This window comes from Musca domestica, unplaced genomic scaffold (genome assembly GCF_030504385.1).
Source record: "Musca domestica strain aabys unplaced genomic scaffold, Musca_domestica.polishedcontigs.V.1.1 48, whole genome shotgun sequence".
NCBI classification, from domain to species: Eukaryota; Metazoa; Arthropoda; class Insecta; order Diptera; family Muscidae; genus Musca; species Musca domestica.
The window spans coordinates 3,222,291-3,345,877 of NW_026712340.1; the positions used below are offsets into that span (position 1 = coordinate 3,222,291).

The 123,587-nt window shown below is 35.4% G+C and overlaps 3 protein-coding genes across 5 annotated transcripts; 2 read left to right on the forward strand and 1 right to left on the reverse strand.

Annotated features, from left to right (window-relative positions):
- The first annotated feature begins 14,691 nt into the window (after positions 1–14,691).
- On the forward strand, positions 14,692–23,861 carry LOC101889111 (GTP-binding protein Rhes-like). Its single transcript, XM_020034942.2, has 2 exons — positions 14,692–15,619; positions 23,063–23,861. Exons 1-2 carry the CDS (start codon positions 15,158–15,160, stop codon positions 23,390–23,392), a joined length of 792 nt encoding a protein of 263 aa, XP_019890501.1. The 5' UTR covers positions 14,692–15,157; the 3' UTR covers positions 23,393–23,861.
- Positions 23,862–38,359: 14,498 nt separating this feature from the next.
- LOC101887888 (transient receptor potential cation channel protein painless) lies at positions 38,360–112,685 on the reverse strand. 3 transcript variants are annotated; one of them, XM_005178140.4, is made up of 5 exons: positions 112,407–112,685; positions 89,645–89,694; positions 41,381–41,501; positions 41,136–41,318; positions 38,360–41,071 (listed from the first exon to the last, which is right to left on the reverse strand). In XM_005178140.4, exons 3-5 carry the CDS (start codon positions 41,432–41,434, stop codon positions 38,570–38,572), a joined length of 2,739 nt encoding a protein of 912 aa, XP_005178197.1. In that variant the 5' UTR covers positions 41,435–41,501; positions 89,645–89,694; positions 112,407–112,685; the 3' UTR covers positions 38,360–38,569. The 3 variants fall into 3 exon arrangements, with proteins under 3 accessions (XP_005178197.1, XP_011290338.1, XP_005178198.1); XM_011292036.3 differs by having other exon boundaries at positions 112,337–112,685; XM_005178141.4 differs by lacking the exon at positions 112,407–112,685 and adding an exon at positions 111,913–112,258.
- Positions 95,279–96,233, forward strand: LOC131804724 (uncharacterized). The gene is made up of 2 exons (XM_059127828.1): positions 95,279–95,768; positions 95,915–96,233. The coding sequence occupies exons 1-2, from the start codon at positions 95,543–95,545 to the stop codon at positions 96,178–96,180; spliced, it is 492 nt and encodes a 163-aa protein (XP_058983811.1). The 5' UTR covers positions 95,279–95,542; the 3' UTR covers positions 96,181–96,233.
- Positions 112,686–123,587: the final 10,902 nt, after the last annotated feature.

Below are 123,587 nucleotides of genomic sequence, written 5' to 3' on the forward strand. Positions count from 1 at the left end.
ATAATTTTTACATACTTTTATTAAATTTTATTGAATGAAAGCGAAAAATTTCGGAAATAGCATCAGATTTTGGAATACGTTTAGATTTGTTCGAATTGGTCACCTTTGTCACGAATTATGGCCTTCAAACGGCCAATGAAAACGTCACACGCTGCCGGATTGTTGCTCTGCTGTATTTTGGCCCATTCCCGGCTTAGCGCTTCCTTAAGGTGGTCGACAATTTGGTATTTTTTAGTTCCAACCTTGCTTTCCAAAATACTCCTGCCACAATAGTCTAACGGATTGGTATGCGGAGACTTTGGCGACCATTGTGCGCTAGTAATGAAGCGAGGAACCTCATTTTGTAACCATTCTTGGGTGGCGCGTGCTAAGTGCGACGGTGCTGAGTCCTGTTGGAATTTCCAAGGTCTGCATCTCCAGAATATTTTCCCTATAATATTCGACATTTATTCTGATGCTACGGTCGATTAATACGAGCAGAGAGCGACCGACGTCTGTTATGGCGGCCCACACCATCACCATGACCGGCGCTTGAGTTCTGGTGGCCAACCGAAGGTGCACATTTTCTGCTGACTTCTTTGACAAGTAAACACGAGCGGATCATTTTTTTTGTTTATAAACTACGGGACAACGAATGTTTTCTCATTGCAGTGTAAGTTCTTGCAGTTTTTGGAATTTCAATGGCTTTACCCCGATCTCATTTTTCAATGTTTGCCGAATGGAATTTTGCGATATGTTCAGCGCACGAGCCATTTTTCCGTCACTGCGACGCGGGTTTCGATCAAGTCGCTTCTTTACTTTTCGAACAATTTCTGCTGATGTTGCTGTTTTCTTCCGTCGACTACCTTGACGGCGGGCTACGCTACCAGTATCACGGTAACGAGCGATGGTACGAGACACAAAGGATTTATTCACATTTAAATAGTTATAGCTCCCAAATTTATTTTTCATCAGATTTAGGGTTTTAAGTCCCTCACATGTCTGTATTTAACAAAAATTGTATTTGGTACCAGATACATCCCATAGATACCTCTGTCGAATTTATCGAGATCGTATCTGATTTGAATATAGCCTGATTTGAATATAGCAGGTGTATTGTGCACCAAATGCCTAATATGAGTACAAATGGATTGCATATTGGCACTTCCGACGGAATTCGGCCTACAAGCAAGTACATTAAATTTGGTGGAAATCAGTTCAGATATAGCTATAGGTCCCATATACAAGTTTCATCGGATGATCTGAATGATCTCTGATATCACATATCAGATATATAGCTCAGAAATAAGTGCCTAATATTTCGTTTAGATCGGTTCATATTTGGATATAGCTCCCATATGTATCTTTATACGATTTCAGGTTTATTGTGCACCTAATAGCTAATGTCAGCCCAAATGGACTGAATTTTGGCCGATTTGAAGTTTTTAGACTCTTGCATGCGTAATATGCCCTGTACAACAAGGATATTTGATACCGGACATCAGATAAAGCTCGAAAATACGTCTGCTAGAATTTGTCGAGATTGGGTCAGACTTTTATGTACCTTCGATATCCATTTTCATCTGATTTTTATACCCTCCACCTTGGAAAGGAGGGTATATTATCTTTGTCATTCCGTTTGTAACATCCTTAAATATTCGTCGTAGACCCCGTAATGTGTATATATTCACAATCAGCATTAAATTCTAAGTCGATTTAATAATGTCCGTCTGTCTGTCCGTCTGTCTGTTGGAATCACGATACAGTCCACATTATTTGATGTAGAGCGATTAGATTTAGCAGATAAATTTGTATTTTGTCGAGGATGGTTGGTATTGAAAATGAGATATATCGGTCCACGTTTTGGTATAGTCCCATATAACGGTACCTCCCGATATTCGGTATTTTTTCACGGATTTGTCTGATAATTGGTATTTGTATGTCATAACGGGCCTCAGTTCGTGAGGCGAGACATTGCATGCATAGGTCCACGCTTTGGTATAGTCCCCATATAACTGTACCTCCCGATAGTCGGTATTTTGATGGTTTTTGACACATTTTCTTCACGAATTTCTCTGAAAATTGGTAGGTGTAGGTCATAATGGGTCCCAGTTTGTGTGGCGAATCATTGTAATTATAGGTCCACATTTTTCCTAATTGTTTTTTTATAACCTACTCCACAAGGTGGTCAGGGTATTATGTCTTTGTGCATTTGTTTGTAACAGGCAAAAGGAAACGAGATAGACCCATAGTTCCTTTTGATGATCTGCATAGAATCACATTCTGAGTCGATTTATACATGTCCGTCTGCCCGTCCGTCCGTCTGTCCATGTATTTTTGTAAACAAAGTACAGTTCGCATTTATTGCCCTATCCAGATGAAATTTTGCACAAATCATTTGTTTGGCCCAAGGACGAACCCTATTGAAATTGGAGATAATCGGTCAAAATTTATATATATCTTCGCCCGATTTGCTTTTTTTGTGCACCAAACGTGTATATCAGTCCTAATAGTATGGAATTTTGCACGTACGATCTGATTAGACCTGAAAATAAGTATGCCAAATTTTATCGAAATCGGTTCAGATATAGCTATAGCTCCCATATATATTGTTCATCCGATTTGTTATCTTTGTCCTCCGCAGCCGTAATATGCACTCTGTAACAACAATATTTGGGTAAATATATCAAATACAGCTCAGAAATACATTTGCTAAATTTTATCGAGATCGGTTAAGATTTGGATATAGCTCCCATATATAACTTCGTCCGATTTACTTTTTAATGTGCACCAAACGTCTAATATTTGCCCAAATTGGATGAAATTTGACACTTAAGACCGAATTGAGTCTAGAAGCTAGTATGTCAAATTTGGTGAAGATCGGTTCAGATATAGCTATAGCTCCCATATATATTGTTCATCCGATTTGTTATATTTGTTACCCACATCCGTAATATGCACTCCATAACAACGATATTCAGGGAAATATATCAAATACATCTCAGAAATATCTTTGCCAAATTTTATCGAGATCGGTTCAGATATAGCTATAGCTCCCATATATATTTTTATCCGATTTCAAATTAATTGTGCACCAAATGGGCAATACAAGTCCGAATTTAAAAGATTCAAATGCTTCGGCATATTTTGTCCTTTGAACTTTAAATTATAATTATAATCATGGCGTGTATGATTGAATTCTCCCATTAAAACGTTTAATTGTTATGTGGAGCTGTACTAAATTAGCCAAGTGGTGTAGAGTATCATAAAGTCGGCCCCGCCCGACTTTGAGACTTTCTTTACTGGTTTTTATAAAGATTCATTAAAATTAAGTCGAAAGCACTAACTCCTTTATATTTGGGACTAGTAGTGCAATTTTGAAACTTATAGCATAAGGTCTGGTTAGAAGTCTGTTCGCTTGCTTAACGACAAATTTTATCCTATATCGAATACCACTACAGGACTCTGCTTTGCTTTGAGTTCCCGCATAATACAAAATACTTTCTTACAAACTAATCAGTTTCCAAATGCTATTCAATACTCCGAATCCTTTTATTATTCATAGTCTCTTCTTAAAAATTTGTTATTGCTACTTAGAGCAATACACCCAAGAGAGTGTAACACAGACAGGGTATAATAAATGTGTAATTTTTTATTGAAAATACTTCAAATAATTTTTTTTTCTGTATTTTTCCTTTAGAAACGGTGTTTTTCAATATTTTGGCAATATTATTTAGTCCATTCGAGGGCTCAAGTGTTTTTGGGAGAATTGACATAGAAGTAGTGGCATTGTCAAATCAACCGAACCACCTAGTCTCACCTCACATCAATCACTCTCATGTGTACTTTCATCTTACATAAGAGTCATTAATATCTTTGCCATCTTTCGTTTATTGCTCGACATAAATTATCTTCTTAATTTTGAAGAGCAGTCGCGTGTAAAACCTTATAAGAAACACACATAATGAGATTTTTATTCATTTGCTACACAGATGTCGGTCTGTGTGTCCGTCCGTCTCAATAGAACAAATGGGGATCTTTGGATGTCGTCAACATGTGAACATCTTGGATACGACGTTTCCTCAGAGCTATGAGCACTATGAGTATGTACGTACCTACGAGTACATAGGGTAAGTGTGCCTAAGTTCGGCATGTCCCAGTAGTCGGCACTTTTTATTTTTAAGCCCAAATAAATGAAACTATTATAACTAAATGTATTTTGTTTACTTCCAATATATTGTCTGCTATCTTTGTGTACAATTTCGCTAAGAAAAGATGATTTATTCTAATAAAAATTAAATTTTTGTCTGTGAAGGTCCTCAACAATACATATTCTTAAGAAAAGTACATCGAATCAGTTTAACTAAACAAAAATATTATATTTTAATGAATTAATTTATTATTATTATTCACTATTCTTACAAAAAATTGGTATGCCGACTGTTGGAACATGCCATACCGACAATTAGCAAGTGGTGCCGACTACTGGCAAAAAAGCATTGTTTTAATAAAATTACAAATTTATGAAATTTAATAAAAAGTTTTTAAAACTTTATTTATTATTGCAAAAACTATACAAAATTTCGAATCTGAATAAATTAACTTTGTAATAATTGAAAAGTTCCACTCAGAATGGTGAGCTATTCAAAACGCGAAAATCCTAAAAGTGCCGACTACTGGTACACTTACCCTATGTATGCCATAAGAATTTCGCAATAATTTCTGTTGTATAAACAACACCATAACCTGCATTACTCGCCAGGATCAATATCAAGGCATAACCTTGAATTTAATGCTCATATGAGTGAGTGAGTGAGTGTGTGTGTGTGTGTGCAAGCGAGCGAGCAAGTGATTTTCTTTTATTGCAGACCATGGAAATAATTCCTGTTCTAATCTCCTACAGGATGCTATCGTATGAGCTTTTTGTTTTCGTCTCGTTGCTGTTGTTGTTGCAAAACAAAACTCAACAGTTTATGATTTCAAAGGAATCTCTTCTCTTCTTGTTCATTTACAATGCCTCGACGTTTAGCAGGGTGGCAATTTGCAAAACTTTTCCATAGGTCTCGTAGACAGGTATGGGAGAACACTTAGGAAACATGTTGCACATACATAGAAATGTATGTATGTATGTATGTGTGTGCACAAGCATGTCTGTGAATTGTTTTTCGTTCAACAAGTCCCCTTAAAAGAAAAAGAAAAAACACAAAATATGGCCCAATAAAGTAGCTTTAATATTATTTACGACACAGAATAATAAAGAAATTTGTTTACAATTTTATTTGGCTCTAAAATTAAAGGAAATGTTTTTTTTTAATAAAAAAATAACAATAATATAAAAATAAAGGGAAAGGAAATATTTTATTTGAAATTCCACAAATGATCGGCTTACGTTACCGGGTAATTAATTCTTGTATTCATTTCAGAAGTTGATATTTAAATTTTATTGATAGCACAGCGGAAATCTTTTTTTACGTCAAAAAGGTCGTATAAAAAAGGATAAAAGTATAAAACCTGTAAAAATAAAAACCAGTCTTTTTATATGACTAGTAATATAAAAATACCGGTTTTTTATTTTTTTATTGGTAAAAAAGCAAACCTGGATGCAAACCGGTTCTAAATGGAACCACTTTTTCTCTAAATGAACCGATCCGTGAACCAAACCATTGTCTAAACAAGTTGAAAGGTATCAGACGGTTTTGCCGGCGGATGTATACCCTCAGCCAATGTTCGATTATTTAAATATATTTTAACTTATGTTATGATTATTCAAATTGCTGACCTTCTATGAAGTGGGTTCCGAAGGAATGGGACCATATTGTCCATTTCGCATCGGACCTAAGTAAATATAACAAATATATTTCCCATATTGGTATGGGCAAAAATACAAGAAAATTGAATACTTATATCCAATGTTATGCGAAATCATAAATTTCTTATATATCCTAGGTTTCTGGTCGAGAGAAATATTTAGATATAGCAAGTTGTAAATAATCGCTGGCTTGTTTCGCAAGTTGTGACAGATAAAGATGTTGAAAATTGTGACAATTTGTGTGTGAGGTATTAGAAGGGCTTCGCATATATATATTATCTTCACAACAGGTTTTGTGCTATCAAAAATGTTTGTAAGTATGAAATTTGTAGAGAGTCGGATGCTTAATTCGCTTTTTTGGGGCGTTTTGTTTTTCAAAATCTTAAACCCTATGTGGGGGAGGTACCAAAAGAAATAGTCTGATTTCTAACATCTTTATGACAGATCTTGTGTTGATGGAAATATTGATATGTACCAAGTCTAAATGGAATCGGATGTTAATTTCTCGTTATAAGAGCTTCGTGGATATTCGTGTGGGAGGTACCAAAAGGAGTGGACAGATATATATTATCTTTACAGCAGATCTTGTGTTAGTAGAACTAATGCGATGTGGGAAATATGAAGAGAACCCGATGTTTTTTTCGAATTTTATAATTGTCTTGGTTATTCAAAACTTTGATTCTTTGTGGGGGAGTTATCAGAAGGAATGGTGCGACCTCTACCATTTTTATAACAGACCTTGTATTGATGGAAATCGGATGTTTATGGAATCGGACGTTAATTTCGCATTTTATGAGCTTCATGGTTATTCACAATTATGAACCATCATGAGAGAGGTACCAGAAAGAGTGGATCGATATATTCCATATTTGTACCAGATCTTGGATTAATAAAAATATTGTGATGTTTGTAATTTGAAGACAATCGGTCTCTAACATCACATTTTATATGAGTTATAATCATTCAAAAATTTGAGCCTTTGTGGGGCAGGTACGTGCTGAAGTGGACCGATATTTTCCATTTTCGCACCTGACCTAGCACTTACGGAAATATAAGGATTTACAAAGTTGAAGCAAAATCGGATTATCCATTATCATTTTGTGCAGTAAAATATTTTTTTGATAATTTCCACGTTTTTTTTTTTTTTGTGAAAGGTAACAGATGGGGTTGACTCGATTTAAATTTGGTAGTAATATTACGATGTACCAAGTTTGAACAAAATCGGATACTACTTTGCTCACCAACCAGCCAGACAGGCGGAAGGACATCGCTAGATCGACTCCAAATATCCTGAAACGGATTCGGTCCAAAGAGGACTAGAGGCTAAATCCGTTATTTCGATGGCTATAGACATTTGGCTAAGGGTATAAAAATGATTCGGTTCAACAGGCTGTATCTTCAAAATCAGGAATTTATGTCGAAACGGATACAAAGCTGTATTGTTTATACCTTACACCACATAGTGGTTAGGGTATTATGTATTATGTCTGCATTTGTTTGTAACTTGGAGAAGGAAGCGAGATAGACCCATAGTTACTTTTGGGAATCTTCATAGAATCACTTCTGAGTTGATTGATGCATGTCAGTCCGTTTGTCCGTATGTCCGTCCGCAGGTTGAATTTATTATCCGATTGAGATAAATCTTTCCAAACAAATTTTGTTTGACCTAAGGACAAACCTTATTGAAATTGGTGAGAATCGGTTGAAATTTAGATATAGCTCCCATATATAACTTCAACCTATTTCGGGTTTATTGTGCACCAAATGGCCAATATAAGTCCAAATGCCTTTAATTTTGGCACTTCCGACGAAATTTAGTCCAGAAGCAAATACATCAAGTTTGGTTCAGATAAAGCTATAGCTCTCATATAAATGTTTCATCTGATTTTCTGTTTAAGTCGCTCACATTCGTAATATGCCCTCCACAAGAATAATATGCGATATCAGATACAGTCCAGAAATACCTCTACCAAAGTTTATCAATATCGGTTTAGATTTGGATATAGCTTTCCATATATGTCTTTATCCAATTTCAAGGTTATTGTGCACCAAATGGCTAATATCATCCCAAATGGAGTGAATTGTGGCACTTTGGACCGAATTCACACTAGAATCAAGTATATCAAATTTGATGAAAACAGGTTCAGATATAGCTCCCATATATGAGTTTATATATCTTTATCCGATATCATGTAAATTATGCCATAAATGGCTAATATCAACGTAAATGGACTGCATTTTGGAAATTTCGACTGAATTCAGCATAAAGCAAGTGCTTCAAATGTTGGTAAACATCGGTTTTGTGATATCTATAGATCCCATATATATGTTTCATCCGATTTGGTGATTACGTCCCTCACATTCATCCACAAGAATGATATTCGGTACAAGATATTAAATACAGCTCGAAAATACCCCTGCCAAATTTGATCAAGAATGGTTCAGATTTTTATCTATCTTCGATATACATCTTCATTTTACAGTTATTGTTCACCATATATGTAATATTATTCCAAATTGGATAAATTTCTTCATTTTCAATCTCTGTCCAGTATATCTATGGCACCAATAAATATTTTTAATATAATTATTATCAAGGTTATATCATGCCCTATATAACAATGTTATTTGGTACTAGAGGTACTAAGGCCTTTTGTCAAAGGTTCATAGTTGGTACGATCTACTTCACATAAATTCCTAATATAAACTTTTTTGTTACGGGAGCTCTGCTAAATACGCATAGTGCTGTAGGGTGTCATATAGTCGCCCCGCCCAATTTTTGACCTCTCCTTAAATTTTTTTATTATTACCAAGCATGCAGTTTGTGTGCGAAACTGGATATGTATGCATTTACACAATATATTGAAACGAGCTGAACCAAACCACGGTTTGAGTCGCTTTAAAACCCTTTTCAAAAACCGAATGAAAAACCAAAATGTAGTATGAATAACTGAATCAAACCAATCCAAATCGGCAAATTGTTTGCAGCCCTGGAAGTAAATGACCAACTGTGGAACTGAGTGTTCGCCAACAACAAAGAAGAAAGTACTAAATTCTATACTCAATACCCAATCAGTCATATATGTATGTATAATAACAATAACAATTAAAGACGTAGACGTAGCTAGCTTTTTTATACACTAATGGTAAAATGTGTCTTCAAATTTAGGTCGTTTGTCATCGTTCCTATGATCCGATTTCGAAGATTTAACTAAATTGAATATACTCACCTTTAAGTTTCATACAACTTACTCGTCCTAATTCCTTATTTTCAATAATTCCTTTTAAGAATTGCATTGAAAGTTTACCAAGTTATTCCATTTCTTTTCGTAGATCTTGTTTGTGATATATGAAATCGATTGGATGAAATATAAAAACCATTAACCTAACCACAAAACTTTTTTCCCATGCGCTATCTGGATCAAAAACTATTATGCAATAGATTTTGTTGGAATTTGTTTTGAAAGTTATTTCACATGTGGTTAATTTACCACACGTGAACAGAATTTGAGGTATTTAGGTTGTACATACACACATACATACATGCTTTCATACATAGAATATATTAGAAGTAACAGCATAAAAAAATGAGAAGTGGAAGTCAATTGGTTCATATTCATTCTAATAGGAATTTATATTTTGTCACCTGAATAATTGGTTTCTGGGAAATGTAAACAATTTTCAAATTTACAGGAAATTTCTACAACGGTATGTAGATATGAGTAATATTTCTGAGCCTCAACGTTTCAACTTTGTCGTAGTAAGACACCATCAGGTCTAAATGAGGCTGAATAAAATGAGGATGATTATTAGGGGCAGAATCTCCGAAGTAGTCAGGGGTGGACAGGGCCTTTTCAAGTTTTTTGTGTACATTTTACATATACATTTAAAAAATATGGAGTAAGCCTAAAAGTATGCTATATAAATGCTAAAGATAAATATGGACAAAAATCATTGTACATATGATCTAAAGGCTAGTATATATACAATGTTAGAGTCATGTGTAAAGCTGCATTTTTATACCCTCTACCATTAATGATATGGAGGGTATATTAAGTTCGTTATTCCATTTGTAACTCATCAAAATAATAATTTTAGACCTAACAAAGTACATACATTCTTGATCAGCGTAAAATTCTAAGACGATTTATTCCTGTCCGGTCGTCCGTCTGTTGTAATCACGCCAGAGTCAAAACGAATTAAGATAGGAAGCTAAATATTTGCACAGATCAGTCTTTTGCCTGCAGGCATGTCAATTTCGAAGATGGACTATATCAGTCCACAATATCATATAGCCCCCATATAAAGGTATCCCCGATATTCGGTATTTTGATGATTGTAGCCAAATGTTTCAAAGTAATTGCCTGAAAATCCACACAAGGAGTTGCTTGTGAGTACTTTACCCCCTGATGCAAATGTTAGGATTTACAAAGTTGGAGCAAAATCGGATTATCCATTCTCTTTTGTGCAGTAAAATATTTTTGAACATTTCTACCTTTTTTGCCCATCTCCGAACTCGATCTAACTTTGATAATAATTTTACGATGTTCCAAGTTTAGACCAAATCGGATGCTCCCTTATCGTGCGCACTAGTACTTTACATCCTTAAAGAAAATTGTCTATATAGGTCCACAATATCGTACATCCTCCATATAAGGGTACCTTCAGATATTCGGCATTTTGATGATTGTAGCCAAATTTTTCAATGTAATTGTTTGAGACCCAAACAAGAAGTTCTTTCTTAGCACTTTACCCCCTGGAAAAGTATTGTCTATGTAGGTCCTCGATATCATATAGCCCCTATATAACGATACCAACGATATTCGGTATTTTGATGATTGTAGCCAAATTTTTCAATGCAAAATCCACACAAGGAGTTCCTTCGGAGTACTTTACCGCCTGAATATGTATTGTCTATATAGATCCACGATATCGTATAGCCCCCATACAACGGTAGCCCTACTATTCGGTATTTTCATGATTTTAGATACATTAATCACCGGAATTGTTTCAAATTTTGTATTTAGAGTTCGTAATGAGTATTACAGTCTATGACAGAAAATTGTCTATGCTGGTTCAGTTCTTCGTATAAACCCATCGGTACCTCTCTATATTCCGTACTTTGACGATTTTAGCGACATTATTCACCTGCATTGTTTCATATTTCGTATTTACCTAATGGGTACTACAGACAGTGACAGAAAAATATCTATACAGGTCCAGGTATACGTATAGCCTCTATATATCGGTTTCGTATTTAATGTAATGGCTGACATAAATTGCCTATGCAGGTCGACGTTTTCGTATAGACACCAATATAAGGGCGATATAATCGGAATTTTTAAGATATTAACAGAGTTTAATTAAATTTGTCATTCCATTTGTAACACCTCGAAATGTACATTTTAGACCCCACAAAGCATAAAATTCTATGTCGATTTAGCGATGTCCGTCCATCTATCCGTATGTCCATCTGCCCGTCTGTGGAAATCACTTTAGCTCCCGAACGAAATGAAGTAGGATGATAAAATTTTACTCATATGTCTGCAGGACTTTTGGTATTGAAAATGGGTCATGTAGGTCCATATCCATGGATACTACAGCCTAAGACAGAATATTGTCAGTGCAGGTCCACGTTTTTGTATAGCCCCCATATAACGGTACCTCCCGATATTCGTTATTTTGATGATTTTAGCGACATTATTGACCGGAATTGTTTCAAATTTCGTATTTGAAGTTCGTAATGTATACTTCAGGTTATGACAGAAAATTGTCTGGGCAGGTCCATGGTTTTGTATAGCCCCCATATAACGGTTTCCCCGACATTTGTTATTTTGACGATTTAAGCATCGTTATTCACCGGATAACATTATTCACTAAGGCAGAAAATTGTCTGTGCAGGTTCACGTCTTCGTATAGGCCCAATATAACGGTACCTGCCGATATTCGGTATTATGATGATTTTAGCTACATTATTCACCGATTTGTTTTCTCAAGTTTAGCATGTGAGTATCCTAATGGCTTTTTACAAAAGTTGTCCGTGCAGGTCCACGTCGTCGTATAGACCCTAATATAACGGCTACATTCGGTATTTTAAAGATTTTAATATAATTTTTAACGGATTTTATTTTTTGAAAATTGGCGAATTTGGTGCAAATGTCCACCATTCAAAGATCGGCCCGCCGAACTTACAGCTTTTTTACTTCTTCTTTTTTATTTTTTTTTGAAAATTACCAAATTCATTCTAATTGGTGGAGGGTATTCAAAGTTCAACCCGGCCGAACTTACAGCTTTTCTTCTTTTTTTTTTTTTGAAAACTACCAATCTCCTCCTAAATATGGGAGGGTATTCAAAGCTCCGCGCGGCTGAACTTACTGTTTTTTTAAATGTTTACATTTATTTTAAGCATTTTCATAACATAATTTAAGGCGCTTCACAGAATTTGTTAACTGAAAGGAAATGCTTCATAGTATATATAGATATATTCATAGTATAAGTGTAATATACGTTTGTTATGTACCTTGTACTGTTTACATTTCATAGGGTAGAACATTTAGTTTAACATTAACAAGTAAGCAAAGGCTATAGTCGTGTGGGGCCGACCATTTGATACCCTATAACACTACAACCCCTTTATGTCCAAGTCCATTTTGGAAGATTTCGCTTTTGAAATTATGTCACGGAGCACTGCCCAGATATTACTAGCATTTTGACCAGGGACATTTAACCAATATTTACGAACTTCGTCGTGCTGTTAGTTGTAGTGGTCCATTTTACAGCTAAATATAATCCAATGGCCATACATAATGCTAGACTTCTTCCCTGTCCCTAACTTTCTTCTCAGGCGTGTCGATTGGCTTCAATTGTGTGAGGAAATTTTCCCTGTTTTTGAATGTTGTGCGATTATCTCCAAAAGCAAGAGGTCCCTCTGTATTTCTAAATTTAGACTCATCTATATGATTTGCTTGTCTAGGATATTTGGCTATATTCGTCAACGAAATCAGCAAAAAAGGCAGAAGTTCGCATTTTGTGTATTTCGGATATCGCCTGTAAGTAATGTTGGTATTTCTCAGACAAAATAGTGGTCAATTCTACCCGCTGTCCTAAACTCTAACTTCATGCGAGATTTCGTGTCCTTTGGTTTCTATTTATGGCCTTTATAATGGTTGCAAAATTAGGAACATTTTTAGTTGTTGGTCCATTTCAACCCCTAAATATATTGCGGACATCTTTGAAAACAATAGGCCTAGATCGGATGATAATTGCAATCTGTATATAATATCCCAAACCTGTGTTGTAAGGTGGAAAAATATTACAAAATATACACTTCAATATTAAAAGTCAAATTTAAAAAATCGCAAGCGATAAAAAATATGAAAAAATAAAAAAAATGTCACAAAATTCTACAAAATCTATATCAACATCATTATTGGCATCTTTTTATGCGATTTTTTTAGATTTTATTCCTTTATGCCAAGAAGGCATTCTGAATTGATAAAATTTGTCAAAATCGGTCCAGCCATTCTTGAGATATAAACATTCCAGCTTTCATCCCTTTCCTTTGTATATACACATTGTATGTATTTCGCTATATGTATCCGATATATCTACTATTGGCAGCTACGTAACGGTCAGAGTTTACCTGTTCGTCTATTTGTGATTTCGCCGGGATTAAAAATATTCGCGGTTTAATGGAAAATTTGACTTTTATTTAACACAAATGTTATGGTCTATTTCAGCCACTAAATATTACCCGATGACCATCCAAATTGGAAGGCTTCTGCCAGCCCCAAGCTCTAGCCCCACGCTAACTTCCGCTTTGATTGGTCTATAATTGCGACTTGTAGAGCAACTGCAAAATCAGGATTTTTTCAGTTTTTGGTCCATTTCAACCCCTAAATATTATGCGATCATATCCGAAAGAAATAGGGTTCTATTCTGACATTAACCCCACCTCCATTTTCAATTTCGTGAGGATCGGTTCATAATTGCGACCAGTAGAGTGATTACAAACTAACACGGACAGACGGACAGACGGACGGACGGACATACATAGCTAGATCGACTCAGCTCGGCGAGATAGGAAGATCCATATATACTTTCCTATGTGGGTATCCAATATTTCGAGGTGTTTCATAATTTTTGGCCCAATCAAACTTTTAATACCCCCAACACATAGTGTTGTAGGGTATAAAAATTTCCGAAAGGTCTGTTACAAAATCGTTTATTTTAATATGTTAAAAAATATCACTTTACATATAACTAACTGAAAACTGGGCTTAACTTGATATATGATCAAACCTTTGTAATAACAATTTCCCCACATCCATTTATGTTCCAAAAAAAGGTTCAAAAGGTTCAAAAGGTCATTACAACCAAATTCTTCACATTAACTTGTTTCCTGCAATCAAGGAATTTAATGTGAATGTCCTTACCTTTAATCCCGCTTGGCGTTAAGTTCATTCCTTCCCAAAGTATTTTTCTTTGTTTGATAATTAAAGTATTTAAGAGAAAAATATTTCACTTTAAAAAATGCTAAATACTTTAACATCCTCACACAAAAATCTTGCCAAGTCCGCAAAAATGCCTTAAGTATCAACTGCTGGTTATCGCTTAACCTTTAAGCTTCTTAAGGAGGATGCTAAAGTAAAAATGCAAATGTGATAAATGAAAACAAAGAGGAAAACATTAAAAGACACATAAGAATGTCCAACAGATACTTTAAATGAGACCGCAAAAGTTTGGTCATAAACTTTTTTAATTAAAAATTGTCTTGGCCAAGATGATCTAAGAAAGTTGCCGTTCTAAAATATTGTATTTCTTTTTTTCAGAATATTTTTCTTCTCCTTACTTTGCAATAATCACAAGAATTTTTGTCTTTTGCTACATTTTCAGATAGCAAACGAACGGAAGACATACAATCAAACAAAAGAGAAAAAAAAACGAAACCTGACTCCAATCATTGGTATCGTTATCACGACGTGCTCATGTTGCTGTTGCTGCTGCTGATGCTGTTTGCATAAACAAAAGACCAAGGAGAATTGAAATAATTTTAATTTATTGAATAACAAATTTCCTGGAGCATTCCCACAGCGAGGGAGAGGCCAACTCAAAATAGAAAACAAGGCGGAAAGCAATGGCCAACTAGGATAACTAACTTCTAACAATTCCGACTTCTCCTCCTCCTCCTCCTCCTCTTCCTTCTCGCCACCAAGTGGTCGTGACAAACATCTCAGCGTTTCAATCAAATTTCCACCTTCATTCGTTCTCTCGTTTGCCTTGGCTTTGGGGCAAACACTTTGACAGAGAGTTATTTCACCCAACATTGTTTTGCAAATTGCCATTGCAGTGAAATTTCATTCATTGATAATGCCCGGGACATGTCAACGCCTGCGTCTGCCCTCCCTGACATCGGTGCTAAAGTCAACGCGTGCCAACAGTGCGGACTATCCCTCGTCGTCGTCATCAGCAGCATCGTCGGGTAACAAACGTTGCAACACCACAACAACACACTCATCCGATTTAATACGCAAACAACAACATCGCATTGTCGTTATGGGCGCTGCTAAGGTCGGCAAGACTTGCATCATCTCTCAATTCCTCTACGACAAATTCAATCCCCGCTACAAACAGACAGTCGAAGAATTGCATCGTGGCGAATACGATTTGCCCGATGGCTCAGCATTGACACTGGACATTCTGGACACATCGGGTTCATATGAATTCCCTGCCATGCGAACCTTGTCCATCAGCTCAGGAGCAGCATTCATCCTCGTCTACGATGTGAATGACATTGAGTCATGGTATGAGGTGGAACGATTGCGCAATTTAGTAAGTATAGAGCATGTTCGATGTTGGGAAATAGTTTTTTGCAGGAATTTTGCGTTCCACACCCAAGGCTGCGGGGTGCATTTAAAATGAAATTTATAAGCAAAAACATGGGCAGATCTAGGGTATTCTGCTGAAATTATAAAAATTCGAGGAAATTGTTGTTGTTTGATAGTGGAAAGAAGAGTATTTAATTGAAATGTTTTGAACGACAAGAGGATTGAAGCTTATTAAAGACCAAGTGGTGAACTTCTTGTATTTCTAGAAGACCAAGTGGTGGTACGCGTAGAAGTCCAACTGGTCTTCTTCTAGGCCAAGAAGATCGAGTGGTCTCCACTCAATAAAAGACTAAGTGGTCTTCCATTTAGGAAAGTCGAAGTCGTTTCCAATCTAAAGTAAACAAGTAAAAAAGTAGCTAAGTTTAGGACAGGCCCGAACTTTTTATAGCCTCCACTAATCGGAGGAAACTAAAAAATTAAAAAAAAAACGCCGAAAAATACCGCTAAAATTAAAACCTTTATATGGAAGCTATACAAAGATGTAGTGCTGCACAAGTAATTTTTTGTCATAGGCTGCAATAACGCTTCCGAACTTTAAATACGAAATTTGAAGGACTATACGAAGAGGTGGACCTGCACAGACAATTTTCTGTCATAGGCTGTAGTATCAATTACGAACTTCAAATACCAAATTTGAAACGATTCCAGTGAATACTGTCGCTAAAATTATCAAAATACCAAATATCGGGAGGTACCGTTGTAAGGGGGCTATACGAAGGCGTGGACCAGCACAGACAATTTTCGGTCCTAGACTGTAGTATCCTTTACGAAGTTCAAATACCAAATTTGAAATGATTCCGGTGAATAATGTAGCTAAAATCATAAAAATTCCGTTGTATGGGGGCTATACGGAGGTGTGGACCTGCAAAGAAAATTGTCGGTCCTAGGCTGTATTATCCATTACGAACTTCAAATACCAAATTTGAAACAATTGCGGTGAATAATGTCGCTTAAATCACCAAAATACCGAATTTTGTGAGTTACCGTTATATGAGGGATATACGAAGTCGGTGACCTGCACAGACAATTCTAGGTCTTAGGCTGTAGTATCCATTACGAACTTCAAATACCAAATTTGAAACAATTGCGGTGAATAATGTCTCTAAAATCATCAAAATACCGAATATTGGGATATACAGTTATGTTGGGGCCATACGAAGACGTGGACCTGCACACACAATTTTCTGTCATAGGCTGTAGTATCCATTACGAACTTCAAATTCCAAATTTGAAACAATTCCGGTGAATAATGTCGCTTAAAGCACCAAAATTCTGAAAATAAGGATGTACCATTATATGGGGGCTATACCAAAAAGTGGACCTACATGGTCCATTTTCAATACCAAAAGTCCTGCAGACATAATATACATTTGAGTAAAATTTTATCAACCTACTCCATTTCATTCGGAAGCTATAGTGATTTCCACAGATGGACGGACATCGCTTAATCGGCGTAGAATTTCATGCTGATCAAGAATACGAGTTAATATACTTTGTTGGATCTAAATTTTATATTTCGAGGTGTTACAGACGGAATGACAAACTTAGTATACCCTCCATACTAAGGTGGAGGGTATAAAAAAGGAAGTAAACGTTTACTTCGTTAATTTTGTGATATCCTATTTGCCTTTAACTTTTTAATACCTGCAAGCCAGAGTGAAAGGAACGAGATAATACCACCCAACTTATTCTGGGAGGCAGAACCATAAAAAGTCACAGGAATGAAAGATAAATTAAAAGCAAACTATTCTTCCAGGAAAACAGCAATTGTTTTAAACTGTATAACTGTTGTTCTTGTTCTTCCTTCTCTTTGTTATTATTCTTTTTTTTTCACAACAAAAACGAAAAAATATTTCCCGCAGAGTTGTAGTGTCCTCGTTTTGCAGTAATATATTCCGACAAATGCTATTACAAAAGTGCAAACATATTTACAAAGGATTTCCACCCACCACCCCTTGGTTTACTTAAAATTTCTCTGAACATGAATTTAATTTGTAATTTGTATTAAGTAGTTCTGCAAAAATGCTTGGCCTCCAATAAGGTGAATGAATTGTCATCACCCGGGTATTTCAATGAAACGTGGCAGCTAGACACTAATCAAGCCTTACAAAATCGAACTGTGAGAAAATGTACTATCGTGTTCTCCCAAGGGAAACTTGAAGGAAAACCAAAAATATTATATTTTCCAAGAATTTTTCACCAATGACCCTGAATGGTAAATAAACAGGGAAGCTTTTTGGGAATACCACCAGCCATCCATCCATACTTCCATTAAAAAAAGGCCAAATGTCAAAATATTTGCTCGAGCCCACTGCGTAAAATTAACAAAATATTTTCATTTCCATTAAAGAGCTTTTAGTTCAACAAAATCAAATCAAAGCCACATCCATTTTCAATGAAGTATAAATACATATGTTCGAATGGGTTTGTGTGTGTGCCAGTTGTCCGAATTTAATTCCTGGAAACAGAAATAAAAACAGCTTCCAAATATATGAACAAATGAGGGAGGATACGCCACGTGGTCTAAAATTTGTAGGGTTTTCCAGTATGCTACACAAGTTTTGTTATCTAGTTCAAGTTGAATAGAAAAATAGAACTTGAGTCGAACCTGGAGAGTTTCTAGTGTATAATTCGCATATGCTAATTTGCAATAAGTTCGAAATATATACTACTTTCCAGAGAACGGCCCTTGTAAGCCATCATCCACACCAAATATGCCTGATGAGCCGCTTAACCAACGGCGAAACGCGTCGCATAGTGGTGAGTGTGTGATAGTGTCTATCTGGCTTTCCTTTTCACTGCAAATTTCAGATCATTAAGCTCGTCTCGAAAGAGAAAACAAACACATAAAAAATTTAATATAATTTTGTTTAATTTAAGGGTCTAAATAAAGGGAGGTCAAAAATCTTCATAGGAATGGCATTTTTCTTTATTTGCACTAAAAACTGAAGGCATGGAGAAGGCAGTTAGGAGACAGGTCGCTCAATTTGTGTTTTTTGTATTAAGAAGTTTTGCCATATTTTTCACGAACATTTTAGAATACGCAGGGTGAGATAAAAAAACTGCAACGCCAAATTTGTAAATTTTTTCAAATTTTATAAAATGAAATCAAAAATATCGGAAATAGCATCAAATTTTAGAATAAGTTTATATTTGTTCGAATATGTCACCTCTCGCACGAATTATGGCCTTCAAACGGCCAATGAAACCTTTACACACTGCCCAAATGTTGCAATGTGGTATTTTTGAATCATTCCCGGCGAAGCTCTTGCTTGAGGTGATCTACACTTTGGTATTTTTTAGTGCCAACCTTGCTTTACAAAATACTCCAGACACAATAGTTCAACGGATTGGTATCCGAAGATTTTCGTGGCTATTGTGCGCTGGAAATGAAGCGAGGAACCTTATTCTGCAACCATTCTTGGATGGCGCGAGCTGAGTCCTGTTGGAATGCCCAAGGTCTGCGGCCAAAATGTTTGCGTGCCCAGGGCTTTAATACACCCTCCAGAATATTTTCCCGATAATATTTGACATTTATTCTGATGCCACGGTCGATTAATACGAGCGGCTCACACCATCACGATGGTCGGCGCTTGAGTTCTGGTGGCCAACCGAAGGTGCATATTTTCAGCTGATCTCTTTGGCAAGTAAACACGATCATTTACAAGCTGCTGGACAAATGCAAAATTTTAGCTTCTGTTTAATTCGTTTTGATTCTAGCATGATTACAATAGAGGGACAGGGCTAATTCGTCTTAGAATTTAACGCTGATATATCTATACACGTACTTTGTCAGGTCTAAAATTATTACTCCGATGAGTTACAAACGGAATGACGTACTTAATATACCCTCCATACTATGTATGGTGGAGGGTATAACAAGTTAAAAAGCAGCTAAGTTCGGCCGGGACAAATATTTTATACCCTCCACCATTTGGAAGAAATTTGAAAAAAAAATCCGTCGGAAAATACCGTCGAAAAAATAAATACCCCCTCACCTCCCTTTTTCGGGAGTCCAAATAGACCTAAGGTCTAAAACCGTTATTTTGATGGGGCACGTTTTCGCCGTATCAAATTATATATACCCTCTCTAGCTCTAGATATTACATATGTGCTTATTTGTTTGAGACCTCTTGACAAAAAAGCTCAGATTTTTGCTTAAAGCCGCCTTCAGACATCACACTGCTTTTTAAATTTTAATTCCTTCGTTTTAAACTTTAACTCACATTTTATCGTTGCAAAACAAGGTAAACGCCATCCAAACGTCTAAAAATAACTAACAAACGCCATCAACACACTGTAGCACTGGGTCACTAACTGGGTTGACCATTGTTGTTAGCCTTTTTTTAAGTCAGTATTTTTTCAATTTCCTGCTGCGTTATGGCAATACTTCTACGAATTTGTAGCACAGAGATGTTGTACAAAAACTACACTTCCATAGCTTTGAAAATTGTTTGTAATTTGTTCAGATTTCATTGGAATTTTCTTTAAACTAAACAACTGACAGTTGAACGTTTTCCCCTTTAGCTACATAGTTTTCAATCGCATTTCGAATTTATTTTTGCAACTAAGGAAGTAATTTAAGGCGCCAGTAAGAAAACTTCTTAGAAATAAGAATATTATTTTGGGGTATTATGTTCTAATTGGAAATAAAAATTGCTATTGAAAATTGAAAAAATAAAGGGTAAATCTTAAATGTCGCTTGTGGTAAAAAAGGTTAGAGATGAAAAAGGTTTCAACCATGTAATCGGTTTGGTTCAATCATTTGTAAGATATAAATTAAAAGTAATGCCTATGGACCTATATAGCCCATTCTCAATACCAAGAGCTCTGCAGACCAAACACACATTTAAGTAAAATTTTATCAACCCACTTCAATTTGGTATTGAAAATGGGTCATGTTGGTCCACGTTTTGGCATAGCCCCTATATAATGGTATCTCTCTATTTTCGCGACATTATTCACAGAAAATGTTTTAAATTTGGTATTTGAAGTTCGTAATGTATACTATATACAGTAAAAATGTCTGTGCAGGTCCACTCCTTCGTATAGCCCCCATATATAACATAACGGCGCATCCCGATATTCGGTATTTTGATGATTTTAGCGACATTATTCATTTTTGATTTTAGCGACATTTCAAATTTGGTATTTGAAGTTCGTAATGGATATTACAGCCTATGACAGAAAAATGTCTGTGCAGGTCCACGTCTTCGTATAGCCCCCATATAACGGTGGTGGAGTGTATTCAAAGTTCAACCCGGCCGAACTTACATCTTTTTGACTTGTTTTTTTGTTAGTTTTGAGGATCTTCATAGAATCACTTTCTGAGTCGATTTATGGATGTCAGTCAGTCCGTCAGTCCATGTATTTTTGTGAACAAAATTCAGGTCGATTTCATAATCCGATTGAGATGAAATTTTCGGATGAACTTTATTGAAATTGGTGAGAATCGGTTCAAATTTATATATAGCTCCTATACACATAGCTTCAAACGATTTCGGGTTAATTGTGCATCAAATGGCCAATATCAGTCCAACTGTCCTGAATTTTGACACATCCCACCGCATTCAGTCTAGAAGGATGTACATAAAATTTAGAAAATATCGGTTCAGATATATCAACAGCTCCCATATATATGTTCCATCCGATCTGGTGTTTAAGTTTCTCATTCGTAATATGCACTTCACAAAAATGATATTTGGTACCAGATATCAGATATAGCCTAAAACTACCTCTGTCAAATTTTATCGAGATCGAATCAGATTTGGATCTATCTATCTCTTTATCTGATTTCAGGTTTTTTATGCACCAAATTAGCCCAACTCAACTGAATTTCAGAACATGCGATCGAATTCATCCTAGAAACAAGTACTTCAATTTGCTGAAAATCGATTCAGATATAGCTATAGCTCCCATATACATTGTGCGATAAAAAACTGCAACAAAGTCAGACGCCATAATTTTTAATTTTTTTTTTTTAATTTTATTGAATGAAAGCAACTAATGTCGTAAATAGCATCAAATTTTAGAATAAGTTTAGATTTGTTCGAATTGGTAACCTTTGGCACGAATTATGACCTTCAAACGGCCAATGAAACCGTCACACGCTGCCCGAATGTTGCTCTGCGGTATTTTGGCCCATTCCCGGAGAAGCGCTTTCTTGAGGTGATCGACACTTTGATATTTTTTAGTGCCATCCTTGCATCCAAAATACTCCAAACACAATAGTCCAACGGATTGGTATCCGGAGATTTGGTGGCTATTGTGCGTTGCAAATGAAGCGAGGAACCTCATTTTGTAAACATTCATGGGTGGCGCGTGCTGAGTGCGATGGTGTTCTGTTGGAATATCCAAGGTCTGCGGCCAAAATGTTTGCGTGTCCAAGGCTTTAATACACCTCCAGAATATTTTCGCGATAATATGAGCGGAGGGCGACCATCGGCTGTTATGACCATCTAGTGGCCAATCGAAGGTGCACATTTTTAGCTGACCTCTTTGGCAAGTAAACACGATCATTTTGTTTCCTTTCCGTTGCGGTGTAAGTTCTTGCACTTTTTGAAATTTCAGTGGCTTTATCCCGAGCTCATTCTTCAATATTTGCCGAATGGAATATTGCGATAAGTTCAGCTTACGAGTCACTTCTTTAGTTTTCGAACAATTTCTGCTGATGTTGCTGTTTCCTTCCGTCCTGACGTCGGGCTATGCTACCAGTATCATGCTTGAAATTCATCACGAATAACTTTTTTTCTGGAAAATTCTCACCAAAATGCTTTTGTACGGTTGTAAACAATATAATAAGCTGTCAATGGAATAATTTCAACAGCTGTCGGACGAGTGGCTTAGAAATGACAGAAGTCTGAATTTGGTTTCAGTTTTTTCATCTCACGCCGTTTTTTCATCTCAACAGTTTCTTCTTATCCCAGTTAGATCGAAAATATCAAAGAATCATGTCTTCTTTTAGTCGCCTAAGATTAAACAGGTATTTTATGTGGTTTTAGAAGATGAATGATTTTCTCGAAATAAAAATGGGCCTACCAAACTTCTCCATTCGACCCATGCCATTCCACATAGTACCCATACAAAATTCCAAGAACAAACATTAATTAAATTCACATGACACATACATATGCACATGTAATTTTATCCTATCATATTACAACTTTAAGAAACTAAAATTCTCCATCTGAGCTGGCAAACCAAACCCAAGTTCTTGTTCTACGAATTAATCTTTGATTAGCAAGATTATCATTGCATAGAAATGTGGTAATTTTGTAATTCTAATCACTTTCCTCTGCTCTCTCTCTCTCTCTCTCTCTCTTTATCTTGTTGTCCTCCATGTTCATGTTACTCATTTTCGTCTCCTTCTTCTTTAATTTCATTGCAGATTATCACACAGAAGGGCACCAAACCACCCATTGTTGTGGTCGGAAATAAAATCGACATGGACGAGAGTGAGCGCCAGGTCGAATACGAGGTAACTGAAATGGTCGTGTGTGAAGACTGGCACTGTGGCTACATCGAATGTTCGGCCAAGGAAAACACGGGAATCGTACAGATATTCAAAGAGCTTTTGGTGCAGGCCAACATACGCTACAATCTAAGTCCGGCGGTGCGACGAAGACGTCAATCGTTGCCATCGTTTACATCGGCCAAAGGCAGCAAAAGTCCATCGCATCGTGGCGCCTTTAAACGACATTCATGCACCATGACTTAAGGGATTACATGAACAAGGACTGACACTGAGAACAGAGCTATGATTTCGTGGACATTGCCGCCATACATCATCATCATCGTCAGCTGAGTTGGTGGTAGTGAAGATGGATAATTGCTATAGAGTCCGTTGTTGTTTTGGAAATTTCACTGGAAGTTGTTTTTTTTTTTGGTTGGTCCAGGTATTCATGAAATTACTCAATGTCTGCAATGGAATTATGAATGTGAGTGTGTGAGTGTTTTTCTAAGAACATATGACAATTGGATTTAAATGATGACAAATAATAAATTCTAACAAACAGTTGAAATGCACCAATTTACACAAGAATATAAGAATTTGGGAAAAAAGTTTTGGGAGAGACATAAGAAAATAAAAACCAATTTCATACGCTGAATTCGAATTTGAGGTCGTTGTGATGAAAATTATCTCCAAATACTAAAGATATTTTAAAACTCATTTTAAATTGTATTATTGTAGTTTTTATTATTTGAAGAAAAGATTCCTAAGGAAATAAATTCAATATAGAATTATATATACGAAGAGGCTAGGCGTTTAAATATAAACAAGTAAATAGCAGTATGTTGGGCCTTTGAATACCCTCTACCATATGGAACGAATTTGGAAAAAAATTAAATCCATTAAAAATTATGTTATCTTAAAAATAGCGAATATAGAAAGTCGCCGGTATATTTGGGTCTATACGAAGACGTGGACCCCTGCATAGGCATCATTTGACACATTCAAATATGAGATTTGAAAAAAAAACGGTGAATAATGTAGCTAAAATCGTAAAAATACCGTATATACGAAGGTACCGTTATATGGGCCCTATACCGTTGTATGGGGTCTATACGATATCGAGAAACAAGGCAAATATCTTCCACATTTTATATTTTCAAAATGTTTAACTTTTGTGGGGGAGGCACGTGAATGAGTGAACCGATATTGATTATTTTCGCGTGTGATTGATGATTTGATAGTTTTGAACTTTTGTGAGCGATAATTTTATTCTGAATTTTTTTTTTTTTTTTCAATATTGCGATTACGTGCTAATTTTAGAAAGTAACACAAGAAGTGAATCGTTTTCATACTTGATCCCGAAATACCTTAGGCAGCATAGTACCTGGCATAAGCCCTATATGAATATTATGGTGGGGAACCAAAATGTATACTCCCTTCGATTTCAGTAGGAATTATTATACCATCCGCTATATGGAGAATATATTACATTTTAGAACCTCGAAATAGACACTGGAAAGTTTATATATAACTGATCGGTATAAGATTTTGCGTCCTTTTAGCCATGTCCTTCTGACTTTGCGAATCACTCTAACGACAGGCCCACTTTTTTGTGTAGCCCCATAAAAGGTTACTATCCGATATTCGGTATTTGGTTGATTGTAGGCACTGATTTTTCAAGTTCGGTGGCAGATACGTGTTTATCCAGATCCACGTTTTCGTTTAACATCTCTAAATATTCGTCGTAGACCCCACGGTGTGATAAAAAAAAAAAACTGCAACAAATTCAAACGCCATAATTTTTACATGTTTTTTTTTTTCAATTTTATTGAATGAAAGCAACAAATGTCGGAAATAGCATCAAATTTTAGAATAAGAGTGGATTTGTTCGAATTGGCCACCTTTGGCACGAATTATGACCTTCAAACGGCCAATGAAACCGTTACACGCTGCCCGAATATTGCTCTGCGGTATTATGGCCAATTCCGGGCGAAGCACTTGCCTGAAGTGATCGACACTTTGGTATTTTTTAGTGCCAACAATGCTTTCCAAAATACTCCAGACACAATAGTCCAACGGATTGGTATCCGGAGATTTTGGTAGCCATTGTGCGCTGGAAATGAAGCGAGGAACCTCATCTTGTAACCATTGGGTGGTGCTAACTCCGGTTGGAATGCCCAATGTCTGCGGCCAAAATGTTTGCGTGCCCAAGGCTTCAATACACCCTCCAGAATATTTTCGCGATAATATTCGGCATTTATTCTAATGCCACGGTCGATTAATACGAGCGGAGAGCGACCATCGGCTGTTGTGGCGGCCCACACCATCACCATCTGGTGGCCAACCAAAGGTACTTTTGGAATATCAATGGCTTTATCCTGAGCTAATTTTTCAATATTTGCGAATGGAATATTGCGATATGTTCAGCTCACGAGCCATTTTTCGGCCACTGCGACGCGGGTTTCAATCAAGTCGCTTCTTTACTTTTCGAACCATTTCTGCTGATGTTGCTGTTTTCCTCCGTCCGCTTCCTTGACGTCGGGCTGGTAGAGACACAAAAGATTTATTCACATTTAAATGCTGAAGTGCTCTAACAATAGCTACTTGTGGGTTTCCAGCCAAATATAAAGAAATCACGCTTGAGTTCCATCACGAATCACTATTTTTCTGGAAAATTCTCACCAAAATCCTTTTATACGTTTGTAAACAATATACGGAGCAGTCACTGGAATAATTATAACAGCTGTCGGACGAGTGACTTAGAAATGACAGCAGTCTAAAATCGGCTGCAGCTTTTTCATCTCACCCTGTATATTTTTGATCAACATTAAATTCTAAGTCGATATAACAATGTCCGTCTGTCTATTGAAATCACGATATTGTGTCTAGAATGGTTGGTATTAAAAATGAGATATATCGGCTCAATGAGGGACATTTTGTCACATTGTTGCACGGATTTGTCTAAAAAATTGGTATTTGTAGGTCATAATTGGTTCTAGCTCTGGTGGCAGAACCCGCCAATGTTGACCATTTGTGGAGGACTAAACGGTCTGACCATTAGAAGACCTAGTTTGCGTAAAATCTAATGATACTTTCTCTTTCTAGAAGGTAAATTATTTTCTTTGAAAATTTTGACCTTTTGTGGGGGTTCTCGATCTAAGTTTGATAACAATATTACGATGAACCAAGTTTGAACCCAATCAGATACTCCCTTCAAGAGTTCTCGTACGCACCAGCCAGCCAGACGGACGGATAGACATCCCAAGATCGACTCCATATGGCCAAAGATATCCAGGGTCTAAAACCGTTGTTTCGATTAGGCACGTTTTGGCCGTATCATATGATTTATACCCACTGTATCATATAATTTACTACATACAAAAAAATTATTCTTTGCACAGAAAAAGAAGGAGCATCCGTCTTTGCTCCGACTTTGCAAATCCTAATATTTGCATAAGTGCAAGGTCAGGTGCGAAAATGGAAAACATCGTTCCACTCCATTTAGTACCTTCGTACAAGTCATATATATATCTACATATTTCTCTCAACCAGAAAACTAAGGTGAATATGGAATTTACGATTTCCCATATACTTCGATATAAATGTTGGATTTTCTTGTAATTTTGCCCATATTAATATTTTTATCTGTATACCTGGTAAATCACGCACATTTCAATATTTTCTAAAAATTATCACACATCTCATATAAAGTATAACCAATATATTCCAAACCTGGCACGTTGTTATATTAATATCACATTTATTTAGGTCCGATACAAAATGGACAATATTGGACCATTCCTTCAAAACCTACTGAATAGAGGGTCAAACATTTGAATAATCATAACAAAAGTCAAAATATATTTGAATAATCAAACATTATCTGAGGGTATACATCTGTTGGCAAAACCGACTGATACTTTTTAACTTGTTGAATTTACATTTTAAATAAAATTTTATTTCCAAATTAAACCGTTTAAATTCGAATTCAGCGTATGTCTTCTAATCAGCATTATTGGTGTCTTAGTTTAGTAATTATTATAAGGATATGAAATACGTTATATTTATATATATATATATAGAATATACGTAACATTTTATATGATTTTATTAAAATATAATGTTTTTTACATAGATGTTAATAATTTATTAAAAAAAATATAAAAAATAAATAAAATTATAATATAAGGCAGAAAATTAGCTGAAAAAAGTCGCACAAAATTAAAAAAAAAAGAAAAACAATGTAAAAAATGAAACTTAAGATTTTCATTTAAAACCCATTCTCTGATAACAACCCAACTAATATTGAAACCATGTCTGCAAAGAAACTTCTTAAAATTGTTCGAAGTCAATTTAATAAGAAATCTGAACAAGATTTAGGAACTTTTAATGCGTATTGAAAATTATATACCGCTAACCGAATAAAATGCATACTTATCCCAATAAAAAATTTATGAAAAATAGACAACCACCATAGAGCGTATAATAAAATATAATATTATAAAACACTAAGCTACAGCTTCACTCCAAAATACCCAGTTAAACTAATAATTTATACCGATTTCCATTTTTAGACCAAAACAAAAAAAAAAAAATTGCTTTAAATATTTTTTCGTATGAAGTCTTATTTTTTGTACTAAATGTAAGTTACATATATTATGAAAACAAAAATACTGAACTTATGGAATAAAACAACAACAACAACAATTTTATATTTATGTACGCTAGCTATGTAAGCTGTTTTTTTTAAATAATAAACAAAAATAACATTTAAGTATAAGATGAAGACGAAGAAGAATGATAAGAACAAGAATAATTTTTTGATATTATGAAACTGAAGGTTTGCAAAACAAGACAAAAAGAAAAAACATACAAGCTTACTAAAATAAAATAAGTTTTTAATAAAACAAACGTTGATTTGAGAGGCAACCTATTTTGTGTAATAAAATAAAATAAAAAATGGAAATACAAAATAAATCCACTGTTTTTTTATTTTCTTTCGTAAGATTTGGGCCGATGCATGGTAGAAGAATGCAAGTAGTCGCATCGCATCGCAGTAGCTGGGACAAGGAACTGGCAAACCAAGTTTGGAATTGAAAAATTTTGAATGAAAAATGATTCAAATTTGTAACAAGTAAAAAAGCAGCTATGTTCGGCCGGGCCGAACTTTTAATCCCCTCCACCTTTGGAAGGAAATTGAAATATTTCAAAGAACTTCCGAAAACTACCACTTTAATGAAAACTGGTACATGGACCTGCTTACGAAATTTGTTGTCATGGGCTGTAGTACCCATTACGAGCTTCAAATACCAAATTTGAAACATTTCCGGTGAATAATGTAGCTAAAATCATCAAAGTACCGAATATCGGGATATACCGTTATATTGGGGATATACGACAACGTGAACCTACATACGAATTTTTTGTGTCATTGTTACAATTCCGGTGAATAATTTCGCACAAATCATAAAAATACCGAGTACTGGGACGTACCGTCATATGGGGGCTATACGAAAACGTGGACCTGCATACACAAATTTTTTTCATAGGCTGTAGCACCCATTACTAAATTCAAATACGAAATTTTTTACAATTCCGGTAAGTAACGTCGCTGAAATCATGAAAATACCGAATATCGGGAGGTACCGTTATTTAGGTGGTATGCGAAGACGTGGACCTGCAGTACCCATTATGAACTTCAAATACGAAATTTTCAATAATTCCGGTAAATAATGTCGTTAAAATCATGAAAATACCGAATATAGGGAGGTACCGTTATATGGGGGCTATACGAAAACGTGGACAGACATTTACGAACTTAACCTGTCTACTGGTAAACTAAGCATGTATACAAAATTTTAGCCAACAGACAGACGGACAGACAGATGGGCATCGCTAGATCGTCTAAGGATTTTACGCTGATCCAGAATATATATACTTTGTAGGGTCTATTATAAATATTACGAGGACTTACAAACGGAATGACAAAATTTAATATACCGTCAATAAAATGGTTGGGGATATAAAAATTGTTCAATTGGCGTCGTATAGGAATAATTTCGTATATGACAGTTTTAGGTGAATATATTGTGATCACGAAAGGGCAGGTTAGTTAATACTTATAGTATGCTTTTAGGATGATGTGTAACGTTTGTTTGTTAGACCCTACAAAGTATATATATTTTGGATCAAGTCGATTTAGCGATGCCGTCTGCTAGTCTGTTGTGATCGCCCTATCTTTCGAACGAATTGACATAGAAGACTAAAATTTTGCACAATAGGCATGTTAAGTAGGTCCACGTTTTCGTATAGCTCTGATAAAACGATGCCTTCCAATATTCTGGATTTTGATGATTTCAGCGAAATTATATTCCAGAATTTTCCGTTCGTAGTACGTAATCAGTACTACAACTTATGACTAAAAATTGCGTCATCGTCTTAGTATAGCTTCCGTATAACTTTGTTCATTTAAACCGACGAATATTTTTTAAAGAAGGTATTAAAAGTTGTGTGCTTTTTATACCCTTCACCATATATAGTATGGATGGTATATTAAGTTCGTCATTCCTTTTGTAACTCATCGAAATAATAATTTGAGACCCAACAAAGTATATATATTCTTGATCAGCGTAAAATTTTAAGATAGGAAGCTAAAATTTTTCACAGATCAATATTTTGTCTGCAGGCAGGTCAAGTTCGAAGATGGGCTATATCGGTTCACGATATCATATAGCCCCCTTACATCGGTACCACCCGATTTTCGGTATTTTGATGATTTTAGCGAAATACATACTAGAAGTTCTTTCTAAGCACTTTACCCCCTGGAAGAGAAATGTTTATATAAGTCCACGATATCGTGTAGCCCACATACAACGGTACCCCCGATATTCGATATTTTGACGATTTTGGGGACATTATTCACCGGAGTTGTTTCAAATTTCGTGTTTAGAATTCGGAATAAGTACTATTGCCTATGACAAAAAAAAATCCGTATGCAGGCCTACGTTTCCGTATAGCCTCCATGTAACGGTACCTCCTAATATTCTATATTTTGATGATTTTTGCAACATTATTCACCGGAGTTCTTTCAAATTTCGTATTTGTATTTAATAATGAGTACTTAAACCTGAGACAGAAAATTGCTTATGCATGTCCGGGTCTTCGTATATCCCCCATATATCGGTACCTCCCCATATTCGGTATTTTGATGATTTTACGACGTTATTCACCGGAATTGTTTCAAATTTGGTATTTGAAGTTCGCAATGGATACCACAGTCTATGACAGGTGCAGGTCCACCCTGCACAGACAATCTCCTGTCTTCGTATTTGTCTTTCGATATTTGGTATTTTAATGATTTTAGCGACATTATTCACCGTAGTTGTTTCAAATTTCGTATTTAGAATTCGTAATGGGTACTACAGCATATGACATAAAAAATTATGCAAGTTCACGTCTTCGTAAGGCCTAGATATAACGGTACCCCCTAATATTCGGAATTTTTCCGTATTTGAATACCCCAAAATAACGGTAAATTCTATTTTAAAAGAATTGTTAACGAATTTTTTTGAGAAAATGTTCAAATTTATTTAATTTGGTGGTTTTCAAAGTTCGGCTCGACAGAACTTACTGCTTTTTTACTTGTTTTATTAATATTTTTCCAAAGACTTTCTGAAAGAATCGTGGATTTTTTTTATATTTTTATATACTTCTCTACCAGGAATTGTAGATTTTTGTAAATATATATACCTTCGATTCTCCTTGGTAGAGAATAAAGCTTTTTTTTATAAAAAAAAAACTTTTGCCACACACTGTGAAGAATTTTCCACAAACTCGTTGGCAAAGAATCACGATTTTTTTAAGTGCATGAAATATTCCTTGATTAATAATCGCGGTTTTTTCTAAGTTATGTTACAAGGCTGCCTGAACAAAAACAATGGGGTTTTTAAGTATTATCAAAAATACCTTTCAAAGAATCGGATTTTTTAAGGGCTGCTGATTTTTTAATATTTTTCAAAAATTCTCAAGCAAATTTTTGAATTTTAAAAATATTTCTTATGTTCTCTTGGAAAAAATATTTTGTGGATTAATAAAAGTTAATGATCTCCACTTAAAAATCGTAGATAATAACATAAAATGAATGGCCCCTTTACAAAAAACATATAAATTAAAAAAAAAAAAACGTTATATGACTGAAACATCTTGGTTTTTGAACATTATTTTGTCTTGGCTTTCAATATATAAAATCGACGTATTTAAAATTTTTTCTAATTTTGTTCAAAATATCGTAAGTTTTTTTTTTAAAGAAATTCTGGAGGTAAATCGTAATTTTTAAAATAAATTAACTCATCTTATAATTCTGTAGATTAAGGATTTTTAAAATAATTTTTAAGATTACCGGGTGAAAATGCGTGGTTTGCTTAAGAAAATGTATTTCAAAACATTTGGGAAAAAATCACTTGAGTTATTCAGGAATTGTTACATTAAGTTTCGCTTTTTTAAATTATTTACTAGCAAAAATAGTAAATTTTGTGTATAAAATTTAACAAAAACAAATTTAACGGAACAAGCCGTTTTTATAGCCTTAGCCAATGACTGGGTTCAAGAAAACATTACTAAAATCCACATTCCATATGACCGAATACATTTCAACATTAGCTGCTAAAAGATATTAAATTTTTATATTATAGTCATAGTCACATCATTATCAGTCTCAATTTTCTCAAAGAGAGCTGTTATTCCGAAAAATAAACTAAAGGCCGCCATCTACATTTTGATATTGAACAAATGAAAGATTTAATCTTATATACAAATTTATAAGCATACTTTTAGGAGGTCAAGTATTTTAAAATACGACGCTATGAAATAGCGAAATCAAGATATAGACTAAGTATGTCTAATTTTTACCCCGCTCGGCAGATGTCAGCAAGTCAAATCATTGGGCTAGCAAAGTCACTCCGAAATAGTAACTACGACAACATTATATATATTAAACATTATACATATTAAACATAAAATAAGCCATTGCCCAATTTTAAGTTGAAAAATAATTATAATAATTGTAAATCATAATAAAACAAGTAAGCAAAGGCAATAGTCGTGCGGGCCGACCATGTGATACCCTACAACACTACAATAAGTGAGAAGCCCCCTCATGTCTAAACCCATTTTGGAAGATTTCGCTTTTGAAATTATATCACGGAGCACTGCCCAGATATTACCCTTAGCATTTTGATCATGGACATTTTCCCAATATTTATGCACTCCGTCATGCTGTTAGTTTTTGTGGTCCATTTTCAGCTAAATATAATCCAATGGTCATCCAAAATGCTAGAATTCTTCACTGTGCTTAACTATCTTCTCAAGCGTGTCGATTGGCTTCAATTGTGTGATCAGTATTTTTTTCTGTTTTGGGTTCAATTGAACCCCTCAATATATTGTGATCATCTCCAAAAGCAATTTCGTTATATTCGTCAACGAAATCAGCAGAAAAAACGACAGAAGTTCGCCTATTGTGTATTTCGGATATCGCCTGTAAGTAATGTTGTCTTAAATTCTAACTTCATGCAAGATTTCGTGTCCTTTGGTTTCTATTTGTGACCTTTATAACGACTGCAAAATCAGGGACATTTTGAGTTGCTGGTCCATTTCAACCCCTAAATATATTTCGGACATCTTTGAAAACAATAGGCTTAGCTCTTCTAAGCCTAACACTACCTTTGTCAAAAATTTCGTGGGGATCGAACGATAATTGCAATCTGTATATAAATAATAACCCCAACCTGTTTTGTAAAGAGCAAAAATGTTACAAAATATACACTTCAATATTTTAAGTCGAATTGAAAAAATCGCATGCGATAAAAAATATGGAAAAATAAAAAAATGTCACAAAATACTACAAAATCTATATTAACATCATTATTTGTATCTTTTTAAGCGATTTTTTTAGATTTTATACTTTTATGCCAAAAAGGGCATTCTAAATTTACAACATTTGTCAAAATCGCTCCAGCCATTCTGGAGATATAAGCATTCTAGCTAACATCCCCTTCCTTTGTATATAAACATTGTATATATTTCGCTATATATATCCGATATTTTAACTATTGGCATATACGTAACGGTCAGAATTGACCTGTTCGTCTATTTGTGATTTCGCCGGCATTAAAAATATTCGCGGTTTAATGGAAAATTTGAGTTTTATTTATCACAAATGCTATGGACTATTTCAACCACTAAATGTTACCCGATGACCATCATAATTGGAAGACTTCTACCCAGCCCTAACCTCTAGCCCCATGCTAACTTCCACGTCGATTGGTCTATAATTGTGACCTGTAGATCAACTTCAAAATCAGGAAATTTTTCAGTTTTTGGTCCATTTCAACCCCTAAATATAATGCGATCATCTCCAAAAGATATAGGGTTCTATTCTGAGCCTAGCCCCACCTACATTCTAAATTTCGTGAAGATCGGGCCATAATTGCGACCTGTAGAGTGATTACAAATTAACATGGACAGACGTAAAGGACGGACGGACATACATAGCTAGATCGACTCAGCTCGGCGAGATAGGAAGATCCATATATACTTCCCTATGTGGGAAATCAATATTTCGTGGTGTTATATAATTTTTGGCCCAATCAAACTTATAATACCCCCAGCACATAGTGTTGTAGGGTATAAATACTCTGTATGAGTAATTTGAGAATTGAGAATACACACATTATGACAGACCTCTATTGAAATGCTGCTGAAACGGAAAATATACTCCAATTTGCAAGGACGCACGGACATACATAGCTAGATCGACTCAGCTCGGCGAGATAGGAAGATCCATATATACTTCCCTATGTGGGAAATCAATATTTCGTGGTGTTATATAATTTTTGGCCCAATCAAACTTATAATACCCCCAGCACATAGTGTTGTAGGGTATAAATACTCTGTATGAGTAATTTGAGAATTGAGAATACACACATTATGACAGACCGCTATTGAAATGCTGCTGAAACGGAAAATATACTCCAATTTGCTCCAACTAAGCAACTCCTAATATTTGCGTCAGTCCTAGGTAAGCTGCGAAAATGGACAATGGAAAGGGTTAACATTTTGAATGATTATAACTCTTATTAGAAGTGATGTAAGAGTCCTATTGACTTCAAATTGATGTTGTGCAATATTTTTACTAAGCCATTTTTTGGTGTGAATATAGAATTTGTAAGAGTCAAAATAATTTTGCCCATATAAATTTAATTATCAGAATAGAAGCCTATTTCTTTTGGAGATGATCGCCAAATGTTTAGGGGTTGAAATGGACCAAATACTCAAAAATGTCGGATTTTGCAATCGACGCGGAATTTCGCATGTAGCTAGAGTTTAGGGAAGAAGCCTACCAATTTGGGTGGTCATCGGATAATATTTAGCGGGTAAAATAGACCATATCTTTTGTGTTGAAAAAATTCAAAATTTTTCACTAAACCGCGAATATTTTAAATACCGGTGAAATCACAAAGCCATGACAAGGTTACTTCTGACCTTTACATTGATGTTAACAACCAACAAATCGGATATATAGCAAATATATGCGATATATATATGTCTATCAAAGAAGATATGCTTGAAAGATCTCATATATGTCGAGAACGGCTGAACTGATTTCGACAGTTCTCATTAATTCAGAATGGCCTCATGGCAGGAAACAAAAAACGTCTAAAAAATCGCATAAAAATATCTCTCTAGAGATGAAAATATTGATTTTTTAACATTTTCTCATATTTTTTCCAATTTGTCATATTTTTGGCATATTTTCATTTTGAATTAAACATTTGGTAATATTTCTACAGCCAACAAAACTAAGTAGTTAGGATATCAGGATATCATATACAGATCGCATTTATGGCCCGATCCTTACGAAATTTTGCATGGGGATAAGATGAGGGTCAGAATAGAAGCCTACTCTTTTTGGAGATGATCGCCATATATTTAGGGGTTGAAATGGACCAAAAAACTGCAAAATTGTCAGCAGGTCGTAATTATCGCCCTATCCTCATGCACATTTGAATGGGGGTTACCGGACATTGCAAAAGCCTAGCAGTTTTGGATGGCCATCCTAAAATATTCAATGTGTGAAATAGTTTGCCAACTTTTGTAGACAAAATACGAAGATGTACATTCCAGTGACTTTTTGGAGAATTCACAAATACTGGAAAAACGAACTTCTGACTATTTCGTTAACGCTGATTTCGTTGAAGAACATAGTCAAATGGCTGTATCTCATATAGATGCGTTTCTGTCAAAAACCAATAATAAATGTTAATCTTTTGCCACTTCTGAGAGATTATAGGTCTTTGGGAAATATTGGTTCCAGATCTAGGAAAACCATTTAAATTAGTTTAAGTTGCTATTATTCGAAAATTAGTGAACGAAACCTGATGGTTTTCTTTTATTATTTGTCACAATATCTTGTGGAATTCTTTCGAGTATCTCTCCTATATAAACTGTATCGTTTATTATAGTGTTGTAGGGTATTCAACGGTCGGCCCCGCTCGACTGTAGCCTTTGCTTACTTGTTTTTATCTGCATCAGATCAATTATGAAAACGGAATAGTTCGGTAACTATATCCTGCAAGCCCAGCACATTTCAACCTTTTCAAAAATTATCACATATCTGATGGATGAAGTAGATGATATAGTCCAAAACTGCCACACTATAATATTTATATCATATTTATTTAAGTCCCATAGGAAATGGACAACATTGGCCCATTCCTTTGGAACCTACCCCATAGAGGGTCAACAATTTAAATAATCATAACGAAGTCAATCTATATTTAAATAATCGAACATTGGCTGAGCGTATTCATCTGTCGGCACTGATACTTTTTAACTTGTTAAACTATGCCTTTGTTTGGCCTATGGGTTTGGGGAGGAAAATTCTGATATTTTAGTGGCGATTCTGTGGTTTCTTGGTCCACCATTCTATGGAGGGTATATTAACTTAGTCGTTTGCCGTTTGTAACTCTTCGAAATACTCATGATAGATCCTACAAAGTATTTACAGGGTGAGACAAAAAAAACTGCAACAAAATCAAACGCCATCATTTTTACCTTTTTTTAAATTTTATTAAATGAAAGCAAAAAAAGTCGGAAATAACATCAAATTTTAGAATAAGTTTAGGTTTGTTCGTATTGGTCACCTTTGACACGAATTATGGCCTCCAAACGGCCAATGAAACCATCACATGCTGCTCGATTGTTGCTCTGTGGTATTTTGACCCATTCCCGGCGAAGCGCTTGCTTGGTGTGATCGTCACTTTGGTATTTTTTCAGTGCCAAACTTGCTTTCTAAAATACTCCAGACACAATAGTCCAACGGATTGGTATCCGGAGACATTGGTGACCATTGTGCGCTGGAAATGAAGTGAGAAACCTCATTTTGTAACCATTCTTTGGTGGTGCGTGCTGAGTGCGATGGTGCTGAGTCCTGTTGGAATGTCCAAGGTCTGCGGCTAAAATGTTTGCGTGCCCACGCCTTTAATACACCCTCCAGAATATTTTCGCGATTATTCAGCATTTATTCCGATGCCACAGTTGATTAATACGAGCGGAGAACGATCATCGGCTGTTATGGTAGCCCACACCATCACCATGGCGGTTCTGGTGGCCAATCGAAGTTACACATTATCAGCTAACCTCTTTGACAAGTAAACACGATCATTTTGTTTGTTTACAAACTGCTGGACAACGAATGTTTTCTCATCGGAGAAAACCAAATTCGGCAGTTCACCACTTTCGGCCAAGCGAAGCAACTCTTTAGCTCTTTTGAGCTCGGTGTAAGTTCTTGCACTTTTTGGAATTTCAATGGCTTTACCCCGAGATCATTTTTCAATATTTGTCAAATGGAATATTGCAATATGTTCAGCTCACGAGCCATTTTTCGGCCACTGCGACGCGGGTTTCGATCAAGTCACTTCTTTAATTTTCGAACCATTTCTGCTGATGTTTCTGTTTGTACGCTTGTAAACAATATAATGAGCTGCCACTGGAATAATTTTAACAGCTGTCGAATGAGTGGCTTGGAAATGACAGCAGTCTGAAGTTGGTTGCAGTTTTTATACCCTCCACCACACATAGTATGGAGGGTATATTAAATTCGTCATTCCGTTTGTAACTCATCGAAATAATCATTTTAGACCCAAAAAAGTATATATATTCTTGATCAGCGTAAAATTCTAAGCCGATTTAGCCATGTCCGTCCGTCTGTTGTAATCACACGCAGGTCAAGTTCAAAGATGGGCTATATCGGTCCACGATATCGTATAGCCCCAATATAACGGTACCCCCCGATATTCGGTATTTTGATGATTTTAGCCACATTTTTCAATGGAATTGACTGAAATTGTACACAAGAGGTTCTTTGTGAGCAGTTTACCCCTGACATTTATAGCTTAACGATATCGTATATCCCCCATATAACGGTACTCCCGATATTCGGTATTTCGATGATTTTAGCCATATTTTCCTATGGTATTGTCTGAAAATCCACACAAAGAGTTCTTTGAGAGCACTTTAACCCCTAAAAGGTAATTGTCTATATAGGTCCACAATATCGTATATCCCCCATATAACGGCACCTTCCGATATTAGATATTTTAAAGATTTTAACAGAATTTTTAATTGCCATATAACGGCAACTCCCTTTATTCGGTATTTCGAGGAGGATATTATTCGCCGGAATCGTTTCAAACTTCGTATTTGTAGTTCTTGATGGGTACTACAACCTATGGCAGAAAACTGTATATGTAGAACCACTTCTTCGTATAGCCTCAAATTTACTGCACCTCCCAATATACGCTACTTTTATGAATTTAGAGGCATTATAGACCAGAATTGTTTCAAATTTCGTATTTAAAGTTCGTATACAGGTCCACGTCTTCGGTTTTTCATTTAAGCGGTATTTTTCGGAATTTTTGCAATTTTTCAAGTTCCTTTCAAATGGTGGAGGATATTAAAAGCTCGACTCGGTCCGAAACTATACTGCTTTTTTACTTGTTATTCATTTCGAGTGGTTTTTTTCTCCAAGTGTTTTTTCTCGAATTTAAGAATTTGGGCTCTGAATTTTCAATGAACGTAAGTATTCTCCCCCCGAATCCCATTCTTTGTGCTGAAGAAATTTCAATACCTTTATTTATTTAAAAACGAAACAAATATTTATTAATATTTATTATAAAATAAAAAATAATAGAATTTTAGGACCGACATGAATTCTATGAACTCTTTTCATTTTTTTCAATATTCAATTAATACTTAACATTAACATTTCAAATGCATATTGTTGTAATATTTTAAAATAAAATCTATTATGTTTTATGTTATTAAAAAAATTAAAAATATCATTTTTTATTCTTATAAAATATTTAAAAAAAAACTCCTCTACATTCAGTTCATGTCATTTTTAATGGCTTTCAACAAATGGAACATCTCGTTCATTTTACTTTCGATATTACGCAGACGATTTTCCGTATCCTGCATCCTTTTGCGGTTTTCCATTTTGATGGTTTTCTGTTCCAAAACAGCCATGGCCAATTTCACGGTGCGACGATCCATTTCCGAACATTTGTTGGTGATGCATGAACAGAGACAGGGTAGAAATTGTACGGGAGCATCCAGAAGTTTCTTGACCTTGTCGCCATCGTTCGATGGCAACGGGTGGAAGGAGTTATTTTTCAATTGGACACCCAGTTCTTTCATTTCATAGGTATCGTCGACGGGTATGAAAATTTTATTACTGTCATTCGGCAATATGGCAATGTGACGATAATTCGGATAGATGTTCATTAGGCGACGGCATATCGAACGGAATGGCTCATGATTGACAATGAAACTGGAACGTTCCGAACGGCCGGTAAGTACCTCCTCGTAACGCGTCAACAGCTGGGTGCGACAAATGGCACCGTTCAACTCGGCCTGGCCCTTGATGGCTTGTGTATCGCTCACGGCCAAACCATTGAGTAAATTGAAGAGCACAATTGTCATCAGGAAGACAAAGAGCAGGAAAAGCAAATAACTATAGAGTGTGTCGAACTGTAGATCACCAGCATCAAATTCACCCGTCAACATGACAATGGTCTTAATCATCGCGGCCAGCGGGTTGGAGAATTTATTGAAGTCATCGTCTTCGGGTGTAATGGGATTGCCATCCTCATCGACCTGGGGCTTGCCGAACAAAATGTAAAAACATAAACTGAAGGTGATGACAAAAATCGAATAGAGAGTGAAACTTTTGAGGAAACTCTTACAGACGGCCTCCAACATGAGCATGTGCGTGGAAATGGAAAGGACGGGTAGCGAGCCAACCAGCAGACACAGTTCCACGGCTATTAGAAGCATGGTAAAGACGGCTATGATCCTCTGCGTCTCATGATCATAGGTGGGTTCAGTGCACGTCATAATGGCCAGGATAATTAGCACCACTTCCATGTAATTGGTTGCCGAACGGAAATAGTGCACCGGTGACATAACAAATTGTATGGCCTCGCGCAGTATCATATAGAAGATGCCCACCCAGGAGATGAGACCAAAAATCACCGTGGCAGCATTCGAATCACTTTCGCGGAACTTCAGCACCGTATGGGCTATAATCGATACGGCAAAGAAGAAGTAGAGCAGGAAATTGATATAGAAAATCGTTGAGAGGCGGTGCCATTTGAGGAAGAGGAAACTCGTGACCAGCGGATGTTGCAGTAGATGACGGTGTTCCTTAGACTTGGCAATAAAGGCAATGGGTGCCATTTCCTCACGCAAGTGATGCTTCGCCTTGTGTTTCGCCTTGTTATCGCCCTGTGGCATGAGGTTCATAAAATTGACCAAAATCTCAAAGCTTTCATCACCCACCCGGGCGCCATTCGAACTAATGCAGTGATCGAAATGATCCTCCAACAGCTCAGGACTCATGCCATCGATGGGCAGCTCATTGAAACGACTCTTTACCCCAATGTAGGCACCACGCTTCAACAGCTCTCGTATGGCTTCGGTGTTGCGATATTTCACGGCATAGTGCAGGGGAGTGGAACGAGTCTTATCCATTTCGTTGATATCGATACGATCCGATTCCAACAGGGTATAGAAACATTTGCGATAATCGCAATATTCCTGGGCTGGTTGTTCGTTCATTTTTCGTATGACTGTTATCAAAGGATAATCGCGTAACCTCAATTCCAGATCTTCCAATTCCAGGAGTTTACGCAGAGCATGGCTGTTGCCGTAGATGGTGGCCACTTCCATGGGTGAGTTACCCTTTAGCACGGCATTATAATTCACTCCGCTGGCCAAAATCATGTCAAATGCTTCATTGTGACCCTTGCGTATGGCCTCCAGAAACAGAGGGACATTTTCATCCCTCAGAGTATTCTTTAGATTATCCTTATCCGAAATATTCAATTGATATTGGGGAAATTGTTCTTTGAATTTTTCCGTATCGCCACACTTAATGTAGGACAGCAGCTTTTCCATTGTTACCTCTGTGGTGCTGCGGGCCTCCGGCAAACGCAAGTCGGGATAAAGTTCTTCAAGTTTTTCTCTCAACTCTCCCTCACGATATGTGTCCAAATCAATGTCCGGGTATGACAAAAACATTTCCACAATTTCTCTTTTCTTGATGTCGTCCAATTTACGATTTCTCGCCACAAAATGCAATGGCGTGAAATCGGCCTGATTGGGTATATTCGGCGAGGCGCCATAGTCCAAAAGGCACTTCATGCACTCCTTGGCATTGCTGACATTTTCATTATTCAAATTCTTTGCCAATGAGTTGAGCGGCGTTAGCTCATGATATTTTTTGTCCACCATGACATTAGGATGCCTTAGCAGTGACCTTAAAATCTGTGGATCCTGGGAATCGGTGGCAAAACTAATTGCATATTTTACCAAATGGGGATTGCGCTGAAATGAGAGGTAGAATTACTTATATCATTTTGAGCAAAAAAAAGGTTTAGGAAAAACTTACATAGTTCGGACTACAACCCCTCTGCAGGCATTCCTCAACAAATTCTGCACAACCCGCTGTGCTGAGGGCCTTATCAAAAATGCTCAGATGATTGTTGTCTAGTCTCAAGGGATCGGCTCCCAAATCGAAGGCCACACGAAATTCTTTGATATTCTTATTGGCCAAGGCATCGGATAGTTGGGTCTGGAAGAGTTTTTATTTATTTATTCTTTTTTTTGTTAAAAAATGAATGCTGGCTAACTAACCTGTGGATCCATGACACATGAACTTATCTCAATTGAGTGATGTTTGTTCGACATTTTGTGTTTTTCTCACAGAGGTGGCAGGGATTACAGTCTCATACAGGCTTAAGTCACTAATCAAATTCTGAAAGCAAAACAGAGGAGGATAAAGAATAAATAATTAGATTTGATTGAATTTTAATTATGGACATATATTTAAATTAATGAAAAGAAACAAAATATTTTGGAAAAATTGACGGCTAATATTTATTGTTGAATCGGATACTTCGTCCGATTTCTATTAGATAATTGTTTTAGAAAAATAAATTAAACCGTTGTTGGGGAAAATAATTTGAACCTCTTTTGGTGTGGTAGCAGCTCCTGCAGCTGTGTCCGTTCTGACGCATGTCAATCTGGTTCTGCTTCTAAGTCGAGCCTCAAGGAGTATAGTAGGTTGAGTAGGTTTGGTTAGGCAGTGAAATTGATGTAGCGTGTCATGCTGGGCACATGTTCTTCACATTGCAGTCAATTCAGGCCCAATACGAACTGAGTCAGCCGCACCATCCGATCTTAATTGTGTCAAAACTACTCGTGTTTGTCGGGACAACTCCCGCTCTTCAGCTGCAATGACTGTGAGAACGCGTCATAGTGAATACCATTCAGTCCTGCATGTACTGTACTTCTCTCTCTTTTTCTCTCTCTCTCTCTCTAGATCTTGAAGGTCTTCAGCCCTTTGCTGACATGTGTTGAAATGGCGTGTATTTTCGAAATCCGTGTTGATGAACAGCTACTGGGAAACACTCTTTTATACTGGTGAGGAGTAATGCCTCAAGCGTATTTGCTACTGGTGACAAAAAAGATATCGGCCTGTATGAATCACATTTGCTGACATCCTTGCCAACCTTCAGTAGCGGAACTATCTTTCCCATGCATAGGGAACTATTAGCGTGGATAACGACTGGTTTATCCAGTTGCTTCAACATCACCATAGAGAATTCGTTAGGACCAATCACTTTGAATAACTTTGAGCCTCTGACTACATGTGCAACAACTTTCATTGTAAATTGTGGTCGTACCTTCTCGGCTGGGAGAGATCGAAAACGGCATGGGATCCTTCTGTTAGCCTCTCAATCTAGTTGTGGTCTAAAAATTGCCGGTAAAAATCGCTCGTGTACCTCTGGGATTTGTCACTTCGACTCTGTTATGTGAGACATATGTCCGATCATACTTTTTTTCCAGGATTCGAGAGCGATTTAACCGTTGCTCACAAGTTACTCCATTCGCTACTGATGTTGCAATGCTTCAGTTGCAATGCTAACCACTTTCCCCGCTTATGCTCGCCAACAAATCTGTTTACCTCCAAAGTAATATCATTGACTCTGAGATAATTTGGGTTGGTACGGCGAGGCAGGCATATAGCGAGCGGCTGCAGCCTTTGTGATGTCTCAGAAATACCTATGTAATGCCTGCACATCAGATGGGTTGGGCCTTTTAATTGAAGTAGCGTTTGGTATGTTCCTGAGCTTTTGTCAATTGAATTTCCCATGGTTAAGGGAAAAGCGGCGTTCAAAGACTAAGAAGTCGGGTAGTCTGTTGAGGGCGACGATAATGGGGAGGGGGTCTGAGTCTAAAGAACTGACGATCGATCATAATTTCTCAGGCCTGAATATGTCCGGTAAGCTGTGACGTACACCTATTAGTTTGCTCAGGCAACTCCATGCCGCTGGGGGAGGTACCAGAAAGACCTGCCGATACTGATAATTTTCGTACCTAACCTAAATCTTATATACATTTTATAATATGTGAAGTTCAACCAAATCCGATTTTCTGTACAGGAGTGGATCGATATTGCCTATCTCGGAACTTGATCTAAGATTGGTCAAAAAGCATAACGTTGTTCCAAGTTTGGACTCTTCGAATACTCACTCACAGCTGACTAGACAGATGTAAACCAATGCAACCAATTTCGTCCAATGAAACATGGAATGAAAAACGATTATTCCAATGAGTCATATAAGGCCATATCTAATGACAAACTCCATCTATAGTCATAAACTTGATGCTATAACAATTTCATATAAAGCGGAGGAGTACAGGAATTCTCACTAAGTACGAATCAGTGTCTGAATATAGAGACGGTATATATAATTTGATACTGTCATATCGGTCCACTCCTTCTGGTTCCACCATAAAAGTCCGACATTTTTAAACAACTATTTTACTGCACAAAAAGAGAAAGGATAAGTCGATTTTGTTCAAACTTTGAAAACACTAATTTTTTCATCAGTGCTAGCTCAGGTAAGAAAATTGACAATAGGGTCAAGTACCTCCCCCAAAAAGGGTCAAAATTTTGAATGATTATAACAATTATATAAAATGATGTAAGAGACCGATTGTTTTTAGATTGTACACATAAAAATACTATTATTAACCCAAGGTCTGGTGTGAAGATGGTCGAGATCGGGCCATTTCTTCTGGTACACAAAGGGTCAAAATATTTAATATCCACGAAGCTCCTAAAACACAAAGTTAAAGTCCGATTCCATTTAGACTTGGCACATCTTAACTTTTCTATCAACACTAGATCTGTTATAAATGTGGTACTGGTACCTCCCCCACAAAGTTCAAATTTTTGAATAGCAAAAATAATTAAAAATCCGGAATAAGCATCCAATTCTCTTTACGGCACACACATCCTATTATTTCTATTAACTATTGATATGTTGTGAATGTGGGATATATCGATCCACTGCTTCCCGTACCTCCCCCACGAAGGGTCAACATTTTGAATATCCACGAATATCATAAAACGCGAGATTAACATTTGATTCTATTCAGACTTGGTACATCTCAATATTTCCATCAACATAAGATTTGTTATAAAGTTGGTAGAGATCGGATCTTTTCTCCTTGTACCCCTCCAACATAGGGTTCAAGATTTTGAAAAACAAAAAGCTCAAAGAAACCGAAATATGCATCCAACTCTCTTCAAATTTCACACACAAACATTTTTGCTAATACAATATCCTACGTAACGATCTGCGAACCCCTTCTAGTACCTCACCCACAATAGGGTGGCTGTTTTCAATTCTTTTATCTGTCATAACTTGAGAAATAAGTCAGTTATTCTTTACAACTGTATCTAAATATTTCTCTCAACTAAAAACCTGATATGAATATGAAATTTATGATTTCGCATAAAATTAGATATAAATGTTCGATTTTATTGTAATTTTGTACGTATTAGATGAAGTATGAAAGTGAAATACTTCGGTCGACTATGTCTGGTACCTCACGCACATTTTAACATTTTCCAAAAATTTTCCTAAATCTCATATAAGTGGAGGAAGTAACCAATATAGTCTAAGACTGGAACGTAGCATTATTTATATCATACTTCTTTAGGTCCGACATTCCTTCGGAACCTGCTCCATATAGGGTCAACAATTTGAATAATCATAACAGAAGTCAAAATATATTTAAATAATCGAATATTGGCTGTGGGTATAGATCTGTCGGCAAAACCGACTGATACTTTTTAACTTGCTATACCCTCCACCTTGGAACAGAGGGTATATTAACTTTGTCATTCCGTTTGTAACATCCCTAAATATTCGTCGTAGACCCTATAATGTATATATATTCTGTTGAAATCACGATACAGCCCACATTATTTGACATAGAGCGTCAAAATTTAGCAGAATAATTTGTATTGTGTCTAGGATGGTTGGTATTGACAATGAGATATATCGGTCAACGTTTTGGTATAGTCCCCATACAACGGTACATCCCGATATTCGGTATTTTGATGATTTTTGCCACATTTTTTTATGAATTTGTCTAAAAATTGGTATTTATTGGTCATAATGTGTTCTAGCTCCGGTGGCGAAACTTTGCATGTATAGGTCCACGCTTTGGTATAGCCCCCATATAACGGTACCTCCCGATATTCGGTATTTTGATGATTTTTGCCACATTTTTTTTAGAATTTGTCTAAAAATTGGTAATTGTTGGTCATAATGGCCGAACTTAATGTTTTTTTACTTCAAACTTCGCTCGTCTCAATAGATACAATATAGGTACAATTTTTTGATATCCCCCGTATTTCCATAGACATTATAAAAATCGTCTATATTTTAAGCGTTTATTTTATAATTTGTTTTTATTTCTTATTTTTTCCTAATAAATTGATGAATTCAGAGGTTAACACAACACCATGTCAATGAACGAATTCTTGTTCAAAAGTTCAACAATCAACCTTATTTGACATATTGAACTGTATTCACGCCTGTTAGTGTTGAGGTTAAATACAAACCCCATATTTTATATTTATTAAATAATTTAACATTAAATGGGTCACAGATATACACGTACACACACACACACTCAGTTACTCACTAAAGATGGCTGATCATCAGTCATGTCACTCTCCGTATTATTCCCGACAAAACGTGTGGCTTAATAACCATGAAATCGTAGCAGAAGCATCATCAGGCCATCATTATTGGATAAACAACATTCCGTTAGCATCCCTGATTGGGGCTATTATTTGTGGCTTTAACTAGTGCTTCTGGTTCTTTTATTCAGCCGTCTGTTTTCTTCTGCTTCTTAATAAATAAATTATAAAATCTCTGCCATGGAGTGGCATGGTTCAATGATTTTCTTTAAATCGTGTAAAAACAGAATTCATGCTCGAAACACTGCTAAAGCGTTTATTAACTACCAGCATGAATTTGCCCAGCACTTGACTAATGTTAATAAAATAATGTTGGAAAAAAATAGAGGAATACTATCTGCTTCGGTGAATTTAACGAAGCATAACCACAAATAATGTGGGCAATGAGTCTTTGATACTTCATTTTAAATGACCAGCGATAAATAAAATAAAACTCCACTCGACTGGCCACAGAGCCGGAGTAGATGCTGTTGCTGCGCTATGAGGATTAAGTACTAGTGCTTTAAGAAATGTAATAATGAAGTGAGGTAAAGAGAGTATCTTTGATAAAAGAAAAATGTTCAATTGCCGTTCGTTTGTTGGTGAATCACGGTAAAAGAATTTTAGTTATATTGGTTTTAAGTCGGAATAGAGGGCGAGATGAAAAAATTGCAACCAATTTCAGACTGCTGTCATTTCTAAGCCACACGTCCGACAGCTGTTAAAATTATTCCAGTGACAGCTCATTATATTGTTAACAATCGAACAAAAGCATTTTGTTGAGAATTTCCCAGAAAAAAAGTTATTCGTGATGGAATTCAAACGTGATAGTGTGATTTCTTTATATATGGCTGGAAAACCACAAGTGGCTATCGTTAGAACACTCCAGCATTTAAATGTGAATAAATCTTTTGTGTCTCGTAACATCGCTCGTTACCGTGATACCGGGAGCGTAGCCCGACGTCAAGGAAGTGGACGGAAGAAAACAGACACATCAGTAGAAATGGTTCGAAAAGTAAAGAAGCAACTTGATCGAAACCCGCATCGCAGTGGCTGAAAAAAGGCTCGTGAGCTAAACATATCGCAATATTCCATTCGGCAAATATTGAAAAATGAGCTCGGAGAAAAGTCATTGAAATTGCAAAAAGTTCAAGAACTTACACCGTAACAGAAAGAAAATATACTCAAAAGAGCTAAAGATTTGCTTCGCTTGGCCGAAAGTGGTAAACCGCCGAAGTTGGTTTTCTCCGATGAGAAAATATTCGTTGTCCAGCAGTTTGTAAGCAAACGAAATGAACACGATTTTGGCAAAGAGGTCAGCTGATAATATTCACCTTCAGTTGGCCACCAGAACTCAAGCACCGGCCATGGTAATGGTGTGGGCCGCGATAACAGCCAATGATCGCTCTCCGCTCGTATTAATTGAATGTGGAATCAGAATTAATGCCGAATACTACAGCGAAAATATTCTGAAGGGTGTATCAAGGCCTTGGACACGCAAACATTTTGGCCGCAGACCTTGGACATTCCAACAGGACTCAGCACCATCGCACTCAGCACACGCCACCCAAGAATGGTTACAAAATGAGGCTCCTCGTCATTACCAGCGCACAATGGGCACTAAAATCTCCGGTTGGACTATTGTGGCGGGAGTATTTTGGAAAGCGAGGTTGACACAAAAAAAATACCAAAGTGTCGGTCACCTCAATCAAGCGCTTCGCTTGAATGAGCCAAAATACCGCAGAGCAACATTTGGTCAGAGTGTGACGGTTTCATTGGCCATTTGAAGCCCATAATTAGTGCCAAAGGTGACCAATTTGAAATAATCTAAACTTATTCTAAAATTTGAAGCTATTTCCGACATTTTTGCCTTCATTCAATAAAATTAAAAAAAATATATATATATGGCGTTTGACTTTGTAGCAATTGTTTTATCTCACCCTGTATATCCAAAATCTGAACTGATCTCGAAATAACTTAGCAAAGGCATTTCTGAACTTTATTAGATATCTGGTGCCGAATACCATTGTTGCAGAGTGCATATTACGAATGTGAGTGATTTTAGACATCTAGTCGGATGAAAGACATATATCGGAGCTATAGCTATATCTGATATATTCATCACCAAATTTGATGTACGTGCTTCTAGACTGCATTCGGTCGGAAGTTCCACAATTCACTCTATTCGGATTGATGTTAGCCATTTGGTGCACAATTAACCGGAAATCGTATAAAGGTATATATGGGAGCTACATCCATACCTGAATCGATCTTGATAACATTTGTCAGAGTTATTTTTGGGCTGTATATTATATATATAATTCTTGTGGAGTGCATATTACGAATGTAAGGGACTTTAACACCAAATCGGATAAAACATATGTATGGGAGCTTTAGCTATATCAACCGAATTTGGTGTGCTTGCTTTTAGACTGAATCCGGTCGGATGTGCTAAAATTCAAGTCAGTTGGAATACAATTAACCCGAAATCGGTTGGAGACATATACATCTAAATTTGAACCGATTCCGACCAATTTCAATAGGGTTTGTCAAATATTGTTTGGAAAATTTCATTTCATTTGGATAATAAATGCGACCTTCATTTTGTTTACAAAAATACATGGACCGACGGACGGATAGACGGTCTGACATGCAAAAATCGACTCGGAAAGAGTTTCTATGAGGATCCATAAAAGTAACTATGGGTCTACCTTCTAGATGTTACAAACAAATGCACAAAGACATAATACCCTTACTACTATGTATAATATGTATCCGAATTATGGTGGATGGTATAAAAATAGAGGACTATTTGAATCTTGATTTCGGATTTTTCTGAGGTTTTGGTTTCTGCCAATCCACAATTTTTTAAAGTTATCTCTAGAATTTTAGTAATTTGAAGATCTCAGTACCAATATCTAACCGAATTGGCTGCAATTTTGTTGGGAAATATCTGTTAAAAAATATTTCATTTTGACATAAGTTCCGTATGTCTGTACCGGCTGATTTTATTTAGAAGATACAAGTGATATTATGCTATATACATCAGATCGTCGTTTCCTCGTACTCAAAAGCATGCTAAAATTTTCTAATTTTGTCGGGATTTAAATGTTCTCAAGTTTCAAGGTCCAGCTATTCCCCGCCTTTTTGGTTTTGTGATTCGCATAAAACGGAAACGCTGGATAACACAGAGTTGACCTTCATAAATTTCTTTTATATTTTCTGACATTGTTTCAGTGTTGCCTTCCTATTTTTTCTGAGAAAAAAATGTTTTACTGAAATTAATTTATGTTTTTCTTTCAAAGTGTTAATTCGCTGTTGGCGCTGTTATTTAGTGTGGGAGACTGGAGTTAAGATCCAACTTTTCTTCACATTTTTGTAGCCTCTTCCATAAACATCAACAATTAAACCATAAACTTTTTTTTGAGAATAATCTGCATGAACTTTTTGGCTTTATTGCCAAAATTCCCACCAAATAATTAAACCGAAGATCAAGAAGTTGGATAAATGAATTTGAGAAGAACCAGAAGAACATAACGTCTTAGCATTGAAGATAATCAATTAAAAAACGCTTTATTTTGCAGAAGAAGAAAAAAAAAAACAACAAAGAATGAAGATTCCATGTTGGGGGGTTTTTTCAGAATCAAAAGCAATGATCTCTGGACCTCTTTGTTCCAAGTCATAAATTGTAGTTGAATAAAAAAAACAGTCGTAATGCTTAATTAACATAGGGCGTTTACATAAATGTAACTCTGTTAGAGATACCACACATTAAGACAAATGAACGCCAAGTTGTGTTTGTTGTTGTTGTTGTTGTTGTTGTTGTGAAGATGACTGGACATCTGTCTGCGTCCAAGTTTAGTTCACATAACATCAGATGTATGCTGGCCAATGGGGTGGAGGAGAGACATCACAATTAATTAAAACCTCATCTTCAGTTAAGATGTAGTTTTGTTGTTGTTGTTTCTATAGATAAGATTTTTTGTTTGATATTCACACGGCTTTTTTTTTCTGTGAAGAGTTTCGTAAGCTTTTTTTTGTTTTTTGGGGGGATAACAAATTCGCACAGATGTTTTTATTTCAACGAAAATAAAAAAAACAGACAAATGTGCGTAGAAGTCAAAAGAAGCTAAAGAAATGAAAAATGTAGAGTCGAAAATAAAACATAATTGGCTTTTTATTCGTTATGTTGTAATTAATGACCCTGTCATGCGATGTAGAAAAGTGTTAAATCGCTTTAATGTCAGATAAAAAAAAAACTGAAACTTTTTTTTTGGAAGTTAACATCTAAGCGTATCTTCCGTGCGATCACTAAAATAGTCACACATTTTCGAACGTGGTAAGATCATGCAACAATGGTGGAAGTTTGAAACTTTCAAAGAGAAAAATGTGGAAAGTTTATCAAGACATTAATTATAAGAAGTAAGATCGGTATAGTAAAACCTTGTATACCATCCAACTTGAGAAAAATTTGTTTTTACACCCACCATCAAAGTATGGAGGGTATATTAAGTTTGTCATTCCGTTTGTAACACCTCGAAATACACATTTTAGACCCCACCAAGTGTATATATTCTTGATCAACATACAATTCTATGTCGATTTAGCGATGTCCGTCCGTCTATCCGCCTGTGGAAATCACTCTAACTTCCGAACGAATTGAAGTAGATTGATAAAATTTTACTCAAATGTATGTTATGTCTGCAGGACTTTTGGTATTGAAAATGGGCCATGTAGGCCATGTAGGGCCACTTTTTGGTATAGCCCCCACATAATGGTGCCTCCCGATATTCCGTATTTTGATGATTTAGCGAGATTATTCACCGGAATTGTTTTAAATGTGGTATTTGAAGTTCGTAATGGATACTACAGCCCAAGACAGAAAATTGTCTGTGCAGGTCCACCTCTTCGTAGAACCCTCATATAACGGTACCTCCCGATATTCGGTATTTTAATAATTTTAGCGACATTATGCAACGGAATTGTTTCAGAAGAAGTCAGAACAATTTGTATTGTTTCTAGGATGGGTGGTATTGAAAATGATATAAATCGGCCCACGTTGTGGAATGACAGCCACATAACGGTACCTCTCGATATTCGGTATTCTGATGATTTTCGCAACATTTTTCCACAGATTTGTCTAAAATTTTGTATTCAGGTCCGCGTTTTTGTATAGCCCCCGTATAACGGTACTTCCCGATATTCAGTATTTTGATGATTTCTGCCACATTTTTCCATGGATTTGTCTAAAAATTGGTAGGTAGTTCGTTATGGGTTCTACCTCCGGTGGCGAAACATGGTATATTTAGGTCCACGTTTAGGTATAGCCTCTATATAACGGTAGCTATCTACTGGTAGTCGGTGTTTTTATGATTTTTACTATATATTTCCACGGATTTCTCCAAAAATTGGTATTTGTAGTTCATAATAGGTTTTAGCTCCTACATTGAAAATGTAGGCCTATCCTACATATTGCGAAGTATGTACAGGGTAGGATAAAAAAATTGCAACAAAGTCAATCGCCATAATTTTTACATTCTTTTTTTAAATTTTATTGAGTGAAACAAAAAATGTCGAAAACAGCCTCAAATTTTAAAATAGGTTTAGATTTTTTCGAATTGGTCACCTTTGGCGCGAATTATGGCCTTCAAACGGCCAATGAAACCGTCACACGCTGCCCGAATGTTGCTCTGCGGTATTTTGTCCCATTCCCTGCGAAGTGCTTGCTTGAGTTGATCGACACTTTGGTATTTTTTAATGAAAACCTTACTTTTCAAAATACTTCAGACACAATAGTCCAACACATTGGTATCCGGAGATTTTGGTGGCTATTGTGCGCTGGAAATGAAGCGAGGAACCTCATTTTGCAACCATTTTTGGGTGGCGCGTGCTGAGTGTGATGGTGCTGAGTCCTGTTGGAATGTCCAAGGTCTGTGGCTAAAATGTTTGCGTGCCCAAGGCTTTAATACACCCTCCAGAATATTTTCGCGAAAATATTCGACATTTATTCTGACGCACGGTCGATTAATACGAGCGGAGAGCGACCATCGGCTGATATGGCTGCCCACAACTTCACCATGGCCAGTGCTCTTTGGCAAGTAAACACGATCATTAGAGAAAACCAAATTCGGCAGTTCACCACTTTCGTCCAAGCGAAGCAACTCTTTAACTCTTTTGAGTCAATTTTTTTCTGTTGCGATGTAAGTACATGCACTTTTTGGAATTTCGATGATTTTACCCCGAGCTCATTTTTCAATATTTTCCGAATAGAATATTACGATATGTTCAGCTCGCGAGCCATTTTTCGGCCACTGCGACGCTCGGTTTCGATCAAGTCGCTTCTTTACTTTTCAAAGCATTTCTGCTGATGTTGCTGAAACCCCTTGAAAGAGAATAGGTCCACAATATCGTATATCCCCCATATAACGGTACCTCCCGTTATTCGGTATTTTGATGATTGCATCCACATTTTTCAATGGAGTTCTTCCTGCTAAGTACTTTACCCCCTGCAAGAGAATTATCTATATAGGTCCACGTCTTCGTATAGCCCTCATATAACGGTTTTTATTTAAGTGGCATCTTTCGACGGATTTTTTTTTTTTAAATTTTTAAAGATCCTTCAAACTGCTGGAGGGTTTTAAAAATTCCGCCCGGCCGAACATTGCATATGATGTATTTTCCCCGTAATTTTTATACCCTTCACAATTCTATGGCTTTGTCAATCCGTTTGTAACTCCTCGAAATATTCAGAATAGACGCTACAAAGTATTTATATTCTGAATCAGCGTAAAATTATAAGACGATCTGCCAATGTCCGTCTGTCTGTCTGTTGTAATCACGCTATTTTTTGAACGAATTGAGATTTTGAAATCATGCATAGTTTACCAGTAGGCAGGTTAAGTTCGTAAATGAGCCATGTCAATCCCGGTATTTTTATGATTTTAGCTACATTATTTACCGGAATTATTTTTCAAATTTCGTATTTGAAGTTCTTAATGGGTGCTACAGTATATTAAATAAAATTTTCTGTGCAGGTCCACGTCTTCGTATGGTCCCCATCTTACTGTTTTCGATTAAGTTTAAGTTAAATTTCAAGTTCCTTCCAAATGATGGAGGGTATTAAAGGTTCGGCATAGTCGAATTTAGCTTCTTTGGACTTGTTTTTTATGTTAGATAGTGTAATTGGGCTGGGCCCTGACCCTTCGGTTCTTTATATAAGGGTAATGTAAGGTTATTTCGGAAAACTCCACCTGTAGATAATGTAACCTTCACTTATATTCTGTCATGTCCTTTTTCTGTTATGTCCACATATTTCAGGTCTTTATTTCGTTGTCGTTAATTATCGCTCGTTATAATGGGAACCATTTCCATGAACCATGGATATATATACTAAACATGTTATTTGGTTACTAGAAACAAAAACCAACCTATTCCTATGAAAAATAGGCTGTTTAAATTCTCCCACTGTGTTTTAACCCCAACTCCTATTTCAAACATCTGTAAAATTCTAACAATTTAAATTTTTTGTTGAATTTTTAATTAAATCAAATCATATTTCATGTTATTTTTATGGTCATTGATTGGTAGAAGGGTATGGGTGAGCAGGGCAGGAGCTAGGGGATGACATTTCGATGGTATTCATTATTATTTAGGCGAAAATTTGATGCAAGCGTGCCGCTCATTTGTCGTCTTTTTTGGCAATGTGAAAATTTTTGCCAACCTGCCTTCGGAACAAACACTTTGGCACAGCAACAAACACAAGCTCATGTTGGTATATTTCCAATAGCACGTTTCACTAATTAGATTCTCATTTGATGAGATTTTTTTGATATTGGATAGTGTACAATTTAAAATAAGCTAAATCACAGCACTGGAAATACATTTTCTAATTGATTTTATAAATTCTATAAAATTGTGGATTTGTAAATAAATTATTGGTGGGATATTGGTGGGTTATTAATAGCCAACAAGGGAACTTAATGTCAATGTCAACATTGTATGGGCTTCTATGTCGTTGTGATGTCATGAGGGTAAACATTCATGTACCGGTTACCCCCAGGCGGTATTTTGATTTTCTTTTATTTCTTTTTTGAGGCGAACAACAACAACTACTCTGCTAACCACAATTTGTCATTAAATTTTTGAATATTTTAACCTTTTAAGTGGATCTGAGTGCGTGTGCGTCCGTGTGTGTTTGCATATCATGATGGTAGGAAACCTTATTAATGACGTCTTCGAAAACGCTACCTCAATTACTTTTGACTGAAATTTAAAATCGTTTTTGACTCGATGTTCCGATAATTGGCTATGAAACATGTAAAACGCTCATTAATGGCTTTTAATGGTTAATCATTTGAGCGCTGAGTGATGGATGAATGAATGGAGAGTGAGCTAGGCTTGAACAGCACGAGCTTACACTTTGCGGTATTTCGGAGGCCTTGTAATTTTCGGTACCCTGTCCGCCCCAAGCAAACATCAAACGCAGAATCCGCAAATTACTTTTTTTTGGGTCTGAAAAATAATTTAAGGTAAAAGAATTATTTTATAGAAAAATAAACTAATAATTATAATTTTCTATAAAAAAAATCATCAGTTCTAAAAGGGTTTTTTCATAGAAAAAATTTGGTCTTGCTAGCCTACAATTTTTTTATAGATAAAAGTTAATGCTGAGAAATTGCGAGACTGATCCCAGCATTTTTGAATATAAATAATTTTTTTTCTATCGAAATCTGTGAATTATTTCTATCGAAAAAGTTGGTTCCCCAGGAAATATTTTCTATAGAAAAAACTTGGTCCCTGGGCACCGGTCCGATCTTTGAATACCCTCCACCATTTGGAACGATTTTGGAAATTTTCAAAAAAATAAAATCCGTTGGGTTCTATACGAAAACGTGGACATGAAAAGGTAACTTTTGTCATAAAACCATTACAATATTCGAATGCGAAACTTGAATAAAGAAACTCGGTGAATAATGTCGTTAAAATCATAAAAATATCTGGAGGTACCGTTATATGGGGGATATACGAAGACGTTGACCTGTACAGACAATTTTCTGTCTTAGGCTGTAGTATCCATTACGAACTTCAAACATCAAATTTGAAGCAATTCCGTTGAATAATGTCGCTAAAATCTTCAAAAAACATCAAATATCGGGAGGTACCGTTATATAGGGGCTATACGAAAACATGGACCTGCACAGCCAATTTTCTGTCGTAGGCTGTAGTATCCGTTACGAACGTTAAATACCAAATATAATTTTATGCTGATCATGAATTTACATACTTTGTGGGGTCTAAAATGTATATTTCTAGGTGTTACAAATGGAATAAAATACTTAATATACCCTCCATACAATGGTGGAGGGTATAAAAAAAACTTGGCCCCTGGGGACCGGTGAAATTTTTTCTATAGAAAAAACTTGGCCCCTGGGGACCGGTGAATTTTTTTTTATAGAAAAAACTTGGCCCCTGGGGACCGGTGAATTTTTTTCTATAGAAAAAACTTGGCCCCTGGGGACGGGGTGAATTTTTTTTTCTATAGAAAAAACTTGGTCCCTGGGGACCGGTGAATTTTTTTTCTATAGAAAAAACTTGGTCCCTGGGGACAGGTGAATTTTTTTTCTATAGAAAAAACTTTGTCCCTGGGGACCGGTGAATTTTTTTTCTATAGAAAAAACTTGGTCCCTGGGGACCGGTGAATTTTTTTTCTATAGAAAAAACTTGGCCCCTGAGGACGGGGTGAATTTTTTTCTATAGAAAAAACTTGGTCCCTGGGGACGGGGTGAATTTTTTTCTATAGAAAAAACTTGGCCCCTGGGGACGGGGTGAATTTTTTTCTATAGAAAAAACTTGGCCCCTGGGGACGGGGTGAATTTTTTTCTATAGAAAAAACTTGGCCCCTGGGGACGGGGTGAATTTTTTTCTATAGAAAAAACTTGGCCCCTGGGGACGGGGTGAATTTTTTTCTATAGAAAAAACTTGGCCCCTGGGGACCGGTGAATTTTTTTCTATGGAAAAAACTTGGCCCCTGTGGACCGGTGAATTTTTTTCTATGGAAAAAACTTGGCCCCTGTGGACCGGTGAATTTTTTTCTATGGAAAAAACTTGGCCCCTGGGGACCGGTGAATTTTTTTCTATGGAAAAAACTTGGCCCCTGGGGACCGGTGAATTTTTTTCTATGGAAAAAACTTGAACCCGGTGAAATTTTTTTTATAGAAAAAAACTTGGTCCCTGGGGACCGGTGAATTTTTTTCTATATAAAAAACTTGGCCCCTGGGGACCGGTGAATTTTTTTTTATAAAAAAAACTTGGACCCTGGGGACCGGTGAATTTTTTTCTACTGAAAACAATTTTTTTTACCAAAAATAGACTTATAAAATGAATCTCCAATTTTTCCCCTCTATTGCTTTATCCGATTATTATTTAATTATCAAAATCCATGTCGTTATCTAAATGCTGTGCCATATCTTTATTTAAATATCTACTCCTCCTTTATAATGCCGACAAATTTAAAAATAAAATTCACTTTAAAATCGTACAAGTCTTCTATATATTCACTAATTAGCAATAACAAAGTGTAAATTAACTAATTTCATTTAACAAAGACCTACATTGGTCTGCCCTCTTCGTTGTAATGAATATTTTTCTGAAAATCATTGATTTTAAAAGTCTGGTATTGACCTAGGCGCAAGAGGCAAAGTTCACAATGCCAATCAACAATGGTCGATAATGTTAAGCAATTAATCTTACATGTGAAAACGTTGTGGGTATCTGAATGGTAGTTAGGTCCCGCATATTTTTAAATTATTGTTAAAGAGAGAGGGGACGCATTTCTTATCTTGGTGGATTTCATGTGAAAAGTAATGTGGGTCCAGACTCATAGTGTTTGAGAGAGATATTATGTGTGGAAGTCAAAAGATATTTAAACTTTATTGCCTTTCCTGAAATTTCGAAAAGGGATTTTTTTTGATTCCTGGTAAACTAGCCATTTTATTACATTACAGCTGTTCTTTTATCAAGATTATACAAAACATTATTCTAGAGTGCTAGGGAAGAAAATCTCAAAATGTCAAATGAATATTGCGTTAAAGTGATTTTTTCCCTTTTGCAATAACTGCTTTACAATGGTTTCTTAAAATGCAGTGGAAAATTCCTTTCTAATATATTAATACAATAACAATTTTCTCCGAAATCCTTCACACATAAAAACCTAAATACATAAATGTGTGGAATTTTTCTTGGTGAAGAAAATTCAATATTTGTCTATATATTTAATGCCATAAAAATTTTTATATCAAGTAAATTAATTTCTATTGAAAATAATTTGTTTTTTTTTTTTTTCTTCGTTTTAATGAGAACGCCACAATAAAAACATAAGGCAAGGAATCGCATGACTCGATTGTTTATATTTGCTGTGTGAGTTTAAGTTGTACATGTGTATGTGCATATGTAAAACTGTTTACCCAAGTATATTTCTATATGTGGGTGGTTCCATAATTAAAAGTGAATGGATTTTAGTAAGTTTACATTTTTACTTAAATTCGGAATAAAATCTCTGGTTGAGCGAATAGAGAAACCCTCGGTATTTGGACTTAGTATAGGTACTTTAAGGGACACTATAAGCCAGTTTTTCGTGTACCTGTCCAACAAAGGATCCAAAATTTAAATTATATTTATAGTTATTCGACAAAATTTAATTGTATTAAATACGGCCGGGTCGAACTTTGAATACACTACACCATTTGGAACGACTTTGCAAATATTGAAAAACATAAAATCCCTTAAAAATTCTGTTAAAATCTTAAAAAATACCGAATATAGCCGGGGTCTATGCGAAAACGTGGACCTGCACAGGCAACTTTTGTTATAAGGCATTACAATATTCTAATATGAAACTTAAAAAAAAATCCGGAGAATAATGTCGCTAAAATCATAAAAATAACGAATATCGGGAGGTACCGTTATATGGGGGCTATACGAAGGCGTGGACCTGTACTGACAATTTTCTGTCTTAGGCTGTAGCATCCATTATGAACTTCAAATACCAAATTTGAAACAGTTCCGGTGAATAAATTAGCTAAAATCATCAAAATACCGAATATCGGGAGGTACCGTTATATGGGGGTTTTACGAAGAGGTGGACATGCACCGACCATTTTCTGTCTTAGGCTGTAGTATCTATTACGAACTTTAAAACCCAAATTTAAAACAATTACGACGAATAAATTCGATAAAAACTTCAAAATACCGAATATCGGGAGGTACGGTTATATGGGGACTATACGAAGACGTGGACCTTCACAGACAATTTTCTGTCATAGGCTGTAGTATCCATTTTGAACTTTTAACATTAAATTTTAAGCATTTCCGGTAAATAATGTCGCCAAAATCATCAAAAAATACCGAATATCGGGAGGATGGAAGAAAACAGCAACATCAACAGAAATGGTTCGGAAAGAAAAGAAGCGACTAGATCGAAACCCGCGTTGCAGGAAAAATGGCTTGTGAGCTGAACATATCGCAATATTCCATTCGGCAAATATTAAAAAATGAGCTCGGGGTAAAGCCATTGAATTTCCAAAAAGTGCAAGAACTTACACCGCAACAGAAAGAAAATAGACTCAAAAGAGCTAAAGAGTTGCTTCGCTTAGCCAAAAGTGGTGAACTGCCGAACTTGGTTTTCTCCGATGAGAAAACATTCGTTGTCCAGAAGTTTGTAAACAAACAAAATGATAGCGTTTACTTGCCAAATTGGGCAGCTGATAATGTGCACCTTCGGTTGGCCACCAGAACTCAAGCGCCAGCCATGGTGATGGTGTGTGCCACCATAACAGACGATGGTCGCAATCCGCTCGTATTAATCGACCGTGGCATCAGAATAAATGCCGAATATTATCGCGAAAATATTCTGGAGACGATGGTCGCAATCCGGTCAGATTAATCGACCGTGGCATCAGAATAAATGCCGAAAATTATCGCGAAAATATTCTGGAGGGTGCACACCCAAGAATGGTTGCAAAATGAGTTTCCTCGCTTCATTTCCAGCGCACATTGGCCACCAAAATCTCCAGATACCAATCCGTTGGACTATTCTGTCTGGAGTAAAGTTGGAGCAAGGTTGGCACTAAAAAATACCAAAGTGTCGACCACCTCAAGCAAGCGCTTCGCCGGGAATGGGCCAAAATATCGCAGAGCAACATTCGGGCAGCATGTAATCGTTTCATTGACCGTTTGAAGGCCATAATTCATGTCAAAGGTGACCAATTCGAATAAATCTACACTTATTCTAAAATTTGATGCTATTTCCGACATTTTTTGCTTTCATTCAATAAAATTTAAAAACAAAATGTAAAAATCATGGCGTTTGACTTTGTTGCAGTTTTTTTATCTCACCCAGTATAGTCCTTTATATTCAAACTTAAAGAGACTGTAAGGATCTCTAATACGTAATTTAATTTAAGGTCCCCAAAGATTTCATTACACTGGCAGATGTTATTGGAAAAGACATGCCTTTAAGTAACTCACCGCCATTCCCAACATTAAACCATAACCACACACTTACATGCATCAACCATAAGGCTTAACACTTATAAAGATTCCATGCATTTTCATGACCTACTCCTGCCCAAAGACGAACAACGCTCAACCTCATGGGGGAAAAACGACCACAACTTCTAGGAAATACCCATTTGATTATTGTTGGTCCTGTCGAGACTTATCATTAAGTTTCCAGCATTCGAATGCACATTGCAGATACGCAGCTTTAGATGTACAAACATATATTTGTGTTTCTGCATATGTTTGGACTCGGCAAGACTTCAAGTACACAGACATACATATGTACTCACAATACACACATTCATAGTACATAATTACTCCAATTGTTTACATATTGTTTAAGTATATATACATACAAATACGTTGCTCGGCGATCCCAAAAGTGAATGAAATATCTAGAATTTAATGACTTCTGCCCACAATATACACACAAACATACATACATTGAGAGAAACAAACAATGTTTGCTTTAAAAATTAAACACCAATAACCGAATTTTACTTAATGAACGAAGTGCGAAAATTACAAAACACCAATGTGTTGCTATCTCCTACTCTCGAGGCGTCATTGGTCAATATAAACAGTTGAGATTATAAATTTGAAAATTGTTTACATTCAAGTTTCGAGATAAAACCATGTGGTGAGTACATAAAAATTGAAAATAGAAACAGTCTATTGCTTACTTTTTGGAGGGAAATACTATGTTATGTCGAATGTTGGTGTGGATTTGACTCACCTGAAATGAAAAAAGGAAGATAAATTGAGAATTTGAGAAGATCATAAAAAATAATAAAATAGATATTAAAAAATTGACATAGCTTACAAATTAGACAACAATTCTAAATTTCAAATATTTGAATTTGAAAGGGATTAAAAAAAACTGTAAGGAAAGGTCAAAAGTCGGACGAGACCGACTATATGATACCCTACACCACTATGCCTATTTAGTAGAGCTCCCGTAATAAAAAAGTTATATTAGAAATTTATGTGAAGTAGATCATTCCACTTATGAACCAAATAACATTGATGTATACTACATGATATGACTTCGACGTGGATTACATTAAAAACAAGTACGCAAAGGCTATAGTCATGCGGGGCCGACTATGTTATACCCTACAACACTACAATATGTTGTAGTCTATTTTATAGCTAAATATAATCCAATGGTCATCCAAAATGCTAGAATTCTTCCCTGTCCTTAACCTCCTCACAGGCGTGTCGAATGGCTTCAATTGTGTGATCGGAAAAACATTTCTGTCTTTGGTTAATTTGAACCCCTAAATATTTTGCAATCATCTCCAAAAGCAAGAAGCCCCTCCGTACCTCCAAATTTAGACTCATATATATGATTTGCTTGTCTATGATATTTGGCTTTATTCGTCAACGAAATCAGCATAAAAAAGCCAGAAGTTTGCCTTTTGTGTATTTCGGATATCGCCTGTAAGTAATGCTGGTATTATTTCACACAAAATTAGTGGTCTATTGTACCCGCTGTCCTAAACTCTAACTTTATGCGAGATTTCGTGTCCTTTGGTTTATATTTGTGACCTTTATAACGGCTGCAAAATCAGGAACATTTTTAGTTGTTGGTCCATTTCAACCCCTAATATATTGCGGACATCTTTGAAAACAATAGGCCTAGCCCTTCTGAACCCAACCCTACTCTTGTGAAAATTTTCGTGAGGATCGGACGATATTTGCAATACTTATATAATATCCCCAACCTGTGTTGTAAGGTAAAAAAATATTACAAAATATTATAAGTCGAACTGAAAAAATCGCATGCGATAAAAAAATATGAAAAATTAAAAATATGTCACAAAACATTACAAAATCTATATTAACATCATTTTTATTTTATTCCTTTATGTCAAGAGGGCATTCTAAATTGACAAAATTTGTCAAAATCGGTCAAGCCATTCTTGGGATATAAGCATTCTAACTAACATCTCCTTCCTTTGTATACACACATTGTATATATTTCGCTATATATAACCGATATATTTACTATCGACATCTACGTAACGGTCAGAATTGACCTGTTCGTCTATTTGTGATTTCAGCGGGATTAACAATATTCGCGGTTTAATGGAAAATTTAACTTTTATTTAACACAAATGTTGTGGCCTATTTCACCCACTAAATATTACCCGATGACCATCAAAATTGGAAGGCTTCTGCCCAGCCCTAAGCTCTAGCGACATGCTAACTTCCGTTTGATTGGTCTATAATTGCGACCTGTAGAGCAACTTCAAAATCAGGATTTTTTTCAATTTTTGGTCCATTTCAACCCCTAAATATTATGCGATCATCTCCAAAAGAATTAGGGTTCTATTCTGAACCTAGCACCACCTACATTCTAAATTTCGTGGAGATCGGGCCATAATTGCGACCTGTAGAGTGATTACAAATTAACATGGACAGACGGACAGACGGACATACATAGCTAGATCGACTCAGCTCGGCGAGATAGGAAGATCCATATATACTTTCCTATGTGGGAAACCAATATTTCGAGGTGTTACATAATTTTTAGCCCAATCAAAATTATAATACCCCCAAGACATAGTGTTGTAGGGTATAAATATTTATTGGAGCAATATATATACCGGACCCAGTTTCAGCAAATGGTAAAATTCGGTTGAATACGAAAAAATCTATTCAATTTGGGTTAATATTACATATATGATGAGCAATAACCGTAATATCGGATGAAGATGTATATCGAAGCTACATAAAAATCTGAACCGATTTCTTTTAAATTTGGTAGAGGAATTTTCGAGCAGTATCTGATGACCGGTATTAAATATCATTGTTGAGGAGTGCATATTACGAATGTGAGGGACTTAACCACTAAATCGAATGAAACATGTACATGAAAGCTATGAACCGATTTCCACCAAAATTTGATGTACTTGCTTCTAGACTGAATTTGTTCGGAAGTACCAAAATTCGGGCCATTTGGACTGATATTGGCCATTTGGTGCACAATTAACCCGAAACCGGTTGAGGATATACATGGGAGTTGTATCCAAATCTAAACCGACCTCGATAACATTTGGCAGAGGAATTTCTGGGTCATATGTGATATCTGCTACCAAATATTATTCTTGTGAAGTGCATATTACGAATATGAGGTACTTAAAGACCAAATGGGATGAAACATATATATGGGGGTTATAGCTATATCTGATAAATATGAAGATATATATGGGAGCTATATCCTAATCTGAGCGGATATCGATAAAATTTGACATACGTATTTTCATGCTATATCTGATGCTCGGTACTAAATATTATTCTTGTGGAGTGCATATTACGCGTGTGAGGGTCTTAAAACCCCAAACCGGATAATAAATATATATGGAAGCTATATCTATATCAGAACCGATTTGAAGTACTGGCTTCTATAATGAATTTAGTCGTAATTGCCAAAATTCAGTCCATTTGGGCTGATATAAGCCATTTGGTGCACAATAAACTTGATATCGGATAAAAATATATATGGGAGCCATAACCTAATCAGAACCGATCTCGATAAAATTCGGCATACCACGCATGTGCATATCACGCATGAGAGGGTGTTAAAACCCCAAATCGAATGATACATATATATGGGAGCTATAGCTATATCTGAACCGGTTTGCTCCAAATTTGATGTACTTGCTTCTAGACTGAATTCTGTCGGATGTGTCAAAATGCAGGCCATTTGGACTGATATTGGCCATTTGGTGCTATTGGCCGGAATCGGTTGAAGATCTATAAGGGAGCTATATAGAGTTCGTCCTTGGGCCAAACAAATATTGTTTGCGGAATGTCACCTCAATCGGACGGACTGACATGCATAAATCGACTCAGAAAGTGATTCAATGAAGATCCTTAAAAATAACTATGGGTCAATGTCTCAACCCAACATTTGGGGCCTCCATGCCCAAAGGAAACATTTTGTGAAGCTCATATCTTGCAAATCGTTGACAATTTTTATTTTCTCTCTGAGACTAAGTTATAGGTATTGCTATTAAACATTATCTTCAAGGTCAAAATTATCAAAGGTAATATTTTTTTCAGATTCTGTCAGCCAGGTGCAAAAATTGACAATATCGGTCCAGTCCATCAAGTACCTCTCAATACCTTAATAAACAAATTGCAAAATAAACATATCGTTCTGTTTAAATTTCACTCATTCCAATATTTCTAACGACGACTGGGTGTATGTACTGACGGAATGCCGTTAATATAATGACATCAGATGTTTAGCCAATATGGGTATTACGTATGGTCCTTGAAGACGTTCGGACCTTTAGGTGTTTAAGTAATTTTGCGCGCGAAGTATTTAGTAGAAGGACAAGACGTAGTGCAGGAGGTCCCCGCACATAGTGGAGGTGGGCCGTTGGCTATTGGGCCGTTTTGGTCTTTGGACCTTGGGCGAGTGTTGGTATTCCTCTGTGTATGTTGTGTAGGCTATCCGTGAGGGTAGTCCTGTTTATTGTTTGTGTTGTGTAGTCCGTTGCCGCGGTCCCAGTGGGCCCTTTGTGCAGTCCGTGAGGACAGCATGTTAAATGTCGTGCCTTGAGTGCGTGTTCTCTGCTGTTTTTCTGTTGGTGGGTGACCAGTCCCGGACTGTTTGGAGTTCAACTGGTAGTAGCGATGCTACGAAGCCTGACCGGAGGTTACATTCTGGTACTGCGGGTGCCAGGTGCCCCTAGATCCTTGGATATAGCCTGGCAGTTGGTGTTGGCCCCCTTGTGGGAGCATCGCGGTGGCTGTGGTTTAAACCCAAATAGCGGAGAGAGTGTGTTGTTCGAATGTGGAGTTGCATTATCAACCCAGTGTCTAACTCATAGAAAGGCAGGAGTTTAGATAAGCTCCTCTCCTAACCAAGGGGGCGACCGCGTCCAAATAAAGTGCGAGCGAATTGGTACTCTCTTATGTGGGGGCGTTGGTAGACGCATTGTATTCACCTGGTGCTAAGACCACTCTGAGATAGACCTCAAGGTAGGTGCTCACATAAAACAACACACAGGTATTTCTAACGACACATGATTCGGTGCGAAGATAATAGATATCAGCCCTCTCCTTCCTTTCTTTATCAGTGCTTTAAAAATGCATTTTCAATTTAGTGGAATTTCAGATGGTACGCATAAAGCTAGTCGAAAGAAATCTATTTATTTATTTAGAGAGAGAGAGAGAGAGAAAGAGAGAGAGAGAGTAACGAGTGACTGTCCTTTCGTTTTCATTTTCGATCATAAATATTTTATTCATTGGACGCCATAATTACTACATTGCAGCTGATTCGGTTAGGAAATGTGTCTAGGAACTCCACCATGACTAAACTCGACCGGTATCAATATAAAGTACAAATGTCAAATCTTATGCTTAAAAAAATCTAAAGAACAATTTGTCAAGTTTCTTCTCCACCCTCTGAAATCCTTCTAAAAATTATTTTTTTCCTCTCATTTCTGTCAATCTTCATTTTGAACCCCCTCTATATCAAATATTTCGAATTTTCATTCTCTATTCCAAGCGTAAAAGTATCACTTGTCTGATATTTCAAATTCCATTGTTTACACTTCGTACAATTCAAAACAAAACTGAACAGCGAACATATTTATTTGTCCGTACTTTCCCTTCTCCTATGAGTTCAACAAAAGAGAGCGAAACTTAAACAATTACTTCTCAATGAACTTTCCAGATGCGCATCTATCTGTGTGTGTGTGCGAATGTATCCATGGCACGAATGCAGAACATCTTTGCCACATGAAAGCAGATACATCGAGGATGATTATGACGACGGACGACCTGGTGTTGATAATATTCCGCCATGCAGATGCACAGACCCAAGCACCAGACATTCCCCTATTATCAGCAGACCCAGGCCTTGGCATGACTAAAGAATCGAATTCTCTTTTAATTAAGAACACTCGATAGTTGTGAAGATATTCCATGCATGTGTGTATGTTGGAGTGTGTGTGTGCATGGGCATGCAGCCGGATAAAAGTGTGGCAATGTGCCTTTGGGTGCCAATGATATAATTGATTGATTTTCTTTTAGAAGTTTAATGAGTCAGGTAGGCTGTGAGGGTGCCTCATCGAACGGCATAAATTAAATAATGTGAGGTAATTATTGGAACGAACAAAGAATGAGAATTGAGAGGGAGAGAGAGAGAGAGTGATGGTTTGAATAGATAATGGAGTGATGGAAGTATGTTAGACAGAACTGTGTGTGGAATTTTATTGGAACTCTAACACTCCAACCAAAAGGGGTTAGGTTTTCATTCTGAATTAATAGCAGTTTCGAAAACGAGTTACCCCAAAAAATATCCATCAAACAAGACTATAGCCCAACAACAAATGTCAGAGCGACATCTCCACTCACTGTTGCTTCTTTGTTTTTCTGCTTTTTCCATTATTTTGTGGTCATGAAAGGCCAATGGCCAAAATAATTCACATTGGACCTTTCCGACTAACAAAGCATGTAGATGAGCTAAAGCAAAAACAACTAATTAACAATAACAAAAACAACAACAACAATGAAATAACCGACATGAAATTAAATGACACTGTCTGTCCGGTCAATACATAAAAGTGACAAACATTAAGTGGAACAAAAACGCTGCTCATCAGACATCAGGGGAAAGGAAGAGTAAAAAAATAAAATAAAACAACAGAACATGATATCCGGTGTCACGAAGTTGACAGCAATGAAATTGGAGTGGAAAACCACGAAACGGCAAACAACGGCAGATAATTGTGAATCATGAAAATGCTGCTGTTGTTGACATTGTTGGTAAAAAAATCAAAAATTAAATCAAAACTAAAGAAATTCCGAAAAAGACAGAACGAAACTTGAACGTATTCAAAATGACCATTGCCAAACAGCCACAAAAAATGACTAACTGAGAAAATGTTGGATAATACGGTTTTTACACTTTTTTAGTTTGTTGGTTAGACAAATTTTAAATAAAGCACCGAGATTTGTTGGAGCTGATTGTTCTGCATTTTTTTTTTTTTTTTGAATTTCAAAATTTTTGGTGGAAAATGTGTAATTAGAATTTTTTGTTCATAACAATGAATTAGAACAATGTCCGCTTTATTTTGCTTTCCAAAGCTAAATTTATGTAAAAGTGAAGCTTATAATTTTAGGAAGCCATTCAAAATTCGTGAGAAATTTACCGTTCTATTTGTAAACTTATGGGATTCGGATCTACGACCTCGAAAAATGTATATACATTGTATTAGTATAAAAATACTCATATATTGAAGATAGAGTTTTAGAATTCTGATACAAAAAATGTTTGAACATTTTAGATCAAGGAGTAGTGCTAAGGATCTTGAGGTTCAACTAGTGTATAAAGAAGCTGATCCTTTAACAAGTGACCTCTGAACAGTACCTCATTTTTGTGGGAAGTTAAGATAATATTAAGACGAATATATGAATAAATATTTAAATTTGGATAGGTCCCTAAGGTTTTTTTCTTTTTCAGTTTAGATTGAAATGTATACAAAGCCACCATTTGCTACGCATTTGCTTCAAGGGCAAAAAGTAACAGAAAACAAGAAAAATAAAACAAGTAAGCAAAGGCTGTAGTCGTACAACACTACAATATATTAGAAGCTCCCTTATGTCCAAATCCATTTTGGAAGATTTCGCTTTTGAAATTATGTCACGGAGCACTGCCCAGATATTACCCTTAGCATTTTGACCAGGGACTTTTGCCCAATATTCACGCCCTCCGTCGTTCTGTTAGTTGTTGTGGTCCATTTTACAGCTAAATATAATCCAATGGTCATCCAAAATGCTAGACTTCTTCCCGGTCCTTAACTCTCTTCTGAGGCATGTTTATTGGCTTCAATTGTTTAATCAGGATTTTTTTCTATTTTTGGTTAATTTGAACCCCTAAATATTTTGAGATCATCTCCAAAAGTAAGAGTCCTATCTGTATTCCAAATATACACTCATCTATATGATTTGCTTGTCTACGATATTTGGCTATATTCGTCAACGAAATCAGCATAAAAAAGCCAGAAGTTCGCATTTTATGTACTTCGGATATCGCCTGTAAGTAATGTTGATATTTTTTACACAAAAATAGTGGTCCATTCCACCCGCCGTCCCAAACTCTAACTTCATGCGAGATTTCGTGTCCTTTGGTTTCCATTTGTGACCTTTATAGCGGATGCAAAATCAGGAACATTTTTAGTTGGTGGTCCATTTCAACCTCTGAATATATTGCGGGCATCTTTGGAAGCAATAGGCCTAGCCCTTCTGAGCCTTACCCTTGGATAATTCGATCTGGATATAATAGCCCTGCGTTGTAAGGTGAAAAATTTTACAAAATGTACACCTCAATATTATAAGTTAAATTGAAAAAATCGCATGCGATTATGCCAGGAGGGCATTCAGAATTGACAAAATTTGTCAAAATCGGTCCAGCCATTCTTGAGATATAAGCATTTTAGCTAACATCCCCTTCCTTTGTTTATATACATTGTGTATACATCGGCATCCTGTTCTTGACCCGTTCGTCTATTTGTGATTTCGCCGGTACTAAAAATATTCGCGGTTTAATGGAAAATTAATAATTTTTCAGTTTTTGACTTTTATAATGCGATCATCAAAATCGGGCGACCAAAAAAATAGTGTTCTATTCTGACCATAGCCCCACCTCCATTTTAAATTTCGTGAAGATCGGTTAATAATTGCGACCTGTAGAGTGATTACAAATTAACATGGACAGACGGACGGACGGACATACATAGCTAGATCTACTCAGCTCGGCGAGATAGAAAGATCCATATATACTTTCCTAATAAGTGGGAAACCAATATTACGAGGTGTTACAGAATTTTTGGCCCAATCAAACTTATATTACCCCCAACACATAATGTTGTAGGGTATAAAAATTGGGAAATATTTTCAAGAATAGAAAAGTATCATTCAAATGAAAACCATTATATGGGGCTATAAGTTTTTTTTTTGCCATAGCACCGCATGCAGTACCGATTCAGAACTTCAAATACGAAAGGTCAAACAATTTCGGTGAATAATGTCACTAATATCATATATATGCTATACGAAGTCGTGGACCTGCATAGACAAATTTCTGTATTAGGTTGTAGTATTAATTACGAACTTCAAATGCGAAATGTCAAACAGTTCCGCCATTTATTATTTGCACAATCAACCTGAAATCCGATTAAGGATATGTATATAAGTAGCTATATCCAAATCTTAGCCGTTCTCAATAAAATCTGGCAAAAGTATTTCCGAGCTTTATAAGATATCGGGTACCAAATGTCATTGTTGTCGAATGCATATTACGAATGTGGGGGACATAAACACCAAAGCGGATGAAACATATATATGGAAGCTATAGCTATATCTGAACCGATTTTCGATTTAATGTACTTGCTTCTAGACAGAATTCGGTCGGATATGCCAAAATTCAGGCCATTTGGACTGATATTGGCTATTTGGTGCACAACAAACCCGAAATCGAATAAAGATATATATGGAAGCTATATCCTAATCTGAACAGATCTTGACAAAGTTTAAGGCACTTCTTTCTGATCTGTATCTGATATCTTGTACCAAATATCATTGTCGTGGAGTGCATATTACGCATGTGAGGGACTTTAACTGTGAGGGACTATTACTACTAGCCCGAAATCGGTTGAAGATTTAGGTAATACTTAATATGACTGAAGGCTTAAAAAATTAAAAGTAATGAAATTAAATATTGCATTTTTAATGTCTGCTTCCATTTGAGAATTCTAATAAAAATTACTTATGAAAAACAAACACTTAAATCATAAACATATAATCTTCCCCTTAACAAGGCAAAAACTCAAAAAAAAGAAAACAAATAAAAAATAATGTTGAATATTCAATTATTCTTCACCTTACTATTCACTTTATAAATCGATTTTAAAGTGTTGAAAATCGTTCAAATATTAATTGAATACAAAATAATATTGAACACATACGCAAACGATATTTGCATAAACTACGTTAGCGAATTTAATGCAGATGACATTTATGGACATATCTAATTTGAATACAAAATGTCGGTTGGACTGTTTATTTCATGTTAATAAATTCATATGATGTATCAGTGAGACAAGGCGTGGGAAAGAAGTGTAGACTTAAGAAAAAATAAAAAAGTAACTGGGTAGAAAAAACTGTCACGATCATAGGCTACAATGAGCCTACACACATTTTTCAAAAATGTGGGGTTGTTTCATTCAACAAAACCACTTACCCACATAAAAAGAGCTGAGGTATGTCATAGCCAAATAATAAATTCAAATTTGTTATATTTTTTATAAATCATTTTTTGTGGGATTGTTGTGGAACCCACAAGTTTTCGCTGATTCAGCGCTTTGTTTTTTTGTTTACTGTTCGTTTTTTTTTTTTTTTTGATATTATTATTTTTACTGTACAAATTTCAAATTAAAAAAAAAAATAAAACTTCAGTACTCGACCACCGATTTCATGTTTAAGTTAATTGCCTCATTCAATCATATTTATATTGATAAAAATGCCAAAAAGCAAACACACGCTCTCACACACTTGGCGCCCAACGAAATGAGCAACAACTACTTAATACAAAAAGCAACGCAGAGAAACCATCAGCCATTGAAAAGAGGCTGGGAGTTCAAGTGTTTTGCATTATTGACCATTTAAAAGGTTTGTGATAAAGAATAACCAGACAATTTGAAGATGAAAAAAAAAAAAAAAAAAACGCGAATAAAAAAGAAATTTCTTAAAAATGTTGTGGTATCCATGGAAATGTTTTCCGTTATAGGCATATAAAAATATAAACAAATTAACGCACTTTAAATAAGCTGAAGATAAGGGTCAAGTTGTTTTTGTTGTTAAAGGGATTTTTATGGTGGGTATATTAAGTCCGTAATTCCGTTTGTAACTCATTGAAATAAGAATTTTAGACCTAACAAAGTATATATATTCTTGATCACCGTAAATTCTAAGACGTCTGTTGCAATCAAGCTAGGATCAAAATGAATTAAGATATCACAGATCAGTCTTTTATTGCAAGCAGGTCTTTTATTTGCAAGTAATTCAAGTTCGAAGATGGGCTATATCGGTCCACGATATCATACAGCCCTCATATAACTAACATAGCATACTAGGTATTCGGATGATTTTAGCCAAATTTTTTCAATGGAATTGTCTGAAATTCAGCACAAGGAGTTCTCAATGAGTACATTACACTCTGAAAAAAAATCGTCTATATAGCTCTACGATATGGTATAGCCCAGCCCCCCTCCTATAACGATACCCCCTATTTTCGGTATTTTTATGATTTTACCCACATTTGTCAATGGAATTGTCTGAAATTCTGCACTAGGAGTTTTTTATGAGTTCTTTGCCCCCCTAAAGGGAATATTCTATACAGCTCTACCATATCGTATAGACCCCTATAAGGGTTCCCCCCATTATTTGCTAAATGGATGATTTTAGCGACATTTTTTATAGGAATTGTTTCAAATTTCGTATTTAAAGTTCGTAATGGGCAGTACAGCCATTGACAAAAATTGCGTAAGCAGGTTAACGTCTTCGCATAGCCCTATATAATTCGGTATTATTTTGGGGAAAATATTCACAGAAATTGCTTCAAATTCAGTTTGGGAAGCACGTAATGAGTATTACAACCTATGGCGAAAAATTGTCTATGTGGGTCCACCTCTGCATATAGGCGACATATAACGGGACGACATGTAAGGTCCACGAAATCGTATATTCCTCCGATATATATATCCGGTATATACCTCCCGATATTCGCTATTTTTATGATTTTAGACATATTTTTCAATGGAATTGTCTGAAAACACAGGAACTCCTTTTCCTCCTGAGTACTTTACCCTATGGAAGAGAATTGTCTAAATAGGTCCACGATATCATAAAGCCCCATACAACGGTACCCCCGATATTTGGGATTGTTTCAAATTTCGTATTTTAAGTTCGTAATGTGTACTACAGCCTATGACACAAAAATGTATGTCTTCGTATAGCTTCAATATAACGGTTTTTCTTTGAGAGGTATTTTACGGCGGAATTGTTTGGAAAATTTTCAAGTTCCTTAAAACTGGTGGAGGATATTAAAGATTCGGCCCGTCCGAACTTATTTGCTTTTTATTTGTTATACCCTACAACACTATGTGTTGGGGGTATTATAAGTTTGGAATGCCTCGAAATATTGACCCCCCTCCCCCTCTTGGAACCTATGCCGATAGCCATGTAATCGGATGTATAACAAAATAGGTACAATATATAAGCAAAATAAATAAATCTTATTTATTCTGCTTATAAATCAAGAACCGCTAGGCCGATTCTCATCAAATCCAATTGGTCTCCTGCCAGAAAAGGATAAAATCTACGAAAATCGCGGAAAAATGTACCAATAAAAAAGTTAATATCTTTTGTTTCATTTTTCCTATTTTTATCATACTTTTTAGCGCATGCGATTTTTTCAATTTGACCAACAATTTTGAATTGTAAATATTCTAAATTTTTACACCCCGCAACACTGCGTTTTGAGAGTATTGTATACATGTCGCAATTATCGTCCGATACTCACGAAATTTGCATGGGGGTAGGGTTAGTGTCAGAATTAAAGCCTATTGTACTTAAGATGTACGTTTAGGGGTTCAAATGGACCACAATAATTTAAAACGTTCTAATTTTGAAGTCGCTGTATAAGCCACAATTGAAAACATATCGCCAAATTTAAGATAATTTTCTTGAACAATATATATAAAATCGTCAAGATACCGAATATTGAGAAAACCCATATAATGGGGGCCACACGAAGAAGTGAATTTGAGTGTGCAATTTTCTGTCATAGGAAGGAGTACGCACTGCGAACTCCAAATCCCGAATTTGAAAAAATTGTGGTGAAAAGTGAGGCTAAAATCCTCAAAATACCGAATATAGGAAGATAGCTATATGCGAATTATATGAAGATCTGTGCCTTCATATGCATTTTTCTGTCATGGGATGTAATATTCTTTAGGAAAGTTATATGGGGGCTACACAAAGGGAGGTCTTATTCAATTTTTCAGCTAACTAAAACGAGTATAAGCCACAACTGAAATATGTAAAATGAGTGATAAAATTATCAATAATTACTTAAAATACTTATCGAGGCTTCAAATATAGCCACCACATACATACAGGGTGAGATAAAAAAAACTGCCACCAACTTCAGACTGCTGTCATTTCTAAGCCACCCGTCCCACAGCTGTTAAAATTATTCCAGTGACAGATCATTATATTGTTTACAAGCGTACAAAAGAATTTTGGTGAGAATTTTCCAGAAAGTAGGTCATTCGTGATGGAATTCCAGCGTGATAGTGTGATTTCTTTATATTTGGCTGGAAAACTACAAGTGGCTATCGTTAGAGCACTCCAGCATTTAAATATGAATAAATCTTTTGTGTTCCGTACCATCGCTCGTTACCGTGATATTGGTAGCGTAAGCCGACATAAAGGAAGTGGACGGAAGAAAATAGCAAAATCAGCAGATATGGTTCGAAAAGTAAAGATCGAAACCCGCGTCGCAGTTGCCGAAAAATGGCTCGGGATCTGAACATATTGCCATATTCCATTCGACAAATATTGAAAATTGAGCTCGGGGTAAAGCCGTTGAAATTCCAAAAAGTGCAGAACTTACACAGCAACAGAAAGAAAATAGAGTCAAAAGAGCTAAAGATTTGCTTCGCTTGGCCGAAAGTGGTGAACTGCCGAATTTGGTTGTTTCCGATGAGAAAACATTCGTTGTCAAGCAAGCTCTTCGCCGGGAATGGGCCAAAATACCGGAGAGCAATATTCGGGCAGCGTGTGACGGTTTCATTGGCCGTGTGAAGGCCACAATTCGTGGCAAAGGTGACCAATTCTAACAAATCTAAACTTATTCTAAAATTTAATGCTATTTCCGACATTTTTTGCTTTCATTTAATGAAATTTAAAAAAAAATATGGCGTTTGACTTCGTTGCAGGTTTTTTATCTCACCCTGCACTATATTGTAAAAACTATATAACTTTGATTATTTAATTTCATTTTTTGTAGTTATTCAAAATTTATTAAAAATCTCAATCAAAATCAATGATTATGAGCAACAAATTATATTTCAATTTGGGTTACAAGCCGATATACCAATATTCATCGAATAAATATGTTAATGTACCACATTGTTTTGCACATATGTATATATGTATGTGGCTAACAAAGCACACTCTTAAATGTGTCTAACACACGTCTTGACAATTAAGTTTGTAATGTTATGACGTTATTTGGCAATTGTGTTTGTCGGAATTTTTGTGCTGCCATGACTGTTTTGTCTACGGTATTTACAATCAGATATGGTCATTTCCATATAAAAAGAAAGACAGACGTGTTGGTCTTCTGAAGTCGTAACATTAGAAGAATTTAGAGGTTAATGATTTAATAATTACTAAATTAGAAATTAATAATTCGAAAAAAAACCTTTGACAATAATACCAATAATAATTAAAACAAAAACAATGAATGCCAATTTTGGTTTTTAATATAAATTAGGGCATTAGAAGAACAATTTATTTGCTTCTTTAGATTTTTTTGACATTATTTATAAGCCTTCAAATAAATTCCTTTGGAATTTTGAATAGATTCCATTACATTATCATGTAAATACCCATAACCGGTAGTTTAGTTTGAACATCTGTTCAGCTACTTTAAATCTAACCAAAGAAACACAATTGTTGGCATTAAATAATAATCTCTCCATTAGCAAAACGAACTAATAATAATACAAGTCTCAAGCTCAGTCATGAGGTAAGTATGTACATTAGGGTGTAATGAAACAATAAGAACAAATTGAAAATTAAATGTTATCGAATATCTGGAGATTCGCTTCATATGTGTTTGTATCCATTATGAACTCTAAATATCATATTTTAAACGATTCCTTTTTAAACCCTCCACCATAGTATGGAGGGTAGATTAAGATTAAGATTCCGTTTGTAACACCTCGAAATATACATTTTAGACCTCACAAAGTATATAATATTCTTGATCAGCATAAAATTCTATGTCGATTTAGCGATGTCCGTCCGTGTGTGGAAATCACTCTAGTTTCCGAACGAAATAAAGTAGATTGATAAAATTTTACTCAAGCGTATATTATATCTGCAGAACTTTTCGTATTGAAAATGGGTCATGTAGGTCCACGTTTTAGTATAGCCCCATAAAACGATACCTCGCGACATTCGGTATTTTGATGATTAAAGCGATATTCACCAGAATGGTTCCAAATTTGGTATCTGAAGTTAGAAATGGATACTACAGGCTAAGACAGAAAATTTGCTGTGCAGGCCCACATCTTCGTATAGCCCCCATATAGCGGTACCTCCCGATATTGGGTATTTTGATGATTTTAGCGACATTATTTACCTGAATTGTTTCAAATTTGGTATTTAAAGTTCGAAATAGATACTACAGCCTAAGACAGAAAATTTTCTGTGCCGGTCCACGTCTTCGTATAGCCCCCATATAACGGTACCTCCCGACATTGGGTATTTTGATGACATTATTCACCGGATTTTTTTCAAATTTGGTATTTAAAGTTCGTAATAAATACTACAGCCTACGTGGGCTGGGTATTTCAATGATTTTAGCGAATTTATTCACCGGAATTGGTATTGAAATTCGTAATGGATTCTACAGCCTATAACAGAAAATTATCCGTTCAGATCCACGTCTTCGTGTAGCCCCCATATAACGGTACCTCCCGATATTCGGTATTTTGATGATTTGAGCGACATTATCATTGTTTCAAATTTGTTATTTGAAGTTCCTAACGGATACTACAGTCTATGACAGAAAATTGTCTGTGCAGGTTCACGTTTTGGTGTAGCCCCATATATAAGCCTCCGAATATAGGGAGGATTCGGTATTTTAATGATTTTAGATACATGATTCACCGATTTTTTTCAAGTTTCGCATTTGTATATTGTAATGGTTTATGACAAAAGTTGCCTTTGCAGGTCCACGTCGTCGTATAGACCATAATATAACGGTTATATTCGGTATTTTTATTATTTAAAAAAAAAAAAATATTAACGAATTTAATTTTTTGGAAAATTGCCAAATTCGTTCCAAATGGTGAAGGGTATTCAAAGTTGGTCCCGGCCGAACTTAAAGCTCTTTTACTTGTTTAAATGTTATAAAGGAAGGGGTAAATATAGGAAAGTTAAAAATTGTCTGAATTGATAGTACGGTACGGACCGCGACTGCTCCTCAAATACTCCATCCATGGAAATAATCCCCATTAAAATTATGGGAATTATGACCGTTATGTCAAAAAAGTATGTCTAAAACGATTCCGGACATTAATCCCATGATGGGGTTTGTATTTTTAAGCTAATTACGGCAAAGTATTTTTTCGTGGGGAAAATACCCGCTTATTCCTCTAGGGTATATCCACCACCGGCTACGCAATTCATAGTTTTTCTAAACTTTGTATCGTTTTTAAGTAGCCAGGCTTTGGCCGGGGTTTGCAATTTTCTCTTTTGTGCTATGTCCAACACCGGCTTTGCGATCCATAAACTTTATAACTTTTATAAGTAGCCGGCCCTCCATTTTAATGTCAATATCTTCGGAACTACAAAGGATATCAACACATATGACATCATTTTGGAAAGGCAAGTGTGTAGGTTATAATGAGTGTGTAGATCTTAATATACCATAATGAATATATTTTCGACATTTTAGGGTTCTTCAAAAAATTACGGTACAAAAATACCAATTTTCTTGTATTACACCGGAATTGGTTCAAACAACCCCAATATTTGAGCACTTGTTAAATAGGCTTTTAAATGATACCCATGTTTATATCAGTTTTGTAGAACCGGATAAACCCCGGATTTTGTGTCCGAACTTTCGGGTCGAACAACTCGGTATTTCCCCAAGGAAAAATTACTTTGCCGTAATCAGGTTAAACATACTTACCTGTGATAAAAATTTCAGGTCAATCCGAGCATAGCTCAACTTAAGCCGTTTTTTCTTTGGGGATGTCCCAAAATTTCTCGGACACAATGCCCTCAGCAAATGCTCATACTCCCCATCTTTATTGTATGGGTTATGACCATAAAAAAAAAACATGTTAAAAAGCAGTAAGTTCGGCCGGGCCGAACTTTGAATATTCTCCACAATTTGGAACGAATTTGGAGTATCCATTTCGAACTTCAAATACCAAATTTGAAACAATTCCGGTGAATAATGTCCTAAAAACATTAAAAAACCGAATATCGGGAGATACAATTACATGAGTGCTACACCAAAACGTGGACTTACATGAGCCATTTACAATACCAAAAGTCCTGCAGACATAATATTCATTTGAGTAAAATTTTATCAACCTACTTCATTTCATTCGGCAGCTAGAGTGATTTCCACAGACAGACGGACATCGATAAATTGACATAGAATTTTATGCTGATAAAAAATATATACTTTGTGGGGTCTAAAATGTATATTTCGAGGTGTTCAAACGGAATGACAAACTTAATATACCCTCCATACTATGGTGGAAGTTATAAAAACTTGGACCTATTTAGTTAATTATCCGCCTGGGAAGGTGGGGCGTATCACGAAATCCAACTGCCAAGTTTCTGATAATTCTGATGCAAAAATTAGCTAAAATCCTTAAAATACCGATGATATGGCTGTACAGTCATTAGGGAACTATATCAAAACTTGGACTTACATAGACAGTTCTATGCAAGGATGGGAACACAAACTGCCAATGTAAAACAAATTCGGATTAAAATTGCGAATAAAACAACCAAAACAATTTAAATCTGAATTTTGATTAAAGGGGGTTATACAAATACGTGGACCTGTTTAGACAACTGTCTGCCAGGACTCCGAAATTCTCTTCGAAAATGTTACTACAATCATCCAAACAAAAAATAAATGTGATTGAATTTAATTTAATGCAAACCTTCTTTCTTCTTCTCTTTCGCCAACCACTAAGTATTAGTCATTCTCGGATATATTTTTATAAAACCAAAATCTACAGATGTGGGGATATTCAATTTTCGTCATTCCTTAACGCCTTTGTGTGAACTGTTGCTTCTATTTCGATTTTATGAAAACCAACAAAACCACAGAAAAGTTCATTGGTTTTATTTCTCTCTAAATATCTCTTTCCATTGAACTCACATACCCAATATATATATATGTGTTAGTATGTAAATGGAAATTAAAGGACAGACTTCAACAACTAACAACAAATGTACTTGGCTATGCGAATAATTAACCGCAAGATTTACTCTGCAGTGGTTAGCTATTACCAGTTGTCGTCATTGATGTCCTACTCATACGGCAAAACACCGGATTTATTTGAACTGACAGTCAGAGAACCAACATCCAACAACAACAAAAATCACCCAACACCCCATTTAGTGAATAAACACATATTAATAGTTTGAGTTCGATGTTCGTTGGTTCGTTTGGTATGTACGTACGTTCGTTCGTATCGTATTAAGTGTCAGCTAATCAAACAAAAAGTTTAATGCAAACACACTTTTTTCATCATCAACATCATTTAACACGATGATGATGTTGATTATGACTTCATGTGTGTTGTGTGTGTGTGTATTTGTGGTTTGATATTCGATTACAAACAGCAAAATATATCTGGAAATAGTGTTGCCGTTTTAAGTAAAGAGTTTTCGACCAAAAACGACAAGTACAATGAGATGTTGGTTAGGAAATTCGTAATTAGATAATGGTGGGTTTTGTTAGATATAACACAAATATTCCTTTCGGAGTACCAATAGGCTATCATGCTGAGTAGATTTTTATTGACTCACAAATATACGATTTTCATAACTAAATTTTTTGGATACTCAGGTGCCAAATAGGTCACTTGGAAGTTTATCCTAAAAAAATATAAGGGAGAAGGCAAATTGTGTAGATTCTATCGGATTATTATTCCTCACTAGTAAGTCCATCCCTTTCACAGCCATTTAAGGCTTTGGAAAATTTCATAGGTTTCATGAAGGAGAAATACTGACGAAATTATATTTCATAAGCAACGACCAGTCATAGATTTATTTCAGAGAATATGGGACATCATCAGCACGATCATATCGTGCCGATCTTCTAGATCTTATGAATGACATTAGACAGTGGCCAGTAATGTGCTTAGCTGGCTGGTACGCACGATAGCTCTCGAAGGCAAAATTAGATTTCGTCAAAACTTTGTACATCTCAATATTTTTATGAAATTTAGATCGAGTTCCCCACAAAAGGTCACAATTTTTAAAGAAACTAACGGATGTTAATTTCGCGTTTTATGAGCTTTATGAATATTCAAAATTCCGAACCTTTTTGAGGAAAGTTCCAGAAGGAATGGACCTATATATCCCATCTTCATAGCAGATGTTGTTTTAGTAGATATAATGGGATGTGTGAAATTAAAAACGTTGATTAAAAACTTTGACCTTTTGTGGGGAGGTATCAGAAGGAATAGTCTGATCCCTACCATCCTTATGACAGATCTTGTGTTGATAGAAATATTGAGGTGTGCCAAGTCTGAATGGAATCTGATGTGTTTATGAGCTTCATGGATATTCAAATATATATCTTCATCTTCACACCAGACCTTGTGTTAATAAAAATATTGTGATGCGTGTAATTTGAAGAATATCGGACTCTTACATCAAATTTTACAAGAGTTATAATTATTCAAAATGTTGACCCTTTGTGGAGGAGGTACTTTATGGATTCGACCAATATTGTCCATTTTCGCACCTGACCTAGTACTGATGCAAATATTAGGAGTTGGAAAGTTTGAGTAACATCGGATTATCCTTTCTCTCTTTGTGCAGTAAAATATTTTTTTTTTGTAAAAATTTCGACATATTGTGGCGGAGGTACCAGAAGGAGTAAACCGATATTGTCCATCTCCGACATCGATCTAAGTTTGATAATAATATTACGATGTACCAAGTTCGGAAAAAATCGGACACTCCCTTCGAGAGTTATCTTGCGCATCAGTCAGCCAGACAGACGGACGGACGAACATCACTAAATCGACCCCAAATGTCCTGATTTGAACAAAATAAACCTGGGGTCTAAAACGGTTATTTCGATGAGGCACGTTTTGGCCACATCAAATAAAATACAGGGTGAGATAAAAAAACAGCAACAAAGTCAAACGCCATAATTTTTACATATTTTATTAAATTTTATTGAATGAAAGCGAAAAAGGTCGGAAATGGCATCAAATTTTAGAATAAGTTTAGATTTGTTCGACTTGGTCACCATTGGCACGAATTACAGCCTTCAAACGCCCTATAAAAACGACATACGCTGTCCGAATTTTGCTCTACGGTATTTTGGCCCATTCCGGGAGAAGCGCTTGTTTGAGGTGATCGACACTTTGGTATTTTTTAGTGCCAACTTTGCTTTCCAAAATACTCCAGACACAATAGTCCAACGCATTGGTATCCGGAGATTTTGGAGGCCATTGCGCTGGAAATGAAGCAAGGAACTTCATTTTGTAACCATTCTTGGGTGGCGCGTGCTGAGTGCGAGGACTGCGGCCAAAATGTTTGCGTGCCCAAGGCTTTAATACACCCTCCAGAATATTTTCGCGACAATATTTCGCATTTTCGCGGAGAGCGACCATCGGCTGTTATGGCGGCCCACACAATCACTCTCTCATCGGAGAAAACAAAATTCGGCAGTTCGCCACTTTCGGCCAAGCGAAGCAACTCTTTAGCTCTTTTGAGTCTATTTTTTATTTCTGTTGCAGTGTAAGTTCTTGCACTTTTTGTAATTTCAACGGTAACCCCCAGGCTCATATGTCATTATATGCCGAATGGAATATTGCGATATGTTCAGCTCACGAGTCATTTTTCGCCCACTGCGACGCGGGTTTCGATTGAGTCGCTTATTTACTTTTCGAACCATTTCTGCTGATGTTGCTGTTCTCTTCCTTGACGTTGGGCTACGCGACCAGTATCACGGTTACGAGCGATGGTACGAGACACAAAAGATTTATTCACATTTAAATGCTGGAGTGCTCTAACGACAGCCACTTGTGGTTTTCCAGCCGAATATAAAGAAATCACACTACACGCTTAAATTTCAATGACGAACAACTTTTTTTTTATAAAATTCTCAGCAAACTGCTTTTGTACGCTTCTAAACAATATAATGAACTGTCACTGGAATAATTTTAACAGCTGTCAGTGGAGTGTTTGAAGTTTGTTGCAGATTTTTCATCTTACCCTGTATTCCTTCGTAGTATGTACAATTTTGGTACTTTTTAGTTTCAAATATGTGCAATACTTACAATACAATATGTAGTCCCATTTTTTGCACAAATAAAAAAAAAATATTGGGTGGTTCGTACAAATAGTTACCTACACGCGAAATAATTAAAACTTAGCTTTAAAGGTATCGAGTTTACTTTTTAGTATTTTTAGTTTCCTTCCTTGGTAAACACTACCCGAAACACCTCTTTATCTCATGTCTCGTATCAATAATAACCCAAAATTTGAAGATCCCAGCATTAAAAGTATAATATTTATGGCCAAATAAGACAGTTGTTGTACCTTTTACAACGAATTTCCAAAGTCCTCCTCTTATCTTCCACCTATCCATCAACAGTGACCTACATGACAAATATTAAGATTCTAGCCCGTTTATGAGGCAATTCGTCTTTTAACTTTAACAATTTTCATAAAATTTACAAAAAACAAGTTAAAAAGCTGTAAGTTCGGGCCGGGCCGAAGTTTGAATACCCTCCACCATTAGGAATGAATTCGGCAATTCTCAAAAACAATAAAATCCGTTAAATCTTCTGTTAAAATCTTAAAAATAGCGAATGTAGCTATTATATTAGGGTCTATACGAGAGGTGAACCTGCGTAGGTAATATTTGTCATAAGCCATTACAATATTCAAATGCGAAACTTAAAAGAAATCGGTTATAATGTCGATAAAATCAAAATACCGAATATCGGGAGGTATGGGGGCTTTACGAAGAGATAGACCTGCACAGACAATTTTCTGTCGTAGGCTGTAGTATCCATTACGAACTTTAAATACCAAATTTGAAACAATTCCGGTGAAGAAATTCGCTAAAATCATCAAAATACCGAATATCGGGAGGTACCGTTTTATGGGGGCGATACAAAAAGGTGGCCCATTTTTAATACCAAAACTCCTGCAGACATAACATACATTTGAGCAAAATTTTATCAATCTACTTCAATTCGTTCGGAAGCTAGAGTGATTTATACAGACGGATAGACAGGCATCGCTAAATCGACATAGAATTTTATGCTGATCAAAAATATATATACAGGGTTTCCCATATTCGACGGACCCATGGGCCCATTCCAATCGACGAGGCTTGTCCGCAGGCAACATTCTTTGCGTCAATTGAATTTTGTACGGGAACAAATGCAAATCAATGCGAATAATCCGTTGTAAAGTGGACCGAGCCATGCCCAACTGCTGAGTACGGCGTTTTTGGGATGTTCTTGGGGACCTCTCAACACTGGCTCGTACGGCAGCGATATTCTCGGCCGATCGCCTTGGTCGACTTTTATATGGCCTCTTCGGATTAGAAAGAGCCTTACCAGTCGAAAATTTTTCGTATAAACGCTTAATGGTGTTCTTAGAAGGCGCACTTCTCACATTTTTAATGTTTTAAAAGCACGTTGAGTTTTCACAATTGACTTCTTGTAAATTTCAGCTATTTCAGAGCGTTCGCGTGGCGTGTATAGGTTTATGGTAAAAATCTGTTTAGACTGACGCTTCAAACGCGGTATGTCATTAAGCGATGTGACATCTCTGTCAAAAGTTATGGCGTTGCCAGATGGGTCCGTCGAATATGGGCAACCCTGTACTTTGTGGGGTCTAAAATGTGTATTTCGAGGTGTTACAAACGGAATAACAAACTTAATATACCCTCCATACTATGGTGGAGGGTATAAAAAACACTTATCGGAAGCATAGGGAAGATAACTTTTAAAATCTTGCGGGTACTTTTTATGAGTAAATATCAACCACACCCTCTCCGAATGTTAAATTCCCAAACGTGGCAACTCTAGCGTGTGTGCATATTTGATAAATAATTGGATTTAAATAAGGTCTCTTCCTCGATTTTTTTTTTTTGTGTTATTGTAATCAAACACTGGTGACTGTGGTGAACAAACAAGTATCATAGGAAATTAAATGCAAATTATGGCTTAAAGAAAAATAAATAAAACTTATCGTAAAACACAACAAAAAAAAACAGCAACCGCAAAAAGAGTATTTAGGAAATATAAAATAGCAAACATACACATTTAAATGCATACATTTCTAAAGACATGCGTACATAAGTATGTCTGCATGGCATGACACTCAAGCATAATGCTATTATTATGGCAAACACCTACTTGCCCAAAAGTCCAATAGACCTGTCAAACTGTTTTTTGGTATGAACTGACTCCCAAACGATTTTAAGTAGCCTACATCAAGTTAAACGCAAACAAAAACATGAACTTCCAGGTACATAGTTTGACATATTCTGTCGTAAAGCTTTGTTTTGTTGGAAAACAACAACAACAACACAGTTTCGTTTTACAATAGAAATGGGTAGAATACAAACAATTCAATTTGACAATTGAAATCGCAGATAAACAAACAAAAAGTTTTTGCTATTTGGGCGATTTGTCAGTTTTACACGCCAACAATGATGCTGCCCAACTTGAGAAGTGTACAAAAGGCACCCTAATTGACTTTGAAATTTGTCTTTTTTTCTTTTTACCAAAAAAATAAATGCTCATCATTGTTTTTGATTGGCTGACTGAACGACCGACCGGTTGGGCGGTTGGTGGTCTTACAACATAAGTCGAAGTGGACCCAGACAAATTCTTGTCAGTGGTGACAAATCCCATATCTTACACACTCATCTATTAACAATACTCTGCTAATTTTCTGTCAGCCATAAAAACACACAATTGATCGACAGGAAGATATTGTGGTGGGTTGCCTTTTGTTGTTGTTTTCGTTTTGTTAAGAATGTTATTGTTTGTGCCACAACAAATTCAAGAGTAAATAATTGAAATTGTCTGTCAATGGAGAGTTTATTTCTTCCCCCAGCCCGCCCTATACAGGAAATCTGTAAAGTACATTCTCTCTATGAAAGTCAATTTTTATACCCTCTAAAATACTATGTTATACCCTCCCCTCCACCACAGACCCAACAAAGTATGTATATTCTTGACCAGCGGAAAATTCTAAGGCGATTTAACGACTGTCTGTTGTAATCACTCTATCTTTCGAACGAATTGAGATAGAAGGCAAAAATTTTGCACACATGTTTATTTTTCCAGTAGGCAGGTTAAATTCGTAAATGGGACATGTAGGTCCAAGTTTTCATATAGCCCCCATATAACGGTATCTCACGATATTCGGTATTTTGATGATTTTAGCGACGTTATTCACCGGATTTCAAATATGGTATTTGAAGTTCGAATTGGATACTACACCCTACGACAGAAAATTGTCTATGCTGGCCCAGGTCTTCGTATAGGCCCCATATATCAGTACATCCCTATATTCGGGATTTTAGGTACAAGAGAGACTCCATAACGTATACCCAAAAAAAAAGTTGGACATAGGAAAATAGCATACTTTTATCATTACCAAGTAATGAATATCGTCGGCATAGAGTGTGACGCGATCATGATACTTTGTAAATAATTATAATTGAAACAAGTAAAAAAGCTGTAAGTTCGGCCGGGCCGAACTTTTAATATCCTCCACCATTTGGTACAAATTTGGCAATTTCCAAAAAAAAAAAAAAATAATAAAATAAAATCCGTTTAAAATTCTGCTAAAATCTTAAAAATACCGAATGCATATACGACGGCGTAAACCTGCATAGGCAACTTTTGTCATAAGTTATTACAATATTATTACAATATTTATAATGTAGCTAAAATCATCAAAATACCGAATATAGAGGGTACCGTTATATGGGGGCTATACGATGGCGTGGACCTGCACAGACAATTTTCTGGCATGGGCTGAAGTATCCATTACGAACTTCACATGCGAAATAATGTCACTAAAATCATCAAAATACCGAATATCGGGGGGTACGGTATATGGGGCTATACGAAGAAGTGGACGTACATGGCCCATTTTTTGTTTTATGCAGTATCTACTACGAACTTCAAATAACAAATTTGGAACGATTCCGTTAAATAGTGTCGCTAAAATCATCAAAATACCGAATATTGGGGGGAGGGGGGGGGGGGGGTACCGTTATATCGGGGCTATATGAAGACGTGGACCTACATGGCTTATTTTTTGACTAAGTATGTAGTATTCATTACGAACTTCAAATAACAATTTAAAACGATTCAGGTAAATAATGTCGTTAAAATCATCAAAATACCGAATATCGGGGGGTACCGTTATATGGGGGCTATACGAAGACGTGGACCTGTACAGATAATTTTCTGTCTTAGGCTGTAGTATCCATTACAAACTTCAAATGAAATGAATAATGTCGTTAAAATCTTAAAAATACCGAATATCGGGTGATACCGTTACTATTATTCTCTACCTCCACTCCTCGAAATACTCATGTTAAAACCTTCAAAGTATATATATTCCGGATTAGCGTAAAAGTCGATTTAGCAATTTCCGTCCGTCTGTTGTAGTCCAGCTATTTTTCGAACAAATTGAGATAGAAGACTAACATTTTGCATACACGTGTATTTTGCCAGCAGGCAGATGAAGTTCGTAAATGAGCCATGTCGGTCCACGTTCTCGTATAGCCCCCATATAAAGGTACTTCAACTACATCCGGTATTATTCACCAGAATTGTTTCAAATTTCGTATTTGGGTGCTCCAGACAATGACAAAAAATATATATGCAGGCCCTCGTCCTCTTAAAGCAGCCACATAACGATACCTCCCGATGTTAGGTATTTTTCTGGTTTTAGCGACATTATCGGAAATATTTCAAATTTCGCATTTGAAGTTCAGAATCGTTTGCAGGACCACACTTTCGTATAGCCCCCCCATATAAGGGTTTTCATTTAAGCGGTCTTTTCGATGGATTTTTTTTTTGGCATTTTTCAAGTTACTTCCAAATGTCCATCGGTATCCCTGTTAAAATAAAAATAGCGACCAGGTTATTTCCTGTAGTCCTCTATGAGGGGAACCTTTAATCCTCTTTTGGAGGAACATTCAGTATTCTTTGAGAGGAAACTCTGGTGTTGTATTAGAAAATCTTCTAGTAATTTATTATAAAACTTCTGATCTATTGCCTTCTGGTGATTTTTACGAAGACCTGTCACGCATCTCGGAGAAGAACTGCAATTTTTCTGGTAGAACCCCTCTCACTTCTAGTAGAACCCCTCTCACCAACACGAAAATACCATCAGCTTTTTATGAAAACATCGTACTTGGCTCTATGAGAATACTTTCAGTTCTTTCATGGAAAGATCTTCTGGATCAACTAAAAGAACACCTTCTGATTTTTTATGAGAAGACATTATGTGCCTTCTATTGGAAGATCTTCTGCTACTTTGTGGGATGATATGATGTTCTTATATACGAAGTACATTGAGTAAAGATACCTTGTGGTCTTCCATGAGGAAGAGCTTGTGGTCTTCTACGAGGAAGAGCTTGTGGTCTTCTACGAGGAAGACTTTGTGGTCTTCTATGAGGAAGACCATGTGGTCTTCTATGAAGAAGACCTTGTGGTCTTCTATGAAGAAGACCTTGTGGTCTTCTATGAAGAAGAAGACCCTGTGGTGTTCTCTGAAGAAGAACTTGTGGTCTTCTCTAAGAAGATGTTTTGGATTTCTGTTAGAAAACCTCTTAATTCTTTATATGAAGGTTTTGGTTTTTTATGCAGATTAACTCGGAATCTAAGGGTCTATCTCTTTTTTGTTGGATTATTACAAAAATACCCATGGGAATAATACTATTACTATTAAACAACTGTGTACCGAAGGGTATAACGATTTTTCACCGATTTTTGCCAAATCTTCTAGAACATTTTCCACAAAATTGTCTAAAGAAAGTTTGTATCAGGGTCGGTCTTTTGGGAAATGGGAACTATTGACTTAATATTCTTTAATCTTTACATATTCAAATATCTCCGCCAGTTTTAGATATTACTAGCTGAACCCGGTTCGCTTTGCTACCCCTTTTGATTTTATATGCATTCAAAATTTTATTTACGAACATATGTTGGATAAAGAAAAACAAATTTAAAAATTAAAAAAAAAATATTGCACTAATTTAATGCGTTAATAAACAAAATCATTACAAAAGCAGTAACATGACATGCATACACGAATGATTTGTCCTTTGGATTTATTTATTTCATAGCAAATACTATGCAGGAAACTGCAATTCTTTAAGTAGAGTGGCATTTCTATTGCAATTAGTGAATTCGAGATAGCAACATACTTCGCCGTAATAAGCGTATTTCAAATAAATTGTTGTGTTGTTTTTTAGTGTTAGCCTAAGGCGTTGTGGGTCAATGGTTCTTATTAAAATCATATCCCAATCTGATCCGATTTAAATATAATTTAAAAAAAATTACTTTTACGCCAAACTCCGCCACACCTTTCATATTTCATTGAAATTGGTGCGTCAAATATGTGAAATCGGCCGAGAATATATATGGGAGCTATATCCAAATCTTCACTAATTTCCAATTAATTTATCACATTTATTATTATAACCAAATTCCGCCACACATTCTGAATTTCATTGGAATCGGTCATATATATCGTGTTTGGTGCATAATATGTATGAAATCGGCCGAAATATATATGTTAGCTATATCCAAACCTAAACTGATTTCAATAAAATTTGGCAATTTTTTCTGGTGCCAGATTTTGTCTCTCTCGCTTTGGGTGCATCAAATATGTGAAATCGGCTGAGTATATAAATGGGAGCTATAATCACATCTGAGCGTATTTGAATATAATTTGTCAAATTTATTTTTGTACCAAATTTAGCCACTCATGCCGAATTTCGTTGGAATCGGAAATACGTATCGTGTTTTGTGCATCAAATATGTGAAATCGGCGGAAAATATATATGGGAGCTATATCCAAATCTGAACCGATTTTAATATAATTTGACTAATTTATTTTCTAATCAAATTCCCGTTACATATTCCAAATTTCTTTGGAATCGAACATACATATCGTGTATGGTGCATAAAATACATGAAATCGGTCGAAAATATATATGAGAGCTATATCCAAATCTGAACCGATTTTAATATAATTTGACAAATGTATATTTGTTTTAATTTCCGCTACACATTCCAAATTTCATTGGAATTAGAGATACATAGCGTTTTTGGTGCATCAAATACATGAAATCGGTCGAAAATATATATGGGAGCTATATTCAAATCTGAACCGATTTTAATATAATTTGACAAATGTATATTTGTTTTAATATCCGCTACACATTCCAAATTTCATTGAAATTAGAGATACATAGCGTTTTTGGTGCATCAAATACATGAAATCGGTCGAAAATATATATGGGAGCTATATTCAAATCTGAACCGATTTCAATTTAATTTGACAAATTCATTTTGGCTCCCAATTCCGTTACTTATTTTAAATTTCATTACAATTGGAAATACATGTCGTGTTTGGTCCACCAAATACATGAAATCGGCCGAAAATGTATATGGGAGCTATATCCAAATCTGAACCGATTTCAATATAATTTGGGAAATCAATTTTTTAGATAAAATCTATCACACGTTTCAAATTTCATTGAAATTGGGGATACATAGCGTGTTTGGTGCATCAAATGCTTGAAATCGGTCGAAAATATATATGGGAGCTATATCCAAATCTGAACCGATTTCAATATAAATTGACAAATTTATTTTCGGATTAAATCCCGTTACACATTCCAAATTTCATTGGAATCGAACATTCAAATTGTGTTTGAGGCATCAACTGAACGAAATCGGTCGAAAATATATATGGGAGCTATATCTAAATCTGAACCGATTACAATATAATTTGGCAAACTTATTTTTGTTCCAAATTCCGTTACGTATTCCAAATTTGGAGACTGTATCTTCAACCAATCAATAGATATGTGCATATAAAATCTAAAATTTTGGGAGGTATCTCCGATTCTGATGCTATATCTCCAGTTCCAAGTGGAAATTCAAAAATGTATATAGCCTATGTTACTTTCAGGCGATGTTGCAGTATATATGGAAATTTTCAGGAAAATCTATTCAGCGGTTTTCGAGTCCATAAATTACAAACAAACAAACAAACATACAAACATTTTCCTATTTTATAGATATAGATATAAAAGGAGCTAAGAAAAATCCTGTGCCTCATATATCAAATAATATCAAAATACAGAATTCCATAACTGAATTAATAAGAATAAATAAGAATCTTGAAATTTTGTACGAGAGTCAATCTTGGTGCGTGTGATCGGCCTGGGTTTTGGCAAATTCGTACTAAGAGGGTACGAAAAACACTAAAAATTTAATAATTTCACTTGGACAAACGGAATGATTGTGAAATTTCAAATGAGAGTCCTTGATGGAGAACTGGATAGACGTACCAAGGAATTTTTTGAAAATTCTAACTTCAAGGTTCTTAAATATGAGAATCAAGATTGGAAACTAAATTTGATATATATGTAGGTGGTTTTAGAAATACGTACTAAGTGTGCGAACTGTACTAGATGGTACTAAATTTAGTACAGTTTGGTTTAAGGTGGACGGATGAAGCTGGAATATTGTTTTGGGGTTCCTATTTGTACAGCAAGTTCACGAAAAATACTAAATAACAATGAGTTCGCCGATTTTTGACACATCTTCTAGAACATTTTTTACAAAATTTTCTAACAAAAGTTAGTATCAGTGTCGGTCTTGTGGGAAATGACTTTATTACTCTTTAAACTTCACATATTCAAATATCTCCACCAGTTTTAGATATTATAATATATAAAAAGCCTAAAGTATCCGATTATGCTGTCGTACTCAGGCAAATAAAATGACTTCTAAATATTATAGTTTTTCTTTTAACCTTTTAAAAAAATGCCAATTTTTTTTCTTCTGGCAATGCAAAGGATCAATTTTTACGCTATCATACAAAGACTTATACCACTTTCGTAACTTCCAAGTGGTAATTTATTATGCAGTATATTTTGATTTGAATATGAGAATAATAAATATCTTACTTACCTCTACAATAAGGGTTCCCTTTGGGCGAAGGAAACAACTTTCCTCTGGAACTGAAAGATAGAACATACAACAAATATTTTTAATATTGCATTTTAATGAAACATATGTGTAAAAATGAATGCCTTCAGAACTTAATTAAAAAGTTCAAGAAGGGTATACGGTGAAATTTACGGGAATAAATTTAAAATTATAAAAATATCTTCAGATTCAACATAGATTGACATTATTCAGACAGTATTTTGCAAAAAAATACTTCTCAGACAATTTTCTCAGATGAACTTCTTATAGCAGAGTCTTCTTAAATTTATTCAAAAATGCATATAAACGCAATTAAACGTTTCTAATTTTGTTTTGAGGTTTCTTTAATTACAATTAAGCAAAGCGGACACATGCACACACACTCACTCCTACACAAAATTGTTCTCATTTGCCCACTTATAAAGTTCTGACGAATCTAGTTGTGGTGATTCATTATCTGTTCTGAGAACATTTTTTTTTCATTTTCTTATTCTGATGATAATTATTCAAGCGTAACCAATAAAGAGAATAAAAATTGCCAAAGTAGCCAATAGAATTTTTGCAATTTCCTCCACGAAAAATATCCGCCTTAAATATGGAGATTTACTGTCGGCTGTGTATGTATAATACACATTGTGTGTGTGTATGTATAATACACATTGTGTGTAATTTTGTATGGGATAGACATGTATGTTCGCAGGTAAGACATTTCGCGAATATGGCCAAATAAATGGCAGTAATTGTCGTCATAAAATGAAACTTTTTTGAAAAAAAAAAATAAATAAATAAATAATAATAATAATAATAAAAATAAATAAAAAGCCAGACTCATTAAGCTTAGAAATTAAGACTCATTTGCGATTCGGAAGCTATAATATTTTCTATCGCAAAAGAAGGGAATGAATATTAAGATAATATAATTAAGATGTAAATAGTTCAATTGAATAGGGCACTGCTTTCGTTTTATATGAGTTTGGAATATTTGCAAAATTTGTATTCTTTTTATCATTTGTGGTACCAAAACAGTAGGACGATAAAGTCCACATTAAAAATTGATTTATATTTGACTACAATTGGAAACATGTCATGCTATATCAGAGATTTCCATGACCTCGAGAACGCGTTGAAAAACTTAATTCCATTTCTAATTAGCACGTTTTGGAGAGATTCTTCAGACAAAGTACGACGATATAGTCCACGTTCGTAATGGGTTTTAATTGGACAACAATCTTAAGAGGCTTTCGAACACAAACGGGTTTTACGGTAAACTTTATTGATGCATCAGCCATTAAGTGAGCAGCTTAGGCTTCGTTGGGTATTTCCTACACCATATGGATGGTATATTTAGTTGGTCTTTCCGTTTGTAACTCATCGAAATAATAATGTTAAACTAGATAAGCGTATATACTAAGACGATTTAGCCCCTTCCGGCCGTCGGTCTGTTGTAATTACGCTAGAGTCAAAAGGAAATAAGATAGTAAGTTAAAATTTGCACAGAATAGTGATTTGTCCGCAGGCAAGTCAAGTTCGAAGATGGGCTATGTCGGTCCACTATATCGTATAGTCCCAAACAACGGTACCCCCGTTACGATATTCGATATTTTGATGATTTTAGCCACATTTTTCAATGGGATTTTCTGAAAATGAACACAAAGAGATCCTTCTGAGAACTTTACCCCTGGAAGAGAATTGTCTTAATAGGTCCACGATATCGTAATGCCCAGATATAACGGTGCCTCCCGAGATTCGGTATTTTGATGATAATAGCGACATTATTGACAGGAAGTGTTTCAAATTTTTTTATTTAAAGCCGATGAATAAACATGCAGAACCACGACTCCGTATATCCCCTTACTACGGTTTTCCTTTAAGCGGTATTTTTGGACGGGATTTTGGGAAATTTTTCATTCTCCTTCAAAATGGTGGAGGGTATTAAAAATTCGGCCGACCGAACTTAGTTGCTATTTTACGTGTTCTTATACCCTCCACCATAGTACGGAGGGAATATTAATTTTGTCATTCCGTTTGTAACACCTCGAAATATACATTTTAGGCCACACAAAGTAAATATATTCTTAATCAGCATAAAATTCTAGGTCAATTTAGCAATGTCCATCCGTCTGTCCGCCTATGGAAATCACTCTAACTTCCGAACGAAATGAAGTAGGTTGATAAAATTTTACTCAAATGTGTGTCCGCAGGACTTTTGGGCTGAAAATGGGCCATATAAAGGTATCTCCCGATATTCGGTATTTTTATGATTTTAGCGACATTATATACCGGAATTGTTTTAAACTTAGTATTTGAAGTTCGTAATAGATACTACGGCATAAAACAGAAAATGAGTCATGTAGGTCCACGTCTTTGTATAGCCCCCATATAACGGTACCCCCCGATATTCGGTATTTTGATGATTTTAGCGACATTATTTACCGGAATTGTTTCAAATTTGGCATTTCGTAATGAATACTACAGCCTATGACAGAAAATTGTCTGTGCATGTCCACGTAATCGTATAGCCCCCATATCACGGTACCCCACATATTCGGTATTTTGATGATTTAAGCGGCATTATTTACCAGAACCTTTTCAAATTTGGTATTTGAATTTCGAGGTCCACGTCTTCTTATAGCCCCCACGGTACCCCCCGATATTCGGTATTTGGATGATTTTAGCGACGTTATTTACCGGAATTGTTTAAACTTTCGCATTTGAAGATCATAATGTATACTACAGCCTTTGACAGAAAATTGGCTGTGCAGGTCCACGATTTATAACCCCCATGGTACCTCCCTATATTCGGTATTTTGTTGATTTTAGCTACATTATAAACAGATTTTTTTGCAAGTTTCGTATTTGAATATTGTAATAGCTTGTGACAAAAGTTGCCCACGCAGGTCCACGTCGTCGTATAGAACCTAATATACGGGTACATTCGGTATTTATAAGATTTTAACAGATGTTTTAACGGATTTTATTTTCTTGGAAATTGCCAAATTTGTACCAAATGGTGGAGGGTATTCAAAGTTCAGCCCGGCTGAACTTACAGCTTTTTTACTTGTTTTTATTTTTTTTTTTCTTGCGGAAACATATATTTCTATTAGATCTAGTGTTGGCAAAAATATTTGGATATGATAGGGCATAAGAAAACCAAGTAAAAATGGTTTCAACTTCGAACCTGCCGACCTTTTTATGCCCACCACCATATGAAATCATATATTATTGTCTTGAAATCCCAAAAAAAAAGAAAAAAAACTCTGACTCAAATTTCAAATAATATCAAAATACAGAATTCTATAACTGGCTGATTGACTCAGAATTAAAGCCCAAACGGAAAGCTAGAATCTTAAAATTGTATACGTGAGAAAATCTTGAGCGTTTGATCAGCCTAGGTTCTTGGAAAATCAGCCTCGCACTAAAATGGTACGAAAAGCACTAAAAATTTAATACTTTGTCTTGGACAAACGGAATGAGTCTGAAATTTTAAAACACTTGAAATTTTGGTATGAGAATCAAGGTTGGAAAGTAAGTTTGATATTTATGAAGGTGATTTTGGAAATGTGTACCAAGTGTGCGAATCGTACTAAATGGTACTAAATTTGTTTGGCTGGGCCGAACTTTGAATACCCTCCACCATTGGGAACGAATTTAGAAATTAAATATATCCGTTAAAAATTCTGTTAAAATCCGTTACATGGGGTCCATACGAGGACGTGGACCTACATAGCCAATTTCATGTCACAGGCTGTAGTACCTATCAGGAACTTCAAATACGACATTTAGAATAATTTCGTTGAATATTGTACCTAAAATCGTAAAAATTACCGACTATAAGGAGGAACTGATACATACGGCTTATTCGAAGATTAGCAAGAGTACAACAAACGGACGGACAGCAACTTTTGATTTTTTATTTTAAAATAATTAAATTTTGGCTAGTAGTCAATAGCATAGCCATTATTTTTGATAGCAGCTGCACACCTACGAGGCATTGAATCTATAACACGCTCAATTTGATCCTTGGGTGTGCTTTCCCAGGCACCCCGAATTCTTTAGAAAATGTTGTGCTTATTTATTTCCGAATTTCTCTTGATCTTCCTATCTACGATACTCCAAAGGTTTTCTAAGGAGTTTAGGTCAGGTGATTGTGCCGGCCATAATAAAACATGAATTTTTGACTCCCGCAACCAATATTTGACAAGTTTTGATACAAGTTTGGGATCATTGTCATGCTGAAACACCCAAATCAGCCGAATATTTTACTCAGCGTAAGGGAACAACGTGATGTCCAACACATCTTTGTAAAAAAACCGATCCACAACTTTCTTTATTTTATGGATAGGCCCAAGTCCATAGAAAGAAAAACAGCGCCACGCCATTTTTTACCCTCCCTCATGCTTCACTGTACCATTGCAACACTGCGGCTTGAGTCCTTCATTTTTGGGCCTTCTCACCGTAAAATTTTTCACGTCTGAGCCTTTAATATTAAACGTAGACTCATCCCAGAAATAATGTTTTTTTTTCCATTGGGCTTGATTCCACTTAATATTATCGTTTCCGAAAGCCTTTTTGATTTTTTCAGATATAAATGGTTTTTTGATGTTTTACGGACATGCAGACCAGCTGCCACTACTCGTCTACGCACAGATCTCGAGCTTATATCCAATGATTGCTCTCTCACCAATCCAGTTGAACTCTTAAATAGTTGTTTTTTATTTCTCTCACAATTTGTGGATCAGTACGGGCTGAAGTTTTTCACGGCCTTCATCTGCTATAGACTGTTACTACACGCAGAAAAATATATGTTAGAAATATGTTTGGATCCAAACATATATTTGTTTGGGACTGGTTGCAAACAAATATATTTTTGGATGCAAACATAATTTGTTTCGGTGCAAACAAATATTTGTTTGCAACATTTTGTAACATAACTCAATTTTATTTGTTGGGTACCAACATATTTTATATGTTAGAACATATTTTTTATGGGTGCGGAGAGGATTTTTTTCAAAGAGCTAAACAACAGAGCTCTCGATTACTTTTGAATTGGTGTTATAGGTGACTTAAAAGAAGACAGGAGGGTGAGAAGTCTGTTTTTGCGTTGATGATGTGTTGGCTTGGTTGGCCGCACAACAAAGCAGAACCGAAACATTTTTTGCTCTCTTCCAAATATAACTGTAAATAGAAGTTGTATGTATGCATGAACATTAGTAAGAAGTAACGTCTCAGCAACAACTAGAAAATACACACCGCACAACAACAACAACGAAAAAACTTTTTGCATGTTTTTTCGTTGCTGTTGTGCGGTGTGAATTTTCTAGTTGTTGCTGAGACGTTACTTCTTACTAATGTTCATGCATACATACATACATGCGTTTTTCGCATTAACACCGACATATATACAGAGGAGTCAATTTTTTTGTGTGTTGTTGTAACGTTTTCTTTCTCAAGTAGGCATTTTTTGGTGCATGGACAACTTGAGTGTCTCAACTTGAGACACGCGCCAATGTTACGCTCTTTTGCTCTCACCAAGCAAACACTGCCGATCGCTGCTGTAACTATGTGTGGTGTGTGCGCGGCAAGAGGGATTGAAACTGTTGCTGAGACGTTTATTTCTTTTCTATTGTCCATGCACCAAAAAATGCCAACAACAACACACAAAGAGCTGTTTGGATGTTTTTTTGTTGCTGAGACGTTGCTTCTTACTAATGTTCATGCATACATACATACATGCGTTTTTCGCATACACACCGATTTGCTTGATGAGAACAAAAGAGCGTAACATTTGCGCGTGTCTCATGTTGGCATTCTGGTTGTGTTCTTTTTTTATTCTTTTTATTTGTTTTGTGCCTTCGCGTCGTGTCACAAGTGTTGTAATAAATGTTGATACCAACTGTTTTGGGGGAAGACAAATTATTTGTCGAAGCGCCGGAGCCTTTAAATCTACAAAGCTTTATGAAAGCAGCCAAATTAGAGTTAAAAATTGATGCCTCAAGAAAAATAACAGCCTTAGTGTTTGGTGCAACCATTAAAGAAGACCAGTTTGAAAAAGTAATTCATCAATATATGTCAACACCTACTTTTCATATTGAGTTGCAATTTGGAGGTAAGTACACTGGATTTACAGCCTGTTTCTTTATGTCGGAACAAAAAAAATTTCGTTTCAAAATAAAGAAACAGGCTGTTAATATTTTTTTCTTTTTTTAAATAATATATTTCTTTTTTTAAATAATATATTTAATTTTCATTTAGACTCCGTTCGATCAGTGGCATCAGCATCGACAGTTAGTGGCACTCTATCGGAGTGTGAATCCGTAGGTGGTTTTGGGGATCTTACCCCAAAAACAAATGTTATTTCAACTTTAAAGACTGACATAGAGTCCATCAAGTCAATTCCGGCTGTCAACAAAATATGGAGAATTTTTATTGCCGAAAAACGCCTGCAAAATAAAGTTAGGGTGAATATTTCGAAGGCCCTTATTGACGAATGTCTAAAAGAAGACCCTAACAGATTGTAAGTATTTTACTTTATTGAAAAAATAGTGATTGTAATAAAAGGAAAAATAATAAATTAATATTAAGATATATATTAATAAGAATAATAATTAAGAATAATATTAATAATAATAAATTAAAAAATTAATATAAAATAAAAATTTTATGAAAACTGGCACGATATAAATTATAAACTTATTAACAAATGTTTATTTTATTTTATCAATAACAACAATATATTATTTATAAAAATTAAAACATAATAAATTAATATTAGAAACATAAGAATAATTTTAAGCATAATAAAAATTGTAATAATTAATATAATATTAATATCAGTAATAAAAAATTGTTAAAAATAATAATATTAAAATAAAAATTCTAATTATAAAAATATTAAAGAAAATAAAAAACTATGTTTCATTATAAATTATTTATTTTCTTTAATATTTTTATAATTAGAATTTTTATTTTAATATTATTATTTTTAACAATTTTTTTTACTGATATTAATATTATATTAATTATTACAATTAATTTTATATTATATATTATAATATGTATGAATTTCTTTTATGTTAAATAAAATGTGAATATCAAAAATTGATTTTAAAACTAGTTTGCATTATGGTTGAATTATATCTGCAGTAAGTATACAAATGGACCCAATCATAAATTTATGTTTGCACCCCAATATATATTATGTTTGGGTCCAAACATAAATTATGTTTGCACCCGAACAAAAAATATGTTTGGACCCAAACATTAATTATGTTTGGACCCAAACATTAATTATGTTTGGACCCAAACATTAATTATGTTTGGACCCAAACATTAATTATGTTTGGACCCAAACATTAATTATGTTTGGACCCAAACATAATTTGTTTGCAGCACCCAAACATATGTTATGTTTGGGAATGTTTGCAAACATATATTTGTTTGCTGCAAAATATGTTTGGGACATATGTTAGAGAGGCTTATATTTTTTTGCGTGTACTGATCCAGTTTCAAACAAGTAAAAAAGCAGTAAGTTCGGCCGGGCCGAACTTTGAATACCCTCCACCATTTGGAACGAATTAGAAAAATTTTCAAAAAAATAAAATCCAATAAAAATTCTTTTAAAATCTTTAAAATATCTAATATAGGAAGGTGGATTTTCAGACAATTCTGATGAAAAATGTGGGTCAAATCATAAAATACCGAATATCGGGAGGTACCGTTATATGGGGGATATACGATATCGTGGACCTGTATAGACAATTCTCTCTCAGGGGGTGAAGTACTCACAAGGAACTACTTGTGTTGATTTTAAAACAATTCCATTGAAAAGCGTGGCTAATATCATCAAAATACCGAATATCAGAGGTTACAGTTATATGGGGGAGGAGGTAAAATGACCACAAGGGACTCCTTTTGTGGATTTTCAGACAATTCCGTTGAAAAATGTGGGTAAAATCATCAAAATACCAAATATCGGGGGTACCGTTATATGGGGGCTATACGATATTGTGGACCTATATAGATAATTCTCTGCCGAGGTATAAAGTACCCACAAGGAACTACTTGTGTGGATTTTCAGACAATTCCGTTGAAAAATGTGGGTAAAATCATTAAAATACCGAATATCGGGGGGTACCGTTACATGGGGGCTATATGATATCGTGGACCTATATGGACAATTCTCTGCCGAGGTATAAAGTACCCACAAGGAACTCCTTGTGTGGTTTTTTAGACAATTCCGTTGAAAAATGTGGGTAAAATCATCAAAATACCGAATATCGGGGGGTACCGTTACATGGGGGCTATATGATATCGTGGACCTATATGGACAATTCTCTGCCGAGGTATAAAGTACCCACAAGGAACTCCTTGTGTGGATTTTCAGACAATTCCGTTGAAAAATGTGGGTAAAATCATCAAAATACCGAATATCGGGGGGTACCCTTACATGGGGGCTATACGATATCGTGGACCTATATAGACAATTCTCTGCCGAGGTATAAAGTACCCACAAGGAACTCCTTGTGTGTTTTTTCAGACAATTCCGTTGAAAAATGTGGGTAAAATCATCAAAATACCGAATATCGGGGGGTACCGTTATATGGGGGCTATACGATATCGTGGACCGATATAGCCCATCTTCGAACTTGACCTGCCTGCAGACAAAAGAGAGATCTGTGCAAAATTTTAGCTTCCTATCTTAATTCGTTTAGACTGTAGCGTGATTACAACAGACGGACAGACGGACAGACGGACGGACAGGGCTAAATCGTCTTAGAATTTTACGCTGCTCAAGAATATATATACTTTGTTGGGTCTAAAATGATTATTTCGATGAGTTACAAACGGAATGACAAAGTTAATATACCCTCCATACCTTTTTTGGTGGAGGGTATAAAAACCGACTTAGTATACAGAAATAATTATGAAATCACATAAATATTAATGAAATATTTCTCGGAAATCATTTTCTGTGATATGTTGTTTTGATAGTCACTGGTAATTTGCTGTTTTATTCAGGTAGTGTATTCGCTTCTAGCCATTTTTAAATTTTTTTTGGGCAGTACTTAAAAAAACGAAAAGAAAAACACATACTGTTGTAAAAAACTTCTCAAAAAGGATTTATGACAAGCGAAATTGTCGAAGGAAGCAAAAAGCGATAAATATCACAGTAAAAACAACTGAAATTGCAGCGGTTATATGAATGTACAACAGAGTTGCTTTTGTTTTGTCCAAGCCAAAATCGGGTTATTTGACTTTACCAAACATTATTTTTTATATCAAAATTAATTTTGCTTTTATGTTTTAGGGTTTTAAAAAGTGAATAAAGTACCTAATTTAAAACAAGAAAAACTTTCTCATTTTCTTAATTTTTGAAAAAGTTACAGGGCATTCATTCCCCTTGTAATTTCAGTTGCTTTTGTTTTGGCCACCAGTGTATATATATATATACTTTGTGGGGTTTAACATGTATATTTCGAGATGTTACAAACGGAATGACGAGCTTAATATACTCTCCATACTATGGTGGAGGGTATAAATATATGAAACCGAAAAAATCGATTGAATGTGAAAAATCTATATAATTTGGTTGTATGTATGGTGGAGGGAATGAAGGCTACACATTTTATGAGAGAGGAATAATTTATTAAAATATATAAAAATTGTTTGGTAATTTAGTCTTCATGCCTAAAATAATACGAAACCTTCTCATTTGAATTTGAATACTATCAAATATCATCATAATGAATATCAGCGAATTTCCTCCCATAAGTCGTTCTCATTGCCCTAAATTGGGTCATCAGTATAAATTGAAGGTGATGCAAGTAACTCCAACACTGATCTAGGAGGAGGCTGAATTGTCTGATTTTTATATTGTTCAGATTTATTATTAATAATAGAATAAAAAATCAGGAAAAATTCAAAACAGAAAATGAAAGAACATTCACCGCAAAATCTTTTGTTTTTAAAAAAGACTATTGGTTACAATCGTCACATCTAACAATATTAAGCTTAAATAAATATTAAGCTTTGATTATTACATTTTATTGTTTTTCTAAAAATTATTAAAAATTGTGAGTAATAGCTTCTATGTTAATTTAAAATTCCAGCTTAAAATGTGATCTCTAAAATACTCTAACACAAATTCTCGTTCATATTATATTATTTTTTTGCTCTTACTCTGGTATTCTCGCAAATCCCCACCCCATTCAAAGCTTTCTACACCACCCATATCCCCTTAACAAAAACCCCATAGCAATAAACAACAAATTCTACGTGGAACCATTGAAAAGCTTAAGCATGACCAAATGCATAGAGTCAGACATTCAATGAGACCACCACACATTTACATTTGTTTGCGAGAGAGTATGACTTTTAAACCCAAAGTGAATAACAACAAACACACTATTCGGTCAATTTTTTTCAATACACGACAATTTGAAATGGTCTCTAATGGACTCTGAAACACAGACTATTCTGAATAAAAAAAAAAAAAACAACAGCTTGGCTTAGTAATAAAGTGCAAAACAAAAAAACTGATATAATTCCAACCAAATTGACAATATTCACTAAAAAATAAAATAAGAGAACATGAAAATCACCGGCATACCGGATGATGAAATACATAAAAAACACAAATATGTGGCTAGATTAAAAAAATTCGAAAAAATTTATCATGCCTCAATTTGTTTGTTGGTGTGTACAATATAAGAATGGCAAAAAATTGGGAGGAGTCTTTTTCAGATTTTTTTTTGATAAACACACACACAAACATTTCCATTTGTTTGCTGCATAAAATGGAGCTTATTTTTTTTTTGCAGTACAAAATAATTAAAAACTAGAAACAACTAATTGAACAAAAGAGTCAAAACCAAACAATAGCCTTGACAAAATATTAAACAACTGCATGCACAGTTGAGCTACTTAGGGGTAATAAATGTTGCAATTATTTCCATAATGTCCCCACAATGCCCTACAAATGAAGAACCCATTTCATTCCAGAAGACTGAACTCACTCATAATTATGGCCGATGTCCTCTTTTGTGTTGTGTTGTATGAATGCGGGTCAAAAACATTGAAATGTTTTCAGAAGAGAGAGAGAGGGGGTACTTGCTTGTATTAAAACAAAAACATTAAAAAAGGGCAAAAGTCGGTCGGGGCCGACTATATGATACCCTACACCACTATGCATATTTAGTAGAGTCACCCATAAAATATAAAAGTTTATAGTGGGAATTTATGTGAAATAGATCATACCAATTATGAACTTTTTTGAACTCGTATTATGGCTTTAGAGCAGCTATAATTTGGAATTCAGTAGAAAACCAAATATATGGGAGGTACATCCGACTCCGAATCGATTTCCATCAAGTTTGCATGCCTTCCAGAAGGATTAAATTAAAAAAATATGTATCAAAGCAATATATATATATATGGGAACCGCGTTTCACCAAATAGAAAAAATCGGTTGAATAATAACCGTGAAATCGGGCGAAGATATATATGGGAGCTATATCCAAATCTGAACAGATCTCAATAAAATTTGGCAAATGTATTTCTGAACTCTATGAGATATCCAGTACCAAATGTCATTTTTTGTAGATAGCATGTTACGAATGTGAGGGATTTAAACACCAAATCAGATGAAACATATAGGTGGGAGACATAACTACATCTGAACCGATTTTCACCAAATTTGAAGTACATGTTCCTGAAATCGGTGAAAGATATATATGGGAGCTATATCCCAATCTCGATAAAATTTGAAACTGGTACTGCTGGGCTGCATCTGATATCTGATACCAAATATCATTCTTGTGCAGTGCATATTACAAATGTGAGGGATTTAAACACCAAATAGAATGAAACATATATATGGGACCTATAGCTATATCTGGAACGATTTTCTCCAATTTTGATGTCCTTGCTTCTAGACTGAGTTCGGTCGGAAGTCCCAAAATTTACTCTATTTGACTGATATTAACCATCTGGTGCACAATAAACGAGAAATCGGTCGAATTATATATAGGAGCTATATCGCAATCTGAACCGATCTCGATAAAATTTGAAACTGGTATTGCTGGGCTGCATCCGATATCTGATACCAAATACCATTCTTGTGAAGTGCATATTACGAATGTGGGGCATTCAAACATCAAATCGGATGAATCATATATGGGATATACAGTTATATCTGAACCGATTTTCACCAAATTCGAAGTACATGCTTCTAGGCTGAATTCGGTGCACAATAAACCTGAAATCGGTCGTAGATCTATATGGTAGCTATGTCTAATTTTAGACCGATTCTTACCAATCTCGATAGGGTTCGTCCTTGGGCCAAACAAATCTAGTTTGGAAAATTTTATCTTAATCGGATAATAAATGCGATCTGCAATTTTTTCACAAAACTACATGGACAGATGAACCGATATGCATAAATTGACTCAGATGAACCGATATGCATAAATTGCAACAGAAAGAAAATAAACGCAAAAGAGCCAAAGAGTTGCTTCGCTTGACCGAAAATGGTGAACTGCTAAATTTGGCTTTCTCCGATGGGAAAGCATTCGTTGTCCAGCAGTTTGTAAAAAAACAAAATGATCATGTTTACTTGTCAAAGAGGTCAGCTGAAAATGTGCATCTTCGGTGGGCCACCAGAACTCAAGCGCCGACCATGGTGATGGTGTGGGCCGCCATAACAGCCGATGGTTGCTCTCCGCTCATATTAATCGACCGTGGCATCAGAATAAAAACCGAATATTATCGCAAAAATATTCTGGAGGGTGTATTAAAGCTTTGGGCAAACATTTTGGCTGCAGACCTCGGACATTCCAACAGGACTCAGCACACATCGCACTCAGCACGTGCCACCCATGAATGGTTACAAAATGAGGTTCCTCGCTTCATTCCCAGCACACAATGGCCACCAAAATCTACGGATACCAATCCGTTGGACTATTGTGTCTGGAGTATTCTGGAAAGCAAGGTTGGCACTAAAAAACAATACCAAAGTGTCGATCACCTCAAGCAAGCGTTTCGCCGGAAATGGGCCAAAAAACCTTAGAGCAGCATTTGAGCAGCCCGTCACGATTTCATTGGCCGTTTGAAGGCCATAATTCGTGCCAAAGGTCTCCAATTCGAACTAATCTAAACTTATTCTTAAATTTGATGCTATTTCCGACATTTTTTGCTTTCATTCAATAAAATTAAAAAAAAAAATGTAAAAATTATGGCGTTTAACTTTGTTGCAGTTTTTTTTACCCCACCCTGTATAGTCCCCCGCCCGTCTTTCGACCTTTAGTTTCTGGTTTACACTGTTCTGTTTAACCCGCTAAATATTATTGAATGACCTTATGAAACTAATAGGCTTCTGCCTAGCCGAAATTTTAGCCTCATGCAAAATTCCGAGTCGATTGGTTTGTAATTGTGACCTCTAGAGCAACTGTAACATTAGAAAAGTTTTCTCTTTTTGATCCATTTCAAACCCTAAAAATTTTGCGATCATCGCCACAAACAATAGACTTTTATTCTACCTTAACTCCATCTCCATTCGTGAGGATCGGGCAATATTTACGACCTGTAGCGTGATTACAAATTAACATGGACAGACATAGCTGGACCCATTCAGCTCGGCGAAGTAGAGAGTTCCATATATAACATCCTATCTGCATCCTAACAGCATATTTAAGGAAATCAGATACTGGTAACCTCTTAATAAAATTCTTATTAATTTATTTTATTTATTTACTTATTTTTTTTTTTTTTCAAAAAAATTTAAACTTTTAAAGATACCAAAAAGAGTGGATGATGTGTCCCATCTTCGAACTAGATTAACGATTCAAATGAAATATTACTTCTGAGGGTCAAAACTTTATAATTTTTCTCGATTCAATCAACAAAACATATTTGAAAGGCAGAAATTGAAGAAACTTTGACTATTGGAAATACATTTTCTCGGCAAAAGGAGTCCATACAGCGTTTTTTTTTTTTTTGGCAAGCTTGAAAGGGAAAATAAAAAAAAAAACAAAACTGCCCCAGGCTTTAATGAATGGGCATATATTTCCTCAACTTCAAGAGAAGAGCGAGGTAAGAGTACTCTTTGATTTAGATCAACGTACCATAAATGCAATAAATTTTATAAAACATGATTCGAAACAACGAAAACAAAATAAAAAACAAGTCGTAGTCTTTTTCAAGGCCAAGACATTCTTGGTCTCTTTGATATGCATTTGCTGTGACGCAAAGGACATGAGACTGGGATTTTGGCCTGCTGTTTGGTGTTTTTGTTTTTTTTATCGTAATAAACATTTTAGGAATGACGGTTGTCTTAAAAGTAGTTTAATCTCCTCGTTTACGCATTGCTTAGTCAAACTTTGAGATATTTTCACCAAATAAGAAAGGAGAACTTCTCAACGAAACCAGTTTCATATCGAAATGGTCTCATTCGGAAGAGATTTATGGGTTGTCTTCTAAATTGTATTTACCACTACTACTGAGATAAAGCCAATAAATGCAGGCATTTTTATACCCTACAACACTATGTGTTGGGGGTATTATAAGTTTGATTGGGCCAGCATTTATGTAACACCTCGAAATATTGGTTTCCCATATAGGAAAGTATATAAGGATCTTCCTAGCTCGCCGGACTGAGTCGATCTAGCTATGTATGTCCGTCCGTCCGTCTGTCCATGTTAATTTGTAATCACGCTACAGGTAGCAATTATGGCCCGATCCTTACGAAGTTTTGCACGAAGGTGGGGTTAGGGTCAGAATAGAAGCCTATTTCTTTTGGAGATGATCGTCAAATGTTTAGGGGTTGAAATGGACCAAATACTGAAAAAATGTCGGATTTTGCAGTAGCTATGCAGGTCGGAATTTCGCATGTAGCTAGAGTTTAGGGCGGGGAAGAAGCCTACCAATTTGGGTGGTCATCGGATAATATTTAGCGGGTAAAATAGACCATATCTTTTGTGTTGAAAAAATTCGAAATTTTTCATTAAACCGCGAATATTTTAAATCCCGGCGAAATCACAAAGCCATGACAAGGTTACTTCTGATCTTTACATTGATGTTAACATCCAACAAAACGGATACATAGCAAAATATGTGCGATATACATATATGTCTATCAAAGAAGATATGCTTGAAAGATCTCTTATATGTCGAGAACGGCTGAACTGATTTCGACAGTTCTCATTAATTCAGAATGACCTCTTGGCAGGAAAGAAAAAACGTCTAAAAATCGCATAAAAATATCTCTCTAAAGATGAAAATATTGATTTTGTAAAATTTTCTCATATTTTTTCAATTTTGTAATATTTTTGGCATATTTTTATTTTGAATTAAACATTTGGTAATATTTCTACAGCTAACAAAACTAAGTAGTTAGGATATCAGGATATCATATACAGATTGCTTTTATGGCCCGATCCTTACGAAATTTTGCATGTGTATAAGATGAGGGTCAGAATAGAAGCCTATTCCTTTTGGAGGTGATCGCAATATATCTAGGGGTTGAAATGGACCAAAAAACTACAAAATTGTCAACAGGTCGTAATTGTCGCCCGATTCTCACACACATTTGAGTTGGGGTTACCGAACATTGCAAAAGCCAAGCAGTTTTGGATGGCCATCCAAAAATATTCAATGTGTGAAATAGTTTGCCAACTTTTGTAGACAAAATACGAAAATGTCCATTCCAGTGACTCTTTGTAGAATTCACAAATACAGGAAAGACGCACTTCTGACTATTTCGTTAACGCTGATTTCGTGGAAGAATAAAGTCAAATGTCTGTATCTTATATAGATGCGTTTCAGTCAAAAACCAATAATAAATGTTATCTTTTGCCACTTCTAAGAGATTATAGGTCTTTGGAAAATATTGGTTCCAGATCTAGGAAGACCATAAATTATAAATGAGCAAATTAGTTAAAGTTGCTATTATTCGAAAATTAGAGATCGAAACCTGATGGTTTTCTATTATTATTTGTCACAATATCTTGTGGAATTCTTTCGAGAATCTCTCCTATATAAACTGTATCGTTTATTATAGTGTTGTAGGGTATTCAACGGTCGGCCCCGCTCGACTGTAGCCTTTGCTTACTTGTTTTAATCTTGGCTTTTGGGGACTTGAAGCTATAATGAAGAATTGAGCCATTTTGGATTTGAAAGTGAATGCAAAAGCCATGTAGTTGGATTACCTCTAGTAGTAAGTAATATATGTAAATAATTAAAAGTATGTTAAATACGTTTGTTTTCAATAATATTTTTATGTTTTCCATTCAACACCACTCCTCCTCCCTTACTTCCGATTATTATTTAAAACAGACTGTCCGGTCACAATTTTTTTAATGAGGTTTAATATTTTTATAATGGATAACTTTTTATGGCACATGGTTTATTTACATTTTATTTCCACACGGTTACCATAAATGTAACAACACTAGACGGCGACAATTACAAAAACAATAGCAACAGCAAAAAAACGACAATAGAAACGGTTAGCTTCTAATGTGTGTAGAGCGTATAAAACTATAGGTTGCAGAAATTATGATTTAATTGTTGGCCCTAAAAGGTCAGTGGTCGACAAAGTCAAAACTACAAAACCTTACATTTTCAACAACAACAACCACAACATGTTTGTGTGAGCGTGTGTCGAAAACGCGGTTTGTTGTTGTCAAACAATGTTTTTGGTAACACTTTTGGACGTGCGTTGGCCGTTTAGTGTTGTGTGTATAATAGGGTGGAGGAGAGGAATGATTTTGTAAAAAATGGACTTGTCCATTTCTTTTTGCTGAAGAATGGGAATCGGGATTGTTTTCAAGTTCTACATAACTCCTGCTAAAATATATTCCAAAGCAAGATATACATTTATTTTAAAGGAAGCTTCAGAAGTCTATCTATACACATATATTTGTATGCATATGTACATATTGTAGATTAGAGTAATGACCGATTCATTAACGAGTCGCATGAGAGTCGCACTTGGCAAAGTATAAAAAGATATGAAAATTCTACCAATGGTATAGAGTTCCGAATTTCTATACGTAAAGTTTTTAAGAAAGTTTTGTAAAAGTACTTATCTATATTTATAATAATGATTCTTTGTTTATTATTTATAAACTCAAAAACCGCTGAACAGATTTTCCTGAAAATTTAAAGATATATTATAGCAACGTCTAAAAGTAACATAGGCAATATAAATTGTTGAAATTCAACTTGGAATTTAGGTTCAGATTCGGATATAGCTTCCATATATATTTTCGACCGGTTTCGTGTATTTGATGCATCAAACACGCTATGTATCTCCATTTTCAATGAAATTTGGAATGTGCAACGGAATTTGATACCAAAATAATTTTGACATATTACATTGAAACCTGTTTAGATTTGGATATAGCTCCCGTTTTCATGTATTTGTTGTAAAAAAGTATGCTATGTATGTCCAATTTCATTTAAATTCGGAATGTGCTACGCAATTTGGTACAAAATAAATTTGCCAAATTATATTATCGGCCGATTTCGTGCATCAAACATGGTGTGTGGGTCAAATGTCAATGAAATTTGGAATGTGTGATAGAATTGGGACTCAAAATATATGTTGTCAATTTATATTGAAACCGGTTCAGATTCGGATATTATTTTATAAAGAAACATACCCCATTTGCTATAGAACTAGGCTAACAGCAAAAAAAAAAAAACTACACAACAATTTGACTGAGGCTACGATTATACGATGTCACCTTGAATCTCTCTAATAGCAACAGAGTGTATATTACAAATGCAAGAGGCTTACACACCAAATCCGATGAAACATATGGGAGATATAGCTATATCTGATCCGATTTTCAAAAAATTTGAAGTACTTGTTTCTAGGCGCGAAATAAAGTTGACATCGGACGAAGATATATATGGGAGCTATACCTAAGTTTGGACCGATTATCACCAATTTTAATAGGGTTCGTCTTTCAGCCAAAAAAATGATGTATTAAATATTTCATCTCAATCGGACAATAACAGACGGACGGACGAGAAAATCGAATGGACATCCATGAATTGACACAGAAATTGATCCTATGAGGATCCTCAAAAGTAACTGTGGCTCTAATTCGTTTCCTTCTCCATGCTACAAACAAATGCACAAGAGCATAATACCCTGATCATAGTGTGGTGTAGGATATAAAAATGTTAACAGCTCTAAAAAGTATGATATTAAAATTTCAAAAATATTAAATGTAAACAAGTAAAAAAGCAGCTAAGTTCGGTCGGTCCGAACTTTAAATACCCTCCACCAATTGGAAGGAACTTGAAAATTTTCAAAAAAAAAAAAACTTCACTTAAATGAAATCTATTATATGGAGACTATACAAAGACGTGGACCTGCTTATGAAATTTTTTGTCATAGGCTAAGTACCTGTTACGAACTTCAAATACCAAATTTGAAACAATTCCGGTATGGGGAGGTGCCAACATACAAAAATTTTTGTAATAGGCTTAACACCCATTACGAACTTTAAATACGAAATTTGAAATAATTCCGGCAAATAACGTCGCTAAAATCATGAAAATACGGAATATCGGGAGGTACCGTTATATGGGGGCTATACGAAGACGTGCCCTGGACAGACAATTTCCTGTCATAGGCTGTAGTATCAATTACGAACTTTAAATACCAAAACTGAAGCAATTCCGGTGAATAATGTCGCTAAAACATAAAAGTACCGAATATCGGGAGGTACCGTTAGATGGGGGCTATACGAATACGTTGACCTGCATACGAATTTCTTTTCAATAGTAACCATTAAGATCTCCAGATACGATATTTTAAACGATTCCGGTAAATAATGTCGCTGAAATCATAAAAATATCGAATATCAGGGGATTCCGTTATATGGGGGCTATAAGAAGGCGTGGACATGCATACAAAAATTTTTGTTACAGGCTGTAGTGCCCATTACAAACTTTAAATATGAAATTTGAAATAATTCCGTTAAATATTGTCGCTAAAATCATAAAAATACCGAATATCGGGAGGTACCGTTTTATGTGGCTATACGAAAACGTGAACCGACATGGGCCGTTTACGAACTTAACCTGCCAACTGGTAAACTAGGCATGTATGCAAAATTTTAGATTGCAACAGACAGACGGACAACGCTAGAAAGTACGAAGAGTGAAACTTGCTCGAATGCAATGAGCGCTCCCACTCCTGGGGCAGAAAAAACGAGCAAACTTTATTTTTCGATGTTGCTCGAATAGGAGTGAGGTGGTTTCCCCGTTTTTGAGCGGTAGTAAAATTCGATCAATTAAGTCAATCGAGGAGATTCTACTCTTGTCAAGCACTCTTTTAGTTTCTGTTATACAGTTGTTGTATTTCACACCCCTCCCCCTCATCTAGTCTTCCCCTCTCTTCAAGCAAGTTCCGCTCCCATGTGAAAATGAGAAAATCGGTGTTATACTCCATATGTTGAGCTTTTCGTAATCAAAATACGCCATACATTAAGGGAGTAAAATTTAAAAATTCTTGACCTATTCAAGCCTAACATTTCCTACACATCGAACATGTCGTCTGCAGCAAACTTACTGTGTGTGTTGTCACTTTCAAAAAAACGTTTGTAAATGCGCCCACAACCTTTCCACTCGATCTTAAAATGGAAATAACCACATGTTGCTGGTTTTGTTTTTTTTTTCTTCGTTTTTGTGTTTAATTTTGGTTTTGGTGGCATTTACTTATTTTAGAAACATTTTGAGAAGTTGGCCGATGATTAAGCCAACGAAGAGATTAGTCAAACTCTGATGGTGGTTTTGTGACGATAATTCTCTTGAAGTTCGACGATATAACTGCAAAGAGGCTATTTAGTACTGATGCTGTCACTTGTTGGTTGGTGGTTGTATTGGTGACGATAATAATGAAGATGATGCCACTCTGTTTATGTCATTGTGTTGGAAACAAAATTAACGTCATATGGTCACATCTTAAATGGTATATGTATATGACGTCATTTAAGTGATATATAACATGAAGTTTAACAAAAAAATTTAAAATTGCATTGATACTGTCATTAATCTTATTCTCTTCTCTGTCATTTGTTTTAATTAAAAACAACAACAAATTAATCTGTTGTTTTTGTTTTTTACAAATGCAAAAGTAAAGATTTTTGCGAAAAAAAAAATAAATTTTTGTGCATTTTGATTGTGTCACATACCTATGTTCCGGACATGTGACCACATATTCCAATGGAGTAATGGGGCTACTTCCAATTTGGATTAATCTTATATTTTACCAATGATAGATCCTCTTAGCCCTGATTACGAAAGATATTATGGTTTTTGAAGCGAAAGTACCTTCACTTGAAAAAACTAGCAATGTTGTAAATGGCTTAAAAGCCATTCCAGCAGGGACTTGAATAAAAAATATCTGGCTGGATATCATACATACGAAACCTTCACAAATGACGTAAGGTTGTCAATCAACATTAGGGAAAGTGCTTTATAATGTGGTAGAGAAATCTATCATTTGTGTGAAAAATGGGTAAATTAGCCCATGCCGTTTTAAAGTCCCCATATAAGAGTACTGCTCCATATCAAATAATTTTTAGCAGACCTCCGAAAAACTCGCTCGAATTCCAACAAAGAGCGAAGCTCTCCCTACTTCGAGCGAAGCTCTCCCTACTTCGCTCGATATCCCCTCTCCACGAATAAGTTATTTTGGGTTTGACATTTTATAGGAATCGCACTGGTAATGCAGAGGATATGCAATTCTCATTATACTTTGAACACTGGCATATTACGCTGCACAATCGTGGGTGGATTCTAACAGAAGATCTGTTTTGTCATCTCCGACATCTCAGATAATTTTTAAGTCTTTCATAGATCTTCACACAGAAGATCTACATATTTTCTCATAGGAGATCTAAAAATTTTTTCATAGAAGATCACTGGATATTCTCATAGAAGATCTGTGGATCTATTGACATAAGGTCTGTTTATCTTCCTTCATAAAATGTGTACATCTTCTTATAGAAGACTTGTAGATCTTCTCATAGAAGATCTGCCGATCTTCTCATAGAAGATCTGTCGATCTTCTCATAGAAGATCTGTCGATCTTCTCATAGAAGATCTGTCGATCTTCTCATAGAAGATCTGTCGATCTTCTCATAGAAGATCTGTCGATCTTCTCATAGAAGATCTGTCGATCTTCTCATAGAAGATCTGTCGATCTTCTCATAGAAGATCTGTTGATCTTCTCATAGAAGATCTGTTGATCTTCTCATAGAAGATCTTTTGATCTTCTCATAGAAGATCTGTTGATCTTCTCATAGAAGATCTGTTGATCTTCTCATAGAAGATCTGTTGATCTTCTCGTAGAAGATCTGTTGATCTTCTCATAGAAGATCTGTAGATTTTCTCATAGAGGATCGGTAGATGTTCTCTTAAAACATCTGTAGATCTTCTCTTAAAACATCTGTAGATCTTCTCTTAAAACATCTGTAGATCTTCTCATAGAAGATCTGTAGATCTTCTCATAGAAGATCTGTTGATCTTCTCATAGAAGATCTGCCGATCTTCTCATAGAAGATCTGTCGATCTTCTCATAGAAGATCTGTCGATCTTCTCATAGAAGATCTGTTGATCTTCTCATAGAAGATCTGTTGATCTTCTCATAGAAGATCTTTTGATCTTCTCATAGAAGATCTGTTGATCTTCTCATAGAAGATCTTTTGATCTTCTCATAGAAGATCTGTTGATCTTCTCGTAGAAGATCTGTTGATCTTCTCGTAGAAGATCTGTTGATCTTCTCATAGAAGATCTGTAGATTTTCTCATAGAGGATCGGTAGATGTTCTCTTAAAACATCTGTAGATCTTCTCTTAAAACATCTGTAGATCTTCTCATAGAAAATCTGTAGATCTTCTCATAGAAGATCTGTAGATCTTCTCATAGAAGATCTGTTGATCTTCTCATGGAAGATCTGTAGATCTCCTAGTAGAAAATCCGTTGATTTCCTTATAGGACCTCTGTTGCACAGATTAATTTTGCCTCGATATTCTTTTACTTTGTCCACCTCTCTCTCTCTGAAGTGAAGTAGTGTGTCTTATAATCGGTTTTGTTTGATTTTTTTTTTATTTTTGAAAGCTGATGTTGTTTTGTTTTATTTTAAAAATTTTGATTAATTGCTCTAAACGACGTTTTAATGCGCCAAAAAATGATTATTCTTCAAAGCCATAACGGACTGCAGTTTGAATTCACCTGAAAACGATTCAAGGGTTTATTGATCGCTAGTGGTCTGTTTTCGTGATGATGGTGGCGATGATGATGAAGCACTGGTTTAAAACATGTTTTGTTTGTTGTTTCGTTTCGTTTTATTTATTTTTTGTAACGTATTTTTAGTGTGCGATTATTTGCAAAAGTTTAGAAACTAAAAGCAGAAACTTGTTTTGAATTGCAGTTTTGTCTGTTGTTTGGCGTTTTTTGCTCTTTCTTTGCAATATTGGTTAACCACATGTAATTATGATTCAAAATTTAGGTATTCAGACGTTTTTTTTTATTATTTCCAATAACTAAATTAGGTATTTTTAAACGTTAAACACAAATAAATGCTGACATTGGAAAACCACGGCTGATTACAATTTTTATTTTTCGTTTTTTTTTTCTGAAATTTTGTTTAATTCACCTTTAATTGTAATTAAATACACTAACACAAGTGCATTTTTTGTAAATATAATAAAATAAACAAAACTCACAATTTAGAATAAATTTTCTACAATTTCTTCACTGGCCGTGTTCTAATTTAATTTGAATTAAAATCAATTACACTCTTTTTTTTCTCAAACAACCACTGGTTGCAGACATTAGTTGTGTTTATATTTGCAAGTATGTATGTCTGTATGTATTTATGTGTAAACGTCAAACACTACTTAATTCCTTCTTCCGTTTCAGTACACACCGCCCCTATCCGAAAGCAGTGCCTTTTTTCCGTTCACCGATCTACAGTGCAATAGCTCAAGATTCAAACTAAATGAACGCTGCCGCCATGGCCCACTGCTGGAGCTCTGCAAAAACATCATCATCATCGTCGTCGTCGGCATTAAACGGCTAAACGTTACATAGAGTACACAGCACAGAAACAACAGCAACAAGTTGCTGTTGGCTCCAACAAACTCTCCTCTCTCACTCTCTCTCTGTTACTCGTTGATTCTTATTGGGGATTTAGTCGATATGCATGGTTATTCCGGCACACACATACATACCCACACATACAAATGTTTGCTACCCACAATGCAATGTTTTGCTACTCAATGCCCCCTTGTTTGAGTACACTGTCTACTGTCCGCTAGATCAAAAGAAGTTTGTTTGCCCTCTCTTGGTATGAGTGGGTTGTATGAGCTTGTGATATGTTTTGTGGGTACATTTCTGTTTGGCCACCTTAATACTTGTTTTTGTTTATTTCATTCATTGGAGATCACCCAGCAACATAAGAGTGCTCCCACCCTCAATTAAATTAAATTTTTAATAAAAATTACATTCGATTAAAGAGGTTCTTCGACATTTTTCTAATCTTCATCATAAAATCACACAGTTTTTCTAATTCTATCACACCAGTAAGAGAAAGTCAAAAGTCGGGCGGGCCGACTATATGATACCCTAGACCAAAGAATTTATTTAAAGTAAATCATACCACCTATCAACATTTGACTTTGTAGAAGTTATAGTTTTGTTTCAGAGAGAACTAATATATGGGAGACTTATCCAATTCTGAATCAATTTTCACTACATTAGACGGAGATATTTTAATCTTTTATACCACATAACATTGCTGTAGAGTGCATAAGAAGGATTGTATTAAAAAATATATATTGGAATCGAGCTACACAAAATAGAAACGTTTGTCCCGAAATTCACTCTATTTTGGCTGATATTAGCCATTATTTGCACAATAAACCTGAAATCGGTTTAAAGATATGTAAGGGAGCTATATCCAAATCTTAGCCAATCTCGATAAAATTGGGTAAAGGTATTTCCGAGCTTTATAAGACATCTGTCACCAAATAACATGCTATGGCTATATCTGAAAAAAATGTCTCCAAATTTAATGTACCTGCTTCTAGACTGAATTCGGTCGGATGTACCAAAATTCAGGACTTTTGGGCAGATATTGGCCATTTGGTGCACAATTAAACCGAAATTGGTCGAGGATATATATATGGGAGCTATATCCAAATCTGAACCAATCTTGAAAAAATTTGAAATATATTTTGGAACTCTATAAGATATTTGGTACCATATATCATTGTTGTCGAATGGATATGGAACTTAAACACCATACCGGATGAAACATATATATGGGAGCTATAGCAATATCTGAACCGATTTTTTCCGAATTCAATGTACTAACTTCTAGACTGAATTCGGTTGGATGTGCCAAAATATAGGTCTTTGGACTGATTTTGGCGATTTGGTGCACAATTAACTCAAAATCGGTTGAAGATATATATGGGAGCTATATCCAAATCGGAACCGATCTTGACAAAATTTGGCTGAGGTATTTCTGGGCTGTATCTGATATCAAACGTCATTCTTGTGGGTTGTATATTAAGAATGTGGGGGACTTAAACACCAAATCGGATGATATAAATGGGAGCTATAGCTATATCTGAACCGATTTTCAATAAATTTGATGTACTTGCTTCTAGACTGAATTCGGTCGGATATGCCAAAAATCAAGTCATTTGGACCTATATTGGCCATTTGGTGCACCATTAACCTGAAATCGGTTCAAGATATATGGGAGCTATATCTAAATCTGATCCGGTTATCACCAATTTCAATAGGGCTCGTCCTTGGGCCAAATATTGTTTGGAGAATTTCATCTCAATCGGATAATAAATGCGACCTGCATTTTGTTCACAAAAATACATGGACTAACATGCGTAAATCGACTCAGAAAGTAATTCTATGAAGATCCTCAAAAGTACCTACGGGCCTATCTCGCTTCCTTTCCCCTGTTACAAGCAAATGCACAAAAACATAATCAAATTACCACCATGTGGTGTAGGGTATAAAAAGCGGCTTAAGATTTGTTACATACGCAATTGACCTGTGATGAGAAAATGCGTTTATAAGTTTGCCTCTCGAATCCACCTTAAAATTTTAGATTCCATCAGTTCATTTTAGTACTCAAAATGCACAAATTGTTCATCGATTCTTGGACAAAAATTTTTCAAAACCAGGATTTAAATTCTATTCCTCCACCCATTACCATACAGTACGTCTCGCACAAATATTTGACGTATTTCCAAATCACCGCCAAATCATTATCATAGACACCAACAGTGACATCCATATACAATTTCAGAATTTCAGGTATATACCTTTACCCAATACCAAATTTAGTTCAATTTAGTACTTTGCGAACAACTATAGTACGCATCTCCACACCCACCTCCCAATTTAATATTCAGATACCAAAAGTGCATTTAATATCAAATGTCAGTAATTCCGCTCTTTAATTACCAAATTTAGTATCATTTACATAAATACTCCCAAAATCCCAGCAACCCTGATACAAATTTTCAAATTGCAAGTGCTATCTGTTCACCCAATACCAAATTTTTTAGTACTTTTCGTGCACTTGTAGGACTCTTTTTCAAAATCACCTTTTTAAAACATACCTACCACCAACACGGACCCCAATACAAAATTTAAAAATTCCAGCTTCATTCGTTGACCCTAAACAAGACTGTTCCAAATTTAGTACAATTTAGTACAGTTAGCACACTTAGTACACATATCCAAAACCACCTTCATTTATCAAAGATACTTTCTAACCTTGATTTTCATACCGAATTTTAAGTTTTTAGCTCTATCCGTTCACATAATACCAAATGGTACCATTTTAGAAGTTTAGTACCATTTTACAATTATTCGTAATCTTAAATTTCGAATTTCCAAAAAATCCTTTGTAACATCTATTCTGCACTCCATCAGTGGCTTTCATTCCAAATTTCAGAATTCCAGTTCTATCGGTTCACCAAAATTCCAATTTCTCCAAACTTGGTACCAATTAGTACACATAAGTACAAATATCCATAACAAACTGCATCCCACAATTCAAAAGAAATCTTATTTCCCAATTTCAGAATCGGTTCACCCAAATCCAAATTGTACCAAGTTAAGTACCATACAGTACAGATAAGTACTATTTAGTACAATATCCAAAATAATATATATCTATTAATCATAGATACGATCTGTTTTGCAATATTAGTACCATTTAGTACCTTTTAAATATTCATATTAGGCATTTGTAAATCACCACCAGATACCAAGAGAGATCTCAATATCAAAATTCGGTATTCCAGCTCTATCACATGACCCCTACGACAATTAATACCATTTGTACTTTTCGTGCAAATATCGGACTCATTTCCAAACCACCGCCAAATCTCAAACACAGATACCATCAGTAATCTAAATATCAAATTTCAGAATGTTATCAACATCTCTCCACGCAATACCAAATCTGTCATCTGTTCTCCCTGAAACAAACTGTTCTAAATTTAGTACAGTTCGCACACTTAGTACACATTTCCAAAACTACAGAGTTGCCCATATTCGACAGACCCATCTGGCAACGACAACGACAGAGATGTCACATCGTTTAATGACATACCGCGTTTGAAGTGTCAGTCCAAGCAGATTTTTACCATGATCCAATACAAGCCACGCGAGCGCTCTGAAATTTACATTCAACAGAAGAAGTCAATTGTGAAAACTCAACGTGCTTTTAAAACATTAAGAACACCATTAAGCGTTTATACGAAAAATTTTCGACTGGTAAGGCTCTTTCTAATCTGAAGAGGCTATAAAAAAGTCGACCAAGGCGATCGGCCGAGAATATCGCTGCCGTACGAGCCAGTGTTGGGCATGGCCGTTCTCAGCAGTTGGGCATGGCTCGGTCCACTTTACAACGAATTATTCGCATTGATTTGCATTTGTTCCCGTACAAAATTCAAGTGACGCAAAGAATGTCGCCTGCGGACAAGCCTCGTCGATTAGAATGGTCCCAAAGAGTCATCGAAATGGCCAAAGATGACCAGCAATCTTGGAACAAAATTATCATGTCCGATGAAGCCCATTTCACATTGAATGGGACCGTAAATAAGCAAAATTGCCGTTTTTACGCCACTGAAAATCCTCAGCAGATTTAAGAAGTGCCTCTTCATGACGAAAAAGCCACAGTTTGGTGCGGCGTTAGTGCGAAAACGGTCATTGGGCCGTTTTTCTTCCAAAATGAAAATGGCCATGCTATTACCATCAATCAGGAGCGTTATCGCGACATGATGACCAATTTTGTGCTGCGAATTATTCATCGAAAGCGTATGAGGCAGTTCAGGTTTCAACAAGACGGCGCTCCACCGCACACAAGTCGCATAACAATTGATTTTCTGAAGAATTTATTTCCGTGCCGTTTGACGTCGAAAAGTGGTGATTTGGACTGGCCACCGCGTTCGCCCGATTTGATGCCGCCTGACTTCTTCTTGTGGGGATATTTGAAGTCCAAGGTTTACGTTAACAATCCAAGGACCGTAGAAGAGCTCAAGGACAACATTCGTGAAGAAATAGCCGCTATTCCGGCCGAAATGTTGGCAAAAACGATGGAAAATGCAGCAAAAAGGGCACAATACGTCATCAACGCCAGAGGCGGCCATTTGAGACATATCATATTCAACAAGTAAAAAAGCTGTAAGTTCGGCCGGGCCGAACTTTTACTACCTCCACCATTTCGTAAAAATTTGGCAATTTCCAAAAAAAAAAAAAAAAATAAATAAATAAATAAATAAAATCCGTTAAAAATTCTGTTAAAATCTTAAAAATACCGAATGCCTATACGACGACGTGGACATGCATAGGCAACTTTTGTCATAAGTTATTGCAATATTTAAATGCGAATCTTGAAGAAAAATCTGTTTATAATGTAGCTAAAATCATCAAAACACCGAATAAAGGGGGTACCGTTATATGGGGGCTATACGAAGACGTGGACCTGCACAGACAATTTTCTGACATGGGCTGAAGTATCCATTACGAACTTTACATGTGAAATTTGAAACAATCCCACAAAATAATGTAGCTAAAATCATCAAAATACCGAATATCGGGGGAATGGTATATGGGGGCTATACGAAGACGTGGACCTGTACAGATTATTTTCTGTCTTAGGCTGTAGTATCCATTACGAACTTCAAATGCCAAATTTGAAACAATTCCGGAGAATAATGTCGCTAAAATCATCAAAATACCAAATATCGGGAGGTACCGTTATATGGGGGCTATATGATAACTTAGGCCTACATGGCCCATTTACGAACTTAACCTGCCTACTGGCAAAATATACATGTGTGCAAAATTTTAGCCTTCTATCTCAAGTTGTTCGAAAGATAGCGTGATTACAACAGAAAGGCAGACAGACGGACAGACAGACAGACGGACATGGCTAAATCGTCTTAGAATTTTACTCTGATCAAGAATATATATACTTTGTTGGGTCTGACATAAGTATTTTGAGGAGTTACAAACGGAATGACAAAATTAATATACCCTTCATAGTATGGTGGAGATTATAAAAATTTATGTAAACAAATCTACTTGGAACAAATTAAATGATTAACATTGGCAACCGCCAAATTTTTACATTTTTCTTTGATTTAAAAAAAAAAGCCATCGGTCCGTCGAATATGGGCAACCCTGTACCTTAATATATCAAACTAAAATTCCTTCCTTGATTATCATACCGAATTTCAAGTTTTTAGCTCCATTCATTCATATAAAGCAAATGGTACCAAGCAAAACTCCTTTTGTACATCTATTCTGCATTTCATCTGGGACTCTTAGCCAAATTTCCAAATTCCAGCTCATTTCGTTTGTTCAATACAAATTTGCAAAAACCCAGTTTTATTACGCATCTACGCACCAAAACTGACCCCCGGGAAAATTTCAAGATTCTGGCCTCAGCCATTTCGTCTGGGTGTTATTTCATAATTGATTGACAATTTTTAAAGAAATGAGATGAGTTGTGAACGATTATTTTGTTCAAAGAAAAAATATTATAAAATATTTGTAGTAAAAAAAAAAATTCGACTGAAAAACAAGTAAACTTGTGGCAGCTGCTCACGTCTCCTCTTGTAAATGCACATGATCCAAAATGTGTAAATTTTGTACCAAATAAATAGATGCTCCCTTTGAGGGATATTGTGTGCATATACACACATGATTGAAGTTGTAAAAGTCAGTTGCAACAATCCAGCTAATTTTTTCAAAAGGTAGCCTATTTCGTTCTTTGTTCTTCAAGAGGAAATTTTATCTGTCACCTTCCTTTGCGTGGAAAAATCAAAAAAATTATATGATGTATTTATTTATATTATTTATCTACTTCATAAAAGGAATGAAAATCCAAAATTTATTTAATGTTTTGCACGGTTTAAGGTTTTACAGGGCCTTAGTTTCGGTGAGTTGTAAACAATTTAGTACTGTTTTTTAATTGAACATGTTTATTAAAGCTAGAAAGTTCTTGGTTAAATTGGTTCAAAGTAGTGTTCCACAAGTCTCCAAATTATTATTATTAATAAAACAAAACCTCCTAAAGGTATGCTCATAACTTTTTGTTTTGCACCACCTAAAATATGTTAACATTTGCCATGGTGCTTGTCTTTACTAAGTTTTATTATTTTCGAATGGGATTTCATTCATTTTTTTATTAGCAGATGGCACTAAATGTCATTTCAACAGTTAAATAGTTGCAGCTAACAAAAGATGGTGCTGCTCATATTAAATTTTTCTTCACAATTGACTAATAAATCGCATTGAAATAAGGGTGAGATAAAAATTCTGCAACACAGTCAAAAATAGAGTATCCGATCGATTAATCGGAGAATTTTTTTCGAATAATTTTTTCGATTAAGAAAAATTAGTAAATTTGGAATAATGAAAAATTGATCATTTTAAATGAATCGATCTAAGATATTTTAAATAAATTCTTATTTTTTATATAAATGGCCGAGGCTGATCGGCCTGGTCTAGTCGATGGCGGCTTTTGTATACTTATAAGTTTATGGTTAACTTTCATGACACACATTCATTTGAAGAAAGTTGAAAATTTATATGAAATATATATAAATTTAATTCAATCATTTGTTAAGGAAAACATAAAAAATTATATGTATGTCCCAATGTTTAAAAACGTGTGTGTTCCTCCATTTCTACTCATATTTATCATTGGAGCCAAGCGCATAATACAACTAGTATGGATGAAGAACCAATAACATATGCTAAAGTCGCAACTGAAATATATATATATATATATATATATATATATATATATATATATATATAATTATTCGAAAAAAATTCTCCGATTAATCGATCGGATACTCTACTTTTTAACTTTGTTGTAGTGGGTAGTATATATATATATATATATATATATATATAAAGATCTCACTAGAAATATTTTAAATGAAAAAGATCTCATTTTGTGTGGACCTAATTATTTTTATTAAACGTTGTTGAACTCACATGAATTATTATTTTATGTTTTTTTTTTTTTTTTTTTTTTTTTTTTTTTTTTGTAAAAAATTTTTCACTCCACTTGTTTTTTTTTTTCACGTAAGGTATACAGAAATTACTCGAGTTGTTCGACTATTCGATAAATCGAATTATTCGAACAATTTAGAACACTTAATCGATTAATCGATCATATTAAAAACCCCAAAATCGAATAATTTTTTAATCGAACAAAACCTAAACAGAATGAATTGAATACTCTAGTCAAAAGCCATAATTTTTACATTTTTTTTTCAATTTCATTGAATGAAAGCAAAAAATGTCGGAAGTAGCATCAAATTTTAGAAGAAGTTTACATTTGTTCGAATTGGTCACCTTCGGCATGAATTATGGCCTTCAAACGGCCAATGAAACCGTGACACGCTGCCCGAATGTTGCTCTGCGGTGCATTGGACCATTCCCGGCGCAGTGCTTGCTTGAGGTGTCTGCGGCCAAAATGTTTGCGTGCCCAATGCTCTAATATACCCTTCAGCATATTTTCGCAATAATATTCGGCATTTATTCTGATGCCACGGTCGATTAATACGACGGGGAGCGACCATCGGCTGTTATGGCGGCCCACACCATCACCATGGCCGCCCCTTGAGTTCTGGTGGCCAACCGAAGGTGTACATTTTCAGCTGACCTCTTTGGCAAGTAAACACGATCATTTTGTTTGTTTACAAACTGCTGGACAACGAATGTTTTCTCATCGGAGAAAACCAAATTCGGCAGTTCACCACTTTCGGCCAAGGAAAGTAACTCTTTAGATCTTCTGAGTCTATTTTCTTTCTGTTTCGGGAGCTGAACATATCGCAATATTCCATTCGGTAAATATTAAAAAAAGGGCTTACCCCGAGCTCATTTTCACTTTAGCCATTTTTCGGCCATTGCGATGCGGATTTCGATCAAGTCGCTTCTTTACTTTTCGAACCATTTCTGCTGATGTTGGTGTTTTCTTTCGTCCTCTTCCTTGAAGCCGGGCTACGCTACCAGTATTACGGTAAAGAGCGATTTTATGAGACACAAAAGATTTATTCTGGAATGCTGGAGTGCTCTAACGATAGCCACTTGAGGTTTTCTAGCCAAATATAAAGAAATCACACTATCACATAAGTCTGGACTTTCGCGGTGAAGGTGGAGATTTCTCGGTTTCTGTACCGAATAATATTCCTATCAACGACAAAAAAATCCACATCTATCTGAGAAAGTTTAATTTCTTCTAGAGTTTTAACGAAAGCTTAGCTTTGACGGTTCCTATCAACGACGAAGAAATCCACATCTATCTAAGAAAATTTAATTTCTTCTATAATTTTAACGAAAGGTTAGCTTTGACGGTCGTACATAGAGAAAGTTTACTGATTATGAGAACCTTGTGAGTAAGAACGAGGAATAATCTTATGCATTCGACCAGTGAGGAATCTGCGATGCATACCCCGTCTCTTCAAGCATGGATACTATTCATAAAATGTTTTGAAATAAAAAAAACATGGTATTTTATGTAATAGCGTCAAATAATTTTATTGATTATTTTATAACATAAATTAACTAATTCATTATGCATATATTCGTTATGTGAGAATCGTTATTACTTTCTATTTATACATTAGCTATTTATAATTGATCTTATAAAAAAAATATATTATTATTATTATTATTATTATTATTATATTATTATTATTATTATTATTATTATTATTATTATTATTATTATTATTATTATTATTATTATTATTATTATTATTATTATTATTACAATAATAGGTCTACTACTGCTATAAAGAAAAACTGCTATTTGGACTACATAGCTGTCATTATAGTCTAAAATATTAAAACTTTATCGATTATGCTACATTACATTAAAAAATCGCTTAAAAATAATATACATAAAAATATTGCATATTTTGTTACTTATCAACTAAAACATTGCACATTTCCGGCCATTGACAACGGAAAAATTATCACATTTTTCATTCGAAAAACTAAAAACTATTTTAAATTAATCTAACAAAAAATTAACATTATACATTCGTGTTCTACTATGATTCGTTATATGGACTTATATAAATTTAGCCACAATAAAACAAATAGCTTCATTGCACTTGTTTGCTATAAAATTGCACATATATGTTATTATTCTACAACGAGAAAGATTAGTTAGCAAAGGTAACTCAGACTCATCTTTGTGGGATACAGTAGCTAACTGCGCAGCACTGTAAATATGTTAAGAATGTTAAAACTTGAAAAAAATTAAAGTTGTTCAAAGTTTTTTTGGAGAAATAATTTAAAAATCGAATATAACTGTGGTTGTGTTTAATGAAAGGAATAGAAGACAAAATAGAAAATGGGTAAGTCTAGCTAAGTCCTTTTGTGATTTTCTGTAAGCCTTTATACAAAAGATCTCATAAAGATCAAGCATTAAAGCTCTGTCTAAAATCCACCGTTAATACTTTCAATACATGTATATGGAAGACCTCCAAAAGCTGTTGTAAAGGTCTTCTACATATAGAAGACCGCTTAAGGTCTTTTATACATACATAGAAAATCATCTAAAGACCTCCTATAAAAGAAGACGTTCAAAAAAGTCTCATGTAGAAAGAAATCTTTAAAAGGTCTGCAATACATAGAAGACCTTTTACAAGTCTGGTGTACATAGAAGACCATCGATTGGTCTCCTAATCAAAGAATACCTAGTATATATAGAAGACATCCTAAAGGTCTTCCATACACATAAGAGCACCTAAAGGTCTTCTATAAACCTAACACTCCTTAACTCTCTCCTAAAGGTCTTCTATGCACATAATACCTATTAAAGGTTTTTTATACATAGAAGACCTTCTAAAGGTCGTCAATACATAGAATACCCCCTAAAGGTCTCCGACACATAGAAGACCTCCTAAATGTCTTATATACATAGAATGCCTCCTAAAGGTCTTACATACATAGAAGACCTTCTAAAGATCTTACATACATAGAAGACCTCCTAAAGGTCGTCAATACATAGAAGACCCCCTGAAGGTGTCCGACACCTATTAAATGTCTTATATACATAAAATGCCTTCTAAGACTTTTCTATAAATAGAACACCTCCTAAAGGTCTTCTATATACCTAAGATCTCCTACAGATCTCCTAAACACATAAGATCTCCTAAAGGTCTTTTATGCATAGAAGACCTCCTAAAGGTCTTCTATAAATAGAAGATCTCCTAAAGGTGTTATATACATAAAAGACTCCCTAAAGGTCTTCTACGCATGGAAGGACCTCCGGAACGTCTTCTGTACATAGAGGACATCCTAAAGTTCATCTATACATAGAAGGCCTC

Bases quoted from the DNA above. Each gene is read 5' to 3' on its own strand.
- LOC101889111 (XM_020034942.2), top strand. From the start codon at position 15,158: ATGCCCGGGACATGTCAACGCCTGCGTCTGCCCTCCCTGACATCGGTG. The intron at 15,620-23,062 runs GTAAGTATAGAG...ATTTCATTGCAG, and splicing joins TGGAACGATTGCGCAATTTA to ATTATCACACAGAAGGGCAC.
- LOC101887888 (XM_005178140.4), bottom strand. From the start codon at position 41,434: ATGTCGAACAAACATCACTCAATTGAGATAAGTTCATGTGTCATGGAT. The intron at 41,319-41,380 runs GTTAGTTAGCCA...AAACTCTTCCAG, and splicing joins CATGTGTCATGGATCCACAG to ACCCAACTATCCGATGCCTT. The intron at 41,072-41,135 runs GTAAGTTTTTCC...CTCTCATTTCAG, and splicing joins GGGGTTGTAGTCCGAACTAT to CGCAATCCCCATTTGGTAAA.
- LOC131804724 (XM_059127828.1), top strand. From the start codon at position 95,543: ATGTTGATACCAACTGTTTTGGGGGAAGACAAATTATTTGTCGAAGCG. The intron at 95,769-95,914 runs GTAAGTACACTG...ATTTTCATTTAG, and splicing joins TATTGAGTTGCAATTTGGAG to ACTCCGTTCGATCAGTGGCA.